This window comes from Harpia harpyja, chromosome 19 (assembly GCF_026419915.1).
Source record: "Harpia harpyja isolate bHarHar1 chromosome 19, bHarHar1 primary haplotype, whole genome shotgun sequence".
Classification (NCBI taxonomy): domain Eukaryota; kingdom Metazoa; phylum Chordata; class Aves; order Accipitriformes; family Accipitridae; genus Harpia; species Harpia harpyja.
The window spans coordinates 6160178-6298630 of NC_068958.1; the positions used below are offsets into that span (position 1 = coordinate 6160178).

Below are 138453 nucleotides of genomic sequence, written 5' to 3' on the forward strand. Positions count from 1 at the left end.
CAGCTCTGCCAAGGGCCAACACCCCCCAGTTCATTGCATGTCTCAGCTCCAGTCTTTGCTGTCCAAAAACCCGCTGCCGCGCCGGGGATTCACAGCACCATGGTGGGGATGTGATGGGCCAGGGAGGCGGGATGGGGCACGGGCAGGGCCGGTGAGTGAGCCTGCAGGGAGGCGTTGGGGGGCCGATGGCGGGCGCTTTTCTGGTGTGCCCGCAGCCCGGCGAGCTGGGAGTAGGCACTTTGGCAAACCTGGCACTTGTAGGGACGCTCGCCGGTGTGCAAGCGGACGTGGTTGCGGAGGGTGGAGGACTGGCTGAAGCGGCGGTTGCAGAAGCGGCACACGAAGGGCTTGTCCAGGGTGTGGATGCGCATGTGGGAGCGCAGGTTGCTGCGGGAGTTGAAGCCCCGGTGGCAGATGACGCAGCGCATGCGCCCCGTCGTGCTGGCCCCCGTCTCCACTGCGTGGAAGTCCTCTGGGGACAACAGGGGACGGTCAGGCGCTGTCCTCCGGCACAGCAGCTCACCCCCTCCCCGAGCCCCCAAGGTGCTGACTGCCCTAAATAACCACCCCATGCCCCCTCGCTGGGTCCCTGCCCGCTGAGGATGCCCGCTCGTGGAGACACCCATCCCGGGCAGAGTGGTGTCGCAGGCTGGCGCTTAAGGTTTTGGGCTGGGGCCAGAGCTGTGAACAGGCTCACCCAAATTTAGGCGAGGGGAAACAACCCACAACCATGCTGCCCTGGCCTCCAGCCCAGGCTCTTCAGCAGCAGCGTGTTGTCCCTGCACTGGTCTCAGCTTCTCCCCCTGCTCTGCTGGGCTCTGACCCAGCGCTCTCAGAGTGGGAGGTGGGGCTGAGGAGCACAGACAGGGTCTGGCTCTGAACACAGCATCCCCCAAAAGTGCCCAAAAGCTCTGCTGCCTGCCCACAGAGGTGCACCTCGGGGAACCACCAAGACAAGCAGAGATTGAAAGCCCAGGGAGAGAAAAGCCTCCTGCAATGGTGATTTGGGGAAAGATCTGTTAAATGCAGAGCGGGGACATAAGCAGTTGCATCCACTTGGCGTTTCGTAGCGCATCGGGGCTACCTTGGCCCCGCTCACACGTCTGCCCCGCTTCTCCCTGCCTGGCAGGGTCAGGCAGCGACTGCTGGCTACCGCACCAGCAATAGCTGTGGGCGAACCAGCCCAGAGGTGACCCCCCAAATTACTGGGGACCTGCTCAAGCTGTACGGATCTGTCTCATAGTCCCTGTGTTTGTCCCCAGAGAGCTGGGAGATCTGACGTATCCCCTGGGATGTCCCTGCCCCATGCCCACCCCATGGCCTCAGAGCTGGGGACAAGGTGGACGGAGAACGGGCAGGGATGCTGCACCCATGGCTGTTTCCGATGTTACCTACCGTGTTTGTTCTTCTTCTGCTCCTCTTCCAGCCCCGGCACACCTGGGATGCCCAGGAAGGTGTTATGGGAGTTCCCATACCAGACCAGCAGCTCTTGGTCCGGAGGAATCATCTAGAGAGAGAGACAGACAGGGGTGTGGGGAGGGGACAGCAAACAGCTCCCCGTGCATCCTCGGCTGGTCGCTTCCGACCTACCCTGGCCATATCCCATGTCCTGCGAGACCCTGCTGCCATCTGGGACCTGCCAGCAGTCCCCAACACCCCCCACGCACAGGTTGCAGCACTGGTGGCGATGACACGACTCAGCACCATCACCCAGCACGGCTCTCCCCCCGGGCTGGGCCACGAACAACATCATAACAGGCAAATAAGCAGCTACGGAGCACACAGACAGAGCTGGGGTCTCTGGAGTGAAGGACCCAGAGGTCCCTGGAGCTCAGGGAGATGAGGACACGGCGGCACACAGAGACATGGAGAAATAAGCCATTTGTGGACCCACAAACTGCAGCAAGGCACAAATGACAGACACCAAAGCAGGGAGCCGTGACACAGAACCCTGGCTCAGTGCTCCTGCAGAGCATTTCGGCTCTGGACAGAGCCATTGGCACCCTCCTGCTGTAGGGCACAGGCAGCATCTCCTGCCCGACCCCTCTGGGGTTTATTTTAGCTGGTGGAAATAAAAGATGTGCCAACAAAGGGTTCGTCAGCCTGGGGATTGGAGAGCGTGGGGGCTGCTAAAGGAGTGCGTGGCTTGGGTGCAAGATGCTGCCTACATCCCACACCAAAGTCCCGGTACCTGCAACAGCCCAAGGAGATCTATAGGGCCAGGGAAGTGCTTTTGCACCAGCCACACTCCTGTTTCCCTGAAACGATGGCATTTCTCTTTCCCCTGTTGTTCCTGTTATGTTCCTGCACTGCCAGGGTGGCCAAAGCAAACAGCCAGAAAACACCGTTCAAGCCTCCCCACGCACAGCAGCCACGGCTGGGAAGACAGATACTCTCACACCGTTTCAGGCAACACTAATAACAACATCACTTTATAAAAAAAAAAATGCACAGATTTTTTTCCTTTCAGGTCCCTAGTGTTAAGAACCTAATTTAGAAATGGGAAAGTCCCCTGTTTCGGAGGATGACTTTCCATACGCAGAGTAGTCCAAGAAAAGCATCATCCACATGAAACACAGATCATAAGTTAGATCACCCGAGCACTGAAAATGCGCCTAATTTTAGGCACCTGAAAGCAGTGGGAATTTTGGCTTCATATTTTCAAGGGTCCATCTGCATGAAGATCTCCCTAGGACTGCAGAGTAGGAATTTGGGAGGCAGAGGAAGCCGATATCATTTTGCATCCCAAATTGGTGCTGTTTCTCTGTGTCGTTTTAACAGAAAATGAGTTATTTTTAATACAAGCAAAGAGAATAAAATATTGCTGAAAGGATAAAACACATTGCATGCGTGCATATGTGTGTGCGTGCGTGTGTTATTCTGCTGGAGCTGGTGCACCTGTGCCAGCAGCAGATGAGCACTCATGTGCATACGCCCCAAAGCAATTTAAATTGCCCCCCAGGAATCTCTTGGCCTTCAGATCAAAGGCCAAAACTCACTGCCCTCACTTTATTTTCCAGCAGCGGCAACTTGGAATTGCTGAGGAAGAGAATGGGAAAAAACAAGCTAGTAAGTAAGGGCAGGAACGGGCAAAACACATGAAAAGATTAAAGGCAAATAGTGAAAAAGGCACCCAACAAATCTGATTTTGTGGTGGGTAGGTGAGAAAGGCATCCTAAGAGATACCGCACTGGAGTGATGGTGCAGCAGAGGCGGGTGCAGAGCAACAGGGACTGGGCAGCTCGTGGTGCCTGCCGGGGAGGGGATGCAGCGGGCACGGGGCAGGAGCCCCCCAAGGCTGGTGCGGACGGAGGGTGACAGTGCCCATGTGCTGCTGAGAGAGGGCACCGCTAAGTTCAGGTCGGTGTTCGCGTATCCTGACCGAGACTGAGCTGTTCCAGCTGGTCTCGGGCTGCTGCTGCGCTCTCGGTCCAGGATTTGTGGTGAGGGAGGTGACAAGGCAGGAGCGGTGGGTAACAAGGGGGGAGCTCGCTCGGGTCCAAGATGCTGCATTTGTGTGCCCATGACTCCGCACTAGGGGATTAACGAGCGGAGAAAGAACCACAAAAGGCAAATCCTCTCTTGCTTTTCCTTTTCTTGTTGGGTGCACAAACCCCAGTGAGTTTGAACAAGCGATCGGTTTTGGACTGCATGTGTGCGTGCATGCACGCGTGTTACACAGGTGGGAATGGGGAGCCCACGAAGGATGCAGATCCTCCACCTGTCGTGCCCAGTTGTGACCAGCTCCTCACACACTCCATGCTTCCCTTCCTCGCACTCTCACACAAAAAGCCCCGGCCCCTTCTGCTCCTCCCAGCACAGAGGGACCCACGCTGACCCGGCGGCAGTGGGAGCGCTGCCAGACGCCTGCCATGCCCGGGGAGCATGCCGCAGTGTGATAGCAGGCACCCTCCATCCCCGCTTTCACCACCCCGGCCCTCAGGGTTCAGCGCTGTCAACATCTCAACTTTGCTGTTTGTATCGAGGGAATTAAACTCATCCTGCTCTGGCGCTCGCTGCTTCAACCCCGGGAGCAAGCCTGCAGATTGACTGTGACTGTCTGGGGCCTCTACACACACCTCCCCAAATATCAGCTCACCTGCCCCATCGTCCATGCACACACACAAGGTGTGAGAAACACGGCTGTATTCCTAATTACACCATGGCTAACTGGGATTATTTTACTGCTTTGCATAATTTAAGAACAGTAATAAAAAGCAATTAAGCTGCTGTCATAACAGGCAGGGCTACCCACAAGAGTATCGGGTCTTAAAACTGGGTACAGCTGAAGCTTACGGAGGGGTGTCCAGGATGGGGAGAGCAGCACAGAAGCCCTTGGGGCTCTTGCAGCTCTGCACGAGGAAAGGCGGCAGAGCCCTGAGGAGGCACACAGGACTCTCCCACAGCAGAAGAAAATACCTGTCCTTTCCCACCCCCCCGCAGCAATTGCAAACCCAGTCCTGATGCTGGCTCAATGCAGGATTGAGCCATGGTCCTGTGCTGTGGAGCATTTGAGCATCTGCTCCTCTGTAAGCCAGCACAGGAGCCCGGATAGACCCAGGGAGCTGCCCTTGCCCACAGAACCAGCGGGCACTTGTGCTCTTTCCCAGCCAAGACCCTCTCCCAGCTGTAAGCAGCCGTGGGAGCCCACGCTGCTGAGCGTGTGAGACTCTGGACCCGATATACGGGAGAGGACCAGTCCCACAGTGCCGGTCTGGGATGGAATGGGAGATGTTCCCCTCTCGCGACTCTAAGCTGAAGAAGCTGCACAGGGACACCTCTCCAAGCTACCACCTTCCTCCACCTGCAACAGCATCGGGTTATGGGGACTCTGTACCCACGCAGGGCTGGACCCTGCCATCACACCACTGGCACTGCGTGACTTGTATGCACGTGGCATCAATAATGCCAGCGAGCCAGACACCCACCTCCATCCCAGCATCTCCCACAGGGAGCTGTGGGTACCTCCAGACTTCACCCCACAGCACGGCAGCCTGTGCCCTGGGATGCCCCTGCGACCCAGCTCCTGCCCCTGCTCTCCCGCTGAGCCAGCACCCACCAGCGCTTCATACAGGAGTGCATGGATGAGCCAGGCAGGATGAGTCCCTTCCCCGCAGCCCCGCTGCAGACAGCCGGAGGCTCGGCTGCGCCAGCGCCGCACCCTGCCCGCTCTGCAGCTCCCTGCCCGGCTCCCGCAGCCCCGATCCTCCTCTCACTCTGTTTTACAGCCAGAGCTGCTTGTGACCCCGGGCAAAAGCTGTGCAGAGTCAGGTGCAGCCTGCATTCAGCACCTGGGTTTCACAGAAACCCCCAAACTTTTCCATGCTACGGAGAAGCAGGTTCTGCACAAAATCCCATTTTTCAAGACAGCGTCAAAACCCCGCTCCTGCCTTAAGCCCCAGCTGGGCCAGGATTACAGCTCTTTTCATGCTTTACACCCCAAAAGAAGCTTGGGCAGCATTTGCTCTCCCTCTGCTCAGTGCACGTCACCCCACGAGCCCACCAAAAGGGGACAGAGAGGAGAAGGGCCCTTTGCTTCTCCATGAAGCCCGTGCAATGGCTACCTACAGGTGCCTACCTGTCCCAGCAGGTCTGGGTGCAGGGGACAGCAAAGCCACCCTGTGCTCCCACAGACGCCCCAGCAACAGCCCGAAGAACTGAGGGTCTATGGGGTGGGAGATCCCAGCACCCTGCTCCCCTCCTGCGGCTGCTCAGCTGCCTCCCGACCCTGCTTACCTCGATTGCCTTGTAGAAGATGCTGTTCCCGATCTGGACCACCTCCAGGTTCTGCTCCTGCTCATTCCGTGCACATTTGATGTAGGTCATCCAGCTGCGGTGGTCCTCCTGGCTGGCATCGATGAAGTACCGCACCGTGCCATCTTCGTTAAAGACCTGGGAGGGGGAGAGAGCAGTTGGTAACCATTCTGCCCACAATGGACCGAGCCCCTCCACCTCCTGCCTCTGGGATAAAGTCCCCAGCCAGGGACAAGCTCAAAGCCAGCATAGCCTCGGAGCCGAGATCATGCCAGCAGCCGGGAGCTGCTGCCAGCAGCCGGGAAATGCCTGAACCCTTCCTGCTCATGGTGCTGGACCGCAGCGGGGCTGAGGAAGGGTACCCTGCTCTCAATGGGCAGGCACAGCTGGCCCCGCCGGCCCATGCCCACCCGAATAACCCAGCTCACTGTCTCAATCCCCCTTCTCGGCAGACCCCCAGCAGCAGCTCAGCCCCAAAGGGGATATTCAGCATCCTGCAGCTGCCCACAGGAGCAGGGCATCCCTGGGTGGAGGGGGAAGGTGCCTGCCAGACCTGGCCCTCAGGGGAAGATGCTTTGCAGGGTGGCAGGAAAGGCGAGGGAAGTTTCCATTAGGCATAAAATTATAATAAGAATAAAAAATAATAATTAATAATAATTTAAAAGTGCAAGTCTGACACTCAGCAAAACAAAAAAATACGAGGAAACCCCCCCTCTACTAGCCAGGCATTAATGCGTGATGTTCTGGCGGCTCAGGTCCCCCCCAGACCCCATGGCTTCACTCGGGGTTACCCGCACCGGGGCTGGGACAAAGCAGGGGACAGGGCAGAGCTGGTTTCGCCCACGGCATGCTGAGCTGGCGGCTGCCCGCCGGGTGTTTCACCACGACGGGAAAGGGCAGGGCAGGGTGCGATCCTGCTGCATGGGACACGAGCAACAGCATTTCGGGGCTCCTCCGAGAGCTGGCTGCACCCCGAGGGGTGAAGCCTTGCCCTTCTCCTGCCCCAAGGGTCTCCTAAACCCACCCGCCCTGGAGGAAACCAGATCTTTGCACGAACGGGGAAACTGAGGCAGGGAGAGGGTGCCTGACAGCACACAAGCACAGGACAAAGCCCCCGGGCCCCAGGCACCCCATCCCTGCCTCTCGCCGGGCCAGCCGGGTCTGGGGGTCCGGGGGCGGGGGCTGTTACCTCCCACATGAGGTTGTTGTTCTTGCACAGGTCCACATGCTCCGGCGAGATGACCCTGCCCGTGAACGGTCCCATCTCGGTGCCGGCCTTGATCCAGGTCTTGGAGAAGATGCCGAGCCCTTCCCCGGGGATGGAACTCTGGGCGATGATCACTTCCGACGGCAGCACCAGGCTGGACAGCTTCTGCACCTCTGCGGGAGGCGGGAGAGGGCTCGGAAAAGGGACCGGCCGCCTTCCGCCCCCCGCCCGCCCCGCCGCTCCCCGGGCTGGCCGCGGGGAAGGGCCGGGGGCGCGCCGGGGAGCCCGGGCGGGGGGGGGGGCAGCGGGGACCCCTCCCCGGTGCCAGCCCAAATCCCGGGTCTGAGCCTTTTAAACGCCCAACCGGGCTCCTACAAAGCGGTACAAGGTTCCCCCCGGGGCATTGAGGAGGTACCTGGGAAAAGCAGCCCGGGCTGGGCGAGGGAGCGGGGCTGAGAAAGGAGGTTAAATGGTGTCTATTTCGGCCCATCCAGCAATTTGTCATGCTGTTAAAGTGATCTGCATTCATTAAACTCAACTAGAAAGAAATTGCTAATTCTAAATTCATTAGTCCTTTAGGAATGCTGTAGCGGTACATTGTGCCTGAATGGCGCAAGGGCTTGTTTAAAAGGGCCCAGGAATTCCTCTTACAAAATGGGGAGATGAGATGGTTGACATATCGTGAATGGAAATGGAATTAGCCTTCATGGTAAATTAAGAGAGGAACAGAAATCCGAGAGGGGGAAAAGGGAGCCGGGACGCCCCGGCGATGCCGGGGCGAGAGAAAAGAGATTGTCCCGGGCGGCTGAATGCGGGGCGGCCCCGGCTCCCCCCCCGGCCCCCTCCCCAGCCCGCGGTTTAAGTGGGAACTTTCTCAGGTCAAGCCCAAGTTAACCAAATGAATTTAAAGCCCTTCTTCCCCAGTCAACTGCTATTACACGCCTGGGGAGAGCGGGGCGCCGGGAGCCGCATCCCGCCGCCGGGTACCGGGGGCCCGTCCCGGGGCCGATGGTGGGGTGGGTGGGGGGGTGTCCGGTGGTGGTGGTCGTGAGGGGGGGGGGGGGGGGGTTGTCCGGTGCCGCCACTCACCTCCGGAGAAGGACTGAGCCAGGACCTCGGCCGTGAAGGCGGTCTTGGGGCTGCTCTTCTCCTCGAAGAGCTGCTCGCCCAGGACGTTTCTCCAGCGGCCGTAGAGGAAGCTGTGCAGGATGTCGGAGGTGATCACCTCGGCCAGCGAGAGCCCCTGAGGCTTCAGCCCGGGCTTGAGCACCAGGGCTTCGGCCGGCAGCACCGAGCCCATCATGGGGGCGAAGGCGGCGGCGGGCGGGCCGGGCTCGGCGGGGCGCGGGCGGCGGGCCGGGCTCCGTGCCGCTCGGTGGCTCCCGCCCGGCTATATATGAGCTTCATTGACCCTCCTAATTGGTTATTAATGACCTCCCTGACGTTGGCGGAGAGACTGGGGCTGCCGGAGCGAGGCGAGCCGTCGGAGCCCCCCCCCTCCTCCTCCTCCTCCTCCTCCTTCCCTCCCCTCCCCGGGGGTGGGGTGGCTGGAGGGAGGGAGGGACACGGCGAGCGCACACACACGCATATACACACACGCGCACACGCATACATACACACACATGCATATACATACACACACATACACACTCACCGGCTCGGCCCCCCGCACCCCCCGGCCCAGGCAAAGGCAAATCCAGGCACCTGCCCCCGGCCAGGGTGAAAAAAAAAACAACCCAACGAAACGGGCAGAAATGCCCACGCCGCTGTCCCACGGACGGGGCGCACCCTCGGGCACGGTCCCGCCCGGCTCCGTTCCCCTCCCGGCCCCCGCGCTCGTTTTTGGGGCTGAAACGCCGTGGTTTGGGGGCAGCTGCCGCACCGTAACGAAATCGGTGGCCCCGACGCCGCCAGCCCCCGCCGCTCGGTGGAATTTGGCCCCCGCCGTCCCGGGGGAACGGGTCGGGGCTCCCCCAGCGGGTCCCGAGCCGCCGCTGCACCCCCGGCCCGGAGGGTCGGTACCGGCGCTGCCCCCCCCCCCCCCCCCAATCCCGAGGAGGGTCCCCAACCACAGAGCTGGGGGGGGGGGGAATCGGGGTACGCGCCCCGAGGCTGGTCCCCGCTTGCACCCAGGGCCAGGCTCGCCCGGCTGCAACCTCCAGCCCGGCCGGTTTCCCAACTCCGCATCCCCGTTGCATTTCCCAGGGGAAGGCGAGAAGGGCCGGGAATTTTGCCCACGGGTGAAAGGGGCCGGAGTGGATCGCCCACCTCCCCGCAAAGGCAACCGTGTCCTGCCCCCCCCCGCCCCCCCGGGGCCGGACCCTCACCCGGGGGAGGCTGCACTCCCTCCGGGGCTCTGCTGCCGCAGCATCCCCATCTCCGCACCCAAAAATATTCCCCGATCAGCCACGGTGACCACGCCGCCACCCCCCGCCCCGCCGAGCCCCTTGGAGCCCCGCAGCCACCCCTGCCCCCCCCCCGAAGGTGGCATCAGAGCTGTCCCCACAAATTCCGTGCTCCCCTCCCTTAGGGCCCGCAGCTTTGCCGGCTCGGCAAAGGGTTAATCTTTCCTGGATTTAAACCCAATCCTGCTGTGTCGGAGCTTAGAGCCCTCTCCTTAGCCTTGTTCTTTTGATTTTCATGGGGATGAGGGGCTGTAAAGGGCTGGGGGGGGGGGAAGAAGGATGGGCCCCCAAATTCCTCAAGCACTCAAAGGCCGGCTCCTGCGCTCCGAACCCCCAGGCAGCCCCGCTGAGTCCAAACCGTGCCCACGCCAGCCCCCGGGTGGGTATTTTATAGGGTGAGCTTGTCGGGCAGCTCTTCCCCTTGGCAGGGCTGCCTGGCAAAAGTGATGTTACAACCCAGGTGTAATTATTTCTATTAAACCAATCAAGAAGAGGCGCAAATGTCAGGAATCAACCCAAACCTGCGGTTACTGAGGGTGTTTGCCCGGCGAGAGGCAGCGCTGCCCTAGAAAGGGGAGGTTAATAACCTGCCAGGGTTTGGTTTGGGTTTTAATATGCGGAAAAATAAGTTTATTTTGTTTTTCTGGACTTTGACTATAGGAGCCGTCAGCCGCCGTGGCGTGTGAATATTTCAGCTTTGCTAAATATAACGCATCAGGTGGAAAGCAACACACAACACACGTCTTCCTCCGGCCGCCGAGGCAAACGATCCCCTCGGATTGCTGCTTTTTTTTTTTTTTTTCTTTTTCCCCAGGAAACACATCAACCCTCAAGTTATCCCGGGACAAAAAAAAAAAAAAAAAGCTCTTAAAAACCCCGCAGCTCCCGTGCGGACTGTGCTGCAGCCCCGGTCCCGGCTGCGGGGGGCTCGGTGGTGCGGGGGGCTCGGAGGTGGGGGGGGGCGTCATGGAAAAAGGTGGGAAAAAAAAAATCCTTCCATTTTCTGCGTGGTTTTAAATATCCCCAGCTGTTTCCCAAAGCTTCTTCCCGGTCCTAGGAAGGTGCTTTGGTGTGTGTGTCCCCCCCTCCTCGTTTCTCTTTTTTAATATCGCAGCTATCCCTCCTTTTTAACATTTAAGAGGAAACAAGTTTAATATTCATGGCTGTTAATAGAGAAGGGCCATTATCGCCGCCCCATTGTTCTGAGCCCCGCACAATGCTGCTTGTATTTTCATGTGTATATTCCCAAAGTTCCTTCTGAGCGTTTAGTGAGCACTTTAATATTCATGGGTGTTAATAGAGAAGCCCTCAGTATATTGGCATATTGTTGGGAGGTGTACATATTGGTCTGACTTTGAATAGCCACAGTCCTCTTTTCTTTTGCTCTGTTTTGCAGGGTTGATGGGCCAGGAGTAAATGGGCATTTTTCCCCCCCGTCTCCCCCTTACAGAGAGAACATCTTTATTCCAGTCCCAGACTTTCTGGTTTCCCATTCAGGACCCTCAGAAATAATGTCAGGCAGAAGAAAAGTGGAGCAAATCAATCTTTCATGGTCTTTTTGAGACCAATTTGACATCCATGGACTCTTCTTTTCTTTCACAGCCTACAAGGGGATGGTCAGGATCTGGACAAGGTTGGGGTCTGATGAGGGGAGACATGGGATCATAATGCAGCAAAGAGAGAAAAGAAAAGCAAAACAAGAAAAGATTGCAGGGATGGGGTGATGGAGGAAAAATGAGGGTGAATGACAGTGCAAGAAAGGAGATTAGAGCCCAGCAGCTGCTTTTTGGGGGGCGGGGGGGAGGGGGGAGCTCTCGCCCCTCTTCCAGCCCTTCGCATGAATAGGATTTGAACAGAGCGGAGATTGATTTATAGTTATTGCAGTTGAACATTTATTGCTCTTAAAGAGTGGCGGGGAGAAAAGAGAGAAAAGGGGTTTGAAAAGCTCCTTTCTGTATTAAAGAGGTATCAAATGAAGACTGCTGAGATAATATACAGTGGCCAATGGGAATTTGATTTGCTTTAAAATTTAACTCTTGTGGGGCCGCCGCTGACGGACGCGCGGGGAATGGAGCCGGCCCGGGCGCTGCCTCCGCGGGCGCGCAAGGGGCGCGGAGCCGCCGCTGCCCCGGGCCGGTGGCAGCCGATATTCGTTTCTCTAAGCCTGCAAACTGCCCGGCTTTACCGCAAAAAATCTCCGGGCGGCTCCTGGGCGCGGCGGGGCAACGGCTGCAGCCGCGAAATGATTATTATTTCTGCGTTATTACGATCTTTTTTAAAAAAATATTATTATTATTATTTTCTTCTGTAAGGGGGGGGGAAGGCAGACGGGATACGGAGCTACGAAATACCCGGCGCAGGGAAGAGCCCCTTTCGGAGCTGAGTTTTCCTGCCCTAAAACCGGAGGTTTCTCCTCCCCGGCAGCAGAAACGCGATCGCAGCCGAGTCCCCCCGGGCGCAGAAAGGAGCCCATTGTTCAATGGGGAGAAATACATTTTTAGCGGTGATTGAAAGCTCCCCTCTCGTTTGAACTCTAGAAGAAAGTCCCTGGCAGGGAAGAGCATCCCCCTCCCTCTGCCCCAACATCTGTTTGGAGCAATCCAGGCTCTAGGGCAGAGCCGGGCTCTGCCCCCTCCCAAAGTCATTAAAAAGATATTAGTTGAGCTGAGAAAAGTCCAGCGCAGCCCCCGATCCGGGGGGGGGTGGGGGGGGTGGTGTGTGTCATTAAAGACGATTTAGGATTTGCCGGCGCTAACGCCAGGCGAAGGGGCACGCGCGGTCCGAAGAAAAAAGCTCCGCATCCCCGGCCGCCCCGCTGCGCCCTGCCCGCTGCCCGGCGCCCTGGTGCCCGGGGCCGGCGCGGCGCGGACGGGCCGACCCCATCACCTGCCCCGTGCGCCCCGCCGAGCGCCGGGGGAAGGGGGCACGGCGGCGAGAGCCGGGCTGGGAGCCGAGGCGGTCAGCTGCTTTGGCCGCATCCCCCGCACCTCCACGGGCTGCAAATGCCCCGGGAGCCGGAGGGAAGAGGGGGGCAGGAGGGATCATTGCACCCCTGCGGCTGCCGCAGGAGCCAGGCGCCTCCGAAGTTGCTAAATGTGTCATTTATTAAAGCATTCAGGGGGCTTTTCTTTGGCGTTTGCTTGCAAACTCACAAAGGCCGAGCTGCTGTTTGGGGGTCTTTTCTGATGGAAAAAGGGCTCGGAGACCCCCGGCACAAAAGAAATCCTGGCAGTGCTTTCAATGGCCGGGACTCAATGAGGGGGACCCTGTGCGCAGCGGGCGGGGGCGAGGGGCCGCCCGGTGCTGCCTGAAAGGCAGGCCTGAATGTAATGGGGAGATCTGCGTTTATTTGTTGGGATCACATTTAATTAGCTTAGTACAACCCTTGAAAGACAAAGGGACCTCAATCTGGATCCAATCTGAAGCTCGTTTGGAGAGCGAGGGCTCCTGGAAAAGTCAAAAGAGAGAAAGGAGAAAGAAAGGGGAGGCTGAGAGAGAAAGGGGCTGGGGGCCCAGCCAGGTGACTGGCACGCGTGAAACAAGGGGGCCTTTTGGGCACAAGGCAGGGCTCAAAAGGAAGGGAGGAAAATAGCCTCTTCCTCAGGTTTTACCTACTTAAACCCCCTGAAGGGGCCGGAGCTGAAAAGCCTCAATAGGGGCTAAGGAGGCTGCAAAGCAAACAGCGGCGCTGGAGAGGGGGCTCCGGCCCTGCCGCCGAAACAGTTGGCGGCACTCGGTTATGGGAATGTGCCCAAATGTTACCTGCGCCCGGGAGCGCTCCCACCGCTGCCGGCTGCCCCCGGAGCAGGAGGTGAGGAGGGACGAGGAGATGCCCAGGGTAAGCCTGGGCTGGGGGGTTCCGGTGGGCTGACTGCCCCCCGCCCCAGTACGGGGTCCCTCGCTGGTCCCCATGTCCTCCCCCATAGGGTGAGACTCCCCCCTGCACCTCCACCCACCCCTCTGGGGCCCACGCAGCACTCCTGCCCCATTGCTTGGGGTGCTTCATCATGTGCCGATGGGGCTGCAACTGGCCTGGGGCACCGAGGAGGGGTCCCCATGGGTGCACCTCTTGCTCCCAGGCAGCCCCCAGCATCCTCCCTCCGTGTGCCAACACAGGGCACACGCAGGTGGGTGGCACGGAGGATGCGCTGCCACCTCCCCAGGGGCAAAAAAGAGGAGAGCGGCCGTCCCCAAGGTGCCACATCCATGGGATGGAGCTGAACGGACCCTCGTCCCCCTCCAAACTGCATGCTGCCTGTCTGTCCCTGCTCTCCACCGAGAGGGCCAGGAGCAGCGGGGAGGGTTCGGGGTGCCCCTGAGTGGTGCCGGCCCCTCGGTGGGTGCCCAGCAGCTCTGGGCAGGGAGGGGTTTGGTGCGGTGAAGCCATGACCCTCCCGGCGAGCGCTCCGGCGCAGAGTGCTGCAGCCTCTCCGAACCAGGCGGGCTGATTGTACTGCTCGGAAAAGGAGCTTTAGGGCATTATTTGCCTCCATTTCACTCTGCGGGAGGCTGCGGAGCTGAGCAGAGATGCTGAGTGCTCTCCCCTCCGTTCTCGCTTGCTTTCTTGCCCTTTTTTTTTTCCCTTCCTTCTTTTTAAGTAGCATTTCCAGGATTATTTTGGCAAAGGGGTCACGGCACACAAAAGCAAATGGGAGGAAAAAAAATATCACCTTCCCAGCTGTGTCCAACTGCTTCGCGGGGTTCAGGCGGCCTCGAAATGAAACATGATTGTGGCAAATCATGGCGGTAACTCCTCAGCCCTCTCCGCGGCGCTGCGGCTTGGCAAGCGGGGCCGGTGGCATGGGGCGGCTGGGTGTCAACTCCTGCCGAGGCAGCCCCAGCACCGCGGGGCCCTCGCTGAGCTGCTGGGAAACACTGAGTGTAAAATAACCTCGCGATGGCTTTTCTGCCCATGACCAAATAAGTTGGCTGGGGCCGAAGGAGGCACCGGGGGGTTCAACCTCCTCGAAGCGGCTGGGTGGTCCCAGGGGTGCTGGCGAGGCCAGGGCCAGGCTCTGGGGCCAGGCACAGCCCCCGCTTGCTTGCCCTCGTCTGCGTGGTCTCTGCATCCAGGCTGGATGCCAAAGGTGCTCCCCACCATTAGAGGCTCCTCCCTGACAGCACGGAGCAGGAGGGAGCGAGGGGGGATTTGGACTGCAGAAGCAGGAAAATCTCTGCACCTTTTCTTCCCCTCTGGCAGTGACCCGGGGATGGGCCAGTCGCATCCCACCACCATCTCTCCTGCATCCCACCACCATCTTTCCTGCATCCCACCACCATCTCTCCTGCATCCCACCACCATCTTTCCCGCATCCCATCACCATCTCTCCTGCAGCTCCAGCTGCCGGACTGGGACCCACGTTGGCGACTGCACCAAGACACCAGCTCGGAGAGGGCCAGCGCCCAGGGCAGGGCGAGAAGAGGAGAGGGGCATGTGTGTGTGTGAGCCCCACCGCTCCCTCCTGCTCCCCAGGGGGTCTCTGCTCCCCACGAGAGCCGGGGACGCTCCAGCGGTTGCTGTACCCACGGCCTGGCTGCAACGGGGGGATTGCAGGAGCCGGCCTCGGGAGATGGCAGCTAAGGTTGGGCAGGACCAGGATCCAAGCGTCCAGCCACAGCCTCCCTGGACGGCGGCTGGGCAGCGTCCCCAAAGCCAGGGGACAAGGGGATGGACGAGCCCAGGCAGGCTGGAGGAGGCAGCGGGGGCCGTGCCCGGCCGAGGCGGAGGGCAGGGATGGGTGCCGGGAGTGGGGCCGCCTCGCAGGCGGGTGACCGCGGGCGCAGGGCCGAGGAGGCAGGCGGGAGAGACGAGCCCTCCCGCGGCTCCTGCCCTTTGCCGGCCCTATTCTCTCCAAAACAAACAGAGCGGCGGCCCCTGCCTCCCCATGTAATGACTCCATGGCGGCGAAGTTTAATATTCCCCGGTGAATGGCCCAAACAAGGAGCCCCGCCGGTCGGTGCGGCTCACCGGGGCACGGCCGCCGGTGAGTGACGGCTCGCACAAAGGGAAGGGACCATCTAATCCCCCGGGACCGTGGCACCTGCACCCCGGCCTGGCCAGGATTAAAGGGGAGCAAGCCAGCATCTGCAAAGATCAGAGGTTTCTTTATAGCGGCCTTGAAATAGGATTTCCTCAAGTGATAAGGGGCAGGGTGGGAAGATAATCTGGGGGGGGCTGTTGGTACCTGCCCCCATGTCAACCCCAGAGATGCTCTTTTGGGTCACCTGCCTTGAACCTGCTGCCCCAGACCTGGAGGGAGGTGGCAGGGGTGGCCCTGGGCACCTGCTGCCCTGTCCCCCTTGTCCCAGGGGTGGCTGGTCCCTCCCTCTCCATCCCCAGCACCCGCCGAGGTGCTGCCAAGACGAGGATGGGGGCTCAGCGCCCGCTCGCTCGCTGCCCTCGGCTCCGGGGCTGCTGTCCCCTCTTGCCACTGGACCAGGGAGCTGTGGCTATTTCGACTCATCTTCACGTCACATAACTCTGGTTTCTGCCGATTTCCAGTGTGAAAAGTTGTAGAAAATTCCCTTTGGGTCTTTTCCAGCCCTAAGAGGGCAGAGAAATGCCCTGTCTGTGATGGGCACCCTACACCGCTGCTGCTCACAGCGAAGCCGGGAAAAAACTTCCAAACCAGCCAAACGAAGGCTACACAGCTCCCTACACGGAATAAAACACCCGCGTGCTGCATGACAGGATACACTGATGCCTTTATCTGCACAGAAACAACGTGTCACCACAAGATCCCAATTCCTCGCCTCACGCCACAACCCTGCAAACACCAACAGCCCTGAAAATCGCCCCCGAGACTGAGATGAACCAAGTGGGTTTGCAGGAGAAGCAGCAGCGCAGGTGGAACCTCGCGAACATCCACGTCGTGTCAAAAAGCTTCACGTTAAATACCACAAGCTCTCCCTCCGACCACGCCACCCGTCACCCACCCACCTTACTGTAAATATACTGTTGCTCTAATGCAATTAAATATTTAATACTTGGGGAAAAAAAAAAAAAAGTCCCATGCCTGCTTGTCTCTTTCAATAATCATTTCGGTTTAACTCGCAATGTCCATAATGTAGCTTGTTCTCAAATCATGCAAAATTAAAGAAAGTATTTTAGACTATCTTAAAGTCTCCCCTCTGCTCCCAAAGGAGCCTTTGCCTGTTCAGGCACACCAAATATAGAGCACAGGAGAGCATCGGGGTCATTGTGAACCCAACGAGATGCTTTAGGGACATGCTTTTTCAGGCTGCTGCTCAGAAATGGTTTGCAGAAGGACCACAGTAAGTTTCTACTTAGAAATAAGTCTCTGTGCCTGAAGAGCGGGGTGGGTGCCGCACAGCCCGGGCAGTCCCGCAGGACACGGGGCCGAGACGCCTGCGCCCTCCCGTGAAAGATGCGCCGCTGAATAGAACCGCGATGGATTCACGCGGAGGGAGCGAAGCCATCGTGTGCCTGAGCCGAGGCCTCGGGAAAGGGATCGTGCTTGAAGGAACATGATTTGCAAGAGCAGGAGCCAAGAAGCCAGGACTGGGGACCTCCTGCCGGGGCTCTCACCTGGGATGGCCTTTAACTCCCGTTCCTCCATCCCCAAACGCCGCGTTCCGGAGGCAGAGCGTTCCCTAAACGGAAGGTCTCCTCGTTGGAGCTCCTGGCTGTCTCCCAGGATTAACACCCGGGCACAGCCCCGTGCCGGGCACTGGTCCCCTGTAAGGAGGAAAAGGCTGTGCTGTCCCCACCGCCGTTCACAGACCCCAAAGCCCCAACTGTGCCCCACGTGCCAGCTCCTACACAGCGTCCTGAGGACCCGAGAACCCTCCCTGCCACAAAAACTAACACAGTCAGTGCTTAATCCACTTTATTTGGGGATTAAACTTGCCCAGAGCTGAGCAGGAGACTGGGTTCCTCTCTTGGGAGGCCACAGACCTGGCTTGAAGGCACCACAGCGGCTTCTGGGCTGCACAACACACCTGAGCCAGGAGACTCGAGGAGCTGCCTACAGACTCCAGAGCGAAACGCGAGGTGCCCTGGCCAGCCCCCGGGGTGGGATTGACCATCACACCAATTCCCAGGACCCCCTGCACAGCCGGAGACCAGGATGGCAGCAGGACTGGAGTGGGGTTTGGAGGAACCCGGAGGTCACCAGCCCCTCGTGAGGTGCCAAGGCGTCTCTTCGCCTCCTGCCCTGCCCCTCTCCAGCCCGTTGTGGACTCACAACAGAAAGAAGTTTAATGGCTGCGGCCCCTCCGCCCCGAGCAGGCAGCAATAATGGAAAACAAATTGCTGAACTTGGGAACGTTTCAAGCACTTTAGCCTTCCAGGACACCAGACTGCTGATGAAAACCCAGCTTTGCAGGCACCATCTTAATGACAGGCCAAATTTCAAAGGCTTGCAAACTATTTCTTTTGCTGCCCCACCCCCTCAATAAAAGGTTGCATCAGAAAGAGATATTTCCATAATTTATAGTATGGGTATTTCACTGGGGAGACTCACTAATCTGTACTTACAGATACATTTAAGAAAATGCATCCTCCCACAATCCTGTGCCATTTACGACTATTGGCACAATCTGTAATACTCAGTCTTCAATTAAGGGACACCTTAGGGTTCATTATCACACAATTGCTCCCTGTGAACCATGCCAAATGCTGTTTTGGCACAGAGCTTGGAAGATGAATTAGAAGGAAGTCTTCTCGGTAATGCCCGCTCCCAATTCCCATCAGCAGCCTTTATGCCCTCCTCTAGCCATTTTTTCCCCCTCTCCCCTCTTTCCAAGTGGCTTTTACTATCCCATCTTTCAATGTCTCTCTTGATTCTCTGGAGGTATATTTAGAGATGCTACATCTCCTTTTCTTCCGGCTCTCAACATGCCTCCCGCTCCCTGCTTTGCAGATGGGATCTTTCCTCCCTCCCTTCCCCCGTCCGTAACTCCCCTACAGCTGGCTGGGGAGCAGTGGATGGAGCTATTTTAGGTTGGAGGAGCACAAACCTCACATTTTTACAAGAAAGGGATCTCTGAAGGGGCTACAGCTCTCCCCAAACTTGGCCTGGCTACAACTAAAAGTTGCTGCCCCGTAACATATCTAATAGATGAGAATGGCCAGAGCCGTGTCCCTCCGCATCTCTCCCCCGCTCTGGGCCAGCGCTGCTCCAGCGATCCCATTTGCAGGAACGGTGCAGGATGGAGGGCGAGTCCTGGTCGGATTGAGCTGGAAAGACTAAGTTGTGGAAGAGCCACAAGTTCAAGGTATTAAAACCAGGAGCTGCCACCTGCTTGACAAGCAATAAAACGTTCATACAGTTGTAGATCCATGCCCCTCTGGCTTACAGAAAACTTCCCTGTATTAAAACAGATGCTTCTGGCCCGAACAGCTACAGTTACAGCACGTTATTATGGAAATCCTCAGTGTCACGCTGCCAAGAGACACTTTGACATGACATTAATAGAGTTTCACTAGAATTAAGGCTCAAGCTGATCATCCCAAACTACTCAGGCAACACAGTGCGAGCACGAAGGCGAGAGGAGCCGGGGGTCTGCGGGCTGCGAGCTCGCTGCGCGGGGACCTCGGCAAGCGGAGAGCGAGCAAACTGAGTAAAACAGACTGGAAATACTTCATCCACAAGACATCTTGTGGAAATTTTATTATATAGAGTGTAAAATGCAACTGTCAGTCAAATAAAAAGAACACTTTTTTTTTTTAAACACCATGCTCAACATTATCCAATTGCGTTTCTTTATAGTTAGACATTTCAAGCATAAGGAAAAATAAGGAAAGAACCCAAGAACAGTAACTTCAGTACATTTCAAAACGGAATGTCCCGCAGGGCAATTAAAAATGCAAGAAAAAATAGCTTCAATTCCGTTTTTCCTTTAAAAATACACTGTTATCTGTACAAGAAACACTACAGTAAACATTGGAAATCATATTATCCCTTTTATTAAATCAAAATTATTTAGCGCATACTGTGGTTAATACTAGATTCATTTATTTCTCTAGGTAATTTGACAAATATTAGATAAGAAAATATTTAAAAGAAATGAAAAAGCAAAAAACACCTTGGAATTAAAAAATAGTTACTACCTTTTATATGGTTTTATGTTCCACAGTGTTTGTTAAAGGTACTAATAGCAGATTCATTTTAATATTAAAAATAACAGTATTTATATTTCTGAGAGCATAGAGGAAAGTTTTTTTCTTTTTTTTTTGTTTGTTTTTTTTTTTTTTTTAAACAAGCTTGGAGGTCTTAGATACATAAATGCAACTAGCAATGGAGACATGAAAAAATGTATTGCTAAAAAAATTAACACATTTTTATATTACCCCTTTAGACTCTAGAAATTATACAAACCCTACAAAATGCCCCCCCGCCCATAACTTGCCTGACAGCAAAACAGTAACTGTCTCAATACAGAATTCACATAATTAATTACAATACATATCATAGTTCAGTTTTTAAAAAATGCAATAGAATCAAAGACAGCCAAGATACAAGAAATTAGAAGTAAAACATTTAATGAATTTACATATTTAAGAATATTTAAATACTGTTTAAAATTTTTTTTTCTTTTTAGGATTTGTTACATACCACCTAAGACTTCCAAGCCACTCTTTCTGTTGCAACAGAAAAGATCGAAAATTAAAAGGAAAAAACACACAAAAAACCACATGTTGAAATGTCACAGCTCTGGGGTGCGTTTTGGTGCCTGCAAATTCTCTGGCTTCTCTCCAAAAAGAATCCCGGAGATTTTTTTTACAAATTTGGAAACAAAATTACCAGCATGTCCATAAGTTTAGTACATTACTAATTGTTCCTGATTCTTAGAAAAGTTCAGTATAGATTATCCTACAACTAGTGTTTCACAAACAAACAGAAAAGTCTTCATCAAAATGTTGCAAATCTAGAAACCTCTGTTACAAAAAGGTTTTCTTCCACAATGATTCCAAGAAAAAAAAATTGCCACGAGGACCTTGTTCTACTGCTCCTAGAGAGAGAGAGAGGGGGGGGGGGAGTTGGAAGTTACTCAGTGGCAGCAAATTCGTAATGCTGTCAAGCCCTCCTCCCCCGACACAGACAGGTCTCTCATTTCCCATTCCAGCCGAGCAGGATATATACCTCAAACGATGCTTCAAGCCGCTATCGAAGAGATCTCTGCCCTAACGCCTGCTATCCCCGAGCTCTCCTTCCAGGAGTTCATGCCTCTTATCGAACAAGATCTCTCTTCTCTAGAGGGCCAGACTTTGAGAGAGGAATGAAGAGAACTCCCTTTTATCACCGCTTCTAGGTCACACTTGGCCAGCGCCCGCGGCAAGCGCCGATTCCTGCGCCCGGCTCGCCCCGCTCGACCTCGGCAGTGCCGGAGAGCAGCAGCGGGGAGGCTGCGGCTGCCTGAGGACGGTGCTGGCTCCCCACGCCGCCTGCATCCAGACCAGATTCTGCTCCGAGGAGCCAGAGTAAAAACGCAATTCAGTGGGGAGAAGCGTCCGATCACAGAGGCATGCGTGTACTTTGCACGTACTTTTTGCCAAATACTGAGACATTTGCTCTGCAAACCCGGCGCTCAGGAAAGCCGTGTGGGTACCATCAGGATAAATCCCACACAACCCTCTGGTGGTCTGAGTGAAAGGTGAGGTGAGATTTTACTCGGCAGCTGGTTAATCCAAATTATTTTTCAACAGTTTTCCGCTCCCTTTCAGGATTGGGTGCTCCCTCCCCAGGCAAGCACACACCTCCTATCCCAGCACAAAGCTTGCAAGAGAAAAGGCAAAGCCTGCACACACAGTCCTGGATTGCACGATGTGCCGGTGTTGTGCTACCTCACCAGCCTGGCTCCATCATTCCTTTTACTTTCATTCCCCAAAGCCACAAAACAGCCTGGGGGTTATAAGGAAAGGTCCCCAGGAGAAACAAATAAGCTCCCAGTTCTCTCCCAAAAAAACTCTCACTAGGGAAATAAGACTCTGATGTTGAAACAACAATTCTGTGATTGCTTCCTCAGCCACAAGATATCTCTGCTTTACCATGTGAACCCAAAGCAGAGTCCCCACATCAGGGCAAGGCCAACGTACCCAGTTCCCCAAGGGAACGAGCAGTGGGGTTCAGGGAACGTGAATACGGACCTGGCTGTGGGCCTGAGCCTGCCCTAGTGTCTGCCCGTAGTAGGCGGCCTGCTGTCTGTAATACTCTGCCCAAGCCATCGTGTAGTCCGGTTGGGAACTTGCCTGAGAAGCAGCACTGGCAGCATGACCTGCAGGAAAAGAAGGGAAAAGGGAGAGATGAGCAATTCAGTTAAGACCAAGCCCAGGCTTAGGATCTCCTTTTGTAAAGCTTAAAGAAGAGCCAGCCCCCTTCCAAGAGCTGCAGACATCTGAAAGAGTGACACCGGCTATCTGCTGTTTGGATACGACAGGACAGGCTTTGAGCTGGCTTGCAAGTGACAAGCCGACAGCAGCCAGAAAGCATTAAGAGACTGTTCCCACAGCTGCAGGGACACAGTTTGACAGCCTGCACCCTTCATCCCTGGCCCAAAGGCTCCAGCAGCACGGTGTCAAAAGCAAATCGAGAAGTTGGCATCATGCGCTTCTTAACAGAATGGAGAAAGCCAGGCCCATGTTTTTTCATGTGTGCAAAGCTCTCCTACCCTCTCAACAACCCAGCTTCAGCTTTCTGGTTTTTGTTAGCATCAGTTCTTGTTATGCGCTATGTTTCCCCCAGACAGGCCAACTGCAAGCACGGACACGAGGTCTACTGTGGACCGTGGTTCAATGGGAGCACCTCTCCCGAGGCACAACAGCAGACAGCACAACTGAGAGCTTTCAGTGGGAGAACTACATGCACCATCACCAACAGGAGAGGACCAAAGGGGTTTTGTAAAGGACTGGAAGCTAATAACGGCAGGGGATGGAGATGCAAGTCATTGCATTAGAGTTAACTCTCTCTGTAACAAGACTTGATGCATCTCCAATAACCCTGTTTCACTCACTCTGTTTTTTGAAATACTCCTCCCATGCTTTGCTGTAATCGGGATGGCTGTTCTGCTGCTGGCTCTGTTGGCCTGTGCAAAGATGACAACAAGGGGCACGTCAGTATGGAACAGGTGACGGTTTCCAGCCAGTGACATTTACCTTTCCACTAGACAGGCCCTGGGTCTACCTCAGTTGCCCAGACTTCACACTTCAGCTTCCACCTTTCTACAGTGTTCGGCATCTTCAGTTCAGGGAAAGCCGAGGAAAAGCTCAAGTTCCTGATTTCACCTCACCTGTGCCCTGTTAAAGGGTATTAAGCCAAGTCTCCCCGCTGCTGGGAGCTGCTCAAGCCAAAACACATAAGCTGGGAGCTGCTCAGTTTGCACATCAACCACCCTAGGCTGTCAGTCCACTTACACCTAGCACAGGGATGGAGGGTTGAAATGTCTGACAGAACTGAGACCTGTCACCTCGACCTGCAGCCATGGAGCTGCCAAGGAAATGGCCATGTTTTGAGTCACCTCACTTGGTTTTCAGGGGTCTGCATCCTTCACCCCCACTCTCATCAGCGGAGCCCACCCGAAGGAGCCTCAGTGGGCAACGCCTGTCTGTACAATGTGCCCAAACACGAGCCTCCAGCGTACCATTTGCCCCAGCGCACAGCTCTGGGGTAGCCAAACTGCTACTGGCTGCAAAGTCCTCAGGCCCGAAGGGAGCCATGAGCCCCGCACAAAGCACAGCCAGCTCCACCTGCCCTCAGCACTACACCCCACGCATCATCCAGAGAGGCATCCACGACGCCCTCCTAACAGCCACGACTGGCTCCGCGGCACGGTCTCCAGACTCCACACCAAGATGAGCGGTGCCAACGCCTGCACTGAGAGAGACCTCGCAGACCCCAAACCCTTGGTCTTCACCTAGCCCAGACTCCCCCTCTCTGAAGCACTACGACACCTTCAATCCAGCACACCTACGTGCTATTGCAGGGGAGAGTCCAGCCATCTGGGTGCAGAGGCGGGATGCCCACACTTCCCTTAGTCACATTAGAGCAAAGAGCCCTCAGCGAGACACACGGCAAACAAACAAAAAAAAACCCTGAACAGAAAACACAGCAATTAGAAAACTGCAGAGAAAGGCAGGCACAGCGAGAGTGTGAGCGCTGAGCACGAGCCACTACACACAGGGACAGCAGGCAAGGACAGGACACACGCGTGGAGGAGAGCTCTTCCCAGCCCATCCAACCGCCTGCGCTCCATGTACAGCCCTGCCCTGCGATGCCGGCCGAAGGGGGGCTTTGAAGTGGGGGGAAGGGGGAAAATAATACACTGCAAGTGTGAAGTGGGTGGAGGGAACAGGGCAGCAGTGTCCTGTCCAGGGGCATAAAAGCGGGTTAAAAGACTTGACCAACGCTACAAGTCAGGACCTTTTCTGGCAGAGGTCAAGGCTGCCTCAACTGTCCACCTGCTAATGCCAACAAAGGACCTCCTTCAATGCCTTTTCTTCTAGGAGAATTACAGTCCGCAGCAGGCTGAAAGGACACGCAGCTAAATGCATTTCACAGCAAAATGTTTCCCCAGCCAGTTAATTTATTTAAGATGGGGGAAGTAATTAAAATCTAAATACATGTGTAGGGGGTGGGGGTCTGCCACTCCTCCCACGAGGAGGGCACTCTTGAGTCTGTCCCTAGGAAGCCTGCTCGGAGAACGACTCAGCCGCCTCTTTGACAGGGCTAGCAGAGCTGCGAACGAACAGGCTGCAGCACTCAGGGAAGGGACCCTTCACAAGACTGTTTTCAAATTAAAACGTTAGAGTGCAAAAGCAGGTATTTACCTAGTTTCTTATAATAATCCTCCCACGCCTTGGTGAACTCCACCTGGCCTGACTGGGTACCATTGTGATCTGCAGCAGAAGAAAGCGGTGAAGGCTGCTTAAAGCACAGCATTATCTTGTCTGTCCTCTCTCCTTACCAAGACTGCCTTCAGTATGCCTGGCTACAAACAGGAACATGGAGGATCCTAAGTAGACATGGAACTAGAGAGCCAACATTTTCCATCAGGTTCAACAGCAGAAATAAAACATCTGCCCCCCAAACATGGCATTGTGGTACTAACCCATACAGGGAAAGGACAAGGGCAAGGCAGGATGTTTCTCTGGTCTTGGGAGCCACCAGAAACCTGACAAACTCACTGCAAAGCAGTCATCATTGGGATACAAGCTGCACTATCAGTAATCGGGGGATTCAAAGGGTCTGTGTTTCTTATACCAGGCTCCAAAGCCAGGAGGTGTGAGCTTGAGACATGACTATATGTTGCAGGAAGGGAGATTTTGTTTTTTCCTAGTGGCTGGTGGGCAAGACAAAGAGGATGTTTCAGGGAGGTGAGAAAGAAGGTAAGTTACTAAAGTGAGTTTCTAAAGGCATCTTGCAAGGCAAATAGCAATGCATATTTTGTAAGCATTTATGCAAAGGCTTTATGAGAAGATGAAAATTACATTTTTTTGTAGAACTTTCCCTGCTGCATCACTGCTCTGCTTCCCAAAGCTCAGGGAAGTCCAGTGCTCTTGAAGGTGCACAGGAAAGGACTGGAATAACAATTTTTCCTGTAAAGCAAGCTTATGGGAAAATACTCTTCTTCAGTACCATACTATTCCATTCCTGTACAAAAAAAAGAGTCCTTTCAAGCCCATTGCATTTTGCTGTCCTGAATATAGAACAACTATTGACCTTCTGTTTAAGTCCCTAGAGCTCAAAGGAAAAGTCATGATTTTTAGACTGTAATTGCTAAGGAGCAGGACTCTTGCAGAGGCATTTTTTTTAGTTTAACACACACTTCCCATGCAGGGTTCCTATGTCCTACTGTAGCACACATTTTAGAAGTGCACTAAGTTAACAAAGCAGCACTGAGGATTTCCAAATTTCATATATGCACAATTTCATAAACATTAAAATGTGATTAGTGTTACAGGGAATCACAAGTACAATTGCAGGCATTGCTCCTCCAATGTTTCCTCTACCTCAGGCACCTCAAAGAGTGAGAATTTATACTGAATTTAATATTCTACTTCATTGCTAATTCAGCCTTAGCACTGAAAGGCATCTGTCATTAAACCCCTTTAAAATTATTCCCCCCCCCCCCCCCCCCCCCCACTTTTTGGTGCTTAGCTTCAGTTTTCATGAGACTAGGCCATTAAAAAACCTCGTATTTCCTGAAAAATTGTGATTGAAAAGTGTCTTTTGGACATTACTGCCTAACACATGAGCTTTGAGATTATCAAGCAGACTACGAATCTGCTCTGTTTAAGGCAAACCATTAATCTGGCTGTTGAAGACACAGGATGATGCAGTTACCAACATCACCAATAGCATTTACTACCTCAATTATTCTGAAAAGGGGGACTCCCCATTCCAATCCGCTGCATTTTGACTAAACAGGCTGTTAGGAAGCCATGACACTTCGAACCTTGAAGAATAACAGCCAGCCTGACTCAGTGCTGGTGACTTGAAGTGGAAAGCCCAGCAGCAGGGGTCACCTGGGTTCAGTTTTTGAACTGATGACTAAGAACATGTATGCACTCGTTTTTGGGTTTTTATTTATTTGAAAGCTGGTTATTCCACTGGCCTCATTCTGAGCATTTAGCACTGTGGAGGCTGAGCAGTTCTCATCAACTCCCAAAAGGAGACAAGAGGACACTACTCCAGTCAGTGTGGATGAACCAGGATAGGAGCTCTGCCTATCCTTTCTTCCATTTCCAGCATCTCCTTTCCCAGTCTTTCCATCAGACTGGGAGTTGAGCAGTGAGAAGAGCTCATAAGGAACATTTAAAGAAGAAAATAAGCAAGAACTGATAAGGTCAAGAACAAAGAGATGGGAGGGCTCGCCACCAGACACGATATGCCTGTTAGGTGGAAGGGGGGGGTGGCAAGTGCTTGCCTGGAGAATCCTGGCAGAAGAGAGCCTAAGGCAAAAATGTTCTTGTTAGAGAGGAACAGACGGCAAGGACCAAGTTTCTACACAAAGAGAACAGAAACAGGCAGTAAGCAGTTAAGTGCACAAAAAGCGTTACAGTTTTCAATGGACTGCAGCTTATTCTGAGCTCAAACACCACAGCATGTCTCCACACACCTCTTCTGCTCAGGAAATTTTGCCGTTTTCACAGAAGTGGTCTCATAGGTGAACCTGTGTTTTGCAGGCACGAAGCAGCAATTGCAAAGGGAATACCAACCCTTCTCCAACCCAGGTCGTAGACACTTACTTGGGACTTGCTGTCCAGGCTGCTGCCACGTCTGGTAGGTACTGCCCCAACCCTGCGTCATGAACGCCTGAGGACCACTGCAGAGGACAAAAAGGCATGCTGAAGTAGACAACAAAATACTTAACAGGCCATATACATGAAGTTACCCACAGAAGCGAAACTGTTACTTATAGCCAGCAGCTGCTGAGCAAACAGGTGAACACGGGAACAAAAGGAAACGCTGTGTAGGTGTGACTGCTAACTGTCTTGATATTGGTCTGTTCATGAAGCCAAGACAAAGATATATCACACTGAACAGCACTCCTTGTGCTGTATGCAGTTCAGGCTTCTTTCCATGCTCTTACTGCACTAGAGACAGAAATTCTGGAGACGCCAATACCTACCTTGTTTATAATAGATAAAATCCTTCCTGTAGTCAAGCTTAAAGGATTAATCTCACTTGCTTCTTGCTTCTGAATGCTCAATCTTTAAAAGGCTCCACTTGCACACCACCGCTTCAGGGCCCTCCACCCTTCTCCCAGTGCTTTTATAGCTCCCAGGCATTCCCCACAGCCCGTCCGTGATGAGATGGAGAAGCTTACTTTTGATGAGGTGTAGCGGGTGCTTGGCTGAACGGACTTTGACCAAATCCTCCAGGTCCACCCATGCTGGTACCCTGTCACAGAATCCACAAATATTTAATGCCAGCTCTAAGCACAGGGTGGAGTCAGCTAGTATGAGCAGTAAGAAAGGGGATAAGACAGCCTGGGACACGTTCCACTAAACCCCAGCACCTGAAAGAAGTGACTGATTCTCCAAGGATGAAATTCTCAGGACTGTCAGCACACTCCAGGAGCCCAGCTTCAAAAGCAACTCCAGTCAGCCCACAAAGGGGCTAACGGGACTACAGCACAGTTGCAAGTTTTCCTTTGAATAGCTTGGGTCCTGGTATCAAGCCCTCTCCTCTCAGGCAATTCAGCATAAAGGTTGCTTTTCAGCTTTACCACGCCCCAGTTCAGTATTTTCTGTACTTTCTTTTACCCAAGTCTCCCCCTTCGGTAGTACTCCAGTCTGACATTATTAAGCTTCAATACCACAGCACTGCATTAAGTGGAAGGTAAAAGTCATCCCGCATTTACTGGAGCAAGGAGTTGAGTGTTACTTTCAGTATGATGACGCCAGGATTGTGTCATTCTCACGCAGTGACACTATTGTCTTCCCTTCAAAAAAAAAAAAAAATCTCCTTTGACAGCCTTCTCATACCTTATTATTGCTGTTCTTCCCTCTCACACAGCTGCACACTACCCATGATTATGTCAGCAAATAGTCAGATCCTTCTGGGACTATAGCAAAAATTAGTCCAATGGGTGCTGGAGGGCCATCAAAGTTCAAGACAGCTGCTAACAGGCAAATGGTTTTGAAGCTGAATAACGTAAGCGTGTGTATTCTGTGCCATCCTGTAAGTCCAGGCCTACACGTACCTAAGAGTGAAAACATCATGTCTGAAAGAGCCAGACCAAGATCAACAGAGATGGAACTTACACCAACTTTCTCATCTATGAGATGTCTAGCGAGTTCAATTTGCTGGGGAACTCCTCTGATAGTGAATATTCGTACACCGGGGTCTGTGTTCGGAGGTGGGTTTCTCTGGAGCTCAACATGGGCTCCTGACTGCTGATTTATACTCTTGATGTTCTCACCACCTGAAGAAAAGAAAACCAAGACAGAAGAAGGGATATTCAGTATCTTTTTCATAAAAGCATAACAAAGTCAGGTTCTGGTAATGGAATATAGTTTCAACTACCTTCTGTGTGCGTCAAGGGAGGCGGGCTGAGGATGGCAACAGCATAAAAAACCCCACAGTACCTGAGCTCATGTTGCTCCTTTATGCTGCCTCATAAGTATGACCTGAAACTGTGAGCTACTGCAACGGTTTTTGGGGTCATGGGTGGTGCCGTTTTAAGAATACACACAGTCCCCCTGTGTGCGCATTGCTAGGCTCGCAACAAAATGCAGCATGGCTGGGACATGCTTTGACAAAACAGATGCAAAAACTGTACTGATGGAATTCTGGTGGTTTTGCACAGCAGTTCACAATCCTCAAGAAAAGAAAGTCACCTGCAACTGAAACATGCTCTTTCTTTCTTCCATGAGGCTTTTTTTCCCCATCACTAGACATTTCATTCCACTAAGGCAAAAAGCCACCAGCCACATACCTTGTAGCTTAAAAACAAAGCTTAAGCTTTCTCACAATCATGTGCTGTTCAATAGCTTATTCCCTTAAAGAAACCTCTGCTTACCACACTTCGTATTCACGCTGCAGCGTACGCATCCTTCTACACAACTGCACCAGTGCAGGATTCCAGGCAGTCCTCCGCTATTTCAGAGTTAGTTGTGCATGCAGTGAACATATCTGGCTAGTTTGCCATCTGGATACACTAGAGCACTGGAGTGCTTCGAACAAGATGCGGCAGAGCCAGTCAAAGTAGATCTGATTTCCTGAAGACCTGCTAGGTCCCCGTCTCTTAATGAAATTTGCTTAACAAAAGCCTCAGCCAACGTTACAATGGTTCAATTCTTCTTTTGGAAGCTCACACAACTTACAGACCAGCTCCACTGAACTGGAGAAATTAAAGGGTGTGTGGAAGGAAAGGATTTTACAACTTTTAAATCACAAACCAAAAATCACCAGCCAAAAGGACATTCAGCAAGCAGGAAAGATTGCAAAGGAAACTAAGCGGAGATTTTTGTTTGGTTTTAATGAAAAAAAGAGTCTTCAAAAATAATCTCAATTTTGCTTGCATTTCCATCTCTATACATGCAGCACAACTTCAAAACAAACTGTGGATGTTGCAGACACTTGTTCATTTCATTGTAATGGACTCGTGACCTTTTTAACATCTTAAAGCCTTCTTGGGGAAGGGAGGAGGAAAAGTTGCCAAAGGGCAATTAACTCTTTCTAAATGAATTTTTGAAGATGCATTTAACAAAAGATAATCGTGTCACATCCCTGGGCAGACAACAGCGATTGTACTGTGCAGCCAAAAGCCAAGACACTTATTTTCAGTCAAGCATGGGAAAGCGGTAAGATGAAGTTTCAAAACCAAGAAGTTTTTTCTATGCAATGCTTTTGTCTGATGCAGACTTGTTTGAAGCTCTGGTTTTTACATATTGAGGTGAGATCTGAATCAACAGCCATTTCATCTGCTTAACGAAACAGAGGACCCTTTCAGCCAACACAATTTGGATCATGAAGGAGTGGGAGAACTTCTTTACTGAGCGACAGAGGCATAACCATAGGTTGCTACTTGCACAGCAGACTAGGTTTCTCCTTCCAAAAGGGGATTAAAAATTAAAGCTTTCTCAAACTGGAAGCAAGGAGAATATAGATTTCAAATCATTTCCCCATTTAGCATTCAGCACCAAGTTGGCAGTTGCTGGGACTGCTTCCATGTCAGCTCCCTCCTAGACCATATTGCAGGATCAAGTTAGTTGGCTCTCCAGGTTTGGTCAGAGGCTGCAAGCTCCTACCCCTGTACCAGGACTTGGTGCCCTTCTCCTCCTTACCCTCCAGTCTGGTACATGCCAAAGTGCTCCCTCCCATCCAAGCGATCCCAATTCAGCCTCCAGAGCATGCAAATGAAATGACGCAGTCAACATGATGCTGCACGGTGCCGGAAGGAGTCCATCTTCCCCCATAATGAGGTGACCTGCTCAGCACATGGTGGCTGTCTATAGACGCATTCAGCAGCCCGCTCCATTCTTCTACCTGATGGGGGGCAGAAGTGATCTAAGAGTGGCCCCCCAGCTGGACGTGAAATTGTAAAGCAATTAATCAAACCTGCTAAAAGGCAGAGCTGACAAGAGCCAGGCCAGCCACGTTATCTGTCAATATTGCTGTATTTATCATGGAAATCCAGCGGGGGCCCAGAGAGGCTGCGGTTTGTTTCCAAGAACCACCAGAGAAAGTGCTTGACATGTGTATGGCGCTCGTCTCCACCCTTCCTCGAGTCTTTCAGAAAAGAAAAGCTGCACCTACTCACCCTCTAGAGGAAAAAGCTACACACAGGATTTGCAAGCACTTCTTATCAGCTCATAAAGGCTCACGCTCCCAAGCTGAGAAGTGATGCCCACAAGAAAAGGGCCCTAGACCTTCTGTCATATACACTGCAGAAACTGAGCTGAGAAACTTCCTCATCTCCCTCTTTTCCCCCCTTCTCAAGTGGTGACATGGAGCTGGAAGCACCGCAGCAGTTACCTGGCCACATCACATAACACTACACCTAGCAGCCCAAGATACCCATTGCTTGGGTGCTAACCTCAGAGACCAAGCTACATGAGCCCAGAGGACTCAGTCAGATTTTACAGAGCAGGCTAACAGCCAAGTCCTGTATCACTGGCAGGGGAAGGTTGTGGAGGGGGAGAAGGCAAAAAAAAAAAAAAAAAAAAAAAAAGAAAAAAAGCTGGGAACTGCTCAGAAACTAAAAGGGGGGAGCAAAGGTTTTACAATTGGTCACTGTTAAGAAAACCCCACTAATGTCCTCTCTCCCCTACGCTGCCCCACAGGCACTGGGAGAGGAAATAAGAAGAATCGGGTGTCTTGCATCAACATATGGAAAGTGTAGTACATCCATCCTGGTCCAGGCCCCAAAAGGCAATGCTACAGCCATCACTCACTTGACAAAAAATGAAGGCTGCAATAGACTAAGAGCATAGGCACTGTAAGAACACCGATTACAAGGTGGTATTACAAAGCTACAAGCACTCAAATCACCATACAACTAGTAATTAGTCACTCCAGAAAGCTTCTGATCTGGCTGGGTAAGAATCCCTATTTTGCTGTTGTGGAAACAAAGGTAAAAAGCTACCCTTCACCCCCACAGCGAGCCTGTGCCAGGCCTTGCACTTGAATGCTAGGACATCCAACTCCGCTACCTGCATTTATCTTTTCAGCACACAGTGCTCTCTGTAGTCACAAATGCTCCACTTCAGTGCACTGCTGAACAACAAGTGACCTTTTCTGATCCTTTATTAAGAATGACTAATGGATACAGCAATAAAGTTTCATTATAATTTGATTTTTCCATACATATAACTCTCACTTGTGAGCTTAAAATTTGCTTTGCTTGATCTTTTGCCCAATTGGACTGTTCAGTGAGATCAAGCACAATCACTCTGCAATTTCTGCATAATGGGGAGAGCAGGTGTTTTTTCATATTGAAAAAAGTTTTCAGGTTTGTGAACAGGTTTACAGCAAAGAACAACATCTGAAAATGATTGCAGATATACTGCTGACATGCCCGTGTCCCATATCTGTGTCCCTTGTCATCCAGTAAGGCAGGAGTTCAGGGTGCTACAGGGGCCAGACACATGGAAGGGAACAAGTGAGATGCAGCAGGGGAAAGAGGTCACAATACACTTCATCGCAGGCTCAGTCCTGCCCAACAGGATGGCAGGAAACTAAATGCCACTGAAACATGGCACAATGCCCTTGAGACTCTGCCTCCTTTACCGTTGTAGCTAATCTGCTCCTATTCAATTCACCTCACCTCTCCTGAGGCTAAAAGCCAACTGTGATTACTTAAATACTAGTTAAGGCACATGTCATTCTTTCTGAAATAAGCAGATAGAAAAATTAAATACAACTCCTTTGATATGTCAGTGTATTAACTCAGAAGCATCGCAACAATTCAGAGCGATAGAGCTCTCCTACTCCTGGCTCTAATCTAAGTACTGCCATTACCCGAAGCGTAGCTCGTGCTCTATGATAAATTGAGACTGCTGTTGATGCTCTGGTTTCCTAACTGTCTTGGGGTTGTACTGGTTCTTGAGAGGAAGGCCAGATGACTCCTTGTCCATCTCCTAAGCATGGAGAGATTCAACAGCTAAGGCAGCCAAGGGGCCTCCATGGCAGTGAACGTGCTTGTCTGAGCGAGACAAGGTGCACCAGTCTGTTCCATGACAGGCTCAGATACAGACAAATCCTGCTGCTTCACTTTATTCATCAGACACTTCAGGTACATGGCTGGAAGCAGCTACTGTTATTACCACATTCAGAGACCTCCATTTTATCACATGGCACTCACAGAAATCCAGCATGACGAAACGACTGTTCTGCTTGTCCCTGATAAACTGTCCTTTAAACGAATTCTGTATAAAAAGAATCCACAAATGAACCTGCCTTTTCTCAGCCAGCTGCTTGTTATAACAAGCTTACTTGACAGCTCTGCATGAAGAGCCTCTCTTATAGATTGTGAACAAGGGCCTGGAGAGTACAATTATGAGTGAGAGCACCACAAAGAAAACAACCACAAGCGCTTATAGCTTATTCCTATGCTGCATTCACTGGCCACTAAATACCTGCAACTACAGAAAACTCCAAAGCCTCACACTGTCAGGCAGCAAGAATGCGACCATCCCAAGGGAAAAAGATTGCAAGCTCTAGTATTTAGTGTCACCAGACCTACCTTTGCCTATAACAAGACCACACTTATCGGCTGGCACCGTGTAGGTTATTTCCTGCATGCCCCCAGGTGTTCCAACACTCCAGTCCCCACGGCCACGACCTCTTCCTCGGGCAACAGCCAAGCTTCCAAAGCCATCTCGTTCCTTGGGAGGCAAAAAATTTGTATCAGTGTTTTTTTGCTGGTCCCAATGCACGTTAAAACCAAAATAAAGCAAGGTAAGTTAAACTGCATTATAATCAATGCCATTGAATTAAGATATTCTTGGACTTCAGTTTCACATTCAAGATTTTGAAGCACTTTAAAGAAATGCCAAGTAACATAGGTTACAGTTGCCTTCCTGACTCAGGAAGATATTTATATTTTTTAAATGCATGCCTTTACATCTGCTGAAATAAACCTATAAACAAGCATCAACTACTAAAGGACTTTTAGTTTGTGATGGGGGCTTTCCTTAGAGCAACCAATAGATCTTGGCACTGACACACACAGAAGTTGCTTCCAAACCCTTTCAAGTGTCATTCTTTAAAGAACTGCTGGAATTACTCAGCTGAAATGCACATTTTCCAAAACTTCCAAAGGAAGCTTTTAAGTTCAAAGACACTTAAAGGACATACCTATTTTGGGTAACTGATTTCTCCAAAAGCAAAGGCCACGGGCAGTCAGAGACTATCATGACAGACCTCAAAATTTAAGTGGATTATTAAAAGAATTATGAAATCAAGTATTCAAACCAGATCTCGGGGCAAGAGGAGGTATCAAGACCTACCCTTGATGGACAAATTATGCTCAGGTATCTGGTGTGGAATGGCTGAACATCTTTACTTGTCATAATACAAAGGGATACGCAACCTCCTTCATGAGTCTGCCCTACTACTTCACCCATCTTTGTACTTCTTGCTCTTGGGCAATGCAATATGTTGGTGTCTGTCTTGGAGCACGGTGACCGCGTATGTGAGAATTCATTGCCTTCCCCTGCCTCCCACAGCCACTAGACCAGAGGACTGGAGTCTGAAGAGGAGGCATTACTGAGCACTGTTAATGCTCTGCTGTCTAAGGTTTACTCAGCCCTACTGAGCAAAGCCTCCAGTCACTGTCTCACACTACTGCTGGACTCCATTCCACCAGGTCACCATTTCCAAATAACTTAAGAACAACGAAACATGGGGGGTAAATGTGGAGCTATAATGATAAGGCCTCATAATACTGCCTGAGAATAGGAGACCTTCCCATAGCTCGGTTAGCCCATATTACATTAAAAAAACCAAATAAACAAAAAACAAACCTAGCAGCTCTGTCCTGGGCAGCAGCATGTGTGGCCTACCAGAGGCAAAATTTAACACTGTTCTTCAGATGGCAGCATCCATCCACACAGCTGCATGCATGCAGACTACATTCCCATGTAAGCACCTTCCTCCCAAGAGCCTCCAGAACCCACCTGTGCTGTGAGAATGAGCTCACTGATGATGTGTGCTGCGTGTTGACACCTATCGTGAAGCCCCATGACCTGTGCGACTCTTTCAGAACTAATCCCATCATCTGTGAAGAGAGGTGGCAAAGACTAAATTAAAAGGAGAAAACATCCACCCGCCAACAAAAGCTTCCTTTTAGCACCCACCATTGCTAGCAGCATTTTCACATAACATAACTACCCCAAGAGCTACCTCTTCCCTCCACTTTCAGCCCCTCTTCCATGGGCTGAAAGAAGACAAAACCCAACCCACATTGCAGAGGGAACAACATTCAAAAGGCAACACCTTCAAATGTCAAAAAGCCATGAAAAAGACTGATATGATTTTAAGAGGACAAAGGCAGCTTTGATAGGTGATCAGACAGCCAAGGACCCAGAGAAAGTTACTTAGAATTAATCAACTCCTGATCCCCAAAGGCTTTAATGTCCTGAAGGAGAATTCCTTAACAGGAAATAAAAGTTTCTTTGTTATTGTTATTTTGTTTATCCATATAATCACCACTCAAGACATGACTGTTGTGACATCTAATGTTTGCAAATGAGCTGTATATCTTACTCTCTGAAAACCAGAAAGTGCACAAGGAAGCAGCAAATCATATTTAAATGGGTTTCAGAAAGAGACACAATGCACCTTTAAATTAAGAAAGCCTAGCTGCTGTAACCTCAGATCAGATTCACATTAGCAATTGCAAACTGGAACACTGGTCAGAAAGTAATGGCTCTCCATCCTCACACAAACCTGGTTTAAATTGAATCCTAACTCCAGCATCATTCTGAATCTTTTTGATCATTTCTCCATTTCTTCCTATCACAATTCCAACAGCAAATCTGGGCACAGAGACCTGATGGGAAAGGCAAAGCAGTATGAAAGCTCAGAGAACTAGACTAAATTACTCTGATTTTACAAGGAGATGCTCTTAACTATAAGGACAGGCCACATTAGGCAGCTCCAGGCTACAGAACCATATCGCTTAAGAAAAACAAACATGTGGCCACAAATTCCTTCCCCGCTAAATGAACTCTGCACTACAAGAATGCAGCTTAAAAATACAATTAGAAAAGCGCCATCTGGGAGTCCATGAGAACTCCTCTTCTTTGCAGCCAGAGTCACTCTTCTGGCAACAGAACACAATGCATTTAAAAATAAGCTTACAGGTTACATGTGCAATTTGATGACTTCCACCCACTACCCATCCCACAGGGAGGTTAGCAGAGTACTCGTGAAGAAAACATACCTCTATGCTGCCTCCTCCCATTCTAGAACTGAAATCATTGCGTACGCCTCGGAAGTCTGCCTGATCTTTCTCTCGGATGATCTCCAGTACCATTTCCCTTGCTTGCTACATGGGGAAAGAAGTTACAGTTAGCTTAAAATTATTCTGCTTGCCATCTTGGTGTTAGGGCCTCAACAGTGGCTAATGGTCAGGCTTCAGGCAAAGCGATCTCCATCTGCTTAACAGAAACAGCATTCTGATTTAGAATTTATTCTACCACAGTCAATGGAGATCTGTTCTTGATGGTATCTTCCATGTCTGACAAAGCCTGCCACGTGTGCAGGGTGGCAGTTTCTTGCATGCAATTGCTTCCTTCGGTCTTTCAAAAAGGCCCTTTAGCTTTTAAAATATCTTTGGGGGTTTTTTTTTTTGTTTTATTTTTAAATTAAAGGAAGCAAAGGCCCTTTGCTATTGGATAGAACTGAAACCAATATAGTAAGGCAGAAGCTATGGTAGCATATCAGAGATCATGTCCGCTAAGAGCTAGAGAGCACGTACTAAGGAGGCAGGTGGGCAGTAGTGAGCTTATTGACACTCAGAAAAGTTAAGCCCAAGTCTGCAGCAATCCAGCAAGACATTTTCTGAGACAAATGAATATTCTTCCTACCTACTTTCAGCCCTCAAGGCCATTCACAAGCTAGTTAAAGTGTACCTTGGAAATAAGCCAATAGTAGTCACCATTAAAAAAAAGCCTACATGTCAAAACCAAAGCCTTTGTTTCTAAATATTACCAGTTAAACTTTTGACATTTCGGTTCTATTTCCAAGTTTGAGGGACACTGGTGAATCTGACTCCTTTCACATTTTTATGTATTTTCCATGCCCCTGTGGTATTTTCTACAGAAAGAAACAACTCAAGACATTTCAGAGATGCCAAGACAGAAATAAGAGCAATGGAAATTTCATAGGGGTTTGAGGGAGTTAAGAAACACTGTTGCAGCATCCAGAGAATCCCACCAAACCTAAGGATTCATCCAGCTTCTTAAGTGCTTTCTAAACGTGCTCAACTTTTCTAAGTGCCTCAAAGATCTTGCAGCCTATGCAGTCTCCATGATTGTTTGGCATGATTTATGGCATGGAAGATACGACAACAGCAAATCTTGCAAGGCAGAAGCTGCCACCTGGGAAGTAGCAGCACTGAAAGTACGATTGGGTTAGAAGTAGCAAGACTGCCACTGAACTCTTTTGCATATCTATGCCTCCACAATAAGTATAAGAATTTTGGGGGAAAAAAAATTTAAATCTAAAAGCCCACTTACAGTAAGAGCTTTGAAAAATACAACCCAAACATACCATCCCTGAGCAACATCAACTGTTGCAGCAATTTATGATTAGGGAGATCCTATGAAATAGAACTATTTTTATTAGAGACAGGAATGCTAAGCTAGATTTAAGTACTTAGCAAGGTATGAAAAGCACTTGCTGAGAAGTGGAACATGCCACAGCTAAACTTTAATTCTTTAATTCCAGCACTCCCATCATGCTGCAATCTTCCAGTTTCCAGCTGATCATGGGTTTTTGCTTTGAACCGCAGGTATGAACATATCTGTAGAACCCTGACACTAGGAGACTGAGGTATCAATATTGAGCAAACCCCTTGGTTTCAGGAGTTGTTGTGGGATTATTTTTTTAATTACCTGCGTCAATTGGCTGTCTGAGATAGTGAACCTTCCACAAATCTTTCTCAAATGTGTGATTAAGTTAGTCACTAAGAACCCATTTGCTCAAGTAACATATAGCTATGATTTTGTGCTACACAGACTGGAAAGCGTTCAAAGCTACTTTCTCCAAACCCTCCTCCTCAGCTCTTCTCCTACCCATGTCTAATATCTGTGTGGAGTGAGAGCTCCTAGGTTACGCTGTAAACAAGCCAGTGCTTGCTAGTCTGGTGTTTTACCTTGCTCTACTCAAACTTCATCAACCTTACAGAACAAACAAAACCAGCAAGGATCATTACATTTACAGTTGGATTTGACTCCATTAGATGCTCACAAATATGCTAAAGTTAAAATTTCTCCTCCGCTCTCTGGGGCAACTGCTTACTTTCATTACATACCTGTACTTTAAATGCATCTCCAGTAATACGGAGAGGTTTATCTGCTCCAGTAGGCAACGGACCATCTTGGATCATAATCATTTTCACACCTGTTCGCTCCTGAAGAAAAAGCACAGAGCACTTTGCTAAGCAGAGTCCCTAAAACAAGGGACTATATTTTGGTTACTAAACATTACGTAGGTCAAATCAGCAGCTTTACAGAATGCTACTTTAGCTCTTCACAGTAGTTAATAGCACAAATTCAGTAACAGTCCCAGAGTGTAAAGGACTGCCAGAAAGTGTGCTACTCCTGAAGTTCCCAGATAGCTGAATTCCTTGCAGCAAAGAGAACCCCTCTACCTCAACAACTGATTTTTCATCCCTTTCCAAAATCTGTAGCTGTCTGCATGTAACAGTTATTAAGTGACCAGCCTTAAAACTATTGGATGACAGAGGCCTAATCAGGGCACTCAAAACACCTACATTTTTGACCTAGGTGCTTTTCTGAACCCTCTAGTCTTTAAAAAACTTGTACCAGATGGAGGAATAAAGAATGTTTAGGAACATAGATTTATACATAACACAACACTTTTAATTAGAAAGGGGTGGGATGAGAAAAAAAAAGGACAACACACGCCAGCTTCATCACAGATCAGCAACAAAAGAGAAGCACAGCACTCTACAACAGCGTGGCTGGCATTAAAAACTATTGCAGCAGCAGACTAGACATAGCCTTTTCTTGGCTACAAGAATCCCCTCCTAAACAGCACGCACCAAACGTTATCTAAAGCACACAAGTTTCTTTCACAGTTCTGGCAAAACTCCACTACATGCGTAGCTGGGGCCAAACCTATTTTGTTTGTAACACAAGATTGGATTTGAGTCCAGCTCTTTGAAGGCAGAAGAGTAGTCCCTGCTGTAGAAGGTTAGAGCATTCAAGGCTCTCCATTTCAGCACGCTCTTGTTGATCTAGAGAAGCTGCAGTAGGGAAGAGAGCCCTAAAGTAAATGCATCTTGCGCACCTGCAACTGTTTTATTGTTTCACCTCCTTTGCCGATGACTAGACCCACTTTGGATGCCGGGATCAAAATCTCCTGAATCGTACTGTTGCCATCAACATCGTTGTGAAAACCAGGTCCGTTCCGACAGCGATCTACAATCTGCCCCAGTAGCCGTTTTGCTTGTCTTTGGAAAAGAATCGAGGGAAACAACCATTAGACAACATTGTTCCACGTGACCAAGAGACCAGGAACCATCGGAATGGGAAGTGATCAGGGAGAGGAGAAGAAGTGAAAAGATGGAGGAAACCATAGTTAGCACAATGTTTGCCTTTTTTTTTTTTTTTAACTCTGTGATGTATATTTTCCCCATCATGATTACTTATAAGCAGTTTGATTTTTGAAAGGGGAAGACAGAAGGAAGAGCAGCAGCATGCTCTGACCTCTTCAGAAGTTAAGAACAATAGTTGAGCTATAGCATTTGGGGTGCTTATTTTGAATGAAGATGCTCTAGGTTCTAAACTTTTCTAAACTTTTTAACATATATACAATATTTGGTAAAACTCAAGCTCTGTTCTTCTTGGTCAAGACAAAAACCACACACTGCTTTGATACTAACACAGCACATTGGTTAACCACTCTCTGATCAGTCACCGGCAACTGCCTTGCTCTTCTCTGCCTGCTCTTACCAGCAGCAACAGAACACTGTTCTAACACAGCCTCTGCCCCAAGCAGTAGGTGCTGAAGCTACACCACGAAGCGAGGCAAGGATACTGCAGCAGCAACCAGTGAAAGACTGGGTTCTTCTACTCCTGGTGAGAAGAGACACACAAAGAAGCATTTGGGAGATTAAAGATCCCTCCTCTAAAATCTTTTGCATGTCAGAGGTAGCTGACAGGGTTTCTCTTTACCTTGAAGACTCCTAGTACCAACACATCCCTTTCCTGCCCTTCTCCCACAACCCTTCTCAAAGTAGGTAGAAGAAAGTCACCAGTTCCCTATTCAGCCTAAAGCAGTATCTTCCCCTCTCTCCACTTCATACCAAGCCATATCAGGCACCCTAGGAGGACTGTCTTCTCTCTGGCGATTTGAAGAAACAATACAAAGTCATCCCTTGCAAGTAGACATTCACCCAAGACAGCCCAAGGGGTGGTGATCTGAGGCTGCACACAGATCAGAGCACTGCTTTCTCTTGACTTTCTCGCAAAACGAGGCAAAAGGTGGAATTTCTGGAAGCCCACTTCAAATATTCTGGAAGAGTCTTAAAGAGGTTTTATTCATCTATCTTCATATTTTGCATAAAGTTCTTTTAGTGACAAAAGAGAGACTACAACAGTTAATACACAATGTATTTCAGATGAGAAGGGGTCATTTGGAAATTAACCCTATTAGTTTGCCACTGGATATAACTCATGGAAACACTCCTCACAAAACCCTTCGAAGTCTGACATCTAGATTGGTTTCCTTACTTAATTTTCTTTTTCTACAAGTAGCCTGAAAAAATAGTTCAACCAACCAACTTGACAAGAATTTTAGCACAAAAGTAAATTAAATTTTGCCTAATTCCATGTCCTCAACACCTTGTTCTGCTTCACAAACTGAGTATTCTTACTTTTTTTTTTAAAACTTATTTACATTTTCTTTAAAGACAGCCTTGGACATGACTACATTTAACCGCTTATTTCAGAACCATGAAGTCTTAACTATACCTCTCCCCCATTTTCCCCCAACTGCATCTCATCAGGCATCCCAGCTTTTTAATATTTTGCTCTTGTTCTGAAATATCCTTTGCTAAAGGGGAAAAAGCACTTCAATATCAGCAAGAATACATTGCCTGCCCTATAATGTGAGCTTGCCAATTATATTTATTCTGGCTCACTGCTTGCAGTATTATGGTAGAATAAGGAGATTTAAGTACCCTTAGATCTCTTAGGAATGGAAGAATGATGAGTGTCTTCTCTTTAGAGAGACAGTCTTTGCGCCCATGTATTTTCACTATCAAATGCAACTCAAAGATTTCCAGATGGATTTTAAAAAACCCACCTACCCAAAGGCTGGGGAGAGAAAGAGCAGCTCCATATGTTAAGTGTGTTCCTGTAAGCCTGAGGATCCTGGATCCAGTTCCAGCAGGAGGTCCTCAACTGGTTTGTGAGAGTCTCAAACTCAGCTCCTGGGAAGGGGGAGGGAGGAAACACTGTCCCTAAAGTTTCTATAGGTCTAAAGAGTAGAAACCCCTGCTGGCTGGCCACGTGTCTCTACCATGCAGGGATCAGAATTCAAGACTTTGGTTCAGTCCTTTGCTTCTTGTTGGCAGCGATGCAGAGGCAAGCACACCCATGGGCCTCATGCTGCTCTGCAACAACACCAACACCTCCAGATTATTCTGGAGTGGCACCGACAGGCTTTGGAGGCCTCATGCAGCCCTTCTTCAGCTGGAAGGATGGTCATCTCAATAGGAGTAGGGAAGCGAAGGGGAGAAGAGAAGTGCCCTTCAACAGCTTAGCTCAGTATCCTGGAAAGCTGCAGTTAGAAAACTGCATCCTAGGTGCCCTAAGAGCAACCTTGCCCTGCGGAGGGGAATTCCACGGAAATTTCTGCAGAGGGTTCAAACTGCAACTGGAAAAAAGCCTTTGAGGTGCACAGTTTAAAGCATCAGACCAAGAGGTTCTATGCTCCAGAGACCCTCAAGTTTCTCTAGGCCAACATTCACTGGTGTGGCTAACCAAGTAGCACCACTGACAGAGCACAGCATTAGGGAGAAGAGAGAGAAGGAGAAAGGAGAGAAATGAAATCAGGACTCACTCAATGCTCTCTGGCGTCCCAGTGAGTACACAGGGCCTCTCGGGCATCCCACCACTGTCTACAAAAGAAACAAGAAGGAAACTTTTAATACATGGAATTAAAAAAATGGCAGCTGTTTCAGTAACTATCAAGCACTAATGGAAGCGCTGCCCCCCTGCCCCCAGCACACAGAGCACATTAATGAATTCGAAGACATCCAGGGTCAACATATTTTAAACGATTCACTGGATGTCTGTATCCTTTTAAAGCCTTCCCCACCAAATAAAAGGAGGAGCAAGAACTTAGATTACATTCATCAAGTTTCCTGTATAGCACTGTAGTACAGTGTTCCCCAAAGCAAATAGGCACCAGCACAGAACAAACGGATGGTCCCATTTTTTCAATGCAAGGCGAGTTGTACGAACAGCTGCTGCCACCCTCCTGAAATGTCTTCTGCCAGGAGTTGGAGCTGACCAGACTAATCAGGGGCAAACCACTGAGTAAAGTGGTACCACCAGGAGAGAACTCAACACCTGCAATTTCAGGTCTAAGTACAACATGGATTGTCCATTTGCACTGTACTCATATGTTGCTTAAAGACAGTTAGTTCCTTAATTGCTTCATTCCCCAAACCACCTGACAAACCTGTTTGCTATGCTAGTCAGGAGGTCAGTCCCACAACAGCTCTCCCATGCATCTTAGCCTAGTATATATTAGTTGTTAACTGTGATAACACACCATGAGCACGGCAAGGCACCTGACCTAATGGACATAACATCCTTCAACATTAAAATCTGTTCACCTGCCATACAGAGAGGCTCTTACCTGGAGCAATTTGAATTTTGCAGCCAGACTCTGCCTGAATCCGTGAGATCTGTTCTCCTCCCCTGCCGATTACTGCAATGAGTTCAACAAGCATCAGAACATACCATTTTTCCAAGTAACTGCAGAGCACCTCCTGCTTTTACTCTGCTGCAGCTATCTATAAGGGAACAGTTTGACTCCAGGATTGCAGAACAGGCACCCACAGCATGACCAAATTTATCGTAGCAGAAAAACAGTAAAATACTTCCCAAAGTTGTTCTATTTGCTTGGAAAAACAAAACAAAAAAAGGGTGTCTTGCACTGGAATGGAAATACATAATATGCAAGAATAAGGCACCAGTTTGAGTGCTGCTAGAAGAGTAATTTAAGTGTATCTTGCTCATCCTGAACCAATAAACTAGTTATTTGGGGTACTAAAAAAGGCAAAGACTTTTGCTTTTATTTCTTTAAAATTCCTATTTTACTGCCTCTTTTCAATGGACATGCTATTTGGCTGGTCTGCACTCAGACAGAACTGCTACGTACTGAAATGCTCTATCAATCTTAAGTGAAAACAAATACCCATCTCCCTTAACTCCTGGAGTCGGCACATTGTTGTTTTACAATGAGACATACTGAGGAGAGACTATGTGCCAATCACCATTCATATCCTTCCCAGACTGCAAAAAGAGCAAAACTGTCAAGTCAAACAGGTATGCCTGGCTCAAGATGCTCCCACAGAGGCATCTCTCAGCTGTGGGTTTGCCACCCTCCTGCATCTGTCTGCCCCTGAACCAGGATTAGATTTAACGCAGAGATGATGCACCAACAAAGCATGCAAGCTCCCCTCTCACAGAGCTACAGCATCCCTCCAATGCTCCCCCACATGTGGTACCAGGACCGATAAGTGAAGAGGTCTGGCAGGAGAAGAGCAAGTGTTTCCTTTGCAGGAATTTGAGTTACAGTTTTATACTGTCTTTAGAGTCAGGACAAAACTTCACGCACTAAGGGGCAATTATCATGGCCTGTTATTTTCCTTTTTACTCTCCATATATCAAATTGGAAGATATACACAGATCTAGCAGTGGAAGAGTCTATGCAATCACTGTAGTAACACATCAGCAGGAGGTGCCATTGAAAGGAAGAGTAATGATCATCAAGAGGAAGAGAGAAATTAGGATCAAGCTTGAAAGAGATCAGGAATGCAAATCTAGGAAAAATTCTCATCTGAGCAATGCATGCTGGTTGCGTTTCCCCACAGCATATGTATGAGAGATTTAAAATTCTGTTTAACTTGCCTTGAGTCAACTCTTATTTTAACATTTAAACGTTGTTTTCTTCCGTCAACTCTCACAGTTTTGCATACTCAAAGGAAGTAAAATGCTTCAGTGAGGGGAAATAAATTCACTTTTGACTTGTTTATGTACTATGCTAGTGGGAATTTAAAGGAGAGAATCACTAAAACTCTCAGTAACTTGTACCGCACAGTCTTGTTCTTATTATGGGACACCAAGCTTTTCCATGCAGTTTGCACCTGGATTTTAAACACAGATCATCTGGTCCCCATGAAGACAGCATTAGACAAGGCTTATCCAAGGCTAGTAAGCACAAAAACTTGTGAGCATGTCAGAATAAACAGCATTCCTGCACAGAAAACACATCAAGAAACATCAAAAGGATCCAAGGTACTTACTAAATCCAACCATTTTATCAGGCACTTTGAACTCTTCTGTTATTACAGCCCTAAAAAAAAAAAAAAAAATCGTCACTACAAAGAACAATTTGGAAGACAACTATGTCCCTGCCGTGGAAACTAGGCACAGCACAAGACTTTTGCACACACAAGTAAACACCACATCACAGTCAAAATACTTAGTTTTGGAAGGGACCTCTCGTGATCACCTAGTTTCTTCCTATGCTGGATACATTTCCAGTCTACCCTCCACTATCTTCAATGGAACTGATTGAAGAACCTCTTTTTGTCATTCTTGCTCCAGACAGATTTAACAGAATAACGGCAAAGTTTCTTTAATATTTAGCCTAGACCTTCCAAGCCGCAGTCTCCGCCTACTACTTTTGGATAAGCTCTTGCCAAGAGACACTAACCAAAGCCAATCCTGATATGAATACTGCCTCTGATAGTCACAGATTTATTTTTTTCCCCGCTTGTCCTTATTCTTTTCCTTGGAATTTATAAAAGCTGTCTTCAATTATCCTTTGAAGTCTTACTACCTCGAGACTTCCCTATCTATTGCTCTTTGGACTTTTTCAGTGTGTGTCTGCCTCAAAACATATCACCCAAAGCAATTTCTTAAGACCTGACCGTAGTCAAGTAGAAAGGAATTAACTCCGATTGTTTTTTTGCGTAGCCATTTCTATCTTGTAGAAAATACAACACAACAAATATGGAATTTGCAAACTCCATATATTTAGATATGCATTATATACAATTTGTTCAGCAATCTCAAAAGCAATGAAACCCCTGCATAATAAGTTCAGTGCAGGTTTTGTGGTGAGATACAAAAAAGTCTTCCCATTTTTTGCTTTAGATCAGTTAGGGAAGGTATAAAATACACATTAGACTTCACCAGCTAAGCTGCAGATAAAGTACCTCTCCACTGTCCCAAGGCTCACTAGTAGCAATGCAAAACCAAAGTGCCATCCATACCTGCAGCAGAACAGACTCACTCGCTACAGGGAGGTTCAGAATTACAGTTGGTTTAACCTGCAATAAACCCAGCCTGTTGCCAACATGTCCTATACTGCAACATTTTCAACTACCCTGTATTGGAGGAAGGGTTGCAGCTGAACAAAGGAGCTAACCTAGCAGAAAACCAGCCACCAAAACCAGAAAGAAACCAATTCAGGCTTTTCAGCCTAATCAGTTCCCTGCATGAACATCACTCCTGGCAGAAGAGAAGTGGCAGGTAGCAGCAGAGGAGACAACACTGCCCACCCCTTTCTGTGCTGCCCTAGCTGGATATTAGCTTTAACCTAACCATCAAAAACTGAAGGTTCTACAATCTTCATGTATATTGCTTGTCCTTTCTGCTGAGGCCCCCAACAAACAGCTGGTTATGATGGAAATGCACTATTCGCCCAAAGGTGAATCCAGCTTTAGAAGTGCTCTCCCCTTACTACCCAAAACAAGACAGACAACTCCTTAAGAACAGGATTCAAGAAAAACTGAGAATTTTACTTTTGTATTAGATGTTAAGACATGCTGCATGACAAATCATGCTTGCTTCAGTCTCCCAAAACCATCTTTGACAAAGGAGTCACCCCAGGTCATATTACACCAACAAAACTAAAAAATAATAATAAAAAAAATCTACCTGCCCATTTAATACTTCCAACTTTCCTCAAAATGCCACAGCATTTTTTACTTTTTCTTTCTTTCCTGCCCCGCACCAGGGCAGGGGGAAAGGAGAGAATTTATTCTTCTTGGTCCTGCAGATTTACAGGAACCAAATCCAAGTTTCAGGTCAACTCTTCTTTCTTCATCAGAACAAACAATCTTAAAGGGTTAGCAGAAACCCCAGCCTGGAGAAAACCCAAGCTGACAGTTTCTCCACATTCTCAACCTCTGACTTCCTAACACTACTACAGATGGTGGATCAATAAACAATTAGAATTGATCAATAAATAATAAAACATAACCCACTGCTTACCTTTGATGTACCAGGGCCCCTAACTGGTTACCTACTGTGGCAGAGAAAGAAAAAAGGAAAAAAAAATCAAAGCATTAGCACGGATAAACTAACTTCATCCCTATAGAAAGAGAGTTCTTACCATTTCATCAAAAAAGAAAGAAAAGCAAAACAGTAATTTAGGTTCAGTGGCTGAAATGAATGCGTTATGTGGTACAAAACAGGAGGGGATTTCTTGATCAACACACACCATAACCCAGTGTCCAGCTGAACACAGGATAGGGAATTGATTTGCGTCTCCCCATGCTGAGAGTCATGGGAGAAAATCCTGCCTGCCCAAATCCAAATCCCTGCAACTAACCTCCCCCCTTCCCAATTTAAGCCCAAAGTAGTAAAAAAAGGGAAAAAGGGGGGGAAGGGAGGAAGAAGAGGAGAAATTTCAAGCAGACTGGTATGTATTAAAAAACAAAAATAAAAGCTGAGCAGACTCAGAGATTTAGTCTAGGCAAAAAGCATTAAAGACCACTTGCACATACTTCTCTCTGTGTCTCTTATCTGTGCTCCATGGAGCCCACTTACACGGAGACCTGTTAAAGGAATAGGTCTGTTAAGTAACCTTGTGGCACCCAAACAGTATTTTTTTTTTAAACAACACATTTTACTGAATGCACACATTCCAGGCATATCTGCGATGTTAGTTGGTGGTCCATTTATGATTAGCAGTTATGTCCCCAGCTGACAACCCTCAAACAGATTTCTCCCCCCAACCCCAACAGATTAGATCTTTCTTCCAAATGTTAATGGGGAAAATATCATTAGACCAACTCATGCAAAATGGGAACACATGCCCTGCTGGGCTTCGTACTGGACTTTGCCTGCAGCAAACCAGCTAAAAACCACACCATTTGGTCCTAACAACCAGTTGAAAGATTATATTGCATGCCTGGAGGGCACAAGTAGCGAAACAAATGAAACTGGCCAACATGTGAGCTGTGATAATAAAGATGCTATTTCAAACTACCTTGCAGCAACCTGCACATTCTTTGACCTGAAATAAATTGACAATCAGCTGGCAGGGTTAGAAAGCGGATGCATCCCACACTCTCTAAATCCGGTAGAAAAATGCATAAAGTTTGTGGCCAAACACTTTACTCAAATAAAATAGACAAAGAGAGTCAATACTGTATTTCTGCTGCGTGTCAATACCTTCATAATAGTTCAAGACCAAAATATCGACAGCATATATATTTTATTACTCTCCTCAGCTCAGTGATAAGACAACTGCTGCGTTATTGACTCCGTTAGATTTGTCTTTGCATATTCTCACCCTGAATATAAAAAGCTCTAATTTGGTAACTATCAATACTGCAGTTGAAAAAGGTTGGTGATGTAATGGGGAATATTTGCTCTAGCTGATAAGCTACTACCACAGGGCTGAGCAAATACAGCCAAACTCAGAATCTCGCCATCTTGCCCCAAACTGTGATCCACGTATTTTTACTATAGGCAATAGGTCTGGTGGCTATTGCTGTAGCATGGGATTGCCCTTGCCACGGACCAGGCCGCTCATTATCCCAAGATGCCAGAAAGAGTGGTCTTCACATTACAAGGCTGTATTTAAATATCCACTTCACATTTCAATTCACCATAACAGCTCTCCTAACAGTCTGTTCTACTGCAGCCGCTGCCCACAAATTATGAGACAGACACACATCCTATAATCAACTCCTGAAGTTCACACAAAGAACTGAAGAGCCTTCATTTTGTAACACAATCCTACACTTGAAAAAGACAACTTCTTAGGGAAAACTACGAGCACAAGAAGTTAAATCAGTCAGGGGAAGAATGCTTTAGATGTACATAACATAGTGTCTCCAACCCATTTCAAGTACTATACAAACATAGTAAGCCATTCACCACCCCAGGCAGCTATCAGCCCTACTGTATATTTATTGTACTAATTAGTTAAAAAAAATTAAGCCACAGTAACTTATGTGTGAGATCATTCCTTCCATATTTCACAGATAATCTCTCCAAGAGCTGAGATAGAAGGCAGATGGACAGAACTGGGAGTGATTTACCTCAAGTCAGTTATGATTTCTCTCTGTTTTCGGGGAGGAAGAAAAGAATGACATGGCTCCCAGTTCCAACAACCTAAAGGTCCATTCCTTCTCCAACATGCCCATTTTGCTCTGAAAGACGGACTAATAGAGAGGCAGGGCTGGGGCAGACCACACTCCCTGCAATATTGAAAGCTGATGTTCTGTTCCACCATCTCCCTCTTCACACCAGGGAGGGGGGGTGAACTCTGGCAAGCCATGTACATATTTCCCCCTTTTACATCTATTGAGTACAATTTAATGTAACTGCAGTCATTTTACTGCAAATAAGGAAAAATACTGAATAAAATCAGCACAATTTCCTATTAATGGCACCTGCTGGTTGATAACTCTTCACTCTGCTTTAGGCTTCACCTTAACTGAATTCTACGTAACAGACACTCAAAACATATGCGGATTTTTTTTTCCACCCCATAAAACAGAGCAATGCCTCCCACTAAATTAATGTGCATGATGGGAATATACAATCTCGTCAAGAATATCTTCATGGCTAGAATAAAATCAGAGCAACGCATCTCCCAGAGAGCAGTGGAACAGGGTTGCATTTCATACTTTTGAACCAAAACGGGATCATCATAGATTTTAGAAAGCTACAAGGAAGACATTAGTTACCCTAATTCTTTATCATTAAATACTGCCAGGCTTTTCTTTAATTAAATGGTCAAAAGCTAATAATTTTCGTGTCTGCCTTCACTGCGAATCTTTATGGGCTTTTTCCCCCCTCCCTTAAACTGCCTTATTTTAAAAAAGTTGATCTGTAAAGTCACAATTTTGAAGAACACTGGCATTTTGTGTATTACACTAAACCTTTTACTGAAAGATCTGGACTTCTGCCCTGGACATACTGCTGCTACAGATGTGCCAAGGAGCATCACTACTAACTTTAATCACCAGTAAGACAGGGGTAAGATTTCCTTCTGCCCATTGCTATTTTCACTGAAAACATATTGGAGCAGAAGAATAAAGTATTCCATACAACAGGATCGTGTTGTGTTTGAGCCCCTCGGCTCTACTACAATCAAGTTTAATTACATCAAAATGGGCCATCTTTGTACCTGGATGCACCACAGAAGCTTGGAGAAGGCAGGGGATGGAGAGAGGGGGGTGTGAGGCTTCTCCAAGGTCTCTCATCTTTGTTTTCCCAGACTCAAAGGATGCCCCAGCCTTCAGCTGCAACACTGCTGCTTAACTCTACATATATCACTGGAAACGTCTTCAAAGCAGTCCAAAACAGGGCAAACAAAGGCTAACGTTCTGGTGATCAGTCTCTTTCCAGCAGACTAGATCCCTGCTTCCTTTGAACAAAAGAAGGCTGTTTCTTTAAGGATTATTTAGCATTAAATAAACTTATCAAATTGTGCTGGTAATTAGAGGGACCCATTAATTAGAACAGAGGCCAGGAGCAGCCATTGGCCCTTAACAGGAGAGCTGGGATCTATCCTCAGCAGCAAGATGCCACCAGGTCTCTCTGTAGCTCAGACTAACCCCATCTCTAGTGCTCACCTTCGCTGAGAAACATTAACTGCGGCAAGTGGCCATATAAATGCCGACTACGACTTCCTGCAAGCAGTACAAATAAACCTGATCTCCTCCCTGCACTATAGCTATTTGCAGGATTACTTTAAAGTTGTTTCCAGAAAGGGGAAATAAAGAAGCCAGGGAAAAAGAGAAATAATCAGGTCTCAAGCTCCATCTAATATCAATAGGCCAGGTCACCAGGGCCAATCCTAGCAGCTCTTCATTTCAGATGAAGGTTATGTTAAAGGAAGTGCAAAAGGCACTCACACATTCTGGTTTCAAATACTATGACAAACCTATTTTTCCTGGAAATGCTCTAAAAGCAGCTGAATTTGTTTTGACCAGCACACTGTCACCCTGTCTTAAGACCACTTCCTAAGCTGACATCAATCAGCCACGCCAGCAGCTGTTTACAAAAATGGACAGGCAGAATTAGATTTTCCTGAAAGACAGACAGCTTTCTTGTCACCTTAAATACTTCCCCTGAACCCAATTTTTTCAGGAGTATTAGGAACAGAAGTAATTTTCTAACAGTTACACAGGGATAAGGAAGCAGCGAGACCTGCACCCAGCCGTGAACATGCAGTATACAGAAGTGAACAATCAAAAGATTTACCACCAGATTTGTTTCCAAGCTATCCAGAGCAGCAGAATGTATCCAAACCCCCACACTATAAAATTTCTAGAGCATGCGTAACAACATAAATAATCGCTTCTTGACAACAATGTTTCCCAACTGCGGTTCACAGACAAGCAGAAAATGGAGAAAGTGTGGGCATGCAATACCGACACCCCTTGTTCGCAGCTAACAGAACTAAAAGATCATCCAAATGGGAAGTGCTTTCCTAATTGAAATGTCCTATTAAAAGCAACTGCCACCTTCCACATGCTTAAAGCTAAAGCTGCATTACAGACTTCTAATGCCACGGCAGCAAGAGCAGGTAGCCTAAGACTAACTAAGGTGTGGATCATACCACAAACAAAATACAGAGCAAGAAGCACTCGCAGCTTCAGAAGTTCCTTTGCCAGGCTGCAGTTCTGGGTATGCAGTTAAAGACCAGCGCTGGGGGATTACGTGGTTAGGTGAGGAACTCGTCACACAATTGTTATTTCAGTACAGGACTTACTAATGCCATTAGGAATAAAACCCAAGATGACCAAAGCTGAAAGAAGCAATACAACCCTTGCTCCTACCCTGACAAGTCCTGTTTCTTTGTGAAATTCTAGCCCTTTAAAATATTACTTGCATCATTTCTCTTCTCTAAGATCTCACAGATAAGATTTTTGGGAAGAGAGTTGGACAAAAGCTGTAAAACCTACAGATGTATATGAACAACCCAAGGGCAAATACAGCATTGGAGCTACTTTAAAAACAGTTACAGACAAGGGCCAGTCCTGAACTACAGGGTGAGCAAACACCCATAGGTGTTTACATCAGCAGAAGAACTGCCAATACAAGTCAGGTGTACAGCCACTCTGGAAGGCTCTCCCAGGAACGATACCTGCTCCACGAAGTTATCTATCACAACACAAGAAGCCAGCAGCAACATACATTTATAGCCCAGACTGCAACTGCATTGACACGGTTTGTGTCAACACAAACAAGACTCAGCAAGTAATAGGGCTCACCAGTAAAAGTTTAAGTACAAAGTCTAACTTGCGCTGTCATTAAGCACTATGACCATTTCACAAGTTAAAAGTTCATAAAAAAACATTTTGTCAAGAGGTCAGATTTCTCAGTTCAGTGTGATGAACCAGTGAAAGAAATAGGCAGGACTAGTGTTATGAATGACTAGTTCCTAGAAGGCTACTTTTATTCTTTTTCACATATAGCCACTTACCTAAGCTATTCAAACACAGCTCAAAGCTGTTCAGCATTCTTCAATGCTGAACAGCCTGCTTGACAGCCGAGCACCTTCCCATACAGAAACCAACACATACCAGTAATACCAGGCGTCTGGCTTCTCACAGACATAGTGATGCTCCAGCCTGAGATATAAGGCGCAAGGGCTCACCCAGATAAACCCATTCTTTCCTAAAACACCAAATCAAAGGAGTAGCAACCTCTTGCTCAAATAGAGCCAACACCAGAGAACAAAGTGGGTGGTGGCATGTGTTCAGAAAACAGTAATGGTAGCAAGCCAGAGGCTCCACATGAAAGAAACTTCTCCCCATGCTCCAGCACGTTTTTTCAGAATGAGAAGCAGACGTGCAGTATTTTCAGTCTTTGCATCAGACAGAAAAAAATTATTTTCAAAACAAAGTGCTAGGCAGCAGCTTTGCTTATCTCCTCAGTACTCCTGAACATATCTGGGGGGGAGAGAATCACTCTGCAGGGCTACCTGTGTCAGCCAAAATACTAGAGGAAATAGGACAAGGAAGACATAGCCACTTTTTTTTTTTTTAATAACCAATCACAGGAAAAGGTGAGCTCTTTGCATCTATCCAGAAGCAGATAATACAGTTTAAACACTTCTTGTAACAGTGCACATCATTAGATTTGTAAAAAATAAAACACCTGTTCTAACAGTTTCATTGTCATAAGAAACTAATAACTTATTTTAAAATTGTAACACTTCATACAATATTAACTCATTACAGTTAACAAATATGGTCTAGCCAGTAAATTATTCTTTGGCTGTGGCCAATGTTACATGCTTCAGAGATTTAAGAATTCTCAAAGAATAACGATGAAAACTAAGCCTAATACGGGAATTTTCCTTCTAACCTGCATCAATACCCTTTCTCCTGAAAATTCCTGTACAAAGCAATCAGAACTCTTGACAGCAACTCAACTACTGTGCTGTGACCACTGCTACACATGGAAAGGAGCACATGTAATACTGTCCCTATACACTGCCTGCTCTTAGAAAATAAGGGTCATCAGGGAAGAACAGCTTTACTATGTACATCTGGTACTCTATACATGGGCTCCAGCACAGTCCCAATAAGCATGTCCCTCCCTCCCCCAGCTACCATAGAACAAGCTTTAAATCACAGAGTTCATTTGCCAATTCCCAAAGTTCATGAACTAAGAAAGAATTGCTTCACATTAATAACACTAATAATGCCTAGGAGTGCTGTGTTATCTAGATAAGACTAAACAGCACAGGGAATCTTGTATAAAATTTCTATACACAGAAAGATGCATTGATTTCTGTCCTTAAAGCAAACAACTGCCTCCATAGATACATACAACTTCAGGAGCTGCATCCACAAGATTGACTGATCATAGCCAGCTTACCTCCGTCATCCAGTGGCCGTTTCTGCACTCCATAACCGTAGACTGATGGGTCCACAAGTGTTGTAGAATTATTCAAGTGAGGAATATCTCCAATTTTAGCAGCAATCTATAAAAACAGGGGATAAAAGCATGATTAACATACCTGAAGTTTCAGCCATCACAGCTGAACACTCTTTCTTCCAATAAGGCATTCACCCCAGTCCAATCTTCTCTCAGCTATTTACTATACAGGTGGCTTTATAACAGTTCCAAGACAGCAGTGCTTCATTTGTAAGGTAAACAATTTGTGCTTGCTTTTAATATTTGTTTAATTAAGATCTTATTTACCCAGTTTCTCTTCCTGATCATAAGTAGGTATTTACCCCCCTGGAACATTATATTCAGGTTTGTTCACTCCATGGACAGCTGACAACCTAAATCTTGCAAAGATGAGAGTTCAGACTAGCTCACCAGCTTTGTCCTGGAGAAGCTGCCACCACCATAGGCGTGTAGGAGGACACATGCTTCCTCCTGCATCCGCGCATATCCAGATACATAGAAAGACATACTCGCACATCAGTGCGAGGAGCGGAGGGAGAAGAATGTGAAAATACACAGCACAAGGACAGGTTTGGGAACTCGTTGTCAAAGAGACTGGATCACCCTGTGTTTACTGTACGAAGAATAAGCCAGTGGGCAAACTATTAGCCCAGAATTAGTTTCAATTTCCTGCAGTGGTCAATACAGCATGAACACGACCAACACTGCCTGTGCCTCTGGTTCCATCTCTTAGACGGGTAACTGCCATTCCCTGCCAAGCCAGGATGCATGAGGATATTTACAGGAAAGAGGAGACAGTCAGGTGTCACAGTAAGGGGACTACAGTAAGCAAATAAACTAGGTGAGAGAGAGACCTACCGCCACTTAATAAAAGTGAAAAGTTAAGCTCATCACTAATGACATTTGGGAGACATCTATACAGACGGATGCTGACAGAAGAAAGCTCTTTCACCTGCTCTCCAAGCTAACTGATGTAAGCCTACTCTAGAAACATACAGGTGCATTGCTTCAGTGCTGCACCCAAGTTAACACCCCCTTCAGGGACAGGCAAGCTGCGGTCTCACAGCACCCCTTGCCTACATAAAGTACTTGGCTATAATAAGCAAGTGCAGAACAAAGTAGTTACAGAACAACTATAAAGCACGGTGCATTCTACAGCTTTTGCTTCCTTTTCCAGCAAAAAGAAAACCACTGAATAGGATCTTTACCAGCAGTCTGATGCCACTCTATTATAACTGGGATTTCACCAGAGAATAAGCAACAGGAACAGATGAAAGAGCATTTTACACAGATATGCTTTAAATGAAGACAAGGGCAAATGACAAAATATAACTAAAATTTGTGTTTCTAAAATTTGAGTTTTACTGCAACAGAAGGACATCTACAGCAACTCTGGTTGTTGACACCATCAGCTGCTGCAGTAGAATAAACAACTGCCCAAGATTCAGAACCACAGGGTACTGAAAAAAAGCTATCTGAAATAATCTTGAAAGATTGAGGGCCCTGCATTTAGAAAGAGAATAGAAAACATTCTCTTCAATGCCTTGCATGAAAAGGGCTGCAAGTTTTGACCATTTTCTTCTCACAGTCCATTCCATCCTGCCCTCTCTTAGAAAGTCAACAACTTTATTGTGTCACAAATGCCAGGAGCTAGAGAATAGTCTTCCTGCAGGACCAGCACAGTGATCATGTAGCAAAGCTTTGATGATGAGTGCCTTGTATACCAACATCTCCAAAAACTAATAGGTCCATAGAAATCTGATTCAGAAAGCATTAACACAGACTACCCCTTGTCCACTCGATACTAGGGAGTGTCAGGTGATGCCTTGCTTTTTTGTTGAAGACTGTACTGCATCCATAGTTCCAGCCCTTTGCCCACATGCTTTCCCCTTCCATTTGGGATGCAGAGGATTTGAATGAAGGTACAAAGAGCATAGATGTTTCCTGCCTACTTCAATGCTGAAAAATAAATTTAAAATTATATTTTATAACAATCTACTAACAGCTTTCACATAACTTACAAACATATGCCAAAAGGAAGAGTGTCACATACAACATACCCTGGCATGTTTTGGAACATTTGATTTTAACATGCCCTTCATGAACTCTTTCTGTTAGTAGTTATTTACTTGAAAAAAAATCTGTAAGTTGTGGAAACTGCTAGCTGATAGTCTGGAGCTGAAATCACACACCACATGCTCAAGGGAAAGAAAAAAAAATAGTCCGGATAGCAGAAGCTGGCCTACAAAAGGAAGCTAGCATGAAGCACAAAGGCGTGCATGAACAGATCACCAACACTAAGGCTGTCCACTCCCAGAGCAGGAGAGATTTGCAAACCCCTGCTCGTGCTTAGCACAGTTATCGCCCTGGCACAGAACACTCCAAGTAAAGGGCAAAATAAGAGAGTCAAAGCAATTTTTACATTATCAGCTTTTGGGATGTTTTCCTCCCCCCCCCCCTTTATTTAAACTTGCACCCTTGTCTCTAAAGCCTCCCAGCTGCCACTGGATTATAGGCAGGCAACACACCACCTCACTACAGCAGGAAAAAATACCCTGCAAAATTAAGAGCTGAGCTTTTTAAGTGGACACAGCGGTTAAAATACATTTTAACTTCTTATGTTCAACTTAAAATGGGAACCTCAGTTTTTACTATAGCTTCAGCAGGGAGATAAGCACAAAGTTAGAACACAACAAAAGTAAGCAGACCTAGCCCTTATCTGACTAAATGACCTTGAGTAATGTACTGCTAGCCACTGCTTTTGTCCTGCTGTATGTCAGTCTTCATTTTTTTCCTTTTGTTTTTTTTTCTAAACCCAACACATCTGTATTAATAAGCTCTGAAATACACTGGAAAAAAGCATCACTACCACAGAACTGTTTCTGCACCTAATTTCCCCAAAATAAAGCTCTCCAAAAAGCACTTTAAGGGACATAGCATAAACCTGAACTACAAACTGCAATGGTAAAGCCAAGAAAAACAAACCTATAAAGTTGGGTGAGGGATACATGCTTTCCTATACCTTGCTCTTCTGTCCTCCTATACCTTTAACACCCTTTAAAAATGGTGTAATACCAAACTGCTTTTAAATATGAAGCTTCTTTGCTAGACACAGCAGGACTCAAACACCAATATTTCCAGAATTCTGCTTTCAAGAGAAAGGGCCTAGCTTCGGGGAAGAATCTCTCCATGCTGTCCTGCAAAAGAACAGCAATCGATAAAATCACTAATTCTAGGTATTAGCATGATATAAACCAGTAAGGTGCTGTCACCTCACCCTTCAGACAATTCTAGTGTTTCTGCTACTCTTCCCATTCGTTGAGCAGAATACTCGAGTTTGCGTGACAGACATTTCTCCAGGGCTCTGCAGGAAGCAGCAAAACCATCCACAACCATTTAGAGTTTCACATCACAGGTGGTTTTCCTAAATACCAGAGTAATTGCAAAGCCCTAAATCTATTTGAGGATGATCTGAAAAAGTACTCATAATAAAGATAATAAAGATAAAGAAACATTGAGTCTTAAGACCCCTCCATCCCCATGGAAATTAGAAGTTAGACACTGATAATAGAAAGGGATTTTAAATATACAGCCTGTTGACTCTCAGTAAGTCTCAGGATATTCATCCACTTCCAAGGTACCAAGATGGCATGCCACAGGCTTACCAAGCCACAGCCCTTACTCTTCATAGCATTCCCAAAAATACAGATTCAGACAGTACATATGGCAGGTTACAAGAAGAACAGGACATGTAAGAAGAGGGAACCAGTAAGTGCTGCAAATGTATGTGTTGTACTGAAAATGAGACTGCCAAGGAGAACAGGAGAAGGTAGGAACCAAGCAAGACGCTGTTTTGTCAATAAGAACAAGATTCAAGGACAGTCTGATAGAAATCCATTTTTGTCCAAAGTACAGGCAGCTCTGCTTTTCTCATCCCATTACTCAAAAGGGGAGCAAATATCCTATGCCCACCCCCCAAAATGCCACAGAAGAAAAACCACCCTGCCTGGGAGCAGCTGGACAGATGGACAAATCAGGCACCACCTATGAACCATAAAATAATCCACTCACTTGAGGCGTGGTGCAGAAGATGCAGGACAGACCATCTCAAAGCCCCAGCATTCACTTGAAAAAGTAATTTTTGATACATCTCAAATATTTAAGAGTCCACAAAAAATCCAAGCAAGTCTAGCACAGACACTGAAAGCAACGTACAAGTCATTTCTTTCAAAGGTATTCCAGATTTCTGACTCATGTCATCTCACATCCCAGTGACTTTGAGGAATGCAGTTACTGTGACTGATCAGGAAAGTCTTCCCTGTCCTGAATTAGTTATTAATAACTAAGCACTGTATTCCACAGCCTGATTTTAGTGTTATGGCTCTCTTGAGAACTGAACCTAGTAAATTTGATTACTACTCTTAAGTCTAAGATTAAACTTCGAAAGAGTTCAAGTGTCAAGCCAGGGATGCCATACCAACCTACGATGCAAGAACTACAACTGATTTTTTTTCCTCTGCTCACTCTCCCCCTTAAAGCAAAACTAATATTCAGAAAGAGCTGCAGCCTTGGCCAGAAGCAGTAAAAAAGCTGACATCTACGTACCAGATCAGTATAGTTCAGGCAAACACAACATTAAACACACTGTGTGAAAGCTCTGCCATCACCTCCAGAAAAGCATTAGACGTAACTGCCTTTACATCCCACCTGATTCTCAGCCAGGAGTTCCATCACAGATTGCTTGTGTGGTGAGGTAAATATCCATCCACTGAACAGTTAAGACCATCTTCATTCACACTTGGTAACAAGTTACTAGTGACAATTTAGTCCTGCCCTTCTGTGCAGGAAAAGGCTACCTACTCCCTTACAAAGCCTCTAAGGAACTAGATTAAATCAAGTACTTTTGCAGGGGGGAAATATTTTAGCACTTGCCAACAATTCTTTTCATCCCACAAACACTAATGGAAAAAAATCACATTCAACAGGCAGCATACAACTCACTGCACAAAAATGTAGGCCACTGCACTCCCATGAACATGTGCAGAGCGCACGTTTCTCAACACACTTGCTTCCAGCGTGAAAGATAGCAGTGAGGTTGCTATGCTGCAGCGCCTGACCTGAAGTTGGCAGCTGGGAAGATTTTGAAATCTTCCAGTTCAGACTAACTCCAGTTAACTCACAGAAACCCAACACATTCTTTCAAGTATAATGAACTTCAGAACAGCAAGATCAGAGTAAGCGAGCACAGCTAGGTTACAGAATTGTTTAATATTCCATGTCCTTCACGTGTGGGTTAGGGGGCATCACAGATTCACGCTACAAACATGATGACAGCAACCACTCAACACCGATTCAGATCAATTTTCAGTTCATGCTATATTTTAGCCTAATACCGTCTGAGGCATCCCACTTTCACATTTAACCTGTTACTGAGCAGATGAGTACTACGTATTGTGGCACTTCCAACATACTCACAAAATAATTTCAACAAGCTGCAACTTACCGGCAAATAATTATTTTCTTCTACATAAACAGGTTATTCAAAGAGTATTCATCTGCTAGCAGGCGATAATATTATCCGATATTCAACGAGATGTTTTTGCAAGAAGAGGCCTCTGGTAAAAGACAACCAGGTCAAAGCAAACACAGCTGCAACACCTCTCAATTTAACTGCATCAAGTAGATAACCCTGGGCTAACAGCAAAGCTTTCAGACATCACATACCACCAAGGCCACAGCGCTTTGTTAGCCACTGAAAAAAACGACGCGTGGCCTCATCCAGGAGGCAGCTAACAGGCAACTCGCCCACTGTACTACTTATGCTGAGAAAGAAATCAACGACCGAAGAGCAGACTAGCTCGTGATCTCCTCTGGGAAGGTGCAGGGTGTTCATCTAGAACAGCAAGTGCCGCTGTACGGGTCGCTGAAGACCGCACAGAACACTGACTTGCTGCCATACTGATTCACAAGTGAGCCACGAGTGACGGTAAGCCACTTAAGTTCCATTAGAGCTATTGCTTGAAAGGTCTTAGGGTCCAGCTTAGTTTCTTCAGAAGTTTCCCAGTGAAATGAGAAAAGCAAGTCTGGGCAACAGAAGGAGATTTCTCCCACCTGGCCTGTAACATTGGAAAAAATAAAGTCAGGGTCTTTAAGCACCAGTTGGGCTGCAGTCCTGGTATTTAGCTGCATTGCGTCTTGTTAAGGTGCAGCTACTAAGCACAAGTAGAGCGCAACCGGCTCAGAGATGGAATAAACGCCTGCGACAGACACGGAACAAGAGACGTGATGAACAGTCACAAAACCTGCACTGTGAGCAGCAGCTTCTTGTTTCTGGAGCCACTTTCCGCAAACTGAGGAGCGCGCAAACACTTGGAATATCCTGTACTGAAGACGAGGGTGTTGATTTCTGCAGGTCTGGGCGCTTTCACTAAAAGTTTCCATTTTAGCCCCGTGTAAGCTCAGAGATTCCTTTGAGGAGCACTCTCCCTCCCAGGAAGGAATGCAAAGCTCCCCCCTCTGCCAGGGTTTCTATCGATCAGCCTAAAGCACCACGAAGGCCTCGTTTAAAAAACGAATCCACGTTAAGCTCACACCCACCCACTGCAAAGAGCAAGACGAGACGAGAGCTCCCGCAGGCTGCAGACCGCCTCCTTCCCCGCAGAGCACCGTTTCTGCCGTGTCACAAGCCCCGGCCGCGACCCGCGCCGGAGGGAACTGTCAGAGAGCCCCGCCGCCGCCCCCGGCCTGCCCCTCTCCCCGGAGCCCGCCCGCCCCCAGCAGGGAACAGCCCCGGGGGCGGGGGGGGGGAAAGCTCCTGAGAGGGGGCCGCCGGCTCCGGCCTCCCGGGAGAGGGGCAGCGGAGCCGCGGCCCTGCCCCTCACGGCGGCTCCGCGCCCCGCCTCAGCCCCGCGGCCTAGCGGCGCCCCCGCGGCCTCCTCCTCCCGCCCCCGGCCCGCCAGCCGGCGCCTACCTGCCGGACCCGGTGCAGAGCGTCGACGAACCCCTCGGGCTTGATCCCCACGGGCGCCGCGCTCTGCCCCTGCGCCAGCTCCGCCATGACACGCGCCCCGCGCCCGCCCGCCGCCGCCGCCGCGCCGTCCCGCCGCTCCGCCCGGGGACCCGCACCCGGAAAGGGAAAGAGCCCCCCGCTTCCGCCGGAAGTGGGCCGGGGAGGGGCGGGGGCGCCGCGGCGGGGCGGGACCGGGAGGAGGAGGAGGAGGTTGGGGGGTGGTCGGGCCGCACGTCACGGCCGCTCACGCGCCGGAGGGGTGGGCGTGGCGAGCCCTTGCCCCGCCCCACGGGACCCCCGACACCGGGCGCCCCCGGGGGCGGGGGCCGCAGGGGACCCCCCCGGCCCGCAGCGGGACCGCCGCGCCTGCCCCTGCCCGCCCGGCCCTGCCCGGCCCTGCCCGGCCCATCCCTGCCTGGGCCGGCCCCTGCCACACTGGCCCCTGCCAGCCCAGCCCTGCCAGACTGGCCCCTGCCAGCCCCTGCCTGTCCCTGCCTGTCCCATCCCTGCCTGGGCCGGCCCCTGCCACACTGGCCCCTGCCAGACTGGCCCTTGCCAGCCCGGCCCTGCCCGGCCCATCCCTGACAGCCCGGCCCTGCCAGACTGTCCCTTGCCAGCCCCTGCCTGTCCCTGCCCGTCCCTGCCCGTCCCATCCCTGCCTGGGCCGGCCCCTGCCAGACTGGCCCCTGCCAGACTGTCCCTTGCCAGCCCGGCCCTGCCCGGCCCTTCCTGTCCCATCCCTGCCAGACTGTCCCCTGCCAGACTGTGCCAGCCCCTGCCAGACTGTCCCCTGCCAGTCTGGCCCTGCCTGTCCCTGCCTGTCCCATCCCTGACAGCCCGGCCCTGCCAGACTGTCCCCTGCCAGCCCCTGCCTGTCCCTGCCTGTCCCATTCCTGCCTGGGCCAGCCCCTGCCAGAATGTCCCCTGCCAGACCGTCCCTGCCAGACTGTGCCAGCCCCTGCCAGACTGTCCCCTGCCAGCCCCTGCCTGTCCCATCCCGTGCCTGCCTGTGCCATCCCGTCCATCCCTGCTGTGGCAAAGGCCACAGAGGTGCCCCACCAGCAACACCCTCGGTGGAGAGGCACCGTCCCACGGTGTCCCTTTCCTGCCCGTTTTCCTGCGTGTATTTGAGGACCGCGTTCCGTGGCTGGGTGCCGCCGTGGTGTTCGTGACGCCTTGCACGAAGCTCCCGGACGCGGGGTGCCGGCGTGCTCCGGAGAGCTCTGCCCTGCTCCGCCAAGAACTGGAGCTCCAGGACAAGGACCAGTTAGCCAAGGCTTCATGCAAAGAACGCGCGATGCTTATTCCTCGAGCGGGGTGCTGCTGCACGGCCCCCGCCCAGCCCTTACGGCCCAGGACATCTGGGCAACAGCGGTGCTTTTTGGGGGTGTCCCACGAGGGCTGTCACCCAACCCGCTGCCCAGGCACAGACCCTCTCACGTCGGGCTGCACGCCTGCTGTAGGGTTGAGCGTTCACGTATCCTCCGGGATATGAGCAACGCCTTGCCATGGGATGGTGGCACGGGGAAGGGACAAGAGGCAGCGGGTGTCAGCTCTGTCAGCTGGCGGCGGGACCCCGGAGCAAAAAGGAGGGGGTCGGTGGTGGGAGCCCAGGCCCGGCGATCGGCCCCCCCCCAGCCTGGCAGCATGGGGGGCCTTGACCTAACCCCCCCCAAAGTGCAGCTGTGTGAACGGGTGAGAGGTGTTACCTCCCAAACTGCAGCCTGCATCCAGCTCCTGCCGTGGCTGGGTTTGCACACCGAGCCTGGAATAGTGCAAGTTTCACTGAGCCCAGACCCCATTTCCCAAAGCCACCGAGTATTAAATGAAAAATTCAAACTATGGCCCAAGTTGTGTTGCGTTCCTTCTCAGCTGTTTCTTGCTCTTTCCAGTTTTATGCATCTCATTTGCGCCTACATGAGTAGGCAGGAATTGCTGAGGCCGATGAAATTATCTGGTGGCTTTCCAAGAGCAGGGAACACGTTTCTTCACTGGCACGCACAGTCTGCTGCTGGTCACCTACGTTACACCAGTGGGCTTGCTGAGCACCAGCCTCTCCTCCTTTCAGAAGACGGGATCATTTTCTTAAGCAAAAAGCCCATTTATTGTAGGAGAAAGGAAGACAGCCCATAGGGGAAGGATTTTAAGATGATCTGTATCACCGCAGCCACCCCATCATCTTCCGACCATGGTGGAGGCAACTTCTCCAGCCATGCCCAGGGCTTTGCTTCTTCCTCTCTTGCAAACAGCCTGGAGAATTTGCTGGATTCAGGGACATTTTCCCCCTCCTAACCCTGGCCGGGAAGACCCAAGAGGCTCAGCACCAGCTTTTCCCCGGCTGCCCCTTTCCCCAGGCAGGTCCCGAGTGGGGAGATCACCCCGACAGCCCCACTTGGTTCTCGGGGGTGCCCTCTCCTCGGCAGGATTTGCCCCGTGACCCTCCAGCTAACGCCAGCCTCAAAGTGGCCGCAAAAAAAGGTGACCAAATCTGAAGCCTAAAGCCCCCGGCGCCGGGACACCGGCTGAGAGAAGCCACAGGCTCCGCTGCCAGACCCAGCGCGGCGCTCGGGGCTGTGAGAGCCGAGTTTTGGCAGTCTCAAGCCCTGACAAGAGGTGCATGAACCTCCTTGGTGCTGGGCAGGACTGGGGCCGAGGGACCAGGCTGCCAGGAGGGTGACGGCGAGCCCCGGAGCTGGGTGGGCAGGGACAGCCGGGAGGGAGCCCGGAGAGAAGACGACATCGGGCAGCAATTGAAAAGAAAGAAATTACAGGCCTTAAACACTTCTAGAAACAAATTTCTGATGTAAATCTTCCTTTTGAAGGGGAAAAAAAAAAAGGAAAAAAAAGAAAGGAGTGATTCTACGCCTCCATCACCCGCCTCCCCCCGCCCGAGCCACACACACCTTCACACACACACGCGCTGAAATTAGTTGTGACAGCTGAAATTCTCCTCTCGTCGGACGCTATTTGACAGGGTACTTAAAAAAGGAGGAGAAAAAAAAAAAAAAGAGAAGAAGAAGAAAAGGGAAAGTGGTTTGGTGTTGCATGGGGGAGGCGGAGGGGGGTGATGGGGTGGGGGGTTTCAAGTGATACAAGGCGCATAATTCAGGCTTCTTGGATTGCAAAAGCTCCTCTTACCTAAAGGGCCTGCTGCCTTTATTTTTATCCAAATGGCTCAATTACTGCAAAGCCCCACAGAGAAAATTATGGATGTTTGCCTCTATTTTTCTCCCCTTGTCTCGACAACTGTAGATATTTTGTTTTCCTTCTTTCCATCTCTTTTTTTTTTTTTTTTTTTTTTCCCTTTTGGTGGTGGTGGGTGCGGGGGGTGGAAGGTGGCCGGGAACCAGGATGGGGGATGGATGGGGAGATGCGGGGGACCCAGGGCGAGGGACAGGGCGCTGGCACGCAGTGGCCCTGCCACCATCACACAACTTGGTCCTCTCTCCGTCTCCCCCGCGTCACCTCGCACCTTTGGCTCCTTGCGTCCCCGTGTCCCCCACCCTTCTCCCTTCCGCCAGCCCTCTCTCCCTCTCTTCTCCCCCACCTCCCTCCTCTCCTTCCCCCTGCTCTCCTCTCCATCACCCCCTCCCTGTGCCTCTCAAAGCCACCATAATAGCAGCTTGTTTGGCACTTCACTTGGTCTCAATGAGAAAATTCCCCCCTCTCCCTCTTTTTGCCTTCGTTATTTCCAAACCCTGCAATAGCTCCTTTGCTCAGGGCTGCGGGAAGTGCCCATTTTTCAACATTTTTCTTTGGCTTATGTTTGTCATCCTCTGAATTACCGCACCGGGGAGTCCAGTCAGCCCGACACCAGGCCCTGCTATTCACGCCTCTCCTGCTCCTTGAGATCATGTAGGGAGAAATTAGTTATTTATTTCAAGCACCACTGCAATGCACTTCCCCACAGAAGTGTTTGTTTTGATCCCCCGCTGGAAAAGGAGGCTCCGCGGGGAGCGCCGGCACGCCGGCAGTACCGGGTCCGGCAGGAGACGCGGTGAGGGCAGGACAGGGTGCGGGCAGCCCCGGGGGCTCTCGGGAGAGCTGTGAGCATGGAGACCCCCAGCGAACACGTGGCCTGTGAGATGGGTCCCCCCCCATGCTAAGATGCTTCCCCGAGGCTCCTCCTGGAGCAGATGCTCTCTGCAGGTCCCGAGAGTTTCCAGGTGATGTAGTCCCATCAGGGAACCTGGTTGTCCGTGGTTTTATCCCTAGGTCAGATATGCCATGGTGAGATGGATCCCGGGACCGCGTGGCGCCGGGGGAGCATCCCACCCCAAGGTGGCCATGACTGCACCAGGGAGTGCAACCCAGGAGGCACTGAAAGACTGGACAGATTTGGTGGCTGGAGGAAAAAAACCCTGCTCCAGCCCAGCCCACGGTCACCAGACACGGTCCCCAGCCCGGCTCGCTGGCTGCTGTCCTGCCCACCCCGTCCCCCTTGGCAGAGCGGTGCCAGCCCTGCACGGGCAGCCGGGCTTTTGGGCAAGGGCAGCACAGACCAGGAAACATTCACTGGCTTGGAGAGAGTCCCGGATGACGGGAGACGGGAAGGATGCTGTCCAGGGAAAAGCCATCCTTGGAGGTTGTAACCCACCTCCCCTTCTCCCTGTGCCAAGGTCAGGAGTCAGCGAGACCCATCGCTCAGCCCACCAGTGCTGGTGCAGACTGGGCTGGCATGTCTGCAGCTCAACAGCCGCCCTGGCAGTCGGGATGCTGCCCACGCCGGCGAGCCCTTCTCCTTGCGGAGATGCCACGGGCAGGCACGGGCAGCACCGGCACCAGCCGCGGCAGGCTGTTGGGGAAGGGGCCCAGGGAGCTGCGGCTTTAAAGAAAGAAGAAGAGCAGCGGGAGGAGGAAAATGCAAAATTGGCCCAGTGGGTAGACCTGCTATTTAAGTGCAGTTGAGAAGCGAGCGGGAGGAATTACAGGAGAAATGATAGTGCCCTGACAGCTGCCATTTCCCACCGCCAGTCTCCCCTAATGGAGTCCTAATGTAGTGGTGGGTTCTTCGCTGACAGCCTAGCCCGAGACAGGGCTCGTCTTTGTGCTGGTGACAGATGGGACAGTCCGGCAACAAACCTGTAATCCTCTGATTTCTGCCGGCGCTGGCTCAGCTTAACCCCTTCTTCCCCCGGCACCCGCTCGCTGCCCAGGTGTGTGGCCGGCGTGGGGTCCGACCTGCCCCCGGGGTCCCCCATCGACCCGCTGCGGTGTGCCGGGTCTGGCAGCAAAGCAGGGCGCTGGGAAGAGGAGGCAGCTGCCTGTAGCTCCCTCCGCATGGCTTGGCTGCTGCCGGCCGGGGCAGCGTGTCAGAGGCTCAGCCTGGTCACCAAACCGAGCCGGAGCAGGCAGCAGCGTGGCTCCCTGCGGGAAAAGCAAAATGCTGGACCGCGCTCTGGCCGGGTTGCCCATGCTGCTCTGCCTGTGTGACATTTAAGCAGGCAGGTGACTGCAGGCAGGTGAGCGCGGGCAGGTGTGCTCTGCAGCACGGTACCTGCCGGGAGGGCTCTGGGCTGCCTGCCCGGCACAGCACCCGCCGGGAGCCTCCCGCTACCGCTGGCTGCCAGCTCTGGCACTGAACCTCCTTGCCTGCCTCAAATTAGCCCCAAACCAGGCTAGGATTAGACAGTTTTAAGCTAAAAGGTGTGACAGTTCCCCCATAAGACCAGGCTGCCTTGACTACACGCAGCTCTGGTCGCTCCCCGGGATGCCGGGGGTGGCAGCAGGAAAAGCTGCTGGAGTTTTTCTGTAGAAAAAGAAATGCAGCTACTCCACGCACTTGTCTGTCTGCTGGTGGGGAAGGCTGGGCATGCTGGGGGGCCCTCTTCAGCAGAGGGCTGGGCAGAGGGATGCTCTCGCTCCTGGGTTGCAAAGGGGGAGATTAACCACCTGCTGATCTCTTGTCCCCCATCTCAAAGGGCCCAAAGGATCCCTGGGGAGGGATTTTTGGATGCTTCTCCATTAGGCAAAGGTCCAAGCCCCTCTGCCTCCTTCCCAGCACAGAGCATCTCTCCCTTTCACCCTATCTGCCTTCCAATGCATGTCAGGGTCTCCATCCCCTCCAGTGAAACCCATCGGCATCCTTCCAAGCTGCAAGGGAGTTCTCTCCCATCAGCACGGGGCAGCCAGCTCTTCTCAGCCCTCAGATACAGAGCCATCACCCCAGGATCACAGGTACCCAGCAAAAAGTCACTGGCCCAGTGGGGTCCCAGCACCTTCCTCCTCTGCTCCTGAGCTCCTATCCCACTGGCAGCGTGCCTGCCTGCTTTCCTGCCCGGGCAGGAGTTAGCAGGTAGGACAGATTGCTCCAGGCAGCTCTGCTGGGTCCAGCTGCTTGTCCATCCCGCTGCAAAGCGGGGTCCTGAGCTGAGCCCTGCTCCTGGCTCTGCGACCATCCTCTCCGGCCAATCCGGACCTACCCAAGGCCAAGGGAATAAAAACATCCCCATCCCACATCTCCACCCCACCAAACCCTGGGGAGCAGCTGAGACCCCAGGGACTATCCTGGTGGATGCTGAGGGTCCCCATTATCCTCTGCTCAGCAGGGAGCCCCAGCCCCCCGGCAGCGTTAGACCCTCCTCGGCAGGAAAGCGCTATGCGACGTGCGCAGGTCCTCGGCACAATTAGCCAACAAGTGGCTGTTTTGTGAGGGATTGTTGCTGATGTGTTTTAAGTGGCTTTCTGAGTGGAAAATGTTAGGCACTGGAGAGGCCGGCAGACAAAGAAGGGGATGCATTAGGTTTTATTGGTCTGCTTTGCACACATCTGACATCACTCCATGGAGCAAGTTCTACCCGGCTTTGGGGAAAATGAAAAATAATGCAAGAAAAAGAGGCCGAGGGTACAGGGACGGGGGGGGCATGAACGATTCAAGGAGGCAAGTGGGGGCTTAATAGCAGGAGACACTGGAGCAAACTGTGTCAACCAGATGGGACCCGGGTGCTGCGGGAGGAGAGGTGAATTAGCCAACCCGCGCTTTGTTCCAGCAGAAAGCGCGGCCCTCTCCCCCCAGGAGCTGCCTACATGTGATATAATACAGCCCCTTTCAGCCGCTAAGCTGGCCAAGGACAAAAGTCACTGATAAATAGCAAGAGGGCGAGGCTGAAAGCAAAAGGCAGAGTTGCCAAGAGCCCCCACTTTCTCCTTGGGCTGCCCACGCTGCTGCACATCTGCCCTGGCCACTGGTGTGGGGACCCGTGGGCACGGCGGTGGCAGGGCTGGGGGTGATGCCGTGGGACAGGGCTGGGGGCAGGAGGGGTTTTGAAGGCATGATGCCTTCAGCGGGGGCGATCGCGTCCTGCGTGGCGTTTGAGGGTTGTCCATGTTTTCTCTGCCTTGATTCCCTTAGCCAAGCCATAAGAGCAAGAGCCCCCGTGCCTTGGGCATCATCCCCCAGCGCGCACAGGGAAGGGCTGGAGGCTGCTGTCCTGGCCATGTCTCCCGGCAGCCCACCGCTTGGGCTTATTAAGCCAATGTGCATCCTTTACCTTCACTTCCAGGCTCCTGTAAAAACACCCTCAGCATCAAATAAAACAGTTCAAAAATCCCTCACCCAGTCCCGAACACTGGGGAGCCAGAAGCAGACCCCCACCAAGCACTCTCCCTCCAGCTGCCTGCTCACGGCTGTCGGCATCCCTCGGTTCCTCTGCCGTTCATCCAGAGCCCGGGGAGCACCCTGCTCTGCCCCCACCCACTGCCACCCCCTCTACCCACCTGCTGGGTGCGGGGGCTCGAGGGTTGAAGCCACCCCAGCTCCTCGCATTTTGGATCCAAAGGTATCCTGGCCATCGTGCCCCGGCGCAGAGCTTGAGACCCACAAACTGGAAGGAGGACACCCCAAACATCCCTGGTCTGAGCTGGCACCCTTGGTTTGGGGTGTCCCTCCCCTCCCAGCCCCTGGCAGGGACCCAGCCCGGCCAAGCGCTAAACCAGCCGTGGGGCTGTGCAAACAGGCGGGACCCCCCGTCTTCTCCACCCCCCCCGCCCCCAGAGGGGTCTTCCTTGTTCTTGCAGAAATATTGATTCAGATAAACCAGGGAGACACATTAGGTGCCCCGGGGGGGTCAGGAGATCAGCGGCTCAGCTGGCCACCCGCCGCCCCGTGGCCATGGGGTCCAGCTACGTAGGACTGGGATGGGCAAGGGGAGCACCGAGGGCCTTGGGAAGCCCCTTATGCCACCGAGGGGGCTGGGGCCAAAGTGCTTTTGCCAAGGGGAGGTAAAACAAATCGATGAGGGGCCGCCGTGACACGCTGACCCTGGCGCTGAGCCGTGGTTTTAACGTGTGACAGTAAATCTGGGTGGGGGGCTCAGAGGCAGATGGCTGGAGGGGGGAGGCGAGACGGGGCACTTGATGGTGGGACGAGGGAAGGGCGAGAGCTCCCAAACTGAGCGGAGACCGGCAGAGCCCCTGGGAAAGGGAGAGGAGGTGGGAAAGGGCAGCTCAGATGCTGACATGGGGATGGGTGATGCCTCTGCCACGACCGGGATACCGCTCGTAGCCGAGCATCACTCCCAAGTGGTCCCTCCTGCTGCTGCCCATGGTCCGGCCAGGAGGGCTGCGGGGTGCTGGAGCAGAGACACCCCGAGGCTTTCTCCAAACACATTTCCATCCACCCGACGGGAAGCATCCCCTCCGAACGGAGGTCTCAGTTTCCAGCCCTCGGCTCCTCGCTCCCACCTCCCATCTCTCACCCCCTGCTGAAGCCAGAGGAGAGGGCACGAAGGCACCAACGGCCGTGGATCTGGTTACCTGCGGCCAACAAAACCTACCTGTCCCTTCCCGGCTGCTCCCCCTGCCCCCTCTCTGGGGGGGACAAACCAGAAGGACCCCCCTGGCCCTCCCCGAGCATCGCCAGGTCGCTGCCTGCCACGATCGAGTGACCAGATGGACGGCGGGCTTGCACCGCAGCCTCCTCTGTGGGTCCCTTGTCCCCCCTCCCCGAGCCGGCTGAGCTTTGACGCTCTGTCCCCCCGGGGCAGCCTTTTGTCAGGGGCGTGCAGAAGGGCCCCTGTGTCCCTCTGATCCCCGCCGGCCCCACGGCAGCGAGTCCCCGGCCGGAGCATAAAGCTGGCTTTCAGGGACCCGGCATTGGGAAACTCCCGGGGAAGAAGCAAGGGAGCTTCTTGTTAAACGGGGAGACAAAGCCACCTTGTTAAGGGGTTTACAAAGGCGACCATCTCCCCCTTGCCTGGGAAGCTCGCGACCGGCGACTCCCAACCTCACCGGGGGGATGGCTTTTCCTCGGAAAGATAGAAACACTTAATAGCCATGCTGTGCTTGCAGCCCTGTGACCCGTGTGCGGGGCCCAGGGCGCCTTCCCCACTCCCATGAACCGCTCAGAGCCACGTCTCCGAAGGAAAACGGGAACCAAACGCTCGTCGTGGGGGATCCCGTGATTTTCCCGCGAGTACACCGTCGCTACCGGTGTCCCTGCTGAGGGGACGCCACCCTCGGTACCCTGGCCCGGGGACCACCGCCTGCACAATATTATGTGATATTGGGTAGCACAAGAGGATTTTCTGTCCCTCCTTTGGGAGACGTGGGCCAGGATCCCCTCCCACACACCCCATGGAGGGGGAGATGGAGCCCCAGGAGGGGATGTGATGGGGACACAGTCCCACAGGGTACAGCCACACAAGACCTCCCTGCTTCCCTCCTGCAACACATCGTCCCTTTTGCTCGCATGGACCCGGTGATCCCTTTCTCCACCCAATAAAATAAAGTTTAAGCAAAAACCCAGCAGCCCCAGAGATGCTCTGTCCCCCTGGGAATTTTCTTTTAACACCCATCTATTCTTACCATCTTTTGCAGAAAAAAATCCCCGCCCCGAACAAGGTCAGCGGGATCTTTGGCATGACCTTCATGGGATCTGACAGCAGCTTGGCCTCTGATGGGCACCCCCAAGCCCCTGGGCCCCCCATTTTGCAGACCACGTCTGGGGACTCCACACACCGGGGCCACATCTGAGCCCCCAGGATGCATTGCCCAAACCTACGCATTGTTCCGAGTTGTTCTTGGCAACGGTTGCGCTAAAATCCACATGCATATTAAACCTTAAACCCAGTAATTACCTCTACCTCCAGAGGAACGGGAAAATTGATTTTGCCATAGTGATGCAGCAGGCTGCAGTAGCCAGCATTGGCTGGTCAGCTTATAAAACCCGGCCCCCCTGGGCACGTACAAAGCCCGCCTGGGTGCGACAGCCGGCTCAGCAGGGGAAGGGGAGACCTGCCTCTGCTAGCAAGCCCTAGGGACGGGCAAAACGGGCCAAGCCCCATGTGGTGAGCCCCGCCGAGCAGTGAGCGCGTTGCCAAAAAAGCCAAATGAACAGCCAGGAGCTTTTGCCCCTGCTTTTCCCTTTGGCATGTGCTTGCCTCCCATCTACGCTTGCAGGTGGCACTTTGGGGTGTCCACATCCCTCCTGGCATCATCCCCACATCCTCCTCCTCCTCCTCTCCCTGGGGAAAAGCCATCCCTGGGTGAGCGAGGATGGAGGATACGTCACCTTCTCCGCTTTGAGCCAGCAAATGTGGGCTGCTGCGGCAGCCTGTGCTGCGTGGTGCCACCCTGGTTGCCGGTCCTTTGCCGGGAAGCCCCAGCCACGGCTCTGTACCCCGTGGGGCTGGGCTGGAGGCAACTTTCCCTCACCGGGACCAGCACTAAATTGGACTGCTGCAGCTTTAAAGAAGTGTGTCTGCTCCTTGGCTGGCTGCAGGGCTGGTGGCAGCCGGGAGAGCCGGAGGACACCTGCGGAGATCCTGTACAGCTGGGGAAGATTAGCCTTTTCCACTAGACAAGACCCATTACCATGTTCCAATATACCATCACTTCCGCTAGGAGAGCCTGCAGATGAGATATCGATTGCAATGACCCCGGACAAGCCCTTCCCTGGAGCCTGGCAGGGCGGCAGAGCAGCCCCACGGCACGGCCCTCGGTGCAAAGAGGGGATGCGGCTTCCCAAGGGCATCCCCAGGGACCCCCAGCCCCAGGGTGGCAAGGGGCTGCCTTGGAGCAGGCTGGAGCTCAAGTGATGGGCGATGCTGCGGGGGGATGCGCAGAAGAGTTTCGAAGCCCAGCAGTGACCCAGGTCCCTTCCCGGGGTCCCTCCACGCTCTTCCCAGCTCTGGCCTGGGGATGGGGAGCCCCCAGCCCACACTCTCCGCCCTTACAGCCAGGTGGGTGTTGCAGAAACAAGCCTGCCACCTTAAAAGCCCAAAAAGTTATTCCCAAAAAGCCTCTGCCGGGGAGTTACCAGGTGGCTCAGGAACTGCTCAGACCATGCCGCTCGCCCACTGCTCTTCCCTCCTGCTGCGATGGGAGGCTGGCAGCCCCAGACCCTGAAATACCTCCCTGAGATGCACCAGGAGTGGAAGGATGCTGGGAAAGTGTAATGGGGGCAATGAGAAACCACCAAATCATGGGAACTGGAAGGACTGATGGTAATTACAGTAGTAAAGTAATTAAATGTGGTGTTTGACTCACAGCATCCTATCGCTGCAGCCGCCAATAGCTGCACCAAGGGGAAAGGGCAGGCACTTGCTAGGTCTCCACTGTTCTGCGGTCCCACGATTTTCAAGATTTTTTTTTCCCTCCTGCAAGACTCACACTGGGTTTGACTTGGCTTTTTGAATACACCGAGCTCTGCTTTACCAGCACAATGCGCTTTCAGCCCAGTTGGAAGCAGCAGCTGGAAGCCAACACGTGCTGCTCCTCCAAGGCTCACCACAGCCACGTCCACCACCACCTCCAAGAGCAACCCTGCGCTGCCTGAGGAGCTGGAGCTGCCGTGGTACGCAGCATCCTCTAACCGCAGCCGAAAACCTCGTTGTGCATCCCAGCGGGTGCAGCGAGGCACGGGCAACCGCGGCACCCTCGGGTCCAGGCTCCGAAGTGCTGCAGCGTGAGTGCTGGAGGAGATTCGAGGCCCTGGATTTAAATAGCTTTTTCCAGCTGATGATTTAAGCACCCTGGGGAGAGGTGGCCCAGCTGGTCCGATGAGCCCTCCCGGAGCACGTCCAGCATTTCTCAAGCATTGGGGCACAGGAAGCTTCTGCTGTGACACTTGGTTTTGGTTTTTTTTCCCCCCGAAAAGTCATCAACTCCTCGTTGCACCAAGTTCTTTCAAACTCCACTTTGCCGGTGGAGACTTCAGTCATGGTCAAGCCATGTAGCTGCCAAGGACGGGCAGGGGAGGTAACACAGCTTACAGGGCTGCCTGTTGTCCCATGGGCCAGCTCAGCACCCTTCCCCAGCGTGCAGGAGAGCAGCGGCTCTGTTCCCATCTTGCTTTTTGGATGATCCCCCCAGGAGATGGCTCCTGATGAGGTTTCAAGCCCTTTCTCCCATCTGGGAGGGGGCTGCTGTGGGAGGAACGGGGCTGGCTCGATGCCGGGCACCCATGCTGGGGTGGGCTCAGCAGCACACCCCCGCTGACCACCACCACCGCTGCGGGACCCCCATATGAAGCTGCACTTTCAGCACGGACTTGCTGCTGAAAGCAATGGGATGTAGGGAACGCGGCGGTCCCGCACAGCATCCCCCTCCCCACACCCCACGGGGGTCGGACAGGCTCTACCAGCCCAGAAAACCATTTCTCTCCCCTCGCCTGACAGCCCTCCGCTGCTTTCTCCTCCCAAGATGGTCGCTGCCAGTAATAGCAGGGAAAGTCACATCCAAGCTGGGAAAATAACATGTTATTTTCCCAGCTGTGATGTCAGAACTTGTCATGCTTGCCGGCTCGGCAGCAGGGTGGGCAGGACATGCCTGGATGTCCCCAAACAGCCACCGGGCCAGGCTGTCCCCTCGAGGGCTGCAAAAATGTTCTCCTTGGTGGTGGCAGCTCTGCTTTTGCTCCCTAAATGGGTGGGAAAATGGCACGTCCAGGCTGCCAGGATGGGGCTGACCGGTGCCCCGTGGCTGTGCCGGGCACCGCAGGATGCAGCACGGCGAGTGCATCGCTCCCGGCCCCAGAGAGCATCTCTGCTCCTGGCCTGGGGACACCCACCATGGGGACACCCCAAGCAGGGTCCTTCCCCATCCTTGGCGGTGCGGAGCAGCAGCGGAACCCAGGTGTCTGCATAGGTTAGAAAGTGTTTTCTTTCCTTCCTCCTGCTTCCACTGTAGTTTCAGAGCAGGTCTCCCTCACCGAGCCATCCCTGCATCCCGGCCGAGCGCTGCAGCCTGAGCCCCCGGGGACGGAGGGACTCGCAACTCGCCCAGGCACCATGGCAGAGAAACCCGCTGCCCAGCCTGGAGCAAGCACTCCTCTCCTCCTCGCCTCCCACAACACCATCAGAGGATATTTCCCCTGTTTTTTCCTTTTCAACAAGCCCCAAGTCTGCTCTTAAAACGCACTAAAATGAAGACAAAAGAGAAAGGATCAAATCCTCTTAACCCATCCCCACCACCCAGCTCGCCCCTCTGGACCAGCGCTGTGCGGAGTGATGTCCTCCGCTCCCCACCTTCACAGCAAGGTACCGACAAACCCCCCCACGTCCTTCAGAGGCACTTAATCCATTACAAATTTCACAAAGCCCGGCTTGGGGAAGCGCTGGGCCAGAAGAGCAAACAAACAAGGCAGGAATAAAGCCCGGCTCTCAATGAGCAGACCCAGCGCGTGGCTGGGTTTTTATTTCTTTCCCCACTTCTCCTCTGGCCGACCACCTTTTTTTAATGATTGCATTTCACTTGCCGGCCGTAACAAAGCCATCACCTCCGCCGTGACTCTGGGGAGACGAGTTACAATTACAAATTACCACCACAATTAGTGCTAGTTCTTAGAGAAATTAGAAAGGGGAGCAGGAGGCTCGCGTGCGATTGATTGCTATTCATCCTGCTTTACGGTGACCTTGCTCTGGAGACGATGATATTCCTTCAGCCTGGAAACCGGATTAAAAAAAAAAAAATTAATTGTAAATTAACAGTAATAACACACATTTCCTTTCAATTAATTTAAGCAGAATGAGGGGGCGTGAAGAGCAGGCATTTGTTAAGGCCTGTACAGTTTAATTATTTTTTTTTTTTCCACGAGATAATGTAATTAATTTATCTTAGAGGGGTGGGGGGACATGGCGGATGAGGGAGAACAAAGCAGTTAACAGGCAATGGAAAAATTAAGAGCCCATTATGTAAATGCAGTGTGTTTTACAGCCCTGGGGTTGAGGGGGAGTATGGTGGGGTCTGAGAAATAAGTAAAATAACGAGACCGGCTGTGCTGGGGAAGGCTGTAATTAGGCAGGGCTGGTTCGGGGGGGGCTGGCTGCACCCCGGCAGCGGGTGGGGGCTCGAGGCGAGGCCTCGGTGCACCCCCAGAGCCCGAGCTGGGAAGGGGAAGAGCCCTGGGGGTGCTGGGGGCTTTCCCCCCTGCTCGGGGAGGGTCCCGCCTCGACCCCACAGACCTGAGCGAGTTGATGTTGATGAAGCCGGTGGCGTCGGCGGGCTCGTAGTCCCCTTGCACGTTCATGCTGCGGAGAGAAAGGCACCGTCACTGGGATGGGAGGTCCTGGAGGGGGACGGGGGGGGCTTGGGGCTGCCTTTTGGGATGGGAGAGGACACAGTGACCCCGGAGCCGGCTGCTCCCCCGGGCCGGTGCCCGCTGTTGCCCCCTCATCAGTTGCTGGTGGGTGCGGGGGGCTCAGGGCAGGGTCCCCGCCAGCCCCCGGGGAAGACCCCGACGGCCATCCCCAGGGCCTGCTGGAGACGCAGCCCCAAATTTTCCACCGTGGTCCCTCGCGTGCAGCATCACCCTTCCTCCCCGTGCTCTCGCATCAAGCAGGGATGCTCGCCCTGTCCCGGAGGTGTCCCCCAGGTTTGGCTGTCCCATGCCAGGCAGGGACATTGCCCCGGGGAGGGGACATTGCCCCAGGCAGGGCAGCGGTGGTGGAGGACACCCCCGGCACCGACGGGGTTTATGGCCACGGCGGCCGGTGCCTCGGCGCAACACCGAGAGCATCCCCCTCCTCAAAGGCGGCAGCCACCCACCGGATCCCGACTCCAATGGTTTCCTACATCCCCAAAACACACGGCTCATTTCCCAGAAACTGCAAACCTTCAAGGAGGAACGGGGGGGGGAAATAAAGAAGGAAAAAAAAAAAGAAAGAGTTTACAATGATTTTACCTCCCCTGACGGGCTACAGAAAAACCTCTGTGCTTTTATTTTTGCTCATTCGAGTGGTTCTGACCTGCTCTATAATTACGTTACTTTCTACCTACTGTGCAGAGGCATTTCCACACAGCTCTGCCTCTCACAGCTTTCTCTCGGGTTCCTGTGACGCCGTCACTCAAAGGCTTTCAAACCAGCGATGTAGAAATCAAAAAGAAAAGGAAAATGGTTGGAGACGCAGGGAGAATAAGTGCCCCTGCTTTTCTCTCCCTCTCTCTTTTTCCTCCGTCCCACCCCCCTCCATCCTCCTTTTTTTTCTTCCCTCTTTTTTTTTTTTTTTTTTTTTATACTTTATTCATTTAATCTCTCCAAGTGAGAGCGCGAAGCATAATGAAGGGTTGGGACGGATTATTAGGAGCTGTTGATTTTGAGGGGGAGGGAAGGGGGGAAAAAAAGCCAGAGAAGAGAAAGAGAGAAGATAATTTGACATTTACTCCGACTGATCTAAACTCATTCGGGTGTATTTATGGCTTATAAAGTGTTTAGAGAGATTGAAAGGGGTTGAGGGAGGGCTGGGGGGGAAGCGAGCGAGCGAGAGGGAAAACAACGTAAAGAAAAGGGAAAAGCCAGAGAGGAAAAAAATAATATTGACTTGAAAACACGGCTCGTGCTTTGGCCAGGCGCTTGGCTGGGAGGATGGCATCGCTGGTGTCACTGGGGATGGGATGGAGTGGGATGGGATGGGATGGGACAGAGTGGGATGCGACGGGATGGGATGGGATGCGACAAGATGGGATGAGATGATCGCTACCACCCCCCCTGCCCACCCTGGTCCCCCAAAGCCCACTCACCTGACCAGCTCCTCGTTGTACAGCGACCGCGGGGACTCCCTGCCCAGGACGTAGACCTGGCCCTTGAAGACGGAGAGGCGCACGGTGCCCACCACCGCCTCCTGCGAGCGCCCGATGCACTGCCGGAGGAATTCGCACTCGGGGCTGTGCCAGAAGCCTGCGGGCAGAAAGGAGGGTCAGCGGGGGCACGGGGGAGGTCGGGGTGCCCCAGGGTGCCCGTGCAGGGTGGTCCCCCAGGCTAAGTCCTGCAAAGCAGACCCTGGGTAATTTTCAAGGGAAGGGATGCGGTCATGGGATGGGGAGAGGGAAATGAGGTGCTGGGACACCCAGGTTCAGCCCTGAGGGATGGAGACCTCACGTGTGTCCCTTCCCCTTGGTGGCCCTCGGGTTCCCACCCAGGAGAGGAGGCTGGAACCGGCTGGTGGAGAAGAGGCAGTGGGGCCATTCTCCTTCCAGCTCCGCCGGGTGGGGGTGATCATGGAAATTAAAAGCTTCGTTAAGGAAGTATTGAACTTATTGAACCACTCAAAACCCACCATCTTGGGAGGGTCAGGTGGAGACAGACAGATGGACACAGAATTGGGGGGGGGGTGGGATCAGCTCACAGTCCCCTGCGAAGAGGATGAGCTGTTCTCCCCTGGGATGGGCAGGGCAGGATTGGCCCCGAAGGACCAACCTTGGGGGGACACAGCCCCCACAGTAACACTTTGCCCCTGGACAGCCCTGGGATAGGAAAACCCCCCAGCAATGGAGGTCCCAGTGGGATGCGGAGCAGAGCGCTCCCCCCAGGTAACACCGGCAGGGCTGACCCCGGGGCTGTATCGGGCTGCACATCGGGGCACAGATGTCTCGGCAGCCCCGGGTGGGCTCACCTCCCCGGCCCTTCCTAGGGCAGCGGGGGTCCGCTTTCCCCCACTGCCGCTCGCCGTTTGACTTGTCCCCCCCAGCTCCCTGGAGCGAGGGGCTGGCAGGATGCGGGGAACCGGTGCTGGCACCCACGGAAAGCTCCATCTAACCACAACCACGGCAAGTGCCTCTCCCTCCTGCCCCAGCTCTGGCCAGCGCGGCAGCCCCCCCAGCGCCCCAAGCCCCCGGCAGCCGGGCTGAAGCCCAGGCTGGGTGTTGGGGTGATATGCGGTCACACCACGGCTCCCCAAAACGCATCCCGTGGGAGCAGCCGTCGGCATTGCCGTCCACTGAGGCCACTGCGGGCGCACAGAGGGGCTGTGGCCCTGCCTGCCGCCCCTGTGCCCCCTCCTGTCCCTAAGCAGGGTAATTAGCTGGAGAGCCTTCGGAGACCTGGAATAAAGCCTGGGAGATGGAAAAGGAGATAGAGGCAGTGAGAGAAAGAGCCCATTCACCACCCTCCGGTCATCCCCAGGTTTTATCTCTCCCATCGCCCTCCCGCTCGGCTCACACACCGGTACCCTCTCACCTTTCCCTCCCCAGCTGGGCTCTGGGGCCGAAGCCATTAAAGAAACAAACAATTTCTTTTGTTGTTTGGCTTCGCCGTCCCAAGCGGGGCCGTATCCTGCAGCCTCGTCCCCAGGATCTACGTAGCCCTGCTCTGAGGCACGGTGTCAAAGCCCTGTGACCCCTCACCACCAAAACCACCTCCCTGACCCAGACCCCCACCTCAGCCGCCCCACCATGGCATGGCTGGGGGGTTCGGGGACCTGTTCCCCGCAATCAGCACTGCCCTGCAGGCAGGGACCCTGGCTCCAGGCAAATACACCCCTCTCTTTGGTAACCACCCTCCAGGTACGACTCCTGAAACATCAGGATTGACGTAGGGCTGTTGCATCCCCGTAAAAATAAACCCAAGACACATTAAAATAATAACCAGCTACTTAAACCCTGACTCTGGCAGGTCCAGGTGCAAGGAAACATTCCCCCCTGGCCTTGCCCCCCACCGGAGACCCATTCCCCACTGGAAGTGAGCCCCCTTAATGACCTTCCCGCCTTGTAACCGTCATGCTGCCCTAATCACGACGCGGGCAGGGGGACAATGGCATTTCCACACCTGGCCGTACCTGCCGGGACGGGAACTGGCTTCAAAGCCACCCCTCCACAATGGGATCAATGGGGACGGGGAGAAGGTAAACACTAATTCTTCTAAAATCAGGTACTAGTTGTAATAATGAGGTGTTAAAGAAAGATGAGCTTGAAAGCCTGGCCTCCGGCATGGGGACCCACGGGTGCTGTTTGCACCCCCTTGGGGTTGTTCCTTGGATTTGGGCTCGGCTGCCAGGGAAGTCTAGGACCATGCTGAAAATCCCTGGGGATTCAGCATCTGGACCCAGGGAAATAGCAGCCTTCGCCTGGCAGAGGTAGGGAGGGAGAAGCGATTCCCCAAGTGGCTCTTTAATCTGGTGGCTTCACAAAACGCGAGTGGTTAGAAATAAACAAACAGGTTTACGCTTAAACTGAAAAAAAAAAGTCAAAATAAAGGCAGCCCAGGACAAAGTCTAATAAAAATAGCCAGAGGCAGGAGCGGCATCAAAGAGTGAATTAAGGCAGGGGCTGTGATTCAAGGGAAAGGTAACTGAGACTTCTGCAACCCTAGAAGCCCTCGCCCTGCCAGGGCCCTAAAATATGGTTTAAGCAGCAAAGGGGCTTGGGTATTAAATGCCAGTTGCTGAGGAAGATGCAGGAGGGATTGTCCTTGGAGGGGAAGGTGCTGAGGACGAGCAAAGGCATCAGAAACTGCAGGGGAGAAGACAGCCTGACCCAGTCCTGCTGGATCTGCTGCTGCCCAAAGCCTGAGCTCCCAGAGTCAGGTTATTTCCAGGGGATCTTCCCATGGAAGATCTCACGGGAATCATCCCAGCCCTTGTGGTTAGAGATAAATGCCTGAAAAGTGATGGGAGGAGGAACCGGGAGGCTGAGAAGTCAGGACATGTGAAAGATAAAAGTGTTTGGCCAAGGGGCAGGAACTCTCCCCAGTGTGGGGTCTCCAGGGACGTCAGCTCGGAACCGGGCAGGGGACAGAGGAAGAGCCGGGGCACGGGGACACACCGCTGTGCTTGGGGCCGTGCAGCAGGCACCCAGGTGTGGGCACTGGGGTTTTGAGCCCACCTATGGCATTTTGGGCTAACCCCGCTTCCTTCAACATAGCACCAGCGACCGACTCGGGCTTGATCCAAGGAGCAGACCCTGGAGCGGTGCTGATGGCCCTTCCCGGGGGTGCCATTCCTGGCCCCCCCCAGGGGCAGAAGCCTCATGGCCGGTGGCGGGCTGTTCCCTGCAGCGCTCACCCCAGCAGCGTGGGGTGACTGAGCTGAGACCCCTCAAACTCAGCTCACACGGGCAGCTGAGCAGACCCGAGCTGGAGCCACCGGGTGCACCGCAGGAGGAAGGACAAAGGGCTTCATTTCTGTCCCTCACTGCGGGTACGAGCCAGCATCCCCTTGTCCCTTATGGCTCCCAGCCCAATCCGGGCAGTGCTGTTCTCGCTCAGGCCCGGCTGTGCTGGAAGCAGCTGGAAGCCCCTCCTGCAGCCCCCAGCAAAGCCACAACTCGCAGTGCCCCTGTGTGGGCTGCACACCGCATAGCACAGCCAGGACCCTCCTGTCCCCTCCTGCAGCCCCCCTGGACCCCAGCGGCCAGGGCCACACTGCCCCGAGAGCCCCCCCATGCCAGGCACCCCTGTGCTTCCCCCCTGCCAGGGTACGGGGAGAGGTCTCCGGCTTCAAATCCCACCGCGGGGACATGCCGGGAGCTTGGGTGCTCGTGTGCCCCATATCCCGGTGTGCTCCCATCCCGGTGGGACGAGGGCAGGCAGGGACATGGAGGGAGTCGGAGGGGAGAGCTAGGGAAAGGCTATGGGGGGACGATGACAAAGGGACAGTGAATTACAGCCTGTGAGACAGCCAGATGTGTTGGATGGGATGAAGCGGTGGCACGGGGCTGGGAGAGATGCCGGGAGCATTCCCCACCGGCAAACCCTCGTGGAAGGCGGCATCGCCTCCTGAAGGCGTGGAGCCCCTTCGGCAGAAAAGCAGGCAGAGCGTGGGGCTGAGCTCAGCCCTCGGCACGAGCAAACCCGTCTTTTCCCCCCGTGAGTGGCCTCAAAATCCACACCTGAAGTTTACAGCCCTGAGCGCATGTACCAGCGGGACCTGCAGCCTCCGGTAGCAACAAGGGAGGAGGAGGAGGAAGGCTGGGAGGATGCTGTGGCAGCAGGGCCGGGCTGAAGGACCGTACGTACCGTTGTACACCAGCTCGGAGAATTTCAAGGCAAGCCCCTGCTTGATTTTCCGTACTTCCCGGTCCATGGTGAAGGCCTCGATATCTAAATGCGCATGGTATAGGATCGTTCCCGCTGGGGTCTCATAGATACCTAGCCATTTTTCCAGGCAGGGGGAAAAGCAGGAAAAGAGAGAGAAACGAATGAGACCAAAACTGTCAGCAAATGACAAAAAATAATGACTTGGCTGACAGAAGGAGCTGTGGTCGAGTGCATTCAGTCTCAGCTCGCTGTAAAATGCATCTGTCATTATATTCATGCTGGGGCTGAGACAGTCCACTCCGCACCTTGCGGAGAAAATTTCTAGATTCCCCTCTTTGAAGAGGCACTCTGACGAGGCTAAATGACAGGGTTTGGGAACCGATCCCCCCACCGATCCATGCCCAACGGTCTGCGGCTGAAAACCTGTAATTAAAGGAACGACGCGGGGCACAGGCACGGGGAGCGGAGGGCCTGAAATACCCTCCTCTCCCCTCGGCTGGCGAGAAAGAGCCCCGCGCATCCGCTGTGAAGCAATGAGGCTACCTGGGGGCTGGGAGGGCAACCTCATTTGGGGCTGGCAGGGCCCCCCCCCAGTCCCTTCCCGCCTGCCCCCCCATCGCATGAGGCCTGGGGATGGAGGGATGCTTAATTATTTCGGCGATGGGGGCTAACGCCGCGGGCGAGCTGCTCCCTTTGTTCCAGCCGCTCTGGGCTTATTTGCCGCATAACGTGTTTACTTGGTGTTTAAATACGAGGGCGGCCATGCGGTGTTCTGCTCCGGGTCGGATGCGGGTGGAAAGCCGGTGGGGGAAATGCTGAGCCAGTCCGGCAGCAAACACATGGCGGGCACGGCTGTAACCTGCCTGTGGCCAGGGCTGCTCCGCCAGCACGTCCCTGTCCCCTGCCCGCCCACGGGGACGATGCCTTCCCAATGCCAGGCATCTGTGCGATGGCACGGCCGTGGGAATGGCAAAGGGCACCTGCACGTTGGGTTTTGCTGGCACACAAAGAAACCCCATAGGAAACCGTCCCTGCCGAAGGGGACGTGTCCCCAACCAGCCCCAGCGCTGAGAGGGGGTGAGGGGAACCCACAGGGCTGTCAGGGGGGCTCAAACCCGCACCGGGCTCTGCCCGCTCCGTGCCCTGGAGAGTGGCACAGGCTGAAGCAGGGTCCCATCCCGGGGTTGCCACAGGTCCCACAGACACGGCAGGAGCCCTATCTACCACGGCAGCCCAAGCCACTTCCATCAAACCTCAACCCTACCAGGGTCCATGATCTCAGCATCCTACGGGCACGGGATGGGTCTCCATCCCAAAGGAGAGCCGCCCCGTCCTCTCAGGCCACTCCAACGATGTTGCAGCCCGGTCCCCGGGGGCAGGTCACTGGGTGCTCACTGAGCACCCATCCCCACGGGGCTGTGGGAGGAGACAGCCACGTTAGCACCAAAAACCAGCCGTCCCCACGGGCACGGCGGTGGCACAGGAGCACAGAGCGCTGCTGTATGCCCCCTCCAGCCCCTGACCGCGAAGCTGAGCCTGCGACTAAAACAATTAATATTCCCTCTGCTTCCCCTTAGGAGGTGTTAAAGCCAATCTGGGCTGACGGAAGGTTTGGATTTGTGTCTTGACCCCCACCTCCCGCCCATCTGCCTGCACCCCTGCCCATCCCATTCGACCTGATGCTAGAGGACCAGGGACCAGAGCGTGACAGCCGGGGTGGAGGGGAGGGGGGCTGACAGCCGTGCTCCCAGCCGAGGAGACAAGAGACACCTTCAAAGTGACACTCGCAGCGTCTCCAAGTGTCTATTTTCATCTCCCCGTGTTTACAGGAAAAAGACAGAGGTGTCAGCACCGCAGCCTGGCGAAGCTTCAATCACCCCGTAATTACTGCTGGGGAAGGGGGGGACTGGAGCGGGGGGGGGGGGGGCATGGAGGGGGGCAGCCAAGGAGACAGCTGCCGCTGCTTAAAATTTTCTAATTTGTAACCTCGGCTGTCAGTTCACCTCCATCCGAGCAATTTTGCTGTGCTGAGTGCGGGCTGTCACTCCCGACAGCATCCATGGGACAGGACGGGATGCGGTGGCTTCCTGAGGGGAAGGGGAGGGCGATGCTGCCCATGGGAAGACGCTGCCCAAATTTCTACCGCTGGTCCAGGGCTGAGACCGAGTGTGGCCTGGTATGGGTTCATCGCAGGGAAGGGGTTTTCCACTTTCCTCCTCCATCTGCTCAGCGCATCGAGGGGAGGAAAGGGGAAAAGGAAAGAGAGAGCCGAGGGAAGGAAAAGCCCCAGCCCAAGGCAGCGCTCGGCTCTTTTGGCAGCGGCTGTCCCCTCCTTCCCACTTCCTCCCCACTGATTTCATTTACTTCACTTAATTAGCCCCCCTTCGGAGTTAAAAAGGTAATTTGATAATGAGGATGTGAAAAGGCGGGAGAGGCAGGGCCGCGCTCCCGCTTGCAGCCAAGAGCCCCCGGCCGAGCCGTGGCCCCCCTGGCCGGCTGCAGCGCCGCTCCCCGGCACCCCATAATTAGCCACCCTCCTCCCACTAAAACAAATATGGCAAAATTGAGTTAATAGGGCTTAAAACGCTGGCGCGGGTGCGCTCGGCTCGCCCCTCGCCCATTAGGCCTTAACGAAGTTCAATTAGGAGCTTAGTAAAAATCAATGCAAATGAGTTTTTCTCTTCTCTGACTCCCCAGGTCTGGGAGGCGAGGGAGAGGAGGCACCTGGCGGGAGCCTTCGCTTCCACCTCCGCGGCCGCGGAGGGCGCTTGCTGTGCTGCTGACTGCCTGTGCCTCAGTTTCCCCTGCAGAGCAGGGGTCCCTGTGCTGCCCCAAGGAACTTGCAGAGCCCTGAGCCATCGGGGCACTGCACACCGCTGGGATTTAAGGGATCATCCCCTCCCACCTGCGAGCCCAGGTTCGGTCTCCTGCCCTGTTGACCCTATCCCCATTTGGGGTCCAAAACGCTCCTGCAGAGTAGCAGTGGGACCACCCCGAGCTGCCCTGCACCCCAGTACCCTCCTGCTCCGGCCTCCTCTCATCCAAGCTCTCCATCTCTTCTGCAGAGCATCTCTCGGAGCAGACTTCAGAAAGGTTTCTACTAATCCCAAGGAGCAAAACCGGGGGCAGGATCCTGCTCAAAGCAAGGGGGAAAACCCACCGCCAAGGTCTCGTCCCCGAGGTACGTGCACCCCTGCTGTCCCCAGAAAGCCCGGTCCTCCCGCATCTGCTGGCACACAAACACGGCAGCGATCGCTTGGCAATGTCACGCAGGAGACAGACGTGACAGTTAAATGGGGTTTAGAGAAATTATTAAATGCTGGAAGGGTCACTAGAGCATGTCAGTGGCTCTTAAAAAAATAAAATAGATTTTGACAAATTACTCAGCATCCTGCATGCAAATGCGCAGGCTGCTATGTGTGGTTTGGGGTTGGGGTTTTTGTCTTCCTTCTTTTGGTTTTAATATGATTATTCAAACTCGGATCAAATGAGTTGGGGTTTTGTTTCTTGCCTTTCGTGGCTGATGCTCTCACAAAGGGACCGGTGCCCTGTGGTGGGGAGGGAGACCGCGGGCTGAGTCTTATCAAAATATTTGCTGATGCCCCGCACAGAGGGCAAGTTTAAAGAAAGGGAGCATCTAATTAGGTATTAATGAGATTTAAAACAAAAGAGTGGGGGCAAGGAGATAGGAAATGATGATGAGCCATCTTGTTACTTAGTTCTGCGCGGCGCAGCTTGCTGCCTCCAGAGATTTCCAATGAAGCTGATCCTAATGGATGATCAATACTAAGTCACAGCCTCAAAAATGCATAGATAAATCAAAGAATTGCCTTTAAAAAAACTTCAGTGACTTGCATCGGCCTCCTACACTTTGTATGCATGTTATAGAGCCTTGCCCCTTCCAGGACCTCCCATGGGCATCCTCCCACGCAAGCCCACTGCTTGGTGTTTTTCCCACTGGAGACAGGTCTCACCCAAAACCTGGGGTCTGTGGTGGCACTGGGACCCCAGGGCTGGTGCAAACAGTGGCACTGGCAGCGAGCGGGCAGCTCCCTTCATTAGAGAGCGATGAGAAGTCCCTGTCACGGGGAAATCTCAGTCAAAAGCTGATGGGGAGGGAGCGGTTGAGGGCTGCTGGTGTGACCTGAGCCAAAGCACCCCGGCGACGCAGAGCACCTGCCACGTCCCACCAGGGTTTTCCCTTTTTTTGCTGTTTTTAGGGCAGGGATGGCACCACTGGTGGGTGACTGCTCACCTCTAGACTTCATCCCGACGAAGCGGTTCTCCACGATGTCAATGCGCCCGACGCCGTGCTTGCCCCTGCCGAGGAGAAGGGAGGTTGTAGCGGCCCCGCAGTGGGATGCAGGCGGCCGCGAGAGGTGGGTCGGGGGGGACAGACAGTGGGGGACAAACCCCAAATGACAGTGTGGCCAGCCCCTCAGCAGCACTGGTGACCACCAGTAGTGACCCCCAGATAGGACGGGTGATAAGGAGACAGATTTTCTCTCCCTTTCCTCTCCTCTTTGCCGTGCCACTAGCCTCTCCATCCTTGCTCGCTGCTGGGGCTGGCAGCGCCGCAGGCAGCCGTCACACTTGGGCCACCGGAAAATAAACCAGGCAAGGGGGACAAGCCATGCCGCAGGTGTATTCCCGATAGTTGAAGTCATTTTAAAACCACTTAATTAACATTTAAAAAGTGAACTACATGGAAAAGTTCATTCCCATTCAGCACCGGGGCGATAAAGGCAGAGGCACAAAGGATAGCCGGGGACTGGGTGGCACTTGGCGTGGGGCAGGAGGAGCGGGCACCCTCATGGGTGCTGCTGTATTTTTGGGCAAGCCCCTGAGGATAGCTCTGCCCTGGTGGCAGCAGAAAGTGGGCGTGGGGTGGCACAGGTCAGAAAACCCCAAAGGCGCTGCTGCTGCAGACGCCGGGGGAGGACAGGGCGATGGACCTGGCCAGCATGTCTCCGTGCACCAAAAAAGTTGACTCTCCACCCAAAAGGGACACTGAGCCCCTTTGGGCAGGCAGGGTGAGGCGATGGCCCTCGGGACGCCGGAGCCGGGGGTCTGGGGCTGAGCTGGGACCAGGGGCAAAGGGTGCCTGCAGGCAGGGTCTGCCCCGGGGGCTGGGGCAGGGCAGCCCTCACCCAGCACACGATAAATGCAAAGGGTTGTAATAAGACTTTTTAGCCCTCCTTGTGCGCAGGGAGCGAAACCCTAAACACCCCCGTGCTCCTGGCCTCGGTGCCCAGCTCTGCTTGCTGGCATGAATGGTGCAACTGGGACCCAACTGGGACCCAACTGGGACCCAGCTGGGACCCAGCTGGGACCATCCCATCCTCACGCTGCTGACCACCATCGGGCTCGTCGGGACGTGCCCGCTGCGAGCATCCCGCGTCCACCCTGCCCTGGGGACCCCGGGGACGCCGCCGTCGTCCCCGCTGCCAGCCGGCAGGCAGGTGGCAGGGGACAGCGTGGCACTCACGCGATGTCGTTCAGGTACACGAAGAGCTCCAGGGCCGAGCGACGAGTGGCTCCGTCCCCGGCGTTGGTGACCTTCACGGGGACACCTGCGGAGGCAGGGAGGGAGAACGGGCAGGATCAGCCGGTGTCAGGATCCCCCCCGGAACATCACCCCGCGGGCGTTAAATAGATGTGACAGATATGAACTCTAAATAACTTCTTAAAAAGGCATATCCAAGCTGGTGCGGGGGGGGAGGCGAAAGGAGGGGGACCCACCTCGGGAGAGAAGCGAAATAAATAAATAAAAAAGGCCATAAAAACGTCCCCCCCCCCCTTCCCCTCTCCTCTCCCTCTCTCTTTTTTAGGGCCTGTGAAATTGCAACCAGGCCCTTAACTAATTGAATTTCACGCTCGGCAATTGTCTTACGGCGCAGCACCTTCTGTCCCACCAGCCCCTGCCGGGGGGGGGGGGGGGGGGCTGACAAATGTGTCCCCCCCCCCTCCCCTGACAGCATGGGGGGCGTCTGGGGGGGACCCCCACACCGGGGCACGGCTGCTCGCACACGCACGCACACGCACCCCGCGGCGGGGCGCTCCCCGCCATGAATTAATTATTGCACCTTTTTTTTTTCCCCCCTCTTTTTCTCTTAAATTTTTTTTTTTTTTTTTAAGGGCGCTGGGCAGGAGCAAGGAGGGGGGGCTGCTGAATAGAAAGAGGCATTTTTCTTTAGCGGTGTGAAATGAGCAATAAATGTATTAGGAAGCTGACAAGGGGGCTGCGGGGCCCACAAAGAAAAGCGGTGCGGAGTTGGAGGCTAATCCCCCCTCCATCTGCCCTCCTCATTACCATTTAACGCACTATCAGTTGCCAATCAGCCTCAATACCTCCCTTTCTAGTCTTTATTACGGAGGCGCCCGCGAGAGCCCTGTCTAGTGATGGGGGCTGTCAGCTCCCCCCCCCACACCCCCCCCTAAACCCCCTATTTTCCAGGGGTTTATAAACTCAGTTGTAAATTGCTATTAAATGTAACTCGCGGCAATAATGAACCTTAAGCTGCTTCTCGGCGCGGGCCCCCCCCTCCGCGCCCTCCCCTCGCCCCGGCTCTTTCTATTCGCATCCTCCGCCGGGGTATTGGCCGGGGTCCGCTCGGCAGAGAGCCGACGTTGTCGGGGCCGTTGTTGGCGAAAGCTGCTTAGCCTTTAAAATAGTTAATAATTAGATTAAAACTTCAAATAAATTAACTAGGGGCTGAATGGGCTGCTGGGAGGGGGGCTGCTCCTTGCAGGGGGATCATTATAATGGAGCAGGGATGCTGGCGGCGGGGGGGCGGCGGGAGGGGGTACCCCTCCGAGCGGGGTCTCGCCCCAGCCCGGGCTGGGCTCGTTCCTGCTGCCAGGATGGATGGCGGCACAGGGATGCCCATGGCTGGCAGAGGTGGGAGACGCTGCCCCGTGCCCCCTCGCCGGGTGACGGCTCCGGCACTGGGCCCTGCCGTGCGTCCCCAGGGATGGAACGGGGTCTCCCCGTTTTCTTCGTGCAACACTGATAGCACCGCTGGCCGAATCCTGCCGGAGCAGCTTCCCACTGGCCAGGGCCACCTGCGTGCCACCCTGCAGGAGAGGGACCCTGTGCCCACTGCACCTCAGTGGCTGGGGCTCGGACCCCTCTCCGCTCTCAGGGGGGTCCCAGCAAGCCCCCCGAGACATACCCAGACCCTCCGCACACCTCAAAGAGCCCCAACGTGCTGCAAGCACCATCCTGAGCCCCAGTGCCACGAGTCGGGGCTCACCCCGCCTGCCCCCACCCCAGGGATGCTCCCGGCGGTCCCCGCTCCTGGTTGGGGAGCGGGCTTTGGCTTTGGGGGGCAGAGGCGTGAGGAGCCAGCTGCGAGGAGGTGCTTACCCCGCTCAAACTCGATCTCCAGCACGTCCGGGGTGTCGGGAGAAGTGGCCGGATCGCGGGTCTTCGTGTAGAGCCCAGGAGGGGCCTGATTCTGCCAGGGGAGGTGGAAGAAGAGAAGAGGGAGAGTCAGTGGCATTGGCATGGCCAACACTGCTGGCAGCCCCGACCCCGGCGCGCATCCCCCATCCCCGATGCGCGTCCCCCATCCCCAAACGTGGGGCCGGCGTGGCACAGCACCGGTGCTTACCAGGGCCCCGGGAACAAAGGGGTTGGAGGAATCAGGCAATTTTTCCCCTCAACTTGATCTCATCTTTTCCTCCGACGCCCCCACAGCTGGAGGCGGGATGGCTGCGGAGAAGCAAGTCAGGCAGGGAAAAGCGGGACGATGGCAGCAAGCGGCAGGGCGGGCGCCCGCACGTCCCTGCGCTGCGGCCGGGCTTATTCGGCACTGACCGAAAAAACTAATGAGGAGGCCTGACCCCAGCAGGTGCTCCAGGCGCACCGGCTCTTTCATGGTGTCCCTGGGGTTAATACACATGGGGGAAAATAGAGGAACAAAGCAAAAACCCATTTCAGAGCACATCAACCTTTATGTATATTTTTTTTCCTAGATTTATAGGAAAGAGGCATCTTATCTCCATCAGAGCCGGGCCACCAGAGGCTCAGGCGCCGACGACGAATTGCCGCAATTGAAGCGCGTGCCAGAAGAGTATGGTGGTGGGGACTATAATAAAAAAAAGCTTTCCATCCCGGAGAGCAAATGCTTTGCAATTTCGCGTGCCCCCCTCGGCACTCACGCACGACGTGACTGCGCATGCTGACCCCAAAACACTTTCCGAGCGGTGTTTCCAAAGTCCTGTCTCTAAAGGGATCCCCCACCCAGCCGCAGCTCCGGGAGACGGAAGGGAGGGAAACTGAGGCACGGAGCACCCAGGGCATGCGCAATGTGGTGGAAAGGCAGACAGAGCCGAGGAAATGAACTGCAGAGCCGAGCTGGGCCAAAGCCGTCCTTGGCCGATATCGGAGGGAACATTGCAAAGGATCCTCCGGCTGAGGAGTCCCAGCGACCTAAAACCCCCTGTGCAAGCAGCTCGGATGGAGTTTCTCCAAACTGAGCAGTTCCTGCAAATGTTTTAAGGGATGGTAAACTGGTATTTCCACACAAAACCCAGCTGGTGAGAGCTGGAGCTCTGGGCACCCCCTGAGCAGCGGGGTCCTGCCTGCACCCAGGGCGCTGCCTGCACCCACCCACCCACAGCCTGGCCCACGCTCCCCCTGTTTCTCCTCTCCTTTTTAAAGCACAGCTCTTCTCCTGCTCACTTTTCCTCCCTTATCCTCCTTTCCAGCAAGGAAAAAAAGGACAAAGTAGAAAGCAAGCTAGGAAAAAAAAAAAGCAAAAGTGATTGCTTGGAAAAAAATTTTAAGCTTTTTTAAGGGAAAATTAATTTCTCTTCAGAAGAAGTTTTCATCTAAAATTTGTAAAGATGGGCAATAAGCCTTTCAGTGAAAACTTCCTTTTCTTTTTTTTTTTTTTTTGGTCCAATAAAGAGCAAAGCCCAATCACTGCCAGCACCCGCAGGCAGGCCGCCCGGCTGCGAGCACCCCTGCCGCCCCCTCCACACCGGGGGGACCCCCCTCACCTCACCCCAAATCCCGGGGCACACATCCCAGCAGCAACCGCAACCGAATCCTGGGAATACAGACATAACTACCCCAGCACACACTGCAGCAAAACCACCCTCAGGTTCCCATTTTATCTCATTTTTTGCCCCTTTCCCTTGTTTTAAACAAGAGGCACTTGCAGGCGTGCCTCTCCCGTGCCCCCTGCGCGCGCACACGCACAAATTACACGGGCTGCGGATTTCAATTTTACATCGTCTGGCCTTTCCTAGCCCTGATCACACTTATTAACTAGACGAACCCGTGAGAGATGATGAAAAACTTTGAGTTCAAAAGGAAAGATGGGGGGCGGGAGGGGAAAAAATACCGGAAAGTATTAAAAACTCTTTACTAAACATTGGAAGTCAAAGTCAGGTAGTTTCCAATTTTCCGAGCCAACTATGAAAACCCCTATTAAATAAAATAACTAAATAGAAATAAAAGTGACATTTGGCTTGCATTCCATCATTACGGTGCGAGTCTGTCCTCTTTTTATTCTCTCTCCTAAAAGCACAGTTCAAATGACAAATAGTTTGTTGCAGTGTATCAATGCCTTCTATTTATCCCTCCCCGCAGGGGGGCTAGTCCTGCAATGTCATCTTTAAAGGGGAGAGAGGAAAAAAAAAGGGAAAAGAAAAAAAAAAAGGGGAAAAAAAAAAAAGGAAGAGTGTGTGGAAAGGGAGAGAGGGAGGGGGGAAGAAAGAAGCAAGAAAAACGGGGCAAGAAGAGAAGAAATTGGAAGCAAATGGTCCATGAAGTAAACCATGATGCAGAGCTATCGATGCCGCAAATGGTTTATTCATCCGGCTGATATTGTTGTGCCCGGGACTGAATGAACTCTTTCAGAGTGCCATATGAAGTTAAAGCAAGTAAATTTCTATCTTTCTCCGCATTAGCTGCCTCATTGCCCTTCAATCGGGCCTCACAGAGGCAGAAAATAGCTCAACCATCTGCTTTCAAATCCCTGCGTTTGGCAGGTCCCGGGGGCTTGGGGAGGGGAGCCCGCCGTGCCTGGCACCCCGGATCCTGCCGCGGCCGCCCCGGTGCCCGGCACCGCTTCCCAGGCCGGGGAAGGGGACGGTGGTGACACCGCGCTCCGGGCAGCCACCTCCCGGTACCGGCGGAGGAAGAGGTGCCCGAGCGGAGGATGCTCGGGGATGGGGTCAGGGCACCGGTCGGCCCCATTTTCTGAGCCGGCTTTGGGAAGGAAGCGGGCTTGGCGGAGCCTCGGGACCGGACCGGGGGTCTTCCCCAAGAGGAGAGGGGCTGGGTGCGGAGGGGTGGGTCGGGATGGGTGCGCTGGGAAGGGCGCGGGTCAGTCCCTTGCTAGCTCCAGCTAGAGGCACGAAAGCCCATCCCTGGGCCAACCGCTCTCCTGGAGGAGGACACCCCCTCTGAGGGCCCGGCTTTGCAAAGCCTGACCTGCAGACACCCCTCCGGAGGGCACCAAAGGGGGAGCGGGACCCCCTCTCCACCTTCCTCTTCCTCACGCCCCCGCCGCAGGCACGCGCCAGCCCAGCCGCGGTGAGCCGGCTGCGGGCGCTGAGCTCCAGCCGGCTCCTCTCCCTCTCCGCCTGCCTCCCCCTCCTCTCCCCGGATTGTCTAATTAGCGCTGATGGATAGTTTCAGTAGCCGCCGAGCGTGGTGACCCGCTGGAGCATGAACAGCGCAGGCAGGGGCCAGCAGGCAGCCGGACCACGAGCGCTCTTCGGAGGCAGCCAGGGCCAGGCCCACGCTTCCCGGAGCGACGTGCCGCGCTCGCCCGCAGCACCCGGCCGCAGCACCCACCGCCACCGGGCTCTCGGCCCCGTCGGCAGCCAGAGCTGCCCGGGGAACTGGGGGTCCCGTGGGTGCCCTTGGGGTCTCCATGCACCACCCCACGCATGCGGAGGTTTTACTGCTTCCCCCTGGATAGTGGGGACGGCAAAGCGAGGAGGGCTGGGCGAGCGGCAGGCACAGGCAGGGGACCCGAGCTGCAGGGGCCAGCCCGGACCTCCGTCACCCACCACCAGCGCCTCATCTGTCTAATTGCTCCTTTATTGCTGCCCCATGACATTGTCCCCTCCAGTGTCACCTTGAAATGGTCCCTTCCCCTATTTACACCGGCAGCAATTAACGTGCCGGGAGATGTGGAGGGGCCGGGGTGGGCGGCAAGGCCTCCCCACCGCACGCGGCCCGCCGTGAAATTTCCAATTAGGCTGCAAATACACGAGACGCCCTCGGCCCTGTGGCTGCCATGCCGGCCGGGTTGCCGTGATCGATTACCTTGGGGTTCTCCAGGATCCCGGCTTCGTAGCTGCAGCAGGCAGGGAAGGAGAGAGAAGTCACTGCAGCACCTGCAACCTGCAACCCCCAAACCCACCGGGAAGACCTCCCCACTCCAACCACCCCATGAGGATGGGCGTAAATACGTGTTATGGATCTCCAGGGGCTTTTAGAAGCAACCCTGCAAGGAGCGCCAGGCTTGGGAGAGCCCAGGAGATGGATGCTGCCACATGGGACGTGGACAACTGGGCAGAAAGGAAGGCTGGAGGTTTTGGGGTCACCCTTGGCCAGCACGTGGTAGAGCAGCCTGGGACTCTGGACATGCAAAGGGCTGTCCTGGCCATGCAGGACAGGAGGATGGGGGCCCCATGCTCTGCTTCCTCACCCCACAGGAGTTCCCCACCCGCCTGGCCTCTCACCTGATGTGCATGAGGTTTTCATCCATGCTCCAGGGCGTCTGGGGCGTCACGGGCACCGGGATCCCGTGTTTCTGCCAAGAGAAGGGGAGCAGAGGTGAGCCAGCCTGCGGGAAGATCCAGCTCCCACCAGCACCGGCTTCTGCTGGGATCAGCCCCAAAAGCGCAAAGGCACAACCCATGGCCACCAGCAAGGCAGCACGGAGCAAGGTGGACGTCCGTGTCCCTCACCGTGGGTAACATCAGCTCCCACCACGAGGGCCACCTCGATGGGGACATCAGGGACACAGCGCAACTGGGAGGAGAACGGCCGCCCCAGCCCTGCCACAAGCTGAGACAGAGCCCCCAGAGCACCCCACGAACCCAAGCGATGGAGACGTCAGCACGGACACTGTGTGCTTTTTCTAGCTCCACAACAGTGCATTCCCCCAGCTTAGCTCCTCGTCAAGGGGAGGTGACATGGGGACAGAAGTCCCCAAAACCACAGGATGCTCTCCACCCTAACCAGGACTGATGCTCTGCCGCGAGGGGACAGCACACGCGTCCCCACAGCCTCGTGCGATGCAGACACACGGCACACGGGTGGCAGGCATTCTCCCAAGCCCTGGCACCCCAAGCGCACCGTGCCCGGGGACGCACGGCCCCGCACCGGCTGCCTCCCCAGCGCAGCACACAGCGCCGGGCCCAGCTCCCTAACAAGGTCACCGGCGCGCTCAATTATCCGCTGACATTTCAATGGGGGAAATTGCCTGTGAAGACGAGGTGAATACGCAGGGGAATTAGCAGGAGAGGCGACGGCGGCGAGCTAACAACCGGAGCCGGCGGGGACGTCGCCCACCCTGCCGGCATGCCGAGCCGCAATGTCCCGGCTGCGGGATGGAGGCGGCGGTGGCGGCTCCGGGTTCCCACTGTGCCTCGGTGTGTCTGCACAGCCCGTACATTGCCGGGCAGCTCTGGCATTGCAGAGTCACCACGGCAGGGACATCAGCCAAGGGCTCGGCCAGGAACAGAGGAGGTGGGGTTGAGCAGAAGCTCCTTGTTTTCTGAGAAGAGGAGAAGGAAACACTTGTGGTTGTTAAATCATGGTCATCAACCCATCACCTGAGATGGGAACAAGGTTCTGAGATACCTCCTAAGGCTGCAGAGGGACTAAATCAGCCCCGCTCCTGGGGTGACATTGCCCTAGGCTCATGGGTCCTGGTTTGCTGGTCCCACACCGTACTCCCAGTGTGGGACCCTCCGGGATCCCCGTCCCAGGCTTTGGAGGTGGGTGCTGGACAGCCTTCGCCTGCTCTCCTGCCCGCAGACCTTGCCCACGGGGAAGAGCAGGCAGAGCACATCAACACTTCACGTGGGCTTCAAAACACAAGCATGGGCTTGCTGGGAGGGCAAAACGCTGCCTGCTGGGTGCAAGTGCCAGGGATCGCCTGGCTTCTCCAGGAAAGAGCGAGAAGATGCCTCTCCCTGTCCCAACCCTCGGACGGTGTCCGAGCCACAGGTGCCTCCCAACCCCCCAAGGCTCCACCAAATAATGCTAAGGGAGACCGAGGGCTGCGGGACAGACCTCAACCCCGCCTGGGGTCAGACCACGCTCCCATCGGCACCTACCCCCTCCTCCTCATCCCAGCACCCTCGTGGATGTTGGCAGAGGACATTTCACCTTAGTTAATTAAAGCCAAGCCATTAACGCTGAGGGCTGTTTACCCTGAGGGGCCGCACTCAGCCGCGCGGGGCTGGGGGACGCCGTCCCCTCTGATGGGCTCTCCCCGTGCCATCGCTCACACCCATCTCACCTGGGACGCGTAAACGCATTTTTCAGACCCAAATACCCACTGATCGTGAACCACAGGCCCCCGTTGATTCACATTCCCAGGCAGCCCCCTGCCCTCTTGCCTCTTCCTGGCAGCTGAGGAAGCCCGTGCTCCCCAGCCCATCCTTGCCCCACGGCAATTTTCCATGTTATCACTTCAGAGGGGATCCTCCAAGTCCGGACCCATGTACCAACGTCCACCGAGCCCCGGCAGCACAGCCCCAACGAGCTCCGTTCCACCCGGCTCTGCCCGCAGCAATGGCTCATCCTGGAGCAGCATCCAGGAGAGCTTCACCTTTCTCAGTAAGGTGTTTTCAGCCTCGGCTGTTTGTGGGGATGAAGTGGCCACCAAAGCAGCTTGCTGCCGGAGCAAGGTTGGCTCTAGCCCGCAGGCAGCGAATTGACGGCAAGAGCTCTGCCGCGGTGGCATGGATCCCCGCTTTCCCTGACAGCAACCGATCCCCAAACATCATCGCATCAAAACCCGCCGAGCGCCGAGGCGAGCGCATCCAGGTGCTGAAAGGACCTGGCCACACATCTCCCTCTCCCGAGTGCGAAAAAGAAGGGACCTTCCCCACCTTTTTTTTTTTAATGCTGGACATAACCAGAGACCGAGAGGCACAACAAACCCTCAACCCCAACCTTTTCTCTTTGAACAGGGCCCCAATCCATTTCACTTCCCTTTTTCCCCCTTTCCAAACAAAAAAACCCAACCCCAAACAAAACCTCCAAACCCAAAACACATGTTCCATTTTCCATATAATAAAACCGCGGCACTCTTAATAACTCCCCTATTTGACAATTTGTTTGGCAACATATGGAAAGCTCTCGTAAACTCGCCCCTTCATAATACAACGGCAGATGGCAAACACAATCCTCAACACGCTGCTCTCGGCGGCCCTAATGGGCTCGGAGGGCTCCTCGCCCCACGCCACGTCCCTCCGGCTCCGCACCTCGCCTTCCCAGAGATCACCCAGGCAGCCTCGACGGCAGCTATTTAAAAACTGAAGCAATTTTCTGGTTTATGCACAGAGCTGCCTTTTCCCTTTTGATTGATTGAGCCAAGTTGTCAAGCATTTCCATGAAGTCGCTAAAAAAGAAAGGTACCCTGGTGGGCACGTAAAAACCTGATGCAAAACTTCTAATATGTTTTATTGCAACTTGTACTTCAAAAAGGAAGGGACAACAAAGGCGAACGTATTTGCTTTGTCTGTTACGCAAGTCAGGGAGCTGGGACCCGTTTCCTTGGAAAGCGGGTTACCATTAATAGCCACGTAATTATGGGGCTTTTAGAAAGGAAGGAGAAAAAAAAAATAGAGGGGAAATAAAACCCCAACCAGAAGGCTCCAGCGTGGTGCTGCAGGGATGTTGTGCAGGGCTTGCTGCTGTCACCCGCCAAGCCGTGGGGAGCATCCCACGGCCACCCGGAGCATCCCACGGCCACCCCGCGCCAGATCCTACCTTGGCATAGTCCATCAGCTCGCGGCGCCCAGGGAAGCGCTGGTAAAACTCGGGCAGCCTCCACGGTGCGACGACCTGGTGGGAGGGCAGGGGCATGAGACGAGAAGCCCCCAGCCCCCTTGCAGCCCCTGGGCACCCTTTGACCCTCGGCACCCCCCTGGGCTCCCCGCAGGCGAGGGTTCCTGGCAGCCCTGGGGAGCGGGGACCCATGGGCTGCCGGTCCCCCAGCCGAAATTTAATCTCCCTGCGCAAGGGTGGAGTAACCCAAACCCCTGACCCTAACAAGGCACTGGATGCAAGGGGCAAACAGGCAGCATCGATTATCCAGCAGCTGCTTTAGTACTGTTTCCTCCGTGGCCTCGTGGTGTTTGGGGTAAAAATAGGTCAATTAAGGATCATTACAGTCCCCTCAAATGCCAAAACGTCGCTTTGTGCAGCTGGCAGCTTGTTAAAGCGAGGCACGGCCGCTCACTTCGGTGTTAAACCAAAATTCCCTACCAGCTGGGGAGGGGGCCAGAAGCCCGGTGGTGGGGCCCCAAGGGACAATTTTGGGTGTCTTACCTTGATCTTAGGACACAGAGCGTAGCAGGTGAGCTCAAACCGAACCTGGTCATTGCCCTGAAACACAGATGGGAGATGCTGAGGGGTCACCCCACACTGGGGCAGGCTTGGAGGTGGGTGCCCCCCACCCCGATCCCACTGACGGGGGAATGGGGCCTCGTGCCTGGACCAGCTCGCCCAGGGCCATACAGCATCCTCGGGAGAGGAATGTGGCTTGGCAGGGCTGCAGGAAGAAAGTGCAAAATCAGTGAGAACTGTTAAAAAAAAAAAAAAAAACAAAACAGCAGTAGCATTAAAAGTGCAGATGACAAAACAGCAGCTCCCGGCTGCGCTACAGCCCCACGGCTTCATCCAGGGAGCTGGAAGGCTCAGGGGCTGCTGGACGCTGGGAGAGCACGTGTGCAGTGGTGCACACGTGTGCGGCGGTGCACATGCGTGTGACAGCACACGTGTATGGCCTGTGAGACGCTGCTCGGCTACAGCATCAGCTCCCCTTGCAATGCTGGAGACCTCAGGGACGGCGGGCAAGGACCCATCGTTTCCCTGCTCCCGGCTGCTCTCCCTGCGCAGGGACAGGACCAAAATCCCCTCAGCAGAGAGCTAGAGGGGACATGTCTCGGGGTCTCAGCTCCAGCCAGCACAGGACAGCCACTTGCCCTATATCCACTGGGAAAAGCATCCCAGCCCATGGCTCGGGAGACCCTGGGCTGAGCGGGGCATTTGCAAATCCCTGCAAGAGCCACCAGCCAAGAGGAACGTCTGGCTGATGCTACCCAGGATTCATAGACCAAGGGGCTCTGTGCAGGAGGGGGATCACACCTATTCTCCCAGTAATGCCACTGGGATGGGAATGCTGGCAATTTCCACTGGAAAAGCAAGGCCTGAGGCTAAGGACTCATCTATCTCTCCCAGCACGGAGAGTGGCAGGAGGGGGTAGTGGGTGCCAGGACCTGGGCTGGCTCTGTCCTGCGGAGTCACTCCTGGTCCCTCTCCATAGCTGGTTTGAACCCCAAACCACCTTTTCTGGTGCTCCTGAGAGCTGGGTGTTCAAAACCCCGATGCAGCTCATTCACCTGGCTCCAGGACCCCAGAGTCACCCAAGAGCTGTGCTCTCCCCTAGGCTGACACTCCTAAAAACTGAACCAGCAGAAACCCAGATTTGGGTATTTTTCCGCAATAGGCATCAGAGGACACGTGGAGGGAGAGGGCAAGGTGAGTGGGGGGAGGGAAGACCATGGTGACCAGGAGGATGCAGCAGCTCATAATTAAATAGCTCTGAACCTCCCTTTATCTTAATTGGCCCATGCTGACGAGGTCCTGCTAATGAGGCCAGGTAGTCAGGAAAGGGCGAGGGGCGAGCCTGGGAGTTATTAGCACTTCCAAGGGAATAGTGCTCACCAAAGCCTATTTTCCACCAGCACCAAGGGGCGTAAAGACAACCCCCCCCCCCCTTTCTTGGCCCCAGCCTGGAGGATACATTTACGGCAGGGCTGGGAAATCCCCGAGGACTATTACACGCAGGCAAGTACATCCACCAAAGCACTCATTTCCCTTACAGGCCCAAAACAAGTCCATCTGCTCCGGCAGCGGGGACACCGCAGATGGCCCACATTTAAGACACCGTGGCCTCAGCCGGGGACGGGGTGCAGCCGGGTCGAGTTACCCGCAGTCGGTCCCTGCCTGCGCCCGCGGCTTAATGGCTTGGGGAGCAGGCAGAGCCTGGGGAGCGGCCGTGGCTGCCCCTGCGAGCGGGGACGGCCGGCGCTGGTGGTACCCAGGAGCGGAGGGGACATCGTCGCGTTGGGGGTGCATTACTCCAAGGCACCCTTGAGCGGGGGCTTTCAAGAGGGGGCTGCTGGCATCGGGTGAGATGGACAGGGAAGGGGTGCGGGGAACCCATCGCAGCAGGAGCAAGAGTTATTTCAGCCACAAAGTCCCCCCCAGCCGCCCCTCTGCCCCATCTCCCCGGTGCTGGCATGGCCCTTGGCTATCTCCTGGCTGCATCTAACATCCCCCCACCATAGCTGGGGACACCCGAACCCAGCCCCTCGCACTGAGACCCCTCCAGGTGGGCTCCTCGCCTTTGCCCCTAGACCGAGACGGACACGGTCTATGCTTTGGGTCCCAGTGGGATGGGATGGAGGGGGCATCCGGCAGGTCCTGGGTGCACGCACAGCACCCAAAAGCCCCCCCAGAAGCCTTTGGTGACAGTGCCACCCTGCCCCAGGTGTCCCCGCACCGGGCTGGGCAGCGTGAGGGTGGGGGCTGGAGGTGACGGGGGGGACCCACGGTCACGTCTCGCAGGTCCCACGTCCCGTCCCGTCCCCCCCCCACGCTCCCCGTGGAGGATTGCCCCTCTCTGGGCAGGGGCTGGCCCCGAGCATCCTTTCCACGGTCTCTGGCTGCCTCTAGTGGCAAAGTGTCCTCCCTGCGGCCAGCGGCGACAGGGACAGCCGGGGATGGGGACAGGGATGGGGACAGGGATGGGGACGGCCGCAGCCTGCCCGGGGTCCCCCAAAACTCAGCCCCAGCCGGCTCCTGGCCCGGGCAGCCCCTGTCCGTAGCAGTTTTTAAAAAGCTGCTGCTGAAAGTGTGGGGGTGGGAGGGTTGGCTGTGATCCGAGCCTTCCCGGCAGGGAGAGGGAACCGAAATTAGGCACAGAAATCCCAGAAGGGAGAAGGAAGTGTTGAAACGTGGTTGGGCTTTGCACAGCCCCGCAGAGCACCCAAAACACACCCGGTGCACTCCTCCTGGCACCCACAGCTTAGCCAACGGACTGACCGGGTCCCCCCCGCTCCAAGCACCCCGTGCCATCCCTGCCCCAGTGCCCCCGTCCTCCCTCACCTTGCCGGTGGCCCCGTGGGCGACATACTGGGCTCCTTCCCGCTGGGCGATCTCCACCAGCTTGCGGGCGATGCAGGGCCGTGCCAGCGCCGTGCCCAGCAGGTACCGGTCCTCGTAGAGAGCGTTGGCCTGTACCGCCGGCCAGATGAACTCCTCCACGAACTCCTTGCTGATGTCCTCAATGTAAACCTGCCAGGATGGAGGAAACCTTGTCATGGGACGGTGACTGGGGCAGGGGGGAATCCCACTCCTCTGGGATTTTGGGGACGGTGCAGTGAAGGGTCCCTTCGCCTCCCCTTTCCTAGATGCTGCTGAAAAGCTTTGATGCAAAACCTCTGGGAAAGGAATTCCTCACTGGCACTGTCCTGCCCCCCCAGCCCCTGCAGTGGCCCCAGCCATGGTGTGTACGAGACCCCAAGGCTCAGCCCCACGGCGGGGAGCAGGGGGAGCTCAGAGCCCCATGGGCACGGGAAGGGAGGGACACCGTTACCTTCTTGGCCCCCAGTGCCAGTGCTTTCTTTCGTGCTGCCTCAAAATCTTCTTTCTGCCCGATGTTGGCCTGGAAGGGGGAAAAAAAACCAGACTGAGTTTGAAAGGAGACCACAAAACGCAGTGCAAGCCCAGCCTGGCTTGGGGCATCATGCACGGCATGGTAGAGCCTGTGCTGGCCAGGCTTGAGGCCACCCAGGACGGGCAGGAGGGGGGTTCCCCCCCAAGACAGCATACCTCGGGGCCATATCTCCCTCTGCTAAGCCCCGTGACTCTGCCCCGATGCGCTGTCCTCATTAGCGGAGGATCATTTGCTGGCAGGGACAGGCTGTGCCACACAGGGCTGGCAGCTCAGCAGAGCAGCACCCGGGCTGGGCGATGGTTAACCAGCGAGAGCAGGGTCACCACCATGGCCACACATGCACCAGGACCCCCATCATCCACCCAGGTCCCCAGACCCCTGGTCCAGCGTCCCCTCCATCCCCAGCCCCCGGGGAAGCGTCCATGCGGCAGGGCTCGGCGCGGAGCTCACCAGGTAGGCGACAACGTCGTAGCCCTGCTCCTTCAGCCACACCAGGATGCAGGAGGTGTCGAGGCCGCCGCTGTAGGCGAGGACCACCGTGCCCTTGGGCTGAGCCATGGCGCTGACAAAGCAAAGGAAAAGGGGTGCACGATGGCCCCAGCCCCTGCCCTTGCTGAGTGCAGGGATGCTGCAGCCATCAGCTGTGAAACCCTCCCCCGTGTCCCTGAACTGGCCACGGGGCCGTCACGGTCCAGACGGGTGCTGGAGCGTTCTAGGCGACACAAACATCATCCAGGGAATGAATAACCAGGAGGCAAGAAGCAAAGCTCACGGCAAACTAAACACTCAGGGCTGGTAGTGGTTGAGTCGGTAGAGGAGCGTGTGGTGGAGCTGCCGGTACCGGGACAAGCTCTCCACTTAAAACACGGGCTCCCAATGCTGCTCTCATTCATGGGCAGCGAGAGATGCTGCCATCAGGTGCTGGGTGCTCCCGTGGGACCAGGGCCGTGGGCAGCACATGAAGCCGGGCCGTGCTTAGCCCAGGTCTGGCTGAGCTCCCTCTTCTGCCGGGAGCTCCAGGCTGGGAACAGTGAGCAGCAGGCGGCACAGGAGGGGACACGCCGCCGCATCAGGAGGGATCAATGGGACCAAGAGCCCTCCCAGGGCTGCAAGGAGCAAAGGGGAGGGCTGGGGGCCGGAGGAAAAGCCATGGCACCATGGCCATGTCAGGGCTGCAGCTCCCAGCCAAGGAGGGCACCCTGCAGCAGCCAAGTGATGGGGGAGGCTGGGGCAGCCATCAGAGCCGCTTTGCTCTTACCTTTGCTCCACGCAGCTCTCGCTCTGGCAACCCTGGCACAGCCTGCTCCGCTTTCTGCAAGCACCCTGCAATGCCGAAGGTCCGGGACTCAGACACAGGCACCCGGCTGTGGCGGAGACGCAGCCCGACGCCTTGCCCGGGCACGACCCGGCTCGTCGCGGCCCTGCGCCAGGGCCGGTGCGGAGGAGACAGGCACAGCCACCCACCGGCTCTGCCCCAAGCGCCCGCCAGCGCTGCTGGGTGTGCGGTCACTGCAGGGCTGGGGTGCTCGGCAGCATCCCCCAGAGCCCAGCCCAACCCCAAGTCTAATTAATGCTTATTGGGCATTTGTCCTAATTGTGCTGCCCCGTGTTTTCCTGCTGGCATGAAACACCTATGCGGGAATTCGGTGCCTCTCACCCTTTGGCCAAGGTTATCGAGGTCTTCTGCCAGCAACAGGAGACGGTGAAGGATGCGGCATCCCGGAGGTCAGGGGGAGGGATGGGGGGTCCCGCTGCGGGAAGGGTCTCGGGGCTGTCCCCGCAGTCCCCGAGCAGGGCTGTGAATCCCAGGGCCTCACGAAGAGGCGATGCCAGCTGACCCTTGGCCGGGGAAGGCGGACAGCAGAGCCGGCCAAATCCTGTCCTGAGCAACTTTCATGCTGCTGCTGCCAAGTCAGCACAATCCTGCTCCTGTTTTTGCTGGGGGGGGGGGAAGGTGCTGTGCCGAGCTCCTCCAGGCTGGCCCACCCAGCACCTTCCACAGCGGGATGCGGTTACACCGGAGTGTGCCTCGGCACCCCGGTCCTGCCAGCGCGGTGTGGGGCCAGCGACCCACGGGGCATGGCTTGGAGCCGGCCCAGGTGCAGGATCTGGCCTGCTGCTGCCTGTTTCTCACTGAAGAGCAAAGGGGTCTGGCAGCCCCGTAACCACGATTCGGTTCCCTGAGCCTGCCTGCACCCGTCAGGCTGCCTGCGCAAGCGGTGCAGGCAGCACCCAGCGCCCAGGCTTGTGCAACCAGTGTTTCCCTACCCTCAGGGCCCCACGGGTGTGCTGAGCTGGGCCCCTGCCCGGGGAGGCTCAGCCGTTCCCCTTCTTACCAGGGCATTTACAGGAAGGCAGTCGCAGTTCCCGAAAGGACCCAGCCCAAGCATGACGCTGCACCTGCGGCTCCTTGCTGGGCAAATTCCCTCCTTTACACCCAAAACCCATCCCCGCTGCGGCCGCCAGCATCGCTGTCGCAGCTGCCAGCCTGACTAAGCACCTCTGAGACCAGGCACGCTCGCTTCACAAGTGGCCCAGAGGCAGGTTAGAGGAAACGTCTCCAACTTTTGCCAGCTCAGACACGTTACGCTGCCCATGCGATGCCCAAAGGACCTGGGGCACCACCTTGCCCTGAGGTTCCATCCTGCACCCCGGGAACGGTGCGGGGCCACCAGCATTTCCAGCTCCGGAAACGGGGCTCGTGCCAAGCCCGCCTGCCCAGGAAGGGAGAGCCCCGAAGTTTTGGCGTTAGGTGGTAATAAATCAGAGCAAATAAAGCTCAGCGAACGGGAATGTGGCGAGACTTTCTCAGCCCTGATTATTATTCTGTAGCAATTTCCGTGAATTGGGGCAGGGTTTTTACCAGAGCAACTCTGGCTGCTCTGCTCCGCAGGAACATTGTGCTTTTGTTTTTAAAACCAAGGATAAAAAAAAAAAGGGGGTGGGGGGGGAGAATAAAAAGCTTGAAACTTTGGTAAGGAGAGGAACTACGGTCGCCAGCCAGGCTGGAAGAACAACCTCTGCTCCGGCGAGTGCTGCCTGCGGGCCGGGATGGGGCAGGCAGCAGGGACAGGCAGCACGGCCAGGTTCCCCAGGGGTTCCTGCAGCAGAGGCATGTGGGGATGTGCTTACTGGTGCTGGGGTTCGCCTCGGCACTGCTTCTCCATCCCGTGGGGGTCCCATCCTGCCTCTCAGCATCCCCAGAGCAGAGCAGGGAGGGCACAGGGTGGTGCCGGCCGAGGTGCCAGCTCCCCTCCCTGGGGGTGCCCAAGGGGTCGCCTCAGGGAGATGGGACTCAGTTAGAACCCCCCACCCCAAAACCGAGCTAGAAAGGGCTTGACTACAGCCTGCACCTCCCAGCGCTGGGAAGGGACTGGCACCCCACTGCCCCGCTCCTGCAGGGACCAGCAAGCCCTTCTCCAGCACCCAGGGGTGAGGGACACCCACGGGGGGGTGGAAAGGGGACAGCCAGGGACAGAGGGGACAAGTCCCCGAAGGCAAAGGGCACTCTTTCCCCTCGCTCCCCCCCCCCCCCATGCCAAGTCCACACTCACCCACTCCCTGGCTGCCCTCGGCGCTGCGGTCCGGTGCCTGGAGCATCCTCCTCCTCCTCCTCCTCCTCCCTTATAGCCGGGCGTGGGCAGGCGGAGCTGCCGCAGGACTGTCCCCTCCGTGGGCACCGTCCCCCGGCGAGGCTCTGCCCTCAGCCTGCCCGCAGGGTTCACGGGCAGAAAACGGGGGGGGGGGGCAGCTCGCACCCCAAGCCGGGATGGAGAGTGTGCCCGGCCAGAGCCCGCTGCACGGCTGCGCTAGGTGCTGTCACCCACCCGTGTCCCCCCCACTCCTGTCCTCCTCATCGGCCTCCACGGAGCACCAAGGGGTGCCCCCCTCCCGGGGGGGGGGGGGATCCCACAGAGCCACCTGCCCTGAGGGGTGGGAAAATGGGGGGGGGGGCAGAGGGGAGCCGGTGCCTGGCTGCTTTGTGATCACCCCACTTTGCTGCCCGGCCCAGCGTGACAGGGGAAGGTTGAATTTATTTGAAACCCCAGGAGATGGCAAAGCTGGAAGTTGGGAGCTGCCGCCCCCGGGGAGCCCGGGTGGGCAGGAGGGGATGGGGCAAAACCACTTTTTCCCTTCACATGTGCCCAGGGGACACCAGAGCAGCCGCAGACCTGGCCTTGGGGGACGGCAAACCCCTAATCCAAAGGACAGAGCCTTTTGGGGGTGTCTCGGTGCTCCTACATCTTTGCAGTAAAGAGCAAGCTCCGGTGATGGGCTCCAACCGCAGCACCCTCACCTGGGTGCGCAGCCATCACCAGACCCAACAGCCCAAACGTGGCGATGTGCGGGCTCAGGTCCTCGGGGCCAGCACCCCCGGCCCCTCCAGCCAGTGCTGTGGAATAGGACTGAAATGGCTTTTGGGGAACAGCCTCCACCTACACCATATGCAGAGAGGCCGCATCCTGTTCTTGCTGACCGAGGGACCTGACACTGGGGCAGGATTGGACCTTCAGATGCTGGACATTGGCCCTCTGGCGTTGCCACATCCAGACAATCTCCCTTCTATGGTCCAAGGCCATGCGGAGAGGTGCTTAAAGCCCTGGGAAGTCAGGGCTGCTGCTGGGGCAGCCCCCTCCCGCACACTGAAGGAAGCTGCTTTCTTCAGGCACGGCTGATATTTAGCCACAAAACACCTTTATTTGGAACAAAACCATAAATAAATAAGTATGCACAGAAACCAAGTGGATTTAAAAAAAAAAAAAAATTGAACACAAGGCTATTTCAATTTAATATATGATAAATGCCAGGGTGCCCTGCGCCCTCCCCAGCCTGGGGGATCACACCCTGCACCCCAGTGGGGCCCTCACTGGCTGCTGTCGTCCTGCTCATCCCCCCCCCACCTAACGCGGGGGCTAATTGCAGCCAAGGCCATCAAGAGCTGTGTTTGCTCCAGGGCTGCCGGTGCGAATTGCGGGGTTGCAACAAAACCTGATTGCGAGAGGCTGGCGGGACATCTTGTGACGCCCAGGACCTTGCTGAGTCAGGGACCGGCTCCGGGTGAAGGCAATGCAGGCAGGGGCTGCTGGGGGGGAAAGGGGGGTCCAGGGGGGAAAGGAATGGTGCAAGCTCAGCTCTCCCTGAGCCACGTTCCCCCACTGGTGCGGCGGTGAGGGACAGGAGGAGATATGACCCCACGTCCCCTCCTGTCCCTTGGCTGTGTCAGTAGGGGTAAGGCGAGATGGAGATGAGGAGGAGGAAGATGCTGGGAGCCCGCTGCCCACCCGGGGCCAGCGCCTGCACCTTGAGGCGGTGGGTGCCGGGGTCCCGCAGCGGGCGCAGGGTGGAGATGATGCCACGGCCCTGCTCGGTGCGGAGGACGAAGGGGCTGCCAGGCTCCCGCTCCAGCAGCGTGAAGACGGGGCGGTGGCGGAGGGCAGCGCCCGGGGCGAGGTGTACCACGTCGCGGCCGGCAGCGATGCCGAGGGGCAGCGTGAGCAGCTGGTACCACAGAGTGGGGGGGCCAGCCGAGCCACAGTCTGGGGTGCAGCGACCGACACACACCCTGCACGAGAGCAGGCGGGGGATGCGGGATGCGACAGAGTGTCAGGAGCGGCCGGGACACCTGGGTCCGCGGTCCCATGAGGAGTGCGAGGTGGGGACCCCCAGCCCCGCAGCGTGACTCACCCGGGGCTGGAGCCTCTCCGGTACCCGGCCGGGCATGGCGCATCCATGCAGTGGGCGCCTCCACGGGTGTTGAAGCACATCTGGTTCGAGCCACACTGGATTGTGCCCTCCGTGCACTCATCCATGTCTGCAGGCAGAGAGGGGACAGGTCTGAGGGTGCCGGGGTGCCCATGTGCCCCAGGCTGCGATGGGGATTCAAACCCCAGCTCCCACATCTTCCCAGCCCCTGCCTGGAGCCTCAGGATACTGGGGCAGCGAGACAAAAGCAGCCAGGCTTGGCAGTGTGCTGAGCCTGGGAACAACCCTCCTCCAGAACAAGAAAGACTTGCGGCCCCAAAGGGATGGCATCCAGGGCACCGTGGGGACTGGGTTCACACCCCAAGGAACACAAGCATCCCGCCAGGGCAGGGGCATCCCCCCGGCACCCCCACACTGACCGTGGCAGGTCTTCCCGTTGGGCAGAAGCTGGTAGCCAGGGGGGCAGACGCAGCGGTAGCTGCCCAGGCTGTTCCTGCATTTGTGCTGGCACTGGTTTGGCATCTGGCACTCGTCAAGGTCTGCAGGGTGAGAGGGGTGAAGGCAAGTGGGGAAGCATTGGTCCCCTCCGGCGCCTGCCGCCCTGGGGCAGCCTGGCTCTCGCCTCCCCTTCCCAGCACAGCCAAGCCCAGGGAGACCCCAACCCCGCAAACAGGGGTGCAAACAAAATGGGGGGACAGGGCAGCAACGGGCCCAGAAGCTGCCTTTTAGGCACAAAGCAGGCTCCAAACTCCCTGCAAAGCCCTTCCCCGACGCACACTCACCGGTGCAGGTGCCATTCCTCTTGACAAAGCCCGTGGGGCAGGGGGGGGTCCCGGGCACCCAGCCCCGCAGCCTTCGCCACGCGGCGGAGGGCGAGCTGAGTGTAGAAGGATCGTCCCCGCAGGTGGGGACGCAGGGGGGGGTCCCGGGGTGTGCTGCTCATTGTGCCCCCTCCATCCACCCCTGCTGTGCCACAGTCTCCACCTGGCAGCAGGGTCCTGCCGGGGGGGCACAGGCACTCGTAGGAGCCCCGCAGGTTGCGGCACCCAAAGGCACACGGTGGAGGAACCTGCAGGCACTCATTTACATCTGGTGGAGGAAAGAGATGGGGACTTGCAGCTGGACGGGGAAACTGAGGCTGGAGCAGGGCAGGGGAGCGACCGTGGCCCTGTGCCCAAGGATGTGTCCCCTGAGACCCCAGCTCGTACCCAAGCATGGCCAGCCAGCACCCAGTGAGTGGTAGCCAGGAGGGCAGGCACAGCGATAGGTCCCTGCAGCGTTCTGGCAGAGCTGGTTGTAGCGGCAGGCGTGGGACCCCTCGGCACATTCGTCGATATCTGGGGAGCAGAGAGGGGACGGGGTTGGGGGGACGGGGAGGGGGCACCACGCAGCAGGTGCCCCTCGCCATCCTCGTGCCCCCCTCGGGAAGGGTCCGTACCAACGCAGTACTGCTGCCCATGGCCCAGGATGAATCCCAGTGGGCACTGGTCACCATCGGCCCCTGGGAATCAAGCAGAGATGATGAGAAGGGACAGGTCACTGCAGGGACATGGCCTTTGCACCCTTAAAGCCACCCAGGACCGACAAGGGATCCCGGCGTCTCCATCCCCAACCCTTGGAATCCCCTTGTTACCCGCATCAAGCAAGGCACGGAGCTGGAAGCTCAGCTCCTCCGAGGCCGGGTTGTAGGAGGCTTTGATGGCACTGGCCCGCACGTGCCGCACCCACGGGGACTGGGGGCCCGCGGGGGGGTCGTACACGATGGTGTGATTGCAGCGGGCACGGATGATGTGCCCGTCCCGCAGGAAGCTCTGCACCGAGCTCCCCGAGAGCCGCCCCGCGCCCGTCTGCACGTAGCGCTCGCTGAAGTCCTGGGGAGAGGCAGGGAGGGGGGGTCAGGCCACAGACACCCCCCACCCAAGCTCCCAGCATGGGAGTCGTGGCCCCACGGGGAGGACGGGCAGAACCGGCACCTGCAGCAGCACCGCGGCCTCGCCGATGCTCTCTGGCACGGAGCCACTGATCACGCTGTCCAGCAGCAGAGCACCAGCGGCATCCGTGCCCCGGGCGAGGTGGGTGACCCGCAGAAGCTCCCCTGCCGGGGGGGGGGGGGGGGGGCAAAACGGTGAGCAGAAGCCCATGGCACCCCCAAACGCAGCTTCATCTCTGGCTGTGAAGCTCAGGTGTATGGGGGAGATGGAAGCTGAGCCAGGCAGGACCAGGATCCGCAGCCCCCAACACACCCTGGCATCCCTCACCTGTGGCAAACTCCAGCTGCGACTCGTGCTGGAAGGTGCCCCGGGTGAGCAGGAACCCACTCCGGGCCCCCCCGCTGGCGTGCGCCAAGGACCAGTAAACGGGTGCAATGATGGTGACCAGTACCTGCATCAGCGGCCCTGGGGGTGAGGGAGAAAAGATGCCACCACAGAGCCAGCGCGCTCCTAAGGGTGCACCCAGCCCTCCCCAACCACCCCGGCCCCCCTCGCCCATGGGGCACAACACAGACGTGGCGTGCAGAATTTGGGGGAAAATCTTTCCCCCCAGCTTTTCACCTGATACAGGTCAAAATCCTCCCTGGGGTGAGGGTGACTACCTACCGACGGTGGGTGGGATGCTGCCGATGCGGCTCTGAACGGTGACGGTGCCGGAGTGCGGGTCATCCAGCACGCTGGCATCCAGGGAGGTGACACCGAGCTGGTGGGCGTTGATGACTCCACCCAGGCTGCCCCGCACCCTGCGCGGCTCCCCTGGGGCGAAAAGGACAGGGGCAGTGGCGCTGGGGCTGCTATCCCATAGGAAAGTGGCGTGCTTCCCTGTCTCCCCTCTCAATAATTTGTGTGTCGAGAAAAATCTCATTTTCTGGACGTGAAGGCAGCCAGAACAAGGCAGGCAGCATCCCTACCTGGCTGCAAGCACAGCCCCCAAAGACCCCATGGATCCGGGCAGCACGTCGGCAGGGGATGCTGGAGCGTGGCCCCGTGCCTTGTGCACACCGACATGCACCAACACTCCCCAAATCCTGCTCTGTATCAACCCCCATCATCCTGGCCACAGCCCCGAGCTTGCGTTTGCTTCTCCTCCAGTGTGTCTGGCAGCAAAATGCCAGCAGCCGCGCGGGGGGCACGCAGGGCACCCGGCGCTTCCTCCGCATTGCTGGCCGGGCTGGCCCTCTGCTTCCTGAGGGGCATTGGGAGGGAGCGTGCCTGTGCATTTAGCAGAGCCCCTGGGAAATGGGAATTTAATCACGGGCAGCAAATGCAGGAAGGCTGAGGAGAGGCGAGCGGGGGCGCAGGCTGGCACAGGGCGGCTGCTCGGGTAAGGGTTTGTCTGGGCTCAGACCTTCAGATGAGCAGCCGAAGAGAGGGCAAACTAAAGTATGAATCAAGTGGTTTCGAGCAAGCGAGGAAAGGCAATATCCCTCCAAACCACTGTGTAGGAGGCCTTACCCCAGAGTCTAACGGTGCTGTGGGCAGCCCCGGCCCCCCAAGCCAACCAGAAGCCCCCCAAGCCCCGGGGCGGACACCCACCTTGGACGGCCAGGGAGGCATGGGCGACGGCAGACCCCAGGAGGTTGCGAGCGAGGCAGGAGTAGCTGCCGGCATCACGGCGGCTGACGGCGGGCAGGAGCAGCGTGGCGTTGGGCAGGACGCGGGCGCGGGGACCCTCGGGCAGCGGTTGTCCGTCCCGCCGCCACTCCACGGAGGGGGTGGGCTCCCCCGACACGGCACAGTGCAGCAGCACCCGCTGCCCGGCGCGCACCACCGCCGCTCGTGGTGTCACCGCCACCACGGGGGCACCTGGGCAGGGAGAGGGATGCAGGCAGTGCCGCAGCATCCCAGTGGCACTGGGGCCATTCCCCAGGGGTCGGGGGTGGTCCGAGGGGCTGAGGGGTGACCCGATTTGCAGTCGCTCAAAAGGAGGGTGCAAAGAGGGGTAGCACTCACTCTGCAGGGCCAAGGTGACAACCTTTGCCGCCGTGCCCACGTCGTTCTCTGCCACACACCGGTAGTGCCCCGTGTCGGTGCTCTAGCAGTACCAATAGCGTTAGCACAGCGCTTGGCTTTGCCACGAAAGCTCCCCAAAATGTACCGGCAGCCCCCAGGCCCCACTCACCCCCATGGCACGGATGGCCAGGGAGCCGTTCTGCAGCTGGCGCAGGCGCCCGCTGGCTACCACCGGCACCCCGTCCTTGCTCCAGCGGACGAGCGGCACGGGGTGGCCCCGGGCGTCACAGTCAAGGAGGGTATCACCCCCGGGGTGCTCCACCTGGTAGGTGCTGGGGTCCCCCTGGATGATGGGTGCCTCTGGGAAAGGGAGAAGAATGGTAGAGGAGGGGGGCTGGCCAGGCACCCCGTTTTCCCTGCCGGCACCTACCTCTGATGGAGACGAAGGCGGTGGCCCTGATGGCACCGGCGCTGTTCTCGGCATGGCAGACATAGGTCCCGCTGTCGGCGCGGGTGACTGCCTCCCGCCGCAGGGTGCTCCAGCCGCTCTGCCCCGACACACCGTCTGCGGGGTGTAAACCCCCCAAAAAGCATGCTTGGGGACAAGCTGGTTATAACCCCGCACCACCAGACATGCTGGCACCCCGGGGACCCCGAAAGGTGGAACAAGGACTGGGATGGCATCAGGATCACGTCCTCCCCCCTGGCTCAGCATCCCCTGCCCAGGCGCAGAACTGCCCACGTACCAGTGATGCGGTGCCCGTTGACCGTCCAGAAGACGCGGGGCTGGGGGCTGCCCGCGGCGGCACACACCAGCTCCAGCCTCTCGCCCCGGCTCAGGGTGACGTCTCCGGGCAGGCGGGTGAAGGTGGGCAGGGTGTGGATGGAGAGGGAGAGCTGGCGGACAGCCCTCCCCGCCGAGTTCACCGCAGTGCAGGAATAGCTCCCGGCATCCCCTTCCTGCAGGGGGAAAGGGGAGGATGAGAGGGGGACAGCTTGGATCTGGGGTCCAGCTGCAGCTCTGGCTCACTGGGCTATGGCTCTGCTGGCTGTTGTGTACCCAAAAAGCCACAGCCACTTTTTCCAGCCCACGTTAGCAAACCCACACTGCCCCGACCCGCCAGCCTGTTGCAAACTACCGCACAGGGCTCTCCCTCTGCCAAATATTTTTGAAAGCAGCCAGGGATGTGGCAGGGCGCAGAACAACCTGGCCTTTCTTTTCCGCAGCAAAAGACACTTGTTTCTCAGCTCTCTGACCTTACAGCTAGCTTGGCTGCAGGAGGGGACGGTACTCACCTGGACATCCCGGAGCAGCAGCTCCCCGGAGGGCAGGACGGTGGTCTTCCCCCCGCCGCCCCGCACCGGGGCTCCCTCCCGGCTCCAGGACACACGAGGTTCGGGAATGCCGCGGGCAGCACAGGGCAGCAACACCTCCAGCCCTTCCAGGGCAGCCAGCTCCACCGGGCCAGCCACGATGACGGGGGGCACTGGATGGGGCAAGGAGAACAAGGACTTGCTCACACCTTGACGGCCGCATTTCGCTGCGAGGTGCCGGGGAAGGAGAGGGCGAGGTGCTGGGGCCCCGGTTGCTGCCTTACCTTGCACGATCAGCCTGGTCCTCCCCGCAGCGGTGCCTGAGGGGTTGCGAGCCACGCACAGGTAGGTGCCCGCGTCCGCTGGGGAGGCCCGGAGGAGATGCAGCTGCCCGTTGGGGAGCACCTTCAGCCCGGGCCCTGCGGGGATGGGCAGGGATGAAGGCAGGGATGAAGGGCAGGATGGGGCAGCACAGCCGTGCCGGGGCGTGGATGGATGGCGCGCAGGGACTGCTTCCCCTGCCAAAGCGCCTTTTTCTTGGGAGTCCCCGGGGAACGGCTCCGCCAGCCGCCGCGCTCACCTTGGACGGCAGCCGGGAGCCAGGGGGACCCACGCACAGTGCCACCCAGCACCCTGCTGGGATGCCTACAACTGCTGGGCCCCCAAATCTCCCCCCCGCCCCGCGCAAAGGCTGGCAGGCAGCGTGGGCTCTGCCAGCCTCCAGCGGGCTCCCGCTCACCTCCGGCAACGCTGACACCGTCCTTCTGCCAGGTGACCTCCGGCCGGGGGACCCCGGTCACCTCGCAGGACAGCACCGCGCTGGTGTTGACCATCACCATCACCATGCCAGGCAAGGGCTTCAAGGCGGGGGGCTCTGCGAGCAGCAGGGAAGTGTTGCCCACCGGGGGTCCCCCAAGGTGGGCCGAGGCACAGGGAGCGGGACCCCCGGGAGCCGCGCGTACCGTGCACCGCGAGCCGGAGGTGTTTTCGGGCCGTGCCAGCGGCGCTCCTTGCCGTGCAGGTGTAGCGGCCGGCATGTGCAGGCAGCGCCTGCCTGATCTCCAGGGCCCCTGGGAAGACAGCGGGCAGTGGGGAGGCAACGGGAGGGCTGGCGGGGACCCGCCGCCCCGCTGGGGCTGCACTGCCCTGTGCCCGTACCTGTGGGCAGGACACGGTAGCCCCCTCCTCGGCTGCCCAGCTGAGCCCCCTCCTTGCTCCATGACACCGTGGGTGGGGGCACGCCGGAGGCGTAGCAGGTGAGGACCGCCGGGGACAGCCGGGCGACAGCCACGTCCGTAAGGTCATCGGCAATGGTGGGGGGCACTAGAAAGGCGAGGGAGGGAGGTGAGCGGGGCTGCGTGGCAAATGCTGAAGAGGAGTCTATCCCCATGCACATGGGCACAGGTATTTCTATTGCTTTTTCCCCTCTTGCCCACCTCCGTGCCGAGTCCTCAAGAGGGGACCCAACCCCGCGGGGGGGCTGGAGCACTCCCACATCACACTCAAGGTGGTGACAGACCCTGGGAAAGCCACTCTCGGCAAGACTCACGGCCCCCAGGAGCTCACCGTGGACGGCCACGAGGAAGACCTTGCGTGCCTCTCCGGCCGCACTGGTGGCGATGCACTCGAATCGCCCCTCGTCCCGGGGACCAGGGCTGGTGATGAGCAGTGAACCTGAGGACTGCAAGCTGTGTGGGCAGAGCATGCCTCGGGGTCAGCCCGCCCCATGGGGAGCAGCGAGAGAAGGCAAACCCCACGCTATGGTGGGACCCTTCGGTGGGCGAGGTGGCCGGTGCTGCAGGTACCTGTAGGCGCCGGGTGGGAGATGTGGGTTCAGGGGGCGGCCATCCTTCTCCCACCTGATGTGGGGCTCTGGGGATCCCCAGGCATCACAGCCCAGCGTGGCCGGCTGCTGAGCCAGCAGGGTGAGGTTGAAGGGCCCGGGGTTGATGGAAGGAGGGACTGCGGAAGGGCAGGGCGGTGATAAGCAGAGGACAGCAGCACATCGTTGCACCGATGAGAGCAGCCCGGCAGCAGTAGCTTGCAGAGGGGTGAGCCCAGGAGGGATCCGTCTGGCTCTTCTGCTTACCCAGCACATGGAGGTCCAGGCCTTGCCAGTCGGAGCCGGCAGGGCTGGATGCCATGCAGAGGTAATAGCCCGAATCCTGGACCTGAATGGGGTCGATTTGCAGGGAGCCGCCTGGCAGGAGCTGCAGCCTGGGGAGGGAGAGCAAGGGAGCCCCGTGGGGGCTCTGCACGGCCGGGCTGCAATGCATGGGGACAGGTGGCAGGGAAGGTGGCAAATGCCATTGCAGCCACAGGTGGCACGTGTCTGCTGAGCTGGTGTGGGGACAGACCGCAGCTCTTCGTGGAGGGACAGTGCTGTCTCTGCTCCAGGCACGCCAAAACACCTATTGATGTGGAGGGTGGCGTGATCCGAGACCCAGGTCTTGGTGTCACCAACCCGCAGAGCCTCGTACCTGTTGCTCCCGTGAAGGGGCAGGAGCCGTCCGTCCTTCCGCCACGTCACCCGGGGCACGGGCCACCCCTCCGCCCGGCACGGCAGCACCGCCGAGCCGTTCAGCAGTGCCCTCGCCTCCTCGGGGCCCGGCTGGATCTCTGGGGCCACTGCGGCAGCACCCAACCAGCACCGCAGAAAGTCGGAGACAGGGCTCAGGGGATGGGCAACATCAGCCCAGACCAGCACTGGAGGCTGGGTACCATCCAACCCCGCCTTCCCATTGCCCTGACGGTAGGACATCTGATAATATTGCCCATCCCTGAACTAACAGGGAAGGAGCTGGCGCTCACCGCCAGCAAAGCCCCGTGGCAGGGTGGCACTCACCGTGAACCTCCACCTGGACGCGCAGGCTGGTGTCCCCCAGCGCGTTGGTGGCCCTGCAGCTGTACTCCCCGCCGTCCGCCGGCCCCACGGCCTGGATCTGCAGGAACCGTCCCTCGGCCAGGACCTGCCTGCGGGCATCCTCCTAACACCCCCGGGAGCCCCTGTCAGCAGCTTCCCCAGGCATCGCCCCCACCACGAGCCTAACGGGACTGGTGAAGGTGCATCCCAGTGCCTGCCCGTGCACCGTCCCAGGTCCCATCACACATACCCGCAGCGGGGACCCCTCCCGGTGCCACTCGATGTGGGGGGGTGACACAGCATCCTCAGGGCACTCCAGGATGAGCTGCCCCCCTGCCACAGCGGTGATGCTGGCGGTCTCTCCAACGCTCGCAATGCTGAGAGGTGCTGTGGGATGCGTGCCAGGTGAGCCAGGGGGTGCCATGTGGGTTGGGCACCCCCATACCTGTCCCCATAAGTCATGCACAGACCCCTGCTCTGCAGGACCACCACGCTGTGCTCCAGACCCCTCTTTGGAGGCTTACAGCCCCTACCGCTCTCCCCATCCACTCCCCAGCAATCCCAAGGAGGGATGCAGGGGATGCTCCGGCTCTCTGGTCCCCCAGAGCTCTGACCACCCTGCAGCACCCTCCTCGCTGCACCACTGGGGCCACGCTACCTTGGATGCTGACATGGAAGCTCCTGCTGTCCTCCCCAGCAGGGCTAGCAGCCAGGCAGGTGTACAAGCCAGCGTCGGCCACCTACACAAAGCCAGGAGAGGGAAAAATTGAGGCATGAAAACAAGATGCAGGTGGGGAGAAGAAAGAGGAGCCCCTACCTTAGTGCTCTCGATGTGGAAGGTGCTCTCGTTCCCGGATACAAGCCAGGGCCCTGCCAGCAGCCGTCCATCCTTCTCCCAGGTGACAGTGGGCACAGGGACGCCCGTCACCACACACGTCAGCTCTAGCGGGGTGCCCACGGCGATGGACATCTCAGTGGGATGGGACGCAGCCTCAACACGGGGCGGCTCTGCAAGGTGCACGGTGAGGCGGGTGGGCTCATCCCCTCGTTGCTCCCCAAAAATTGGCTAAGCTGCCCTCCCCAAATCCCCGGGGGAAGACACGCACCCATCACCAGGAGGTGGAAGGCTTTGCTGGCCTCCCCAACCTCATTCTTTGCCAGGCAGGAGTACACCCCCGTGTCGGCCAGCCCCACGGCTGCCAGGCTCAGCCGTGGGCTGCCGGGCACTTGGTTGCTCCGCCGCCCCAGGGGCTCGCCATCCTTCAGCCAGGTCACTGCCGGTGCTGGGGACCCGGTGGCTTCGCAGCTGAAAGTCACATCGGAGCCCTCGGCCACCATCTGCTCCTCGCTGCTCTCAGGGCTCTCCAGGACGGGGGGCACTGGGGAGGGAGCGGTTCCCCTTAGTGGGGCCGTGGGAGCAAAGTCGGGTCCCCAGGCACTGGGGACGGGTTTGGCAGTTCCCTGGGGTCTTGCAAGCACCCAGATGTGGCTCAGCCTCCCTGCAGGGTGCTCTGGGACTGCTTTCAGGCTGGTCCTGCCTCGCTTCGTCCTCTCCGAGCCCACCCCGGTGGCCAAGGGATGGCTCAGGACCCCCCGCCAGAAACAGGGCCGCAAAGAACAACACGTGCTTTCCCAGCAAAACTAGTGCCCAGGTGCCCCCCGCCCTCTTCTCCCCAAATCCCTGGCTGCCTCGTACCTTGTATCTGCAGGACGAAGTTGCGATCGGCCACTCCTGCCCGGCTGGAGGCGATGCAGGTGTAGAGCCCGGCGTCAGAAACCTGTGCCTGGGAGATCCTACCCCATGGAGTGGGGCATGGAGATAGGGAGCAACCATCATCTCCAGGTCCCCCCCTGCCCCCCAAGTTCTCCACGCTGGGATGCAGCCACCTCAGGGTGCAGCCACGGCCATCCCAGCACACAAACCTGGGTACCAGCCCCAAAGCCTGTGGCCCGGCATCGCTCCAGGGTCGCTTCTTACCGAAGGACGTGCCCGGCCGAGAGCAGGGTGACGCGGGGGGACAGGCGCAGGGGCAGCCCATCCTTCAGCCAGCTCACGTGCAGGGGAGACGACCCCCGTGCCCGGCACTCCAGCGTCACCGCCGCGGACAGGATGCCACGGACCACCTCCGAGTCGTCGGCACCTCTCTCGATGGTGGGGGGGACTGGGCGAGGGGACAGAGGGGCTGACGGGACTGTTGGGGACGGGTGACCCTGGCACTACCCCACAGGACCCGGCCCCGCTCACCCAGCACGCTCAGCATGTGCAGCCGTGCATCTTCGCCCACGCTATTTCGGGCCAGGCAGGTGTACGCCCCTGAGTCGGCGGCTTGGAGCCCCTCGAGGAGCAGGGAGCTGCCGTCCGGGGACATCCTGCGTGGGGAGGACGGGACAGTGACCTGTGTGTCCATCCCTAGTGTGCCCATGGAGCAGAGATGCTCTGTGCTTGGTTGCAAGCCGAGCTGCAGGTTTGGGGCCATGCTGCAAGGCCAGGGCAGCAGCTGGGACCCTGCCAGGGTGACAGTGACCATGCCAGGCTGCAGCACCATCCGGGACACCAGGGCTTTACCCAGGATGATGTTCCTCAGCAAACAGCTCGGACGAGTACGTCCCAGCCCAAGCAGGGAGAGGGGGGAGAAGCAGCAGAGTTCAGCCTGCCTTGCGCCGCTCTTTTGCACATGGGGAAACTGAGGCACGGATAGGGCTGTGCCATGGCTAGCCTGTGGGGTGGTCCGTCCCCCCCCCAGACTCACCGGGCATGCAAAGGGGACTGCAGCCTCAGAGGCTGCCCGTCCTTCAGCCAGGAGATCTGGGGGGTGGGCTGCCCCTCCGCCCGGCACTCCAGTCTCACTCCTCTGCCCTCCAGCACGCTGTGCTCACTGGGGACCCCCGCGCTGGCGATCCGGGGTGCCACTGCGCCAAGAAGAGCGGGAGGCTGAGGAAGAGAAGGGGGAGGAAGGCTCCCCTCCGAGGGAGAGCCCGCAGGGACCCCTGCCACCTTGAGGAAGCCCTACCTCGCACCAGCACCACGAAGTCCTTGCGCATCTCGGTGCCCGCACCCCGCGCCAGGCAAGTGTATCGGCCCTGGTGGAAGGGCTGGAGGGGGCTGAGCAGCAGCTGGCCCCCCCCGGACACCAGGCCCCACTCTGGGCTGCTCTCTGGGAGGAGACGGGGTGAAGGAGGCTGCAGCAGTGCTCCTCTGCCAAGCCCTCCCCAGGCATGTGGTCATGCACCCCCCTTCCCACCCCCAGGACCCAGGTTTGGGGACATGTTGTTAAAGCAGAGGTCAGGGCTCTGCAGAGCAGGGTGTTTGCACTGTGTGTTGCTGGAGCTTTTTAGGAGAAAAGAGCCACTGGTTTGGGGGTGGACCCCTGTCCCAGCAGGTACCCCACGGGCTGGTACCCAGAGAGCTCACCCCCACATCCCTCTATCACATCCCATGCCCACATCCCATTGCTTCAGCTTCAGGAACGAATCTGAGGCCTCTTAAAAACATGCAGGGAAAATGCCAGCCCCTTCGTGCTCTGCCTCCTCCCCTGTGGGTCTCTTGCAGCAGGATGAGAAATGGGGAAACCGAGGCAGGACTGCTTCAGGCGGGGCAGCACCGCGGCTCGGCATGGCAGCCCAGCACAGCATCCCCCCGCGGACATACCCAGCGGGTTCCCATCCTTCAGCCAAGTGACGGCAGGCGCGGGCACGCCAGTGACTTGGCAGGTCAGGACGAGGGGGCTCCCCATGTCGGCGTCCAGCACCTCCTGCTCTGGGTCCTGGATGCCTGGGGGCTCTGAGGATGAGGAGCGGGGATGGGGTGAGCAGGAACACGCAGACTGGTGTTTGCCATCAGGTCATCGGTGTGCGCTTGGGGACAGAGCTCCTGGCCGAGGCCTCGCCGCTTACCGTGGACAGTGAGGATGAAGCGCTTCTCATCCCGGCCGGCCACGTTCAGTGCCACGCACGTGTATGTGCCTGAGCTGGAAAGCTGCAGGCGAGGGAGCTGAAGCACCCGTGAGCCTGGAAGAAGCAGAGAGCAGGGAGTTAGGGCAGGCTGGAGCAGGACCAAGTTTGGGCCACCGCACCGGCAAGCTGACCCATCGCCCAGCAGCCGGCCAAGCTCCATGCAAGAGGCGTCTGGCCATCAAAGTCTCTCTTTGAGGTCCGAGGCCTCACTGTGCACAGCAGAAAAGGGTGCTGAGCTCCTGGGGAGCAGCAGCGCGGAGTTTGCAGGTTGCAACCCTTAGTCCTCTCCAGAGGGAATCACTCGGCAGCAAGTTGTTAGCGTGTGGTGCGGCCAAAAGTCTGAGCTCAAGTCCCGCATGCAGCATCCAGAAGGGCAGATTAGAGGAGTTAGAGCCTGCCGTCAAGAGCTGGTGGCTGTGCCGCGGGGGACAGGCTGTCATCCTTGCTCATCCCCACGTACCTGGGGTGACAGTCACCTCCTCACCAAGCCGCAGGACGCGGCCATCCTTGTACCAGGTGATCTCTGCAGCAGGGTGGGATCGCACGTTGCATGCCAGTGAGACGCTGCCGTTGATGACGCCGTCGATGCTTTCGGGGTTTGTGCCCACAATCCAGGGAGCTTCTGCTCCAGCACGCCCCAGAAGACAGTGCCAAAGGAGAAGCGTCAACACGGAGGCTGAGGTCTCCCCAGGGGGAAATGCACACCGAGCATCTCGCCTGCTCAGCGTGCCGGCGCCTCGACCTCCTCCCGTGGGGCGAGTGTGACAAGCACGAGGGGACGGAAGCAGCCATGGGGTTCGGGAGCCACGGGAGACTCCAGCTGGCAGAGGAGGAGGAGTGGGGTAAATCAGCGACCTGGGGAAGGGTCACTGGGGATACCTTACCCTGCACGGTGAGGGCAAAGTGCTTCTCAGCTGACCCAGCTGGGTTCTCGGCCACGCACGTGTAGCTGCCGGTATCACCCGCCTCCACTGCAGCCACCTGCAAAGGGGGAGCAGATCCCCGCTGAGGGCTGCCCTGAGCTGGGGACCTGCTGGGGCTCCCGTGAGGACCTCAGCACCTGGCAAGACTAGGGCAGCCTCCTCTTTGGGGAGGGAAGAGTGCCCCGTCCCCTCCACCCAGTGTCTCCCATGTTGTCCCCCCCGGCACAGCCACCCTGCCCGGGGGCACACCGACCTGCAGCACTGTGCCACCCTCCAGGAGCTGGTGCCGTGGGCCACCCACAACGGGGACATCGTTCCAGAGCCAGGACACCGTGGGCGCTGGGTGCCCGCTGGCTTCACAATTGAAGCGAACAGTACCGTTGATGGTGGCCGTCATCTCCTCGGCCAGGTCCTCCGTGCCGCCGTGGATGGCCGGGGCAGCTGGAAGCAGGCGGTTAGCGGGCTGCCACATGCCTCCATCCACTCCCCGCCCCGGCCCCGTACTCACTCAGCACCTCCAGCTCGTAGTGCAGGCGGTCCCGTCCTGCCGCGTTGGCCGCCTCGCAGGTGTACCTGCCCGCGTCCTCCTCCCGCACCGCGGGCAGCTGCAGCACCCGGCCCCCTGTGGCGCAGGGCAGGATTGGAGCAGGGGATGGGGAGGGCTCCGCGGGGGGTCGGAGGGTCCCCTCCAACCTCGCTGTGCAGACCCCTATGCAGCCCCAGCGACCCTGCACGTCCCATGCCTGCTGTTTGCGCTGGCAGAACAAGGGGACAGGATCCAACCTTCTCCGTGCTAAGGATGCTCTCAACCCACAAAGCTGCTGCAGGAAACCCCCCCAAACTCCAGAGTGAGGGTCCACTCCCATTACCTAGCAGCATCAGCACCCCCGGGCCGGGGGAGAGGGGCTCCCCATCCTTGTACCAGGTGAGATGGGGAGGTGGGATGGCATTGGTGTCACAGTAGAGTGCGGTGGGCTGGTTGAGGACAGCCTGCCGGTGCTCCGTCACCTCCCCATCCTGGTCTTCCTCCCGGTAGAAGATCTCAAGGGCTTCGTTGGGGCTTGTCTGCTGCTGGAAGAGGGGTGGCACTGCGGGGACAGGCTGTGGTCAGCTGTAGGGAACGGGGACTCACAGCCCTATGTGCAACCAGAGCATCTGCCCAGGCCTGACGGGGGCCGAGGAGATGCTTATTTTCCAGCAGATACAAACTCTTCCTGCTCACCCTGCTCTGCTCCCACAACGGACCCCACCAAGGACCCCTCCTCTTGCCGAGACACCCGCTGCTCTGGGCACTGGCTGGCCGCCCAGGGCTCACCTTGGACATGCACGATGAAGTCCCTATCATCTTCGCCCACAGCATTGGTGGCCACGCAGGTGTAGTGCCCCGAATCCAAGACGCCGACTGGTTTGATCTGAAGGACCTGCCCCTCGCTGAGGATCTGGAGGTGGCCGGCACTTGCCAGGGGCTGCACGGGGACCCCAGCCCCAAGGCACGAAAGAAACAGAAGAGCAGGAGGAGGATTACACACCCAGGAGTGGGATGGAGCCCAGCCAGCCTTATAAAGGGTGTCTTCCCACTCCATCTACCTGGGAAGGTCCCCAAACCCAGCAGCTTCTCCCTGGTTGCAGTTAGGACCTCACCTGCTTGTCCTTGTACCACTGGATGGTTGGCTCGGGCACAGCCCAGGTCTCGCACTCCAGCATCACTGTACTGTTGACCCTGGTTTTCACCTCTTTCACAGCAAATTCCCCCAAAAGGTCATCTCTGGCAATTGAAGGAGGAACTAGTAAGGAGAAAAGACACAGCTGGGATAAGAGAAGAGCCCTCAGTGCCCTTGCTCTACCCTAATCAGCAACAGGCAGCACCTTGGCGTACTGCTGACAACCCCCAGTTGAACCCTTGACAAGTGGGTATTCTGTATTGGGACCAGTGCTGTTTATTATCTTCATCAATGACATAGACAGTGGGATTGAGTGCACCCTCAGCAAGTTTGCAGATGACAACGAGCCGAGTGGTGCGGTTGACACATCTGCAGGACAGGATGCCATCCAGAGGGACCTGGACAAGCTTGAGAAGTGGGCCCATGTGAACCTCATAGGGTTCAACAAGGCCAAGTGCAAGGTCCTGCACCTCGGTCAGGGCAACCCCCAGTATCAATACAGGCTGGGGGATGAAGGGATTGGGAGCAGTCCTGTGGAGAAGGACATGGGGGTGCTGGTGGATGAAAAACTGGACATGAGCCGGCAATGTGCGCTCACAGCCCACAAAGCCAACCGTATCCTGGGCTGCACCCAAAGCAGCGTGGCCAGCAGGTCGAGGGAGGGGATTCTGCCCCTCTACCCCACTCTGCTGAGACCCCACCTGCAGTACCGCGTCCAGCCCTGGGGCCTCCGACATAAGAAGGACATGGACCTGTCGGAGCAGGTCTAGAGGAGGGCCATGAAGATGATCAGAGGGGTGGAACACCTCTCCTGTGACAACAGGGTGAGAGAGTTGGGGTTGTTCAGCCTGGAGAAGAGAAGGCTCCAGGGAGACCTTGTTGCAGCCTTTGAATACTTAAAGGGGGCTTATAAGAAAGATGGGAACAGACTTTTTAGCAGGGCCTGTTGCAATGGGACAAGGGGTAATGGTTTTAAACTAAAAGAGTAAAAGAGGGTAGATTTAGACTTGACACAGGGAAGAAAATTTTTACAGTGAGGGTGGTGAAACACTGGCACAGGTTGCCCAGAGAGGTGGTAGACGCCCCATCCCTGGGAACATTCAAATTCAGGTTGGACGGGGCTCTGAGCAACCCGATCTAGTTGAAGATGTCCCCGCTCATTGCAGGGGGGTTGGACTAGGTGACCTTTAAAGGTCCCTTCCAACCCAAACCATTCTATGATTCTATAACCCCTTTGCCCTCCCCGGGGTAGACCAGAGGCTTTTTGGGGCCACGTGCTGATACGCATCTGACTGAGCACCAGCTGCATGAGGTGCATCTCCCCGGGCTGAAGGCATGGGAAGGGAAGGAAGGGGCACTGGCCCGGTTATAGTGGTGGGATCACTGCAGGAATGAGGAAGGACATGGAGAGCTCCCGCACCCAGGACCTTCACGGAGTAGTTCTTCACGGCCTCCCCGGCTTCGTTGGCTGCGACGCAGCTGTACGTGCCCGCGTCCTCTTCCTGGGCATTCAGGATCTGCAGCCCGTGGCCACCTGGGCAAAGGGGGTCTCCTGAGAGGGTCACCGCACACAGCCACAGCTGTCTATCCCCATGCAGCACAAGAAGGTATCTTAAGGGACCTGCTGATCACCTGCAAGCCTGACTTGAGGGGGCCTAATGCTCTTCTAGTGCCCAGTTTCCAGGCTTATAAAAACCAGTGCTGTCTCACCGATGCTGCTGAGGAGGCTGTAGCTATCATCAGATGATGCAGCACGTGGAAAAGCAGCATCCACCTGATGGCCTGAGCCCCTCGGGTCCTGCAGGATGATGACTTCTCACCATCCCACTGCCCTGAACCACAGCCAGACCAAGAAAAGACCCTGCTCCCGCTCTCACTCCCCCAGTCATGCAGCAAGGGGCCACCATGGTCATGCAGAGCCAATGGACACCAGCATAATACCAGGGAGCAGAAGGATATTTCTAGACGCTTTGAGGGGAACCTCGTCCTTGAGCCAGGTGATGTTGGGAGATGGGTATGCCAGAGCCTCGCAGACCAGGGAGATGGGGTTGTTGATGATCACTGTGACTTCTTCTGCAGCAGCATCATGGGCATCTCCAGCAAAGGTAGGACTGGCTGCAGAGATGTGTTTGTGTTTCGATCAGCATTAGCACCAACTTGGGCTTCCCAATGCTTCATCCCCCCACCAGAGGCCATGATCCGAGTTCTGGGAGTTGGGCTTGACCACCTGTGAAATGCACAGCACGTACAGCACAAGCCCAGCTTCAGACTCTGCCCTGTCTTGGTGCCCTCCAAAAACACAGGGGGGACAGAAGACACACTCCCCCTTCCCACAAGCCATCATCAGAGGTGGACCCTGCACTAGATGGACCCTTTATGTTCCTCCAAGAGGTCTCACAAGGGCTTTGGGACAGGTCCAGGACCTCATGCCATGCTGCTGGCTGTAGGACTAAGGGATCCTCACCACCTACCTGGGGCAGGCAATTAAAAACCCCTCTAAGTCCATGTCCCCTGCTCCCACCTGAGAGTCTGCCTCCATCCAAAGGCATCTCGTACCAAAAACATCTAGCAGGTAGTGCTTGGTTTGATTTGCCACAGAGCTGGAGGCCATGCAGGAGTAGCGGCCAGCATCAGACAGGGAGGCTTGGGGGATGTGGAGCATGGAGCCATCCGGGGAGATGGAGAAGTTGTCTCCACTGGGCAGAGGGTGGCCATCTTTCAGCCAGGTGATCTTAGGTTGGGGGTTGCCTGCGTAGGGTAGAAAGCAGGTTTTGGCCTTCATGCAAAGTTTTTCCGTGCGTGAGCACAGCCTGACCAGGGTCATTCCACCAGAGCTTTTCTGGGAAGCAGGGACATCAGCCCAAATCCAAAATTATCATGATCTGGATCAGGTTTTTAGAGGCTGCTGGACGAGCCAGCAAGAAGAAAGAGAACTGTCCTGAGTAGGAGATGATTAATTACTCCCATCACTAAAGGAGAAACCAGATTAGAGGAATTTTAGCTCCATTTGGGAAAGATTGGAGCTTACGTTGTGGAACAAGCTCCCCGCGTGGGAGCCCCCTCCCCAGCGCTTCCAGGACAGCCCAACCGCAAAGCCAGGAACTATCCCAAAAAAGCTCTTCAGCCGATTTCAGCTATTCTCATGTCATTGACTGGCGCCGTCCATTTGCTCCACGCCCCAAAGGGAGACTCAGGTCAGCTGCCCCCGCGTCCCATCTCCCACCTGCTCATGCCACCTCTGCTCCCTGCGTGATGCTCACCCACAGCCAGGCAAGACCAGGTGACAGGGTGACCCTCGGGTACTTTGATGGTCTCCTCTTCCCCCGCGTTCTCAATGTGGGGAGGAACTAGGAACACAAGCCACCGGGGACCTCAGCAGCTGGCCAGCTTCGCTGAGCCTCTGAGCTCCCATGCTAAGGCACGAAGGACTCCAGCACTGCAGCCCCCACCGTGCCCAGTCTTAACTCGTGCCTGTTCCTGTAAGGGTGAATGAAGCTCTGAAATCCCACCAGGAATCCTGCAGCAAACGGAGGACCCCTCCTTACCTAGGACCTCCACGTAGAAATGCTTCCTGGCCTCCCCAGCTACGTTGCTGGCCAGGCAGGAATAGTGGCCACCATCCTGGGCTCGTGCGTGGGTGAGCCTCAGCAGCCAGCCCCCTGGAAGCACGGAGCAGAGAGCTTTCAGGGCCCTGATCCAGGCACCAGCCCATCCCAGCAGTGCTCCTGCAGGGCTGGAGCTCCCCCATGTTTAAACCCATCGGTCCTGGGGCAAAACGTGTTCCCAAAGTGCTCGTCTCTCACAGCATCCATGCCTCATCCCTGACCTGATAGCACATGCGTGTGCTTGCTGGGCGTGACAGGAGAACCGTTCCAGGACCAGGTGACTGTGGGCAGGGGAATGCCGGTGGCCTCGCAGGTCAGCGTCAGGGATCCTTGCAGAGAGACGCTGATGTTGGTTGTCAGTCCTGATCCTTGAATGAACTCGGGAGGAACTGGGGATGCAGAAAAGGATGGACAACCGTTTGCAAAGCAGCCGAGACATTAAAGGAGCAAGGCAAAGGGGGAAACCTGGGTAAACCCAGCTTGTTCCCCCCCCTCCCGCTTTGTACAGTTTGAGGACGCAAGCCCAGAAGGACCATTAGCATCATCTGAAGTTGCTGACTTTGAAATTGTTATGGGACAGGTGACGCACAGCAAGTATGTGCTGCTTACCTGCACCCCCAGGCCCACGTTTACAGGTGTGACACCAAGCTGGCCACACACCCTGAGCCACCTCAGGCCTTTTTCAGCTCAAGTGCTTGGTACCTTGACCCATGAGGTTTCCCCGACTCCTTGGGAGGCAGATGACCTTATAAAGTGTGAGATGGTCTGCTCTGATGACCCTGGAAAGAAACTCCTGCCTGATGGAGACAATTCCACAGCTATGCCTGCAGCATACCCCTTCTGACCCAAGACCTTCTACGCGCTGGGTTGTCCAAGACCTACTCCATGTCAGGTTGCTCTCTGTGCTTATGCTGCATCAAACGTGTGGCGGGACATCACCACGCTCCTGAGCCTGCCTGCATCCATGCACCCCAGCCACCAGCCCCGTCCCGCACCCTTACCATGCACCGCAACATCAAACTCCCTCTGCTCCTGCCCCACTGCGTTTGCCACCAGGCAAATGTAGCGTCCTGCGTGGGCCACCTCCGCCTTGGGGATGCGCAGCCGCTTCCCTTGCTCCGTAAGCAAGATCCCATCCCTGCCGGCCACGGGCTGCCCGTCCTTCACCCACGTCACCGTGGGCGGTGGCGTCCCCACGGCCTCACACTCCAAAACCGTCTCGCCAGCCTTGATGACAGAAACCTTCCTCAGGGCTTTGCTGCTGCCCTGGATCCTTGGCAGCGCTGTGGGCAGAGGGACACAGGGCGGAGGTGACACTGTAGCAGCTCCCTTGGCCGTACGTAAGCGGACATACAAACGCCATCGGTCTGGACGGCGGCAGCAGGAGGGCGAAGTAAACGCGAGTGGGTGCAACTAGTGCAATTGGGCTGCTAGAGTGAAAACCAGCTGCAACCAGCTTGGTGCCAAGAGGAAAGCTGGAGGGGCAAAGGTAGCCTAGCTAGCAGCACCCTTTCCAAAAATCCCAAAGCAGCAGGCAATGGCTGTGAGCTTTTGGGTCCAGCTGGACCTTGCATTGAGAGAGATCACGGCACATTCAGCCACCCCCACAGACCCTCTGTATCTCTGGGGTCCCCCAGCTCACCGTGCACCTCCAGACGATGCTCCTTGCTGCTGCTGCCGGCGGCATTCCTGCACTCACAGGTGTACGTCCCCGTGTCCACCAGCTGTACCTTCTCGATGTACAGCATGCTCCCTCCCGTGGACACCAGCTTTGGGCTCCCGGGCTGGGTGGAGAGGGGCTCACCTGCCCGGGGAAGGAGACAACAGCATCCTCTCAGGTTCCCAGCAGGACCAGTTCCCACCCAGAAGCTGGATACTGCTCAACATAAAGCACTCCTTGCTCCAAGAAGACCAACACCTGTCTGGTGGCTCAACATGTGTGGAGAGGGATGAGGCTGAGGAGCAGGACCCTACCGTCCTTCCACCAGCTCAGGGTGGGGAAGGGGATCCCCTGGCACTCGCAGGCCAGCCTGACGGACTGTCCCTCCAGCACGGACACGGTGGCGGGCTCTGCCGAGGAGAAGGACGGGGGCACTGCAGGGGATGAGAGAAGAGGAGCAGCTCGCTGATGGCACTGGACAAGAGAAGAGGGGCAGCTCCCCGCTGGAGTTCCATCCTGCTTGGCTACACACCACCCACAGCTCCGCTGGGCTCCACACAAAGAACCGGCAAGCCTCCCCTGCACTGGCTCCATGTGGAAATAATAATCTTGACTCTCCAGCTATTAAACGAACGATGCTTTTAATTGCACGTGGCCTACAGCAGAGGATGACCGAGCATCCCGCGCCAGCCACACAGGCAGGCCAAGCCCAGGTTGGCCAGACACAGCCTTATTAGGTAGCACTGCTCGCTGAGAAGGTTACCTAACTCTTTCCATTATCAGATGCTGTTCTCAGTTGCTCATAAATACAGCTGGCTGGAAAACGGTAACTCCTTCCCATGAGGGATATCAGTTTGTAGAAGAAAAACCCTAACACCCAGAAACCCCTGAAAAACAAAAACAGCAGAACCCAAACAATCCACCCGAGCCAGGACGCCAGACGTGCAAACGTTTCCCCGGGAAGGGATCGCAGGAACAAGCCCGGATCAGGAGAACTGGATTTTCTCCACTCCCTGGCTGCCTGCCTGCAGGACTTCCACCAGCTGGCCGAGAGCATCCCCGAGAAAAGCCAGACCCTGGCTCAGCCCCCAGCGCTGCAGACGTGCTGAATGGGCAGGGAGGCTGCAAGGATGCTCAAATCGAGCAAGAAAAAGCAGCTGGTGCCCGTCCTGGCAGTGGCCCAGAACTACCACTGGCATCCTCCCAACTTGGGAAGGGGGAGAGAAAGGGGATGATACCTGCAGCGAGCGCCGCACTGACAAAGTGCAAAAAAAGGACAGAGAAGTCCTGGCAATAGCATGGAAGTCCCTCCACTCTCCTGCCCAAATTTTGGAACGACACCTCTTCTGCATCGTCACTGAAATCTCCCCCCAAGTCTCATGCAAACATTGGTTTTTTCCCCTCTGACACCTGTTCTGGTGGGGATTCCCTACCACCTCCAGCTCCATCATTTTGCAGAGCTTTAATATTTTGGGCTTAGTGTTTTCCAAGCCAGTCAACTACCCCAGCTACATATTATACATATAAACAAATAGTATGTAATATAGTATATATATGTGTATACGTATATACACGCACACATGCTATATTTGCCCCTGCTGGGCTATTTCAGCCACAGTGGCCCTTACCCCACACGTCGAGGTTGTAGTGTTTCTCTGGGTGTCCAGGTGCCTGGCACGTGTACCTGCCCGCATCCTGCACGGTGGCTTGCCCGATCTGCCAGAACAAGCAGAGACACTAAGATGCTCTGCAGCAGAGCTGGACCCATGCAGCCCCTCCACGGGGGGATTTTTGTGCCAGCACGGGGATGAGATCAGCATGAGGGGTGGGAATGGTGCTGAGCCATGGGCAGCAGGGAGGGACACCCCCTCCCTCTGCACCCACTCTCTCCCAAAGGTGGAGAGGGGGAGGTGGGGGCCTTCACAGCCCTGTTTCCTCTCCCATCCTCTGAAATGTCACCTGGAGCATGGTCCCCTCTGCAGACAGCTCTACGCCCGGCTTTGGTGTGAGTAAGTTCCCATCTTTCAGCCAGCGGGACCCCCGCGGGGGCACCCCGGGGGCCAGGCACTCCAGGGTCACCGGCTGGTTGACGATGACAGTGATGTTCTCCTCCTCGCCCAGGGTGGTGGGGGGCACTGGAAAACAGATCGACAGGGCAACACCTTCCCCAAGCCCCCTCCCTTTGGTACCCCTCCCTAGAGCTGGTCCCCCCAAGCCCTGCACGCTTGCAAGGGGACAGCAGAGCAGCCCCATAGTCCCGAGCATCACCTCCAGCCCCACAGCCACGCGGGCAGAAAGGGGCTGGGGGTGCAGCGGGGTACTTACACCGCACCTCGAGAGTGGCCTCACGTCTGTCCTCCCCCACAGCGCTGCTGGCCACACACGTGTATGTCCCCGAGTCCTGGAGGTGAGCGGTGGGCAGGGACAGCACGTGCCCATCGGAGAGGATCTGTGCTCCCCCCAGAAAGAGCCCAGATGAGCATGAAACCAGAGCTGGGCTGCAAGCCGGCACGCAGGAACAGGGATGGGTGGGCATAAGCCTGCCTTGAGCCCGTCCTCGTCACATCCCGGGGACCCTCTGCCCACCCGTGCCCCTCATGGCCAGAAAGCCCAGCGCAGGGCTGAGCAGGTCCACGCTCCCATGGACCAAATGCAGGGGCAGGTCTGGGCAACGGTGCATCTGCTCAGCTCCAGCAATTGTTTTTTTTTCAAAGCCAGAAGAAGGAAAAGGAGCATCTTCCTGGAGGAATGTCCCCACTGAGCCCCCCACTCCCTCAGGGGCCACCTCACCCACCTGCGGGCCACCCGCCGCCATGCTGGACACCAGATTGCCATCCTTCAGCCAGAGCAGCACTGGAGCTGGGGTCCCCGTGGCATTGCACTCCAGTGTCACCGGCTCATTCATCATCACCGTGACGGGGCTGGGGCCAGCTGTGATCTGCGGAGGCACTGGGGAGGGTGCGGGGAGCAGAGAAATGTCACCAGAAGCACCAGGGTGCAAAAGGGACAGAGTGTGTAGGAGACACCACGGCATGGACCAGGCAATACCCATCCACGGGGCCGTGGTTTTCTGGGACATTGTTTGGGATAGACATGGAGGATTGCATGGCTGGAATTGCAAACGTGTCAGAGGACAGGGGCTCTGCTAAAGCCATCTTCCAGTGACGTGTCCCGAGGGCTGGGATGGCCCCATCGGACCCACACAAGCACGAGAGGTCCTGGGGGGGAGCACTCAGCTCTCAGGCAGCTGCAGTGCTTCCCACCGTGGACTCACCGATCACCTGCAGACTGTACCAGAGCTCGGTGACACCAACCACGTTGGAGACCACGCAGCGGTAGCTGCCGGCATCGGAGAGCTGGGCATGCCGGATCTCCAGGCGCTTCCCATCCCTGGACAGGGTCCAGTTTGGCCCAGCCAAGAGCTGCTCATGCCCCTTGTACCAGGCAATGTCTGGAGGGAAGCAGGGAGCTGAGCTGTAAGGAGCGATGCTGCCGCTTCTCTCACCGAGGGGACCCAGGGAAAGCCCCAGGGGCATGTGAGCAAGAGCCGAGGGAGAGGACTGACTCACTGGGAGCAGGCAGCCCTGAGGCCAGGCACTCCAGGGACACCGTGCCGTTCTCCAGAATGGCCAGGTCCACCGCACTGGGTTCGATGTTGGGAGGTACTGCAACCCAGCACGCATGGTCGTCGGCTCCATGCAGCCTGAGCCGGCTGCAGCCGCACGGTGCGGTGCTGAGGGGCATGGCTGGGTGCACCGGGGGGCTCTTGGCACACACCAGGTCCTGGGAGAGCAACAGCCAGGGCCCCCCACTCTGGGAGGGCACCACATCACTACACGGTGCCACTGCTGTTCCTCAAGTCAGCTAGCAGATTTCTTGCCCCCTGGGATGAGATATTCATCCTTCCCAGGGCAGGGGTCTCCGCTCCCTGCCTGGTTTCTTACCCAACACCTTCAGCGTCACATCCTGCGATGCTGACCGAGGGGTGCCCTGGCCAGAGGGACTGGGAGTAGACCCTCCACCGGGAAGCACCCATCAAGGATGGATGCTACGGTTTACTGTGGTGTCGGTGGCCATCAGCTCTCAGACTCAGGTTGAGACTGGTGAAGGGCAAGATCCCAACGGATCAAGCCAGTGACCCCACACCTCCCAAAAAGCAGGGCCAAGAACACCCACTCCTTTGGCTAGCCATGTCCTCCCTGACGCATGGCATGGATAGCAGGTCTTGCCCCAGATGCTGCACTCACCTTGCACCGAAACCTGCACCTCCGCCTGGGCCACCCCTGCCCGGCTGCTGCCCTGGCAGATATAGAGCCCTTCGTGGCTGAGCCCCACGCGAGCGATCAGCAGGGTCCCACCGTCCTCAGACACCACCGCACCATCCTGTTCACCCAGCGGGTGCCCGTCCTTCAGCCACCTGCGAGGAGGGGGGCGGGCAGCGAGTCCTTAGTCTGTCCCACCACCCCCTGGCCCCCATTTCTGCCCACCGAAGGAGTGAACAGTAGGGTGCTGGCAGCGAGGACTGTCCCCTTGTCACCTGGAAAGGGGCTGGCAGTGCCCAGACCGCTAGGAAAAGCGGGATCCCAGGGGCAAGGAGCAGGACCGATGCCTCCCATCCTAAGGGACACCCCAAGCTGGGGTCTCCATCACCCGTCCTGAGCTCCCATCCCGATCTCTGCCACAGCTTTGCACGCTGGGCTGCAGAGCACCCCCGGGAGTTACGCAGCCCCTAAGGGAGCTCAGGGGGACGTGGGCAGGATCCTTCCCACTCTGCAGTACTCACTGGATCCGGGGTGTGGGGATGCCCACGGCACGACAGTGAATCCGCAGGGAGTCGTTGGCGACAGCCGTCAGGTGGCTTTCCCCATCGCCGATCAGCAGCTGGGGGGGAGCTGGGGGGAAAGGGGACCTCAGGCTGGGGCCACCCTCAGACCCTGCCACAGGGAGCAGCCAAGGGCTTGGAGGGTGCAGGACCCCGGTGGTACGTTAAGACCCACAGCCCACGGGAGGAGCATTTTAACCAGCGGACACGAACCTTGGACGTGCAGGCTGTAGCTGAGCGAGGCGTTCCCCGCAGCGTTCGTGGCCGTGCAGGTGTAGAGGCCGGTGTCCGTCACCTGGGGCTCAACCAGCCGGAGGGACCCCGAAGGGAGGACGCTGTGCCTTAGGGGAGAGGGAACAGAAGAGCTGGATGGGAGGAACAGCCATGTCCTCCATCACCTACCTCTGGGCAGGAGCTAAGGGCTGAGAGCTCACCGTTGCCTTGAGACAGCCGAGAGTAGGTCCCCAGGGCCACCTCCTGCACAAGGAGGGCAGCAGAGCTGTCCACGGGTGCAAAAATCCCTTTGCTCAGCTCCTGGGTGAGCTCAGCACGAGGCAGCAGTGTGAGCCACCCACCCGGGGGGACGGGGCTCCCTGCGGAGCATGGCCCCTGCAGCTGGAGCTGGCTGTGCTCTCGCTCCCGGCACTGTCTGTGCTCCACAGACATAACATCATCTCAGCCCACGGCCTCAAATTCCTCCCCGTGTGCTCCCATAAATCACCCAGGCACATGAGGACAAGCCAGCTGAGATGTGGAGAGCAGCACAGGTCAACCAGGAGCAGCCATGGGAAACCAGACAAGAATGACAAGGCAACACAGTCCCTCAAGAAGAGCAAACCCAAGATGCCTTCCTGCTTCTCCAGGCCACAGCAATCCTCAGGTGCAGGGAAAGAAGTGACTGACCCCAAGATCGGGGCGCATAATTTTAGGGAGCCCCTTCCAGCATGGTGTTAAAGTGCTGAATAAACAGGTCCTGCTTCTAAGGGCGAAGACCAAGGCACTTGCTAAACACATATCCAGCCACTCTCCAGGTTATCTTCTCTCATCAAATGGCATTAAACGACTGTCCCATCGCTGCCATCAGCCTCAACGCCATCAACAAATGAATTTGGCACTCCAGAAGTCACCCACTGGAACAGAACTGGCCTTTAAACCCACATTCCAATGCAGACAAAGCCACCGCCGGGCTCACAGCTGTGTTTCTGCCAAACTTCTACCCAGGAGCATTTCGATGCCTGAAGCCCATGAAGTCACCCCAACACGTGGGTTGCTAGAGGCAGGGGAGGCTGCAGCACCCGCAGCCTCCCCGGCTGCCTGTCCTCTCCACGCTGCTCTCCTCCTCCTCCAGACCTCAAAACTCCTCCTCGGTGCCCTGCAGCCACCTGGGTGTGGAGCAGCGTCGAGCCCTGGTCCAACACCTCCCGCAGGGATCCGCCATCCCCAGGCCCGTCCTTGGCCTCGCCGCCTCCAGCACCATGACGGCACGAGGCAGGAATGTGCATGAAGGCAGATGGGCGAGCGGGACTGGGGAGCTGTGCTGGAGCCGCCTTCCCTTCCCAACCCCAACCTGTGTCCGGGGTGAGTGTGCAAAGGGTCAGGAGCAGCTGCTCCATCCCAGCAGATGTTTGTATGATGGAAAAAACCGCGGTGATTCTTGCTCTGCTCTCTTTGAAGAGCAACGCTAATGCTGTGCTGCTCAGCTGTCTCTGCTCCTGCCAGAGCATTGAGCATCAGCTGCTCAGCACCAGGGATGCCCTTCATATCTCCCCACCGCTGCTGCCCTTCACGGACTCAACATCCCTCCAGCGAGACACACAGCACCAAGAGAGCACGGCCCCAGCACCCACAGCCCTCCTTACCTTGCGGTGCCGAGAGGCAGCGGCTGGGACTCCTGGGTCCACACCACCAAGGGAGGGGGATAGCCTTGGACCTCGCAGGGCAGGGTGGTCTCCTGCCCAAGCACAGCCAGGATGGTTACGGGGTCTGACGCCTGCGATCCGTTCACACTGATCCTGGGCTTCGCTGGATGGAGAGGGAGCACGGCTGGTGCAGGAACGCTTCAGGTGCCCCACAGCCCTCGTTGCTGCTCTTCCCATCCACGAAACCCATCTGGCACCTGGCTAGGTGGCCCAAGGAAGCTAGGCGAGTCCCCAGGTCACGCTTTCCCTGCCAACCACCCTCTGGAGGCATTTTACAAGGAGCTGGCGCCAGGACCTGTCCTGGGCACTCACTGCTGACAGAGAGCTGCATCTCCCGGCTGGAGAAGCCTGCCACGTTGGTAGCTGTGCAGAAGTAGGTCCCAGCGTCCCCAGGGGAGGGCAAAGGGATCAGGAGGGTCCCATCAGGGTCAAGGTGGTAGCGCGGGCTCAGCGAGATGGGCTCTGTGCCCTGCAGAGGAAAGGGAAGGGAGGAAGGAAGACAGCAGAGACTTTCCCATGAGCTGAGCATCCCAAGGGCAAGAAGGCGGCTCCGGATCCACCAGAGCAAGCTACCTCCAGTCCCGGCTTCCCAGGGCATTTGGTGCCACCTCCTCGGGCAGCCACAGCCACACTGGAGAGCTACACCCCCTCCAAACACATTACCCCACACCCGAGGGTGACCCACAGCCTGGCTGGGAGGAGGACGTCAGCCTGCCTCCTCCTGTCGCCTACCTTTGCCCAGGTGACAGTAGGGGGGGGCACACCAGTGGCATTGCACCTCAGGGCGATGGCCACTCCCTCGGTGGCGGTGATGAGGACAGGGCCAAGCTCAATGCTGGGAGGAACTGGGAAGAAAGAGAAGCACCTCATCCTGCACGGCCGGGGCCGTGTCCACCAGAGAGAGCGGTGCTTTGCTGCTTAAGCAGTGCAGAGGGCACCCGCCCCTCTTCACCGCAGAGCCGGGACGCCTGGTACCCTGCCACTCACCGTGGATGACCAGGGACACATCCTGGCTGTGTGAGCCGAGGGTGTTGGTCACCTCGCAGGTGTACCTCCCCGCGTCCCCCTGCGACGGCTGGTCCACGTGCAGGCTCCCGTCAGCCCGGACGGAGTAGCGGCTGCTCGGGGCTACCTGGGCACGGGCAGAGAGCAGAAAGCAGGACAGATGGGGGGGTCAAACATTACCGTATCGCTGTGTCTTTGGGGCGTATTGAGAAACTGATCCTTGAGCAGTAGGAACATCCTGACGTGGTGATAAACCCATGTTACCCTCCCAACCCAAATGCTCCCCTGGCATCTTTCACCAGCAGCTTTGGCCCTGGGAGGTTGGGGCACCCATCCTGCAGCAAAGCCCCTGCCCCAGGGCCATGCTCGCGGCTGCCTGCCCACCCACCACCCCAGCGGGCGCGGAAGCCTCACCGGCTGCCCGTCCTTCAGCCAGCGGCGGGCTGGGAACGGCCTCCCGGCCAGGATCACGCAGGGCAGCGACACAGGCTGGCCTGAGAGCGCACGGACCACAGGGGATGCAAGAGCTATTTCTGGGGCTGCTTGAAAGAGGGGGAAGGAAAACAATATTAATTGGAGATAAACTGGCCAGGAACGCTCAGAACAGATCTGGATTGCCTTTCTTCCAAGGTCCAGACCTTGGCTCGGCACAAGCTGGCTCCGATAGTCAGCTCCCCCAAGAATTTGGGGATATTCGTCTACAATTTGGGTTCAAGCGCGTGTCAGTACATTAAGCCAAAGATGTGGAAGGGCATTATCCAAGCCCTGCACTGGGGGGGGTTGCCGAGCATTCACCACGGCAGGCTCAGGAGCAGACGTGGCTGCACGAGTCTGGCACTTGCTCACCACCAGCACGGCCAGCGCTGGCAGCAGCCGGGATCAATACACCAACAAAAGCACGTAAAAGCAAACCGTGTCCGGTGACCGTGAGCTTGACCTCCGCTTGGATTTTCCCAAACTCATTCTGGGCTTCACAGATGTAGATGGCTTGGTCGTCCAGCGAGGCACCTGGAGCACGGCAGGGAGAAGCCTGAGCCTGGTGGGGGTGGAGAGCCCCAAGCAAGCTGCAGGATGGGGTGACACCATCCAGCCCCCCCACCCCGGCCCCAGTGGGTGAGAGACCCTGCAGCACTGGAGGCTTGCAGGCTGTTACAGCACAGCTAAGTTTGCACAAGTAAAAAGTGCAACTAAACCCACTATGTCAATGCTTTACTGCTGCAAAAAGATGGGCGTGGGGGCTAATCCCACTGCTGGGACACCGGCCTGCAGCAGGCAGGGGAGAGCACCCAAGGGTGACACTGCATAAGCATGCACCCAGGCGGGACGCCCGCATGTGCTCTCCACCACGCCAACACACGCTTGCACGCTCAGCTCTCTTACTGTCGATGAAGAGCTCGGCAGTCTCCAGCTTGCTGGAAACACCACGCGGGCCGTGCCAGCCCGTCACGGGCTTCCCGTCCTGCCGGGACCAGGTAACCCGTGGTGGGGGAGAGCCCTCGACGTGGCACAGCAGGCTCACGCTCTCCCCGACCTCGACCGCCGTGTCCCCCAGGGGCTCAGGAAAGTGAGGGGCAGCTGGAGGAGAGAGCAGCGGAGAAGGGTCTCAGGCAGGTCCGATACCCCGGCTTCCCCACAGCAGGCTCTGCACATAGCCGAGCCTGGAGAAGAGACAGGGCTGCAAAACCCACGAGCCAGGTGCCTTGAAAGGTTATGAGACTGACTTAAAGCATTTGGTGTTTTTCCAAAGCTGTTATAGCCGTTGCAGTTTCCATCCCTTCCAGTTATAATCAACTCCCCCCTGGCTCAGCAAAACCTCCTGCATTTTTTTCACCTTTAACTGCTTCAAGCCTTACCGCCCCCAACTCAGAACCTCCTCTGCTCCTCCTTCCCAGGCTCTTCCATCCCTTCTGCCTATGGTGGGAAGCCCTGAACATCAGTTGGGGTACCTGGGTTTTCAGACACACAGAAGCAAGCCCCCACCTCCACCTAATCTCACTAATTGCACTTTGCACCCCCAGTCGTCACGTCCCATGCAATAACATCTGCACCAGTCTTCTGCGGCTTCTTGAGCCTCTTCCCTCCTAACCCTGGGAAATCCCACCAGGCTTCAGCCCGCTTGTACTGAGCACTGACACCCCCATGCTGGGAAACACGGGACCTGGGGGCAAGAGGAACCTTGGGAAGCAGCAAGCAGGAGCTGAGCCTGGGAGGGACAGCGGTGGAGATAGGCTCGAGTGCTCGGTGGCACCCAAAAGGAGAGGCAAAGACTTACACCCCACGTCCAGCACAGTGCTGTCGAAGGCGACGCCAGCCTCACCGAGAGCCTCGCAGACGTATTGCCCCGCATCCTCCTCCCGCAGCGCCTGCAGCCGCAGGACGGCGCGCTGGGTGCCGGGCGGGAACGTCGCCACCGCCTGCTCGCCTGCCCAGAGAACCCCCCCGCATCAGCGCCCTGAGTGCCTCTGGGGGTCCCTCCCGCCGTCGGTCCAGGGGACCCCACGTGCGATGTCCCTGCAGGGTGGTGGAGAGCCCCCGGTGCACGGAGAGGGTTTGCTCCCCAGGTCCATCCCAGTCTCACCTTTGTACCACGTGACGTAGGGTGGGGGGACCCCCAAAACCCAGCACTCCAGGGTCACATCTTCTCCCACGAGTGCCTTCAGGCTGGGCGTCACTGCCAGGATTGCGGGAGGCTCTGTGCCGTGGGGAGAGGGACAGCTTCGGTGACCCCCTGCAGTGCTGGTTGTGGTGCCGTTCACCCGAAGGGGACCCCGGAGCCCTGGGAGCTGCCCCCCAACACCCTCCATCACAGACAGCCCCATCCCATAGCTCGTGTGCTGCAAGGTCCGAGCCAGCAGCCAAGGGACTGCAAGGAGGGATAATAAATCCCTCCTGCGGCAGCTCTGAGCCCGGGCCATTCCCGGGATGCTGCCGGCCGGCGGGAAGCAGGTACCGGTGAACTCCAGGGTGATGACTTGCTCGTCCCAACCCAGCGCGCTGCTGGCGTAGCAGCTGTAATTCCCCGCGTCCTCTGGGACGGCAGCCCTGATGTGCAGGGTACCCCGAGCATCCGTGAAAACCCTGCGGCAAATGGGGAGAGAGGGAGAAGCGAGGCCTGTAAAAACAGAGCCGATGAAAAATGTGTTGAAATAAATGAGCAGGCTTAAGGCCATCCTGCACACGTGCTACGTGCTGGGCATTTGATAGATGTGGGTTAGCACTTAAAGCCAGCTCCATCAGCTGCTGCAGGGAAGGATGTTACTCGGAACCAGGGAAAAGCATTGAGAATTGGGCTTTTTCATCTCCAAAGCAAAAAAAACTTTCCCCAAAGCCCACTCCAGCACTCCCAGCCTGACACAGGCAAGGAGGTGGAAGCCAAAAAGCAGAGGAAATTAAGGGGAAGCACAAGGAGTATTTTGAGACTTGAGCACACAATGGGCGTGCAAAGAACTTCGAGTCCCCCTCAGTGGGGATGGTGACCTGGATAAGGCAGAATGGCTTAAAAATAAATATATGAAATTAAGGCTAGCAGCATGCCAACCGTCTCAGGTGCACAGGTTGGGGATATCGCAACGCCTTCCTCTTTCCAGACCTATGGGCAACCCCAAGCCCCTCTCCCTCACCCCATGCATCCCTGCAGGGGTGGCACAGGGAGGAGGAAGGCACCCACGTCCCCCCGGGTTACCTCTCGTCCTGCTCCAGCACCCAGCCCCAGCGCTTCCAGGTGGTGCGGGGCGGGGGGTGACCCCCAGCCGTGCAGTTCAGCCACAGCTCCTGGCCCCTGCTGAAACGCTGGGGGCTGGCATCGACCTTCACCCACGGTGCCTCTGCACAGGGTTGGAGAAGGGTTCAGTCCCCGGGTGCAATCTGCCACCCACCCACGGGGCACGGCGTCACCCGGGCCAGGGTCCCACGTGGGACAGAGCCTACCCCGGACGAAGAGCCAGAGGGAGGCGGTGGCAGTGCCGTGGGCGCTGCGTGCCACGCACTCGTACAGGCCCCCGTCCCCCGGCTGCACGCGGCCGATCTCCAGCGAGCCGTTCTGCAGCAGCCTGGTCCGGCCGTCCCCCGGTTGTGCCGCCTTCCCATCCCAGCTCCACGTCAGGTTGTGGGGCACGTCGCCCAGAACTGGGCAGGACATGACCACGTCTTGGCCCGGTGAAGCTGTGATGTTGCCTGGGGCTATGAGACGCGGCGGCGGCTCTGCAAACACGGCACGCCGGGGTGAAATGAACCTGTGCCCAGACACAGACCTGGAGATTCACGGGCACCGAGGCTTGGCACGAGCAGTCCCCACCTGAGACAGAGACGTAGGTGTGAGCCCGCGTCGCCCCGAACTTGCTTGTGGCTGTGCACTCGTAAAACCCTTCGTCACTCTTGGACACCGCAGGGATCAACCAGCTGATGTTCCCCAAACTCCTACGAAAAGGGAGAGACTACGGGGTCAGCCCCACCCTGGGGCTGCCGTGCTACCACCCTGCTCCAAATCCCTGGGACCTTTTTTCCATCTGAGTCAGGCAAAGGGGTGCACCCCCACCTCCCGCAGAAACGTCCCTTGGGATTTTCCCCTGCTGCCTTGGGATGCTCAGAACTTGCAGGCACCCAGCTGGCACACAGCATCCCCCCAGCCAGCGCAGCTCGGGGGGCTGTTGCTGCCCACACGGATCCATCGTGGAGCCCACCGGGCCAAACCAGAGGCTCACCTGAAGAGCTGCTCTTCCCCGAGCTTCATCCTACCGCGGCTGAGCTGCAGGTGGAAAGGGATCTCGCTCCGTGCAGAGCAGGAGATCAGCTGTGGCTCACGGTTGTAAGCCTGGATCTTGCTGGAGATGTTCACTTTGGGTAGACCTGGAAGTAGTTGGGGACACACACACATATAACACTCTTCGGGAGCTCACCAAGAGCTGCACTGGGAAGCAGGATAAAAAAAAAAAAAAAAAAACCCAGCAGAAACCAAAGCAGAAGTGGTGCTGGAGCCTCTGGTCCCTTCTCAGCACCCTTGGGGACTGTGGGGACCACTCACCGGGGACCACGCTGGTGTAGGTGACCCCGGAGAGGCGGTGCAGGGGGTGGCCCTGGGTGTCTTCACCCTTCACCTTCAGCAGAAAGTCACCCGGGGGGACGCGGAGCAGCGAGCCCACCCAGAGCTGCCCCGAGGAGGTGTTGGAGAGGGGCCGCGCGGGCAGCGAGAGGAGGGCATGGCCGGAGGTGTTGAAGAGCTCGATCTCCTGCAAGTGCCCAGGCGGCTTCAGACCGGTGCAGTTCACCACCACGGAGATGGGCAGACCTGGAGAGGGAGAAGGGAGAAAACAACCCAGCCACGTTCCCAGCTGCAAGAAGCCCAGACACAGTACCCATGCCCCCGGGCCAGCACCAGCCTCACCCTGCACTGGCCGCTCTCCAGGCTGGCTGGCACCAAAGTCCAGCTGGGTGGAGAAGCTGGCTTGAAAATTAATGTTGCTGATGCCCGTGATCCTCAGCGAGTGGCGGCCGCTGCTCTGGGTCTGGAAGCGGAACGAGAGGCACGTGCTGAGGGCAGGGGAAGGGAGAGGCGATGGGGAAGGGAGGAGGTGGCAGCCAGCCCCTTCCAGCCCGCTCGCGCATCCTCTGCCAGGCTGGAGGTGGATGGGGGAAAAGCCCACGCCTGGCAAAGCCTGGCCAGGTAAATATCCATCAGGGGACGGGGTAGGGGACAACGCGCGGGGGCTGCCACCAGCCTACCGTGACCGACCATGTCCCTGGCTCATGGGGCTCCACAGCCACCACCATGGCCGAGTTGGGGATGCTGAGCAGTTCTTTCAGACCTTGGCCATTCTCGAGGACCTTTCCTGCAACAGTGAGTGAACTTCTGGGATGGGCAACCCAGGTCCAGCCTCTGGTCCCTGCAGCCAGCCAGGAGCCCCCTCCCTCGGGGCTCACCATGGTGCAGAGCCCATCACACAGCTCTCACAGCCTCGGCAGCAGAGAAAACCCTCCTAA

General features: G+C 55.5%; 4 protein-coding genes across 8 annotated transcripts in view; all 4 read right to left on the reverse strand.

The window, feature by feature from the left end:
* Positions 1-8331, reverse strand: part of PRDM12 (PR/SET domain 12) — a 9408-nt gene extending 1077 nt beyond the window's left edge. The window contains exons 1-5 of the mRNA XM_052815124.1: positions 8051-8331; positions 6944-7134; positions 5737-5892; positions 1396-1507; positions 1-472 (exon numbers count right to left, since the gene is read on the reverse strand). The exon at positions 1-472 is cut by the window's left edge and continues 1077 nt beyond it. Coding sequence (XP_052671084.1) covers positions 90-472; positions 1396-1507; positions 5737-5892; positions 6944-7134; positions 8051-8264 — 1056 coding nt within the window. The 5' untranslated portion in view covers positions 8265-8331 and the 3' untranslated portion in view covers positions 1-89. The remainder of the gene's footprint in view (positions 473-1395; positions 1508-5736; positions 5893-6943; positions 7135-8050) is intronic.
* A 10637-nt stretch (positions 8332-18968) lies between these two features.
* On the reverse strand, positions 18969-60081 carry FUBP3 (far upstream element binding protein 3). 4 transcript variants are annotated; one of them, XM_052814788.1, is made up of 20 exons: positions 59922-60081; positions 52913-53018; positions 46567-46617; positions 46052-46082; positions 44074-44123; positions 42402-42473; positions 41598-41655; positions 38820-38982; positions 37819-37917; positions 35725-35829; positions 35229-35331; positions 34457-34557; positions 33022-33163; positions 28097-28257; positions 27157-27230; positions 26576-26652; positions 24155-24223; positions 22342-22413; positions 21479-21606; positions 18969-20343 (listed from the first exon to the last, which is right to left on the reverse strand). In XM_052814788.1, the coding sequence occupies exons 1-20, from the start codon at positions 60006-60008 to the stop codon at positions 20335-20337; spliced, it is 1758 nt and encodes a 585-aa protein (XP_052670748.1). In that variant the 5' UTR covers positions 60009-60081; the 3' UTR covers positions 18969-20334. The 4 variants fall into 4 exon arrangements, with proteins under 4 accessions (XP_052670748.1, XP_052670747.1, XP_052670749.1 ...); XM_052814787.1 differs by having other exon boundaries at positions 46052-46085; XM_052814789.1 differs by lacking the exon at positions 24155-24223 and having other exon boundaries at positions 46052-46085; positions 59922-60080.
* A 13467-nt stretch (positions 60082-73548) lies between these two features.
* On the reverse strand, positions 73549-102743 carry ASS1 (argininosuccinate synthase 1). 2 transcript variants are annotated; one of them, XM_052815538.1, is made up of 16 exons: positions 102659-102737; positions 100363-100427; positions 99555-99666; positions 99024-99092; positions 98534-98722; positions 95690-95746; positions 95129-95203; positions 91861-91931; positions 91442-91472; positions 87518-87608; positions 85637-85721; positions 84404-84468; positions 80128-80259; positions 75918-76074; positions 74363-74428; positions 73549-73843 (listed from the first exon to the last, which is right to left on the reverse strand). In XM_052815538.1, exons 3-16 carry the CDS (start codon positions 99660-99662, stop codon positions 73789-73791), a joined length of 1251 nt encoding a protein of 416 aa, XP_052671498.1. In that variant the 5' UTR covers positions 99663-99666; positions 100363-100427; positions 102659-102737; the 3' UTR covers positions 73549-73788. The 2 variants fall into 2 exon arrangements, with proteins under 2 accessions (XP_052671498.1, XP_052671499.1); XM_052815539.1 differs by lacking the exon at positions 100363-100427 and having other exon boundaries at positions 102659-102743.
* Positions 102744-103825: 1082 nt separating this feature from the next.
* The window catches only part of HMCN2 (hemicentin 2), a 38573-nt gene continuing 3945 nt past the window's right edge, over positions 103826-138453 (reverse strand). The window contains 79 exon segments of the mRNA XM_052815780.1: positions 103826-104667; positions 104790-104916; positions 105227-105346; positions 105590-105635; positions 105637-105896; positions 106016-106144; positions 106246-106308; positions 106441-106678; positions 106781-106902; positions 107066-107203; positions 107405-107554; positions 108335-108604; positions 108752-108833; positions 108921-109111; positions 109182-109316; positions 109498-109711; positions 110048-110238; positions 110350-110484; positions 110805-110939; positions 111028-111135; positions 111224-111388; positions 111632-111753; positions 111871-112027; positions 112155-112282; positions 112546-112693; positions 112911-113052; positions 113179-113315; positions 113587-113668; positions 113746-113936; positions 114035-114307; positions 114625-114722; positions 114907-115090; positions 115174-115298; positions 115679-115838; positions 115940-116083; positions 116578-116709; positions 116823-116936; positions 117343-117504; positions 117767-117863; positions 118059-118246; positions 118314-118427; positions 118675-118893; positions 119121-119271; positions 119447-119589; positions 120887-121000; positions 121408-121581; positions 122023-122214; positions 122727-122813; positions 123012-123125; positions 123293-123460; positions 124073-124354; positions 124714-124875; positions 125046-125165; positions 126360-126447; positions 126691-126866; positions 127057-127180; positions 127526-127680; positions 128006-128182; positions 128301-128396; positions 128979-129148; positions 129515-129623; positions 129767-129894; positions 131413-131575; positions 131785-131941; positions 132205-132317; positions 132460-132604; positions 132892-133016; positions 133390-133485; positions 133858-134052; positions 134750-134899; positions 135056-135169; positions 135428-135555; positions 136160-136301; positions 136405-136677; positions 136772-136893; positions 137178-137322; positions 137498-137761; positions 137858-137978; positions 138196-138302. Coding sequence (XP_052671740.1) covers positions 104325-104667; positions 104790-104916; positions 105227-105346; positions 105590-105635; positions 105637-105896; positions 106016-106144; positions 106246-106308; positions 106441-106678; positions 106781-106902; positions 107066-107203; positions 107405-107554; positions 108335-108604; positions 108752-108833; positions 108921-109111; positions 109182-109316; positions 109498-109711; positions 110048-110238; positions 110350-110484; positions 110805-110939; positions 111028-111135; positions 111224-111388; positions 111632-111753; positions 111871-112027; positions 112155-112282; positions 112546-112693; positions 112911-113052; positions 113179-113315; positions 113587-113668; positions 113746-113936; positions 114035-114307; positions 114625-114722; positions 114907-115090; positions 115174-115298; positions 115679-115838; positions 115940-116083; positions 116578-116709; positions 116823-116936; positions 117343-117504; positions 117767-117863; positions 118059-118246; positions 118314-118427; positions 118675-118893; positions 119121-119271; positions 119447-119589; positions 120887-121000; positions 121408-121581; positions 122023-122214; positions 122727-122813; positions 123012-123125; positions 123293-123460; positions 124073-124354; positions 124714-124875; positions 125046-125165; positions 126360-126447; positions 126691-126866; positions 127057-127180; positions 127526-127680; positions 128006-128182; positions 128301-128396; positions 128979-129148; positions 129515-129623; positions 129767-129894; positions 131413-131575; positions 131785-131941; positions 132205-132317; positions 132460-132604; positions 132892-133016; positions 133390-133485; positions 133858-134052; positions 134750-134899; positions 135056-135169; positions 135428-135555; positions 136160-136301; positions 136405-136677; positions 136772-136893; positions 137178-137322; positions 137498-137761; positions 137858-137978; positions 138196-138302 — 11969 coding nt within the window. The 3' untranslated portion in view covers positions 103826-104324.

Coding starts and splice junctions, on each gene's coding strand:
- FUBP3 (XM_052814787.1), bottom strand. CDS start 60,008: ATGGCGGAGCTGGCGCAGGGGCAGAGCGCGGCGCCCGTGGGGATCAAG. Junction 41,656..42,401: donor CAAAATTCAAATTGCTCCAG/GTAAGAGCCTCT, acceptor TTTCTTTTGTAG/ACAGTGGTGGGATGCCCGAG. Junction 35,830..37,818: donor GAGATGCATTTAAAGTACAG/GTATGTAATGAA, acceptor TTCCCCATGTAG/CAAGCAAGGGAAATGGTACT.
- ASS1 (XM_052815539.1), bottom strand. CDS start 99,662: ATGGCTCAGCCCAAGGGCACGGTGGTCCTCGCCTACAGCGGCGGCCTC. Junction 95,204..95,689: donor CTCTGTGTCCTAAGATCAAG/GTAAGACACCCA, acceptor CCCTCCCACCAG/GTCGTCGCACCGTGGAGGCT. Junction 85,722..87,517: donor GGAGATCGAGTTTGAGCGGG/GTAAGCACCTCC, acceptor CTGCCTCCGCAG/GTGTCCCCGTGAAGGTCACC.